This window comes from Salmo trutta, chromosome 4, assembly GCF_901001165.1.
Source record: "Salmo trutta chromosome 4, fSalTru1.1, whole genome shotgun sequence".
NCBI lineage: Eukaryota > Metazoa > Chordata > Actinopteri > Salmoniformes > Salmonidae > Salmo > Salmo trutta.
The window spans coordinates 51,468,014-51,612,192 of NC_042960.1; the positions used below are offsets into that span (position 1 = coordinate 51,468,014).

The 144,179-nt window shown below is 45.5% G+C and overlaps 1 protein-coding gene across 1 annotated transcript; it reads left to right on the top strand.

The window, feature by feature from the left end:
* Positions 1–576: 576 nt before the first annotated feature.
* On the top strand, positions 577–98,221 carry LOC115192559 (metalloprotease TIKI2). Its single transcript, XM_029751203.1, has 7 exons — positions 577–1,196; positions 4,320–4,889; positions 55,555–55,701; positions 67,261–67,435; positions 94,267–94,363; positions 96,571–96,822; positions 97,039–98,221. The coding sequence occupies exons 1-7, from the start codon at positions 1,089–1,091 to the stop codon at positions 97,274–97,276; spliced, it is 1,587 nt and encodes a 528-aa protein (XP_029607063.1). The 5' UTR covers positions 577–1,088; the 3' UTR covers positions 97,277–98,221.
* The last annotated feature ends 45,958 nt before the right edge of the window (positions 98,222–144,179 follow it).

Here is a 144,179-nt window from a genome sequence, read left to right on the forward strand (position 1 = left end):
AAAGAGTTAAAACAAGACAGACAGAGGACAAAGAATGGCTTGTCCAGGGCCTGTCTGCCATCAGCCCACAGTGTAGGCCCGGGGGGCACTTGTTTGAGGGGCTCTCATGATAAATAGCCCACTACCTGATTCTGTCACAATGTCTGCCACTTGGAGAATAACACGGGTCATGGCAGAGTTTTGACACTGTGGCCTGAAGAGAGGGACAACTAAGGCTCTCAACATGGCCGTTCATCCCAACCATTCAGAATTATACAAGATATCTTAAGAGGGCTATTATAGGATAAATAAATAAAACACTCTTCACAGTTGTCTTTACTGAGATGTTTATTTGTAGGCATTAATCAATCATGATTAGGACACTGGGTCTAAGGACCCATATTCAAGTTTTGCACAAAAAGTGTCAAACAATCGATGACAGTGATAAATGTGAACCACATGAAAAGGAAACAGATGACATGTTAATATAACTAATTTAGACTTTTTAATTATTCCTCGCATGAAAGGCACCAGACTGGCAACATTGTGCCTGCCACCTGCCCTCCAGTGGTTGGGCATAGCATTTTTTTTTTATTCGTGCCGGGTTTTACGCACTGGAAATACAGATGACAGTTTTATACAACTCAATCTACCATATCATCTCTCACTCACACGCAAACCTGTGCTCTCCCTATCCCCCCAGAACCTGCGCTGCCCTCTTAAAATAAGCAGTGGGGGGAAATATTCAAAGCGTTCCACCTCCTCTCAACCAGCCAGGCACACACACACACTTCTAGAGCGCACTGTGAAAACTTTCCCCTGCAACTGCTGAATAGGTTAGTGCCTGCGACAGGACAGCGCCGAGTGAGAAGAGACAGTGAAAGCGGAACGCATAGCCGGTTACGAGCTGCCTGGGGTTCGGGAATGGCGGAGAGTCGGAATGGTCCATGCCCTCCTTCCGAACCGCACATGTGAACCGAACCCCGTCTCCTCCGGGTCGATTTTGTTACGTATTAGGAGGCAAAGGACAGTAAAGAGCGAGAAAGAGACGAGGGGAGGATTGAAGTATCTAAGACAGCCTGTCGACACCGCTCTCCTCTCATCTCGAGATGGTCTGCGCGCCAGGACTTCGATGGTTCCTATTTACTGCTCTCTTGCACGCTGTCGCACCCCTGGACATCCGCGAGAGACCAAGGCAATGTGACCCACCGAAGTCGGTGAGTTGTGCCCGGTCGTTACAGCTACATGGTCTTTACCTGTTTCAGTAATGTCTTAAGGCAATGTCAAACATAAAGATGTCCTTGAATGGATAGCCTTCTAGCGAAATAGTTTAAGTTAATTGCAAATGTCGGCCTATGTGCCTAGCCTAGCATAGAACTGCCCCAATAGGCTATAGCAAATGATAAGACAAAATAAAAATAAAAGGCTGTCCTTTTTCTGAGTAAAATAAATGCACTTTGCTTAGACAGTGTTCCTGAATTAGTTGTTTCTATGTGCAACGGTAGACCTACAGCAAAACAAAAGTGAGATATTGTGTTGTTATTGGGTTTTGAGTAACAACCAAATTAACAATAACAATAGCAACAGCGTTTTATTGTCATGGAAATATTAACATGCTATAATGACTATTTACACGTGTAACAAGAACAATAATTATGTTCATAGCAACTTTATTCGGCTACCATATTATATTATATTATAGCACATGTATTATTATTATTATTATTAGTAGTAGTAGTTGGTTATTAATATGATTATTATTAGGTTATTATTATGTCATAATATTTTATTAGGATAATCCATTATTTCAAAGATTCGTAGAATTGAAAGATTTTCCAATCAGCAAAATTGCTTCCAATGGCACTTGACATATTCCGGGGTTTCCTCACAGAAATATGGGTTTGGAAATATGGAAGCAGTTGCCAAGCGAAATATCATCCGCCGACCCTATGCCTGTTTATGTGGCAAAATAACGTGGGGAACACCCACCGTTGACCCACCGTTGATTTAACATTTATTTGTAAAAGTTTCAGTGACTTTTCAAAACTGATCAAGTTTCAATGAAACACGACATATTAAAACAGCTATCGGCCATATTTGCAATATTAAGGAATGGGCTCAATAGCCAAAGGGAGTCAGCCCATTCGAATTCAATTCATTTCAGTGTTCTCTTATCTGGCCGGGGCCGTGTTGCACTCGCTCACGTCTGTCTTTCTCGCAGTGTGAATTTATCATCAGCACAAGAGATGAATCAGAGGGAACTTAATTAGAATCATGACTGGACACAGTGCGTGCCGCACGCGCACATCGCTGGCTTGGGTATGCTACGATTTCCCAGATAGAAACGCAATAAATCTGAACTGAAATTACATGACCTCAGCACGAACGTTAATAACGTATCATTTTAACCGGGCATGATGTTATCTATTAATAAAATACAAATGTTATAATACATTATTGAAAATATTTATCAGGGATGACTTGACAGCATTGCAACAACATAGTCACCAAAATTATTTTATTTTTAGTATTGTTAATCTGTTTCATCATCTGTGATAATGGCATTGTTGTCAGATATTAACTGTAGAAGTGTCCCCCCTTAAATATGATTTCTAATACGCCAGTACAAAGCTCTCTGTTTTGTGTCAAAAGGAATTCATTAGCCAATTAAATGAAGGTGTTCAGGTCAGTGCTCCAGCGCGAGAACTCATAGAAAACACGGCGCGAGGAGAGGAGGGCCTTTTCTCATCAACGTCTGGATGGACTTCAGCTGTCCTGATTCGATCGGACAGAAGTCTCCGTGAACCTGACGAACATTCTTAGACAAGTTAATGATTAACAAATGATATGTCAACACAGTTGTCAAAATAGGATCAAAGTATGATGGTTAGAGAGCGGTCATCATCTGTTGATGTATTTTGTGTACTTAGGCTATGTGAATGTCCTATGTGGAATTCATTTCCAAATAAATGTTTTATTCACACGTCTGAGATGATGTGTAAACATTTCAGTAAAAGACAATGCTCAATACAAAGATTGTGTGAGAAAATAATTCTAATTTAATTTATGGAAATAACAAACCCTTGCAATACTAATAATATTTCCAAAGATTTAATGCCTTTTGGCAAGGTTTTGAAATCCTTTAAAAATTATTTTCTAATATGACAAATGTACACTGGCAGCATGACATTACAATTGCTATTTCAACAGGGGAAATGTTAAATGAAATACATTAGGAGCATGTGAAGTTAATAACATTATATGCACTACTAAGCCTACCAAATGCTTCTATTTAATTTCTTCCTCTCCCATAGACCAGGCTTTCCATTTGGTTTAATAACACTGAAGTGGATTTCTCTTTGGTCCAATGTCAGTGTACTGTACTGTTAACTCCAATGAAAATAGGTACATTTGAACAGAAGCAAGCATTTCACAAAATAATAGTTTGTCCATAGTTAGAGTTTGTTGTGCAATGCATACATCTATCTAAGAACTACTTTGATAGCCACTTTGATCGTTTCATAGTTATGTTGCTTGTTTACATTTTCCTCATTCCCGTCATAACAGCATCTCAATGATTTGCATGATGTTTTGCAGAGCTATGGTCAATGAGTGTTTTTGGAAACAGGGCATAATTGACCCCTATGAAATCCCTGGAATGTTAATGAACTGCAAGTAATAGACACTTGCACATTGCTTTTTCCATTTGATCAGAATTGTATAGTGTTCAGTAAAACAGATACATTAGCCACGTCTGACCAAATTTTAATCAAAGGCCTATGTGTGTGCATTTTGATGTTTGTGTAGGCTATCTGTTCCAATGAATTTTGCAACAACAACAAAAAATCCTCATGGAAAGAATATACCAGATAGGTGGATTGCAGCAGTTTCATATGGTTCATTATGTTTATACTGCTGTAACAACCGTTGAAAAGCTTTCCAGTTTCACAGAGGCATTGGCAGCACAGCTATGCACCTCAGCAATACACTGGGGTCTGTTTACAAGGAGAAAGCTTCACTATAAACTCACTGCCTCAGAACAGCAGACAGACAGAGAGCAGCATAGTACAGCACAGTGGAAGCTAGTTAACATAGTTTCATTGTGCCCCTGTCTTTATCTGGAGATGACATTTCATCAGATTCTATTGCATTGACCTGTATCTCAGCCAGATGTACTAAAAAGGCTGTTTTGAATCTCTTAATCACAAAATGTAGTTTCAAATTTAGTATTGCAGATAGCCTTAACTCAGAAGGTTATGTTACTGTATTCCTATTGCTGAATGTCATAATCTCTCCCTCTTCTCGTCCTCCTCCCCCTCAACCCCCCTCCACCCCCATAGCAAAGTGACATGAACTCATTCCTCTGGACACTGAAGCACCCAGCTCCCTACCCTCCATCCTACCTTTTCGGGACCATCCATGTTCCCTACACCCGTGTATGGGACTTTATCCCAGACGTCTCCAAACGGGCCTTCCAGACCAGCGCCAACGTATTCTTCGAGCTGGACCTGACCGACCCCCTGACGATCTCTAAGCTGACCAGCTGCCAGCTGCTGCCCCACGGGGAGAACCTGCAGACCCTGCTGCCCCGGGACCTGTATCGCCGCCTCAAACGCCACCTGGACTACGTTAAGCACATGATGCCCTACTGGATGACGGCGGACCAGCGGGGCCGGGGGCTGTACGCTGACTACCTCTTCAACGCCATCGCAGGGAACTGGGAGAGGAAGAGGCCTGTCTGGGTGATGCTGATGGTCAACTCTCTGACGGAGTCAGACGTGAGGTCGCGGGGGACCCCCGTACTGGACCTGTTCCTGGCCCAGGAGGCCGACCGCATGGGGAAGAGGACAGGAGCGGTGGAGCGGGTGGAGGAGCAGTGTCACCCCCTCAACGGACTCAACTTCTCCCAGGTAAGAGATGGGACTACATGGAGGGGCTGGGGGTTGGACATGATCATTGGAGTGGGGGATATATGATTGCTGGATTCATTTTGTTGGCGACTGGGGGCTGGGGGTTTGTAGATTTAGGGGAAGGGAGACATGTCTTGGGAGGAGATGGTGGAGAATGTAGATGACAATGGGAGGAGAAAAATAGTATTAGAAATGGTATGTTTCAAAGCTTTGTAGATGGTTTTAAAGTTATGAATATTCCTGAGCCTTACAAAACAAACAGACATGAGAGCCTTATCAGCTGACAAGGTGTCAGGATGACAGATGTAAGTGATAAATTAGTGAAGGTGGGAGTGTGGGAGTGTGGGAGGGGTAGCTCTCTTTTTCCTAGGCTGACTGCCTGTCTGTGTCCTCATGATACTACCACTGCTAGTATCTTGCTCTGTAACTTAACACTGAAAGATGGACAGAATAGCCTAATTACTTGATGACATAAACATAGGGAGTATCCTTGTTTTATATCTCCTTGGAAGGGCTGTAGAGGACGGGCAACATGGAGGTCTAAATAAATGATGGCCTAGGAAAGGTTAGGCAGAGGTCAACTCGAGTGTATTTTTCCAAACTCTGGGAGGTCCAGGTATGTCTTTGATGAGCTAGGACTGGGAGGATGTTCCCCTGTAATTTCTGCTCATCCGTGGGCTCTCTGGTCCTCAGAGAGCGACACACGCACACACACACACACACACACACACGCATGGATGCATGCATGCACACACACGCATGCACACACACACATACACGCGCACACATACACGAGCACACACACACACACACACACACACACACACACACACACACACACACACACACACACACACACACACACACACACACACACACACACACACACACACATACACACAGTGTAACAGAATCTCTGAGTGCCTGGGCCTCCATGTGACAGGCTACGAGGCTCCTGCGCTAATTTGAGAGGCACTGGCCCCACACAGCCTCTCCTCTTTCATCAGCACCTCCTAACTACACTGTCAAAGAGCAAACACACACGCACATGCACACATCCTACTTTCCCTAACCCCTAACCCTTACGGTTAACCTAACCCTTAACCCTAACACTAACAGTTAACCTAACCCCTAACCCTAACTCCTAACCCTAACCCCTAACCCTTACGGTTAACCTAACCCTTAACCCTAACCCTAACAGTTAACCTAACCCCTAACTCTAACCCTAACCCCTAACCCTAACAGTTAACCTAACCCTTAACCCTAACTGTATCCGTAACCCCAAACCCTAACCCTAACTCCTAACCCTAACCCTAAACCTAACTCCTAACCCTAAACCTAACTCCTAACCCTAAACCTAACTTCTAACCCTAATTCTGACCCTAACCCTAATTCTAAACCTCACCCTAAAACTAAGCCCTAAGCCTAAGCCTTTTTCCTTGTGGGTACCGATGAAATGTCCCCACTTCTGGTCCCCACAAGGATAGTAAAACCAAAAACGCACACACAGTTGCCTTGCACATTCGTGGGAACCTGGAACACAACTGCCCTACATCAGAGCAATGTTGCAAAGTCAAGGCATGCACTGCTTCTCAATGTAGTAGTATACAGAATACAGTGATAATATAAGAGGTAGTTTTTAATGACCACACCTGGAGCTAATACTCTACCATTACAACTCTAAGTGTCATTCCTGTTATTTGGTCATCACTAGTCACCACAGCTACAAAGTCATAAACCTTGCCTATTTCTACAATTTCTCTTCTTAAAATCTGATTTGAAACCTAACCCTAACCTTAACCCTAACCTTAACCACAGTGCTAAACTTATGCCTAACCCTGACCTTAAATTAAGACCAAAAAGCACATTTTTGTTTTAATACATTGTTACAATATGGATCATTTTTAACTTATATCCAATGAAAACTTGAGTAAATCACCAATACAAAGTGTTGGAGGACTGCCTGCCTTTCCGTTGTTCCTGGGAACAGACCGTTTTATGAGGCAGGTGTATTGTTGGATACCATTTGTGTTGTTGGAGGTTATTTTCATAAAATCGTGATAATGAATAACTTGAGTTAAACTGTGTAGTAGAATGGACTTTTGGACTTTTGAGCTCGAAACCCCCCCCCCCCCCCCCTTCAAAATTGTATGAAATAAGTTCAAAGCCTGAAGTTAAAGTGACATGGAAACAATTATAGTCAATTATTATAATTTGAGATATAATTTGAACACTGTGGTTGATTGGATCTCTCACTGGGGGAGGGTGTGGCTCAGTTTGTAGAGCATGGTGTTTGCAACGTGTTTGCAACGCCAGGGTTGTGGGTTCGATTCCCACGGGGGACCAGTACGGGGAAAAAAAATGTATGAAATGTATGCATTCGCTACTGTAAGTCACTCTGGATAAGAGCGTCTGCTAAATGACTAAAATGTATATGGTTGATTGGAACAAAGATGAGGTCAGAGAGAGAGAGAGAGAGAAGAAGAGCGCAAGAGAGAGTGACTGAAAACAAGGGAGGGAGAGGAGGGAAAGAGTGATGTGCATCATGTCAGTGCGAACCCTAATCTGAAACATGAGCTCCACTTCTCTGGTGGGAGATCTGACTTGGAAACAGTTTCAAACCCTGCCGGCCCACATTATTATTTTTTCCTAATAAAAATAGCTGCTTACAATATCCTGTAACTTGCTGCTCCCGCATTGCCAAGAGGGTCTCCGAAACATAAAGGCTGGCGATTCATCATCTGCCATAAGCTTTTCATAGGCACCTGGCCCCTGCACAGTCAGTGACCTAGAACTGTGTAGCTTGACCTGGGGCATGGGCTAGCCCTACTCAGCCTCCTCTCCCCTCCCTGCCCTTCGGCTTCTCAGCATGGGGACAGAGTGGCGTCACTGGGTCAGCCATCGCTCTGGGTCCCCTGACCTCAGAAAGTAATCTGTCTGGATGAGAGGTGTAACTGATAAAAAGTCCTGCCCCCTTGTTGAGTAGTGCATCCTGTGGCAGCTCGGTGGAGGAGGTGGTGGTACGGGGGCCAGGCCAGTGTGGAGGCTGGGCTGCTGGGCCCTGAGAGGTTGGCGCTGGGCCCTACAGACAGAGCTTTGGAGCTCTCACAGACCTGATAACACTTTGGTTTCTGTGTGCAGCAGCACTGAGGCAGCAGTGAGGCTGTGGAAACAAAGGCAGAGGGAGAGCATGTTTCATCTCCAGAGCTATGGAGGGCGATGCAGGCCGACAGCTGGGTGGGCCAGCCAGCACCAAACCCTCTCCAAAGCCATGCTATCTGTACCGAGGGGGAACCTGTGGAAAGCCAGGCCGTCTAGAGGGGTGCAAGCTGGTCACCAACCTTTGTGAGAGAGTCAACAACAACCACACAACCTTCTCCCTCCCACTCCCTCGGCTCAGTGCTTTACTTCTAAATCTACATCTAGACCAGACCTTCTGCTGCCTGCGTCTCTCTCTGCCTTTCAGCGTCTGGCCTGGTGTATAAATACCCATATTTATTTACTCTGGGTCACATTGCAGCCGAGGCACAGGCCCTGGTCGGGGGGAGATGACATCACAGCTGTGACCCACCTCTAACCCTGAGCGAGGGTTAGAGGTGGGTGTTGGCGGAGCAGTGGGCCGTGAGTAGAATCCGTGAGGAGACTGCAGTCTGTGGGTGAGAAGCTGAACTCTCAGGGGCCCCAGAACAGAACAGGCTGGGTTACTGGGCTATTTTCACTGTGAACTAGAGAGGGAGGGCCATATAGTTGGCTCCACCCACACACATATTCATGAACACGCAGAAGTGCACACACCCACACACACACACACACACACACACACACACACACACACACACACACACACACACACACACACACACACACACACACACACACACACACACTCCCAAGTCTCCGCAGTTGTATTGTCACCTTAGCAGGGCCAAATCTAGTTTCTCCTCAGCAGGAGTCATGGTGGCAAGGAGGTGCCCGGTGGTGCACTGTGACAGAGACGTCTATTTCAATCAGAGTTTTGTTTCTCTGGTTTAATGCTATGGGGTGAAAATGATACTCTGAGATGGTACTCTGTGTGACCAGGGAAATTAAGATCTCCCTTGTCTCGACAGGGTCAGGGAGATCACCGACGAAGACGAGCTGTTGTCAAAACATATCACCCGGGTGTCATGTCAAATCATGACAGAACACTTCTCATTGTGTTCATTGGACGCTGTCATATAAATAATGCATATTTAAAGGGAGGAATTAGGTATCTTACCAGTCTATATTGAAATATTTACATTCCATGGCTGATGTGTAAGGATGGGTCTGGAGCGCTCCTCTGGCCGCAGGGCCTGATGACGAGTGATGGAAAAAACAGTCATCTCCTCTGCTCTCTGCTCTGCTCTGCTCCCTAACCTCCTGGCTTCTTCTGGCTCCATGCTCCCTCCCTTTGTCTCCCTCGCTCTTTTTCTCTCCATGTCCTGGGGCTCTCCTTGTCCCACTGCTTAACTGTACACACCTGCATCTGCACACACAGAATAGAAGAGGAGACTAGGAAAATAACTGTAGTGCAAACACAGGGCCTCTCCTACAGTATTGCTTCTATGGTTGGTACTAAGACGCTGCTACAATGTTGTTATAATGTTCAGAAAAAAACACTCCAAAGAAATACTGGTAGACGTACAACATCCATCCTCTTTTCGAGTGAAGTTAGAGGACGACGTCAAGCCTTGTACGACTCCTAGTACAAATATGTGGAAAACTGGCAACAGGTATCAGACAGGATATCTGTTGGCAGGCGGGCAGAGGGGAGGGGAGGGCGGGCAGACGGCTAACCAACCAACCACTGCTCTAATGACTTAATTGGCTGCTTAACGACTAAATTGCCCCCTGCTATCCAGAACCACTTAGACTATTATACACTGTCCAGAACAGAGGCTGAGGGTGGAACCCAGTGAGGCGGAGAGAAAGGGCCAAACGTAGATGTGGAGTGAGGTGTGGGTAGCTAGTGATGACTATAGCTACTGGGTATATATTTTTTGGGTCATCTGGGTCCATTTTCAAGTCTGTACAGTGCCTTCAGTATTCATACCCTTTGGTTTATTCCACTTTTGTTGTGTTACATCAGTCAAAAGTACCAGTCAAAAGTTGGACACACTTACTCAGGGTTTTTCTTTATTTTTTATATTTTCTACATTGTAGAATAATAGTGAAGACATCAAAACTATGAAATAACACATGGAATCGCGGTAAACAAAAAAGTGGTAAACAAATCAAAATATATTTAATATTTTAGTTTTTTCAGAGTAGCCACCATTTGCCTTGATGACAGATTTGCACACTCTTGGCATTCTCTCAACCAGTTTCATAATGTAGTCACCTGGAATGCTTTTCCAACAGTCTTGAAGGAGTTCCCACATATGCTGAGCACTTGTTAGCTGCTTTTCCTTCACTCTGTGGTCCAACTCCTCCCAAACTTTCTCAATTGGGTTGAGGTTGGGTGATTGTGGAGGCCAGGTCATCTGATGCAGCACTCCATCCCTCTCCTTCTTGGCCAAATAGCCCTTACACAGCCTAGAGGTGTGTTTTGGGTCATTGTCCTGTTGAAAAACAAATGATAGTCCCTCTAAGCGCAAACCAGATGGGATGGCGTATCGCTGCAGAATGCTGTGATAGCCATGCTGGTTAAGTGTGCTTTGAATTCTAAATAAATCACTGACAGTATCACCAGCAAAGCATCCCCACACCATTGCACCTCTTCCTCCATGCTTCACGGTGGGAACCACACATGCGGAGGTCATCTGTTCACCTACTCTGCGTCTCACAAAGACATGGCGGTTGGAACCAAAAATCTAAAAAATCAGACCATTGCTCGTGTTTCTTGGAACAAACAAGTCTCTTCTTCTTATTGGTGTCCTTTAGTAGTGGTATCTTTGCAGCAATTCGACCATGAAGGCCTGATTCACGCAGTCTCCTCTGAAGAGTTGATGTTGAGATGTGTCTGTTACTTGAACTCTGTGAAGCATTTATTTGGGCTGCAATCTGAGGTGCAGTTAATTGCCGATTTCTGAGGCTGGTAACTCTAATTAACTTATCCTCTGCAGCAGAGGTAACTCTGGGTCTTCCTTTCCTTTGGCGGTCCTCATGAGAGCCAGTTTCATTATAGAGCTTGATGGTTTTTGTGACTGCACTTGAAGAAACCTTCAAAGTTCTTCAAATTTTCCGCTTTGACTGACCTTCATGTCTTCAAGTAATGATGGACTGTCATTTCTCTTTGCTTATTTGAGCTGTTCTTGCCATAATATGGACTTGGTCTTTTACTAAATAGGGCTATCTTCTGTATACCACCCCTACCTTGTCACAACACAACTGATTGGTTCAAACGCTTTAAGAAGGAAATAAAGTTCACAACTTACCTTTTAACAAGGCACACCTGTTAAATGAAATGCATTCCAGGTGACTACCTCATGAAGCTGGTTGAGAGAATGCCAAGAGTGTGCAAAGCTGTCATCACAGCAAAGGGTGGCTACTTTGAAGAATCTCAAATATAAAATATATGTTGATTTGTTTACCACTTTTTTGGTTACAACATGATTCCATATGTCTCATTTCTTAGTTTTGATGTCTTCACTATTATTCTACAATGTAGAAAATAATAAAAATGAAGAAAAACCCTTGAATGTGTAGGTGTGTCCAAACTTTTGACTGGTACTGTAAATCAAAACTGTAACTAGGCCACTCAGAAACATTCAATGTTGTCTTGGTAAGGAACTCCTGCACAGGGAGTTGGTGGCACCTTAAGTGGGGAGGACAGGCTCATGGTAATGGCTGGAGCGGAATATGTGGAATGGTATCAAATACATAAACACATGGTTTCTTTCATGGTTTCCAGGTGTTTGATGCCATTCCATTCGCTGCTTTCCAGCCATTATTATGAGCCGTCCTCCCGTCCGCAGCCTCCACTGAACTCCAGTGTATATTTGGCCTTGTGTTTGAGGTTATTGTCCTGCTGAAAGATGAATTTGTCTGTTGGAAAGCAGACTGAACCAGGTTTTCCTCTAGGATTTTTCCTGTGCTTAGCTGTATTCTGTTTCTTTTCATCCTAAAAAACTCCCTTCCTTGTCGATGACAAGCATACCCATAACATGATGCAGCCATCACCATGCTTGAAAATATGAAGAGTGGTACTCAGTGATGTGTTGTGTTGTATTTGCCACAAACATAACATTTTGTATTCAGGGCCATTAACACCATTATCCCTGAAACCCTAGACCCACTCACATCAACACCATTCACCATTATACCATTATCCCAGAAACCCTAGACCCACTCCAATTTGCTTACCTCCCCAACAGATCCACAAATTCCCACCTGGACCAAAGGAACACCTACGTGAGAATACTATTCATTGACTATAGCTCAGCGTTCTACACCATAGTGCCCTCAAAGCTAATCACTAAGTTAACGACCCTGGGATTAAATACCCCCCTCTGCAATCCTGGACTTCCTGACGGGCTGCCCCCAGGTTGTAAGGGTAGGTAACAGCACATCTGCCACGCTGATCCTTAACACAGGGGCCCCTCAGGGGTGCGTGCTCAGTCCCCTCCTGTACTCCCTGTTCACCCATGACAGCGTGGCCAGGTATGAGACAACAGTGGTAGGCCTGATCACCGACAATGATGAGCCTATAGGGAGGAGGTCAGAGACCTGGCGGCATGGTGCCAGGATAACAACCTCTCCCTCAACGTGATCAAGACAAAGGAGAGGATCGTGGACTACAGGAAAAGGAAGACCGAGCACTCCCCCATTCTCATCGACGGGGCTGTAGTGGAGCAGGCTGAGATCTTCAAGTTCCTTGGTGTCCACATCACCAATGAACTATCATGGTCCAAACACACCAAGACTGTCGTGAAGACGGCACGACAACGCCTATTCCTCCTCAGGAGATTGAACAGATTTGGCATGGATCCTCAAAAAGTTCTACAGCTGCACCATCGAGAGAATCCTGACTGGTTGCATCACCGCCTGGTATGGCAACTGCTCGCCCTCCGACCGCAAGGCACTACAGAGGGTAGTGTGTGTGGCCCAGTACGTCACTGGGGCCAAGCTTCCTGCCATCCAGGACCTCTATACAGAGGAAGACTCCAGCCACCCTAGCCATAGACTGTTCTCTCTGCTACCGCATGGCAAGCGGTACTGGAGCGCCAAGTCTAGGTCCAAAAGGTTTCCTAATAGCTTCTACCCCAAACCATAAGACTCCTGAACAGCTAATCCAATGGCTACACGGACTATTTGCATTGTCCTCCCCCATTTTTACGCTGCTGCTACTCTGTTTATTATCTATGCATAGTCACTTTACCTCTACCTACATGTACATATTACCTCAATTGCCTTGACTAACCGGTACCCCCTCTATATAGCCTCACTACTGTTATTTTATTGTTGGATTTAAAAAATATATATATCTTATTATTTTTCTTACTTCAGTTTATTTAAGTAAATACTTTCTTAACACTTATTTTTCTTAAAATTACATTGTTGGTTAAGGGCTTGTAAGTAAGCATTTTATTGTAAAGTCTACACCTGTAGACCTTACAGTGAAAGATCTACAGGTGTAGACCGGCGCATGTGAAAAATACAATTTGATTTGATTTGATATAGTTAATTTCTTTGCCACATTTTTTGCAGTTTTACTTTAGTGTCTTATTGCAAATGGGAGGCTTGTCTTATTGCAAACGGAAGGCATGTTTTGGAGTATTTTATTCTGTCCACGATTCCTTCTTTTCACTCTGTCATTTAGGTTATCATTGTGGAGTAACTACAATGTTGTTAATCCATCCTCACTTTTCTCCTATCACAGCCATTAAACTCTGTAACTATTTTAAAGTTCCCATTGGCCTCATGGTGAAATCCCTGACCGGTTTACTTCCTCTCCGGCAACTGAACTAGGAAGGAAGCCTGTATCTTTGTAGTGACTGGGTGTATTGATACACCATTCGAAGTGTAATTAATAACATCACCATGCTCAAAGGGATATTCAATGTCAGCTTGTTTTACCCATCTACCAATAGGTGCTGTTCTTTGCGAGGCATTGGAAAACCTCCCTGGTCTTTGTGGTTGAATATGTTTGAACTTCAGTGCTCGACTGAGGGACCTTACAGATAATTGTATGTATGGGGTACAGAGATGAGGTATACAAAAATCATGTTAAACACTATTATTGCGCACATTTTTACTCCTGAACATAATTAGGCTTGCCATAAGAAAGGGGTTAAATACTTATTGATTCAAGACATTTCAGTTTTTCATTTTTAATTCATTTGTAAAAATGTCCTAAAGTATAAATCCACTTTGACATTATGGGATATTGTGTGTAGGCCAGTGACACAAAATCACAATTTAATCCATTTTAAATTAAGTCTGTGACAACAAAATGTGGAAAAGGTCAAGGGGTGTGAATACTTTGTGAAGGCACTGTATGAGACTGTATGTCTATTCTAGCGACAGTTAGCTTCATGATAGATCTGTATCCCTGTCGTCTGGAGAAACACCATGTCCCCTCTAGCATCTCTGAATACCTGGACAGAGGAGAGGACCAATGTCAGTAATGAATTCACCACATTGTCACTGAGCAAAGTGCTGTTGAGGTAGCCACTATAATGAGACAGAGTGGGCTAGATAGAGTGCTATCCCATACCGTTGGGTTCCCAGTGCCAAAATCATCATTTTTTTGAATCCCACATTCCTGTTTTAAACAGAGCACTGGTTCCTACCTTTACTTTAATGGCCTGATGTCACGCTATGGGTCATCCTCCTACGCCTGCTCTTTCTCTCAGAGCTGACACTCTCTCCTCTCTCTCTCTCTTTCGTGGGTCTCGTCTCCTCCAGCCAGCCCAGGTCTGTGATGTATTAAAGGGTTTCATCACACTAACCTCTCCTCTCTCTGTCTCCTCTCTCTCTCCCCCTCTCTCCTCTCTCTCTCTCTCTCTCTCTCTCTCTCCTCTCTCTCCTCTCACCCTCTTTCTCGTTCTCGCTCTCACACACACCACAGTGACCAATGCAGTTGAAACACACTCACATACAGATGTAGGATCTTCATTTGATCACACTGTTGCAGGATAACTTTCAAATCAATTTATAACATTTTTGACATGCATTTTTCTGGATTTTTTTGTTGTTATTCTGTCTCTCACTGTTCAAATAAACCTACCATTAAAATGATAGACTGATCATTTCTTTGTCAGTGGGCAAACGTACAAAATCAGCAGGGGATCAAATACTTTTTTCCCTCACTGTAATAATTCACATTTCCTGTTGGTGTTCTCACTGTACCTCTGGGAAGGGAAATACTTTTTCCAGTCAGGGTGGGTTGGGTGGTCTGTAGAGGCGAAGCCACGGCAGGGCCAGGCTGAGCAGAGGCCCTGCCAGATTGAACACTAGCCCACCCAATCAGGCTGGCTTAAAATATATAAATGAAATAAATTAATTTGATTTGTTGTTTGTGTTGACTACGAACTAATCAGAAATGTGTAAAAATGCACTAGTAGGGTCCTGGGATCTAATTGGTTGTACCCCCCCCCCCCCCCCCCCACACACACACGTACCTACTAGCTAACTGTGCGCAAATTGTTTTAACCCTCTGCAGTTCTTTGCTAATGCACAAGTTATGGCAAAACAAAGTTCACTCATGCACTTTTTCAAATAGCTACTGATGGAGGATGAAGACACAACACCTGCTCCACTACCTCCATCGGCCGAGCCCAATCCTTCAGTCGCCGTCAGCCCTTTAGTAGGCTAGCTTGTGATCCCATGAGGAGGTTAGTATGGCTACTGCATCGACTTCCACAGCACAGCTAGCTCACCATCCCCCGGCCCACCTCATCAATGTGAGCATGTCATCACGAGTCCACCTGTGGATTTGTCTGCAGTTGGACGAACCACCCACACAACCAAAAGTGATCAATGGAAAATCGCTCTGTTTCTGGTGGAAGTAGTATGGACAATTTTATTGACTGGAATACAGATCGACTAGGGATGCTGTTTTCTGTAAAATGTGTAGACATTTCCCCAATGCCACTATGGAAGGCCAATACATGCTTCAAGCACCAGGCTAGCAAACCTGGATACATTTGAAGGCTACAGTTCAAGCCATCGCTATCAAAGCCTGGGTAATGTTTTAAATCAATCTATTCATTTGTAGAGAAGAATCGTGATCATGTCAAAGTGGTTCTGGACATTGTTATGTTATGCGCTAAACAGGACATACAGTTGAAGTCGGAAGTTTACATACACTTAGGTTGGAGTCATTAAAACTCGTTTTTCAACCACTCCACAAATTTCTTGTTAACAAACTACAGTTTTGGCAAGTTGGTTAGGACATATTCTTTGTGCACGACACAAGTGACACAGCTTGTAAAATTCCAGAAAATGATGTCATGGCTTTAGAAGCTTCTGATAGGCTAATTGACATCATTTGAGTCAATTGGAGGTGTACCTGTGGATGTATTTCATGGCTTACCTCCAAACTCAGTGCCTCTTTGCTTGACATCATGGGGAAATTAAAAGAAATCAGCCAAGACCTCAGAAAAATAATTGTAGACCTCCATGAGTCTGGTTCATCCTTGGTAGCAATTTCCAAATGGCTGAAGGTACCACGTTCATCTGTACAAACAATAGTACGCAAGTATAAACACCATGGGACCACGCAGTCGTCATACCGCTCAGGAAGGAGACGCGTTCTGTCTCCTAGAGATGAACATACTTTGGTGCGAAAAGTGCAAATCAATCCCAGAACAACAGCAAAGGACCTTGTGAAGATGCTGGAGGAAACAGGTACAAAAGTATCTATATCCACAGTAAAATGAGTCCTGTATTGACATAACCTGAAAGGCCACTCAGCAAGGAAGAAGCCACTGCTCCAAAAACCGCCATAAAAAAGCCAGACTACGGTTTGCAACTGCACATGGGGACAAAGATTGTACTTTCTGGAGAAATGTCCTCTGGTCTGATGAAACAAAAATAGAACTGTTTGGCCATATTGACGATTGTTATGTTTGGAGGAAAAAAGGGGGAGGCTTGCAAGCCGAAGAACACCATCCCAAACATGAAGCACGGGGGTAGCAGCATCATGTTGTGGGGTTACTTTGCTGCAGGATTGACTGGTGCACTTCACAAAATAGATGGCATCACGAGGAAGGAAAATGATGTGGATATATTGAAGCAACATCTCAAAACATTAGTCAGGAACTTAAAGCTTGGTCGCAAATGGGTCTTCCAAATGGACAATGACCCCAAGCTGGCTTCCAAAGTTGTGGCAAAATGGCTTAAGGACATCAAAGTCTAGGTATTGGAGTGGCCATCACAAAGCCCTGACCTCAATCCTATAGAAAATTTGTGGGCAGAACTGAAAAAGCCTGTGCGAGCGAGGAGGCCTACAAACCTGACTCAGTTACACCAGCTCTGTCAGGAGGAATGGGCCAAAATTCACCCAACTTATTGTGTGAAGCTTGTGGAAGGCTACCTGAAACGTTTGACCCAAGTTAAACAATTTATAGGCAATGCTACCAAATACTAATTGAGTGTATGTAAACTTCTGACCCACTGGGAATGTGATGAAAGAAATAAAAGCTGAAATAGATCATTCTCTCTACTATTATTCTGACATTTCACATCCTTAAAATAAAGTAGTGATCCTAACTGACCTAAGACAGGGAATTTTTACTAGGATTAAATGTCAGGAAATGTGAAAATCTGAGTTTAAATGTATTTGGCTAAGGTGTATGTAACCTTCCGACTTCAACTGTAGCACTATGTGGACATAGGGAGAGCGAAGAGGCCCTTAACAAGGGCAACTTTTAGACAATGTGCAATTTGTTATCGAAATATGATCCAAAAATTCAAAATTGTCTAGAGCAGCTGTCCGAAGACGATAGACTCATGAGTCCAGACATTTAACACAAGCTGCTTGGGACAGCAGCCTCCCTACTATTGCGCAAGATCAAAGCAGAGCTCCGTGAATCGCCAAGCACCTATCACTATAATATCTCTGTTGAGGATGCTGAATTAACCATGTTTATTCAGCAACTGCTTCAAAAAGTCAGGGGAGGTCAGGAATTCCCATCCCTTATTGACGTTTTGGACAGCTGCAGTCCTGACATTTTCCCTAACATCAATAGACTACTAAGTGCCATCATCACCCTCCTATGACTTCATGTAGTGTTGAGAGACTATTCTCCACTACAGGCCGTATCAAAACATCCAGCAGATCTTGAATGCTGACTGCACATATCAACAATCCAGCCCTGTTGTCCTTTGAAAGGGAACTCAGTGACTCTGGACTATAATTAAATCATTTTCAACACCAAGCTTACAGTGAGGGAAAAAAGTATTTGATCCACAGCTGATTTTGTACATTTGCCCACTGACAAATAAATGATCAGTCTATAATTTTAATGGTAGGTTTATTTGAACAGTGAGAGACAGAATAACAACAAAAACATCCAGAAAAACACATGTCAAAAATGTTATAAAATGATTTGTATTTTAATGAGGATTCAAGTTTGCTGATTCAAGTGAGCTAGTGTATTCCACCCGCTGTGTTTTTATGTTTAATGATTTCATTTTTCATGCCTGAATGCCTGTAGAGTAGCCTTTGCTTATTCAAAGTGAGCTATTCACTTCATATGCAGAACAGTTCAAGATTTAGGCCTAAAGTGTATTGTAACATGTGTGTCTGTTTTTATGTGCCAAAAGTGTGCACTTTTGGGCTTAATGAAAACACTTTCAGGGCTTTCTATTCATGCTTGCTTCTTTGTGCAATAAGCTGTTTGCGCATATTCCATCCAATGCCGAGCTGGTGTCTGGCCGATGCGCTGACCATGGTCCTGGAATCCACCTGTGGTGCCTGTACTGTAGATCGCTCCTTTGAGTGGGAGTGGCAGATCTGATCTGATAATATGTTGATTATTTCATGAGTTTGGACTGAACACTTCATCCATTATCTGTATTTTGTGACAGTATATTTTTTCCCCATTTTATCACTGCACTTGTCTGCTGCTGTCTAATCTCTCTCTCTCTCTCTCTCTCTCTCTCAATATGTTGTTGATAGACATGTTGTGCATTTCATTATGTTTGTTTACTGTCGGACGTGCAGTGTTGTAAGCGGTTGTGTAGTTGCGCATTTGCGCTGCCTACTTGGTAATAGTCTAGGGCTTGTTTGTCAAGGGAAATGTTTGTCTTTTTTGGGTCACATTTATTCTGTGTTATGTGTTAAATGATGCAATGTGATTGCACTTAAATATGTCTAAGTATTTTTGCTGTATTTCTGCTGGAAAATGTATGCCCAGCCACACAGCAATTTCTACCTACGCCGCTGGTTATATGAGGTAGCGGCTGATTGATTGCAGAAAGGAATGTGACTCGGTGATTTCCTGAGCATCCAAAGTTTCCCTGCCTGGAACCATGTTGTTTGTCAAGGCGTGATAAGTAAACATCTCAGATCCAAATCACATACAGTGCCTTCACAAAATATTAACACCCCTTGACTTTTTCCACATTTTGTTGTATTAGAGCCTGAATTTAAAATGGATTAAAATGAGATGTCTCCCTGGCCTACACACAATATCCCATAATGTCAAAGTGAAATTATGTTTGTAGACATTTTAGCAAATTAATTCAAAATGAAAAGTTGAAATGTCTTGAGTCAATAAGTATTCAACCCTTTTGTTATGGCAAGCCTAAATAAGTTAGAGTAAGGTCACATACTAAGTTTCATGGACTCACTCTGTGTGTAATAATAGTGTTTAACATGATTTTTGAATGACTACCTCATCTCTGTACCCCACACTTACAATTATCTGTAAGGTCCCTCAGTCCAGTATTGAATTTCAGACACAGATTCAACCACAAAGACCAGGGACGTTTTCCAATGTCTCACAAAGAAGGGCACCTATTGGTAGATGGGTCAAAATAAAAAAAGCAGACATTGAATATCCCTTTGAGTATGGTGAAGTTATTAATTGCACTTTGGATGGTGTATCAATACACCCACTCACTACAAAGATACAGGCATCCTTTCTAACTCAGTTGCTGGAGAGGAAGGAAACAGCTCAGAGATGTCACCATGAGGCCAATGGTGACTTTAAAACAGTTACAGCGTTTAATGGCTGTAGAATAAAAATATTATACGAACATGCATCCTGTTTGCAACAAGGCACTAAAGTAATACTGCAAAAATGTGGGAAAGCAATTAACTTTTTGTCCTGAATACAAAGTGTTATGTTTGGGGCAAATCCAACACAACACATCACTGAGTATCCCTCTTCATATTTTTAAGCATGGTGGTGGCTGCATCATGTTATGGGTATGCTTGTCGTCGGCAAGAACTAGGGAGTTTTTTGTATAAAAAGAGACGGAATAGAGATAAGCAAAGGCAAAATCCTAGAGGAAAGCCTGGTTCAGTTTGCTTTCCAACAGACACTGGGAGACAAATTCACCTTTCAGCAGGACAATAACACAAGGCCAAATATACACTGGAGTTGCTTACCAAGATGACATTGAATGTTCCTGAGTGGCCTAGTTGCACTTTTGAATTAAATCGGCTTGAAAATGTATGGCAAGACTTGAAAATGGCTGTCTAGCGATGATCAACAACCAACTTGACAGAGCCTGAAGAATTTTCTAAAGAATAATGTACAAATAATGTACAATCCAGGTCTGCAAAGCTCTTAGAGACTTACCCAGAAATACCCACAGATGTAATCACTGCCAAAGGTGCTTCTACAAAGTGTGAATACTTATGTATATATAAATGAGATATTTCTGTATTTCATTTTCAATACATTTGCAAACAAAATTCAAACATGTTTTCTCTTTGTCATTATGTGGTATTGGGTATAGATGGGTGAGATAAAAAAAATCAGTTTCATCCATTTTAGAAGTGCTCAGCATATGTGGAAACTCCTTCAAACTGTTGGAAAAGCATTCCAGGTGACTACATCATGAAACTGGTTGAGAGAATGCCAAGAGTGTGCAAAGCTGTCATCAAGGCAAAGGGTGGCTACTTTGAAGAATCTAAAATCTAAAATATATTTTAATTTGTTTAACACTTTTTTGGTTACTACATGATTTCAAATGTGTTATTTCATAGTTTTGATGTCTTCACTATTATTCTATGTAGAACATAGTAAAAATAAAGAAAAACCCTGAGTAAATGTGTAGGTGTGTCCAAACTTTTGACTGGTACTTTTGACTGATATTTCTGTATTTCATTTTCAATACATTAGCAAAAATGTGTCGTTATAGGGTATTGTGTGTAGATAGGTGAGAAAAACAATATAAATATGATTTAATCAATTTTGAATTCAGGCTATAACACAACAAAATGTGAAATAAATCAAGGGGTATGAATACTTTCTGAAGGCACTGTACGTTATAACCACCTCACTTAACATTGCTCTCTATGACTGGGTGTTGGTGTGTTGTTGTCTGTGCACAAATGCTTACATTTGTATGTCTATCTGAGACTCATATTCACAGATCATTAGCCTTGAGAAATGAAGTGTGTGTGCATGTGTGTGTGCGTGTGTGTGTGTGTGTGTGTGTGTGTGTGTGTGTCATAGGGAGGCTTGTCGGGGCTTACAGGAGCGTAAGTGGAGGCCTCTCACTGAACCCTGCTTTAATATGTTCCCTGCGTCTCTTCCCTCTGTGCCCTGTCCCCAGTTATACACACCCAGAGGAGCACTTCAGCTCCGCTCACCCCCACCTCACACCCCATATCAACTCCTTCCCCCTCAACACCCTGAAAGCGTTTCAGGCCTGACTCTGCACCTCTGTACAAGTCGTGTATTATTAAAGAGGAACTCAAACTGCCTCAGCTCTGAGTCTTTTCCTATCCGGAAGATAGGGGTCCATAACTGTTTGAGGGTTATTTAGCAGGGATGCTCTTAGACTGGCCCTTTTTTTTGTTCAATCAGTACTGATTGAGGTCTCAGCCCAGACTATTCCTCTACTGCCACTGACAGAGTCAGAGTGTTCACGACTCGGGTCGTCCGTCCTCCCCAACCCCCAGACTGATGTGCAAACCGCCAGTTGGAGCTCTTGAAACTGAGCTTCTCTCGTAAACATTTACTGGGGTGCACATAAATCCTCTGATTCTCGCTGTACCCCCGCGCAACCACATGGATCAACGCCCGTCCCCCCAGTCCCCCTGTCTCTCCCCAGGCCAGCAGGATGGGAGGCGGGGAGGGCAGGAGACAGGCTACACTGACATTAACAAGGTCTCAAACACACAGGCACTGGTACTAACTCACTGAGGTCTGTGGGGAGAAATGACAGCAGAGCAGTTAGTCCAAAGCCCATGTATCCCTGTTTAAAAGCAGCACTATGTTCAAATCTCTTCATTGATGGAGTGTTTCATGAGAACACACTGATCCCTGAGTCCATCTTGGCTCTGGGATGACCCAGTAATGGAGGGGTGAGGTCAGGGCTGGATGGGATAGCTACACTGCTCACCATTGTCAACATCATTGTTATCAGTAGGAAGGAGATCCCTCACAGTGATTTGAGGAAGATCATGTTGCACTCCCCATCCTGTCTCTCTAATGGATTGGCAAGGGTGTAACTAGAACACACATACGTTATAAGGTGTACCCTGTGGGAATGTGTACGTCTGTGTGTGTGTGTTTGTGAATATGAATGCGTGCCTGCAATGGTGTGTGTGTACATGTTGAGTACATGTCTGTGTGCGTTCCTGTGTGTTTGGCTGCATTTGAAATACCAGGCCAGGTTTTTTTAGATGAACACAGTTCAGCATGGAGGCACCGTTTAGAAACCCAATCCCAAAACAACATCAACTCAGGCCTTCAATGGGAAGACTTAATACCACAGAAAAAACGCTACGACTATGAAAGTGTTTCACTTTGTTAAAATCCCAACTGCTAATCTCTGGGTGATAAACACATTCGACCTCCATGTTCCCTCCACTGTTGGCTAGGAGAGTTCAGGAATTTTCTGCACACAAAGGTTTCATTCCCAGGCCTTGCTTAGAGCAGAAATTGAATTGACTGAGGGAGTTGGTTGCCCCTTAAATTACCCACATCCCCCAATCCCCCATACTTCCTCCTCCCTTCTGTGCTGTGCTACATGACTCTGGCTGATTCCCTGTGACTGACTGAATGGTGAAGAGCAGGCTAGTGGTTGTGCTCTATTGTTCAGGCCAGTTGTTGTGCCGGGAATTGGAATTATGGAATTCCGCTCCCCTTCTTCTGACATGTGACCTCGATAGGCCTTATCCTGAGACCCGGGAACCAGGAAGAGAGGAGGGAGAGTACAGAGAGAGAAAAGGAGAGAGAAAATAACAGAGAGAGAAGGATATACAGAAAGAGAGATTAGTGATGCACTGATATGACATTTTTGGCCGATACCGATATCCAATATTTTCCTTGCCAAAAAAAACCGATACCGATAACCGATATTTAACATTTTAGCTGCCTTTTAAGCATTCTAGTACAGTTAAATAGTTAACACACACGGACGCAGCGGTCTAAGGCACTGCATTTCAGTGCAAGAGGCATCACTTCAGTCCCTGGTTCGAATCCAGGCTGTATCACATCCGGCCGTGATTGGGAGTCCCATAGGGCGGCGTCCGGGTTTGGCCAGGGTAGGCCGTCATTGTAAATAAGAATTTGTTCTTAACTGACTTGCCTAGTTAAATAAAGGTTACACACACACACACACACACACACACACACATACACACACACACACACACACACACTGACCAAAAAGTAATTTTTGGGGCATTTACGTATGTCCCCATTACCGGTAAAACATAATCAGAACCTATTTCTTTCACTTACTTGCTGTGCTGTTTCGTTGTTCATTTGTTCAGTCGTTTCATTCTCAACCAGGATTTCATCATACATTTCAAGCAGTGAAGTTTCAGCTCTGTCTGTCCGTGGCCTCTCTTCCTCTGTGCGTACTGTTACTGTGCCCGTTTCCATCTTTTTCAGCTGTGTATGTAGCATTTCGCGTAAACCCTGTTTCTTGTCTACATCAAAGTAGCGGTCCTTGTACATAGCATCGTGCATGGTGGCAACACAGTAAAGAGAGAATGCAACCAAATTGCTTATTCACAGCCTGTGTTTACAGTTTTGTTGAGCAGGCGTTTCAATGCCATGCCAGAGGGTATCACGTCTGCTGCAGGCGCAGTTGATAAGCTTATTTCTCCAGTCAGTTGTTCGAATAGAGCTGGCTAGCGTGTTCATGTTGCCAAGTTTCAAACATGTTCTCAAATGCCACTGAAATGGCAGCAGCAGTATGAGAACCAGCACATTCATGAGCATGCAATACGACTTTCCTCTGTACGAAATCTTCAACGACCCACTGTGCTGTCAGACTCAACATGGTCATGGGGCAGATATCGCTGGTCCAAGTGTTCAAATGTGTAACTCCGGTAGGGTAACATCTGAAAAATAGTGCACCTGGTAGTGTGTACCGGTGCTCGACCAGTCGGAGAAAGCCAACATCACCCACGACAGAGAACGGTTGATTGTCAAGGGCAATGAATTCCATTATCTTGGCGTTAATGTATTTCGTCTTTGAGTTGTCTCGCTGAAATGTTCTTACTCTTTCAAATGACTGCTCAACTTGTTGACTGCTCGATCCACACAGCAGACATTGTGGGCTAGGTTAGGAAGGCTGTGATGCACGTGTAGCGTAAAATTTCACATGGCGTCATTACATCATGTGCCTACGTTTATATAGGTATGCATGTCAGCTTTGACTTCGGTTTTGCACATCGGCGTTAAACTAGACATCGGGCCGATACCGATGTTGGCATTTTAAGCTAATATCGGCCAATTCCGATAAGTTCACCGATATATCGTGCATTCCTAAGAGAGATAGGAACATAATAGTGGAGGGAAAGGAGAGAGGAGGAGAAAAATAGGGATATTCAGGAGACCAACACCATTCAGTCAGTGCAAGAGGAAAAAGAGAGGAAAATACATTTGGATGTGGAAAAGAGAGGGAGAGAAAGGCCAAAAAAACACAGGAAACCTTTCGCTTTCTCCACTGGGCAGGTTTTGCCAAAACAAAAGAGGAGATGCTGCTCTGCTCTGCTGTGAGATTTCTCTCCCCTCTCTCCTCTCATGGTTCAGGAGTTTGTTTTCCCCCCCTCACAGATCTCGCTCAATTTCACCTGTCATTCACCAGTGGAGTTGTGCCCCGTGTTTCTCTACCTCTCCCAAGGCAAATGTTCTCTACCTCTCTTTTGCGCTCACTGGAACAGTTTAAATATAATATCAAACATATGGCAGCGTTTATAGAAGGCAAATTAGTTTAGAAATCAAATTTACTTAAAGATTCCTGCAACCGTATTCCCTGAGAAGACTGATTGTTGTGGTAGAGACTGATGGGCAGTTTTAATTACATCCCCAAACAGAGAGAGGAGAGGAGGAGATGGTTGGGGGAGGGATAGGGAGAGAGCAGGGGTGAGAGCTGAAGGGGAGAGAGATGGTGAGAGCTGGGGATGAGCAGGACATAGGAAGGTAGAGAAGGAGAGAGCTGGAGAGTGGAGACCGGAGCAGGGAGATAACAGGAAGGAGACTGCAGACCGGAGCAGGGAGATAACATGAAGGAGACTGCAGACCGGAGCAGGGAGATAAATTGAAGGAGAGTGCAGGAAAGATCAGTAGAGAACATCAAATCAAATCAAATTGTATTGGTCACGTACTCGTGATTAGCAGATATTATTGCGGGTGTAGCGAAATGCTCGTGCTTCTAGCTCCGACAGTGCTGACAGTGCTGCAGTATCTAACAAGTAATATCTAACAAATTACACAACATAAACCCAATACACACAAATCTAAGTAGGAATGAATTAAGACTATATACATGAGAGAGGGTTTGTATGATATCCCTGCTAAGATACTGTTAAGCTGGGTCCATGGCTCTCTCACCTCTGTCTGTCAGGCCTGCCTCTCTGAAGCTGCCTCTGGCGTGCATCATGTGATGGGGAATTGGCCTGTGGTTCCACCAGAGTTGTGCAAACAGGTTAGCAAGGGAAACGTGTCGGCTCGCACGGCTCTCTCCGAGGTGAATATGTGTTCTGTGCTGTGTGAATCACAGATGTGGGCCTATGTAGGACTTTGATGGACTAATGGATTAATGGGCATCAGGTGGGGCAATTGCCTTATACATGCATTCCCACTCCAGTACACATACTTACGCACGTAGGCACACACACAGTGCATGCAAACAGCAGAGACCCTGTACATACCCTAGTATCGTGTTACTCATCCAGTCATCCTTGTACCATAGTAACTAAGTCTATATGACTATGCTCTGAACAGACAGAAACTTTTCGAGAGGAGATTGAACTGAGTTTTACGCCATCAGCATTCCTGCAGCAAAGCTACAGTAAGGAGACATAGACAGAGACAGGGATAGAGACAGGGACAGAGACAGGGACAGAGACAGAGACAGAGACAGGGACAGAGACAGGGACAGAGACCGAGACAGAGACAGAGACAGAGACAGGGAGAGAGACAGAGACAGAGACAGATACAGGGACAGGGACATGGAGAGAGACAGGGACAGGGACAGGGACAGGGAGAGAGACAGGGACAGAGACAGGGACAGAGACAGGGACAGAGACATAGACAGAGAGAAGGACAGGGACAGGTACAGAGACAGAGACAGAGACAGGGACAGGGAGAGAGACAGGGACAGGGACAGGGACAGGGACAGGGAGAGAGACAGGGACAGAGACAGGGACAGAGACAGGGACAGAGACATAGACAGAGAGAAGGACAGGGACAGGTACAGGGACAGAGACAGGGACAGAGAGAGGGACAGAGACAGAGACATGGACAGGGACAGAGACAGAGAGAGGGACAGGGACAGAGACAGAGACATGGACAGGGACAGAGACAGAGAGAGGGACAGGGACAGGTACAGAGACAGAGACATGGACAGGGACAGAGACAGAGAGAGGGACAGAGGCAGAGACAGAGAGAAGGACAGGTACAGAGACAGAGACATGGACAGGGTCAGAGACAGAGACATGGACAGGGACAGAGACAGAGAGAGGGACAGAGACAGAGACAGAGACAGAGACAGAGACAGAGACAGAGACAGGGACAGAGAAGTAGTGAGGCAGAGTAAGTAAGAAAGTGTCTGAACACGCAGGCCCGTTCAGATATGTGAGTTTAGCTTGGCTCAGAAAAGTCAGTGTGTAAGCAGCCGAGGTAATTGGTTTCTGATGCCCCTGTCAGCCCTGTGCCAGACCACCTGTCTCGGGTGAGAGGAGGAGTGGGAAGGGAAGAGAGGTGGGGGAGCGGCAGGGGCAGGGGGAGGAAGAGGGTGAGTAACAGCATCTCTCTCTATTTGCCACCCAAGGCGAATGGCCAACTCAGCTCACTCCAAGCTACCTAACCCATATTCACCCCTCACCGTAGCCCTGGCTGTGCGCCCATGGCTCAGAGCTGTAGCAGGCTTTACACTATGTGGCCGGTGTCCCTGATTGGCTCAGGTTTTATTGAGATGGTCAATCAGCCAATGGGAGGGCCCGTGGAGATCTGTCCTCGTTGCTGGATGCCAGCGGATGTGGCCACCAGCTCATATGTCACAAAGCAACTTTACAGATCTCTTCATATGGGAAATATGGGGCCTAGACCGAGAATACCAGAATCGTTTAAATAGCTGAAGACCTGTTATTTTATGGAGCAGCATTAGCAAATCCCCTCTTTTTGATATATGTACATACTGTAGATGCTCTATATGTAAAAACATTAGATACTCTATATGTACATACTGTAGATACTGTATATGTAAATACTGTAGATACTCTATATGTACATACTGAAGATACTCTATATGCACATACTTGCCAAAAGCCGAGGAAGAAAGAGAGAGAGAGAGGTTGAGTGGAGCAGAACCCCCCCCCCCCCCTCCTCCCAAAGCCTATGCTCAGCTGTGATGGTGGCCAACTCAAGCACTTGAGCCAATGGTGTGAATGGCTATTTAATGCCTGCTAACAGCCTGGGTATTTAGCAGGATAGAGTTAGGATGTGGGTGACGACAGACAGCATGTGAACAGAGTGGGCTCCCTGTTCTGCTGACCCCCAGGGCCCCTGGACCCTCTTCATCTGAAGCTTCCCCTTTTACACACTGACACATAACTACTACATTATAACTCCCTTATTACACCCACTGTGTACCCTCTCTGTAGGTTTATAGCACCTTTATTACACACTATTAACACACCTTCTCCACTCTCTGTACCTTTATAGGACCTTTATTACACACTATTAACACACTGTCTCCATTGTCTTTCCCCTTATATCACCTTTATTACACACTATGAACACAGTGTCTCACTCTCTGTACTTTTATTGCACCTTTTTTAAACACTATTAACACACTGTCTCCTCTCCTTGTACCCATATAGCACATTTAATACACGCTATTTACACAGTGTCTCAACTCTCTGTACGTTTATAGCACCTTCATTACACGCTAATAACACACTGTCTCAATCAATGTACTTTTATTGCACCCTTGTTACTCACTATTTTCACACTGTCTCCACTCGCTAGAACCATATAGCACCTTTTTTACACACTATTAACACACTGTCTCCCTCTCCGTAATTTTATTGCAGCTATATTACTCGCTATTAATACACTGTCTCCACTCTCTGTACCTTTATAGCACCTTTATTATACACTATTAACACACTGTCTCCACTCTCTGTACCTTTATAGCACCTTTATTATACACTATTAACACACTGTCTCCACTCTCTGTACCTTTATAGCACCTTTATTATACACTATTAACACACTGTCTCCACTCTCTGTACCTTTATAGCACCTTTATTATACACTATTAACACACTGTCTCCACTCTCTGTACCTTTATAGCACCTTTATTATACACTATTAACACACTGTCTCCACTCTCTGTACCTTTATAGCACCTTTATTATACACTATTAACACACTGTCTCCACTCTCTGTACCTTTATAGCACCTTTATTATACACTATTAACACACTGTCTCCACTCTCTGTACCTTTATAGCACCTTTATTACATGCAATTAACACACTGTCCTCTCCCTGTACCCATATAGCACCTTTATTACACACAATTAACACGGTCTCACTCTCTGTACCTTTATAGCACCTTTATTATACACTATTAACACACTGTCTCCACTCTCTGTACCTTTATAGCACCTTTATTACATGCAATTAACACACTGTCCTCTCCCTGTACCTTTATAGCACCTTTAATACAAACTATTAACACACAGTCTCCAATTTCTGTACCTTTATAGCACCTTTATTACACACTATTAACACACTGCCTCCACTCTCTGTACCTTTATAGCACCTTTATTACAAACTATTGACAAACTGTGTAATAAAGGTGCAATAAGAGTACAGAGTGTGGAGACGGTGTGTTAATAGTGTGTAACAAAGGTGATATATGGTTACAGAGAGTGGAGACAGTGTGTTAATCGTGTGTAATGAAGGTGCTATATGGTTACAGAGAATGGAGACAGTGTTTTAATAGTGTGTAATCAAGGTTCTATAAGGGTACAGAGAGTGGAGAAGGTGTGTTGCTGGTGTGTAATAGTTACTGGTGTGTAATAGCACCATTATTACACACTATTAACACACTATGTCACACTCTCCAGTCTCTGTACCCTTATAGAACATTTATTACACACTATTAACACATTGTCTCCACTGTCTTTACCCTTATAGCACCTTTATTACACACTATTAACACACTGTCTCCACTCTCTGTACCTTTATAGAACATTTATTATACACTAATAAACACTGTCTCCACTCTCTGTACCCTTATAACACCTTTATTACACGCTATTAACACACTGTCTCCACTCTCTGTACCTTTATAGCACCTTTGTTACACAATATTAACACGGTCTCACTCTCTGTACTTTTATTGCACCTTTGTTACACACTATTAACACACTGTCTCCACTCTCTGTACCCTTATTGCACCCTTATTACACACTATTAACACACTGTCTCCACTCTCTGTACCCTTATTGCACCTTTATTACACACAATTAACACGGTCTCACTCTCTGTACTTTTATTGCACCTTTGTTACACACTATTAACACGCTCTCTCCCTCTCTGTACTATTATTGCACCTTTATTACACACAATTAACACACTGTCTCCCTCTGTCTTTACCCATATAGCACCTTTATTACAGCCTGTTAACAGACTGTCTCCACTCTCTGTACCTTTATTGCACCCTTATTACACACTATTAACACACTGTCTCCACTCTCTGTAACCATATAGCACCTTTATTACACAATTTTAACACACTGTCTCCACTCTCTGTACCCTTATTGCACCTTTATTACACACAATTAACACGGTCTCACTCTCTGTACTTTTATTGCACCTTTATTACACACAATTAACACGCTGTCTCCACTCTCTGTACCCTTATATAACCTTTATAACACACTATTAACACATTTTCTCCCTCTGTACTTTATTGCAACTTTGTTACACACTATTAACACATTCTCTCTCTCTGTACTGTTTTGCAACTTTGTTACACACTATTAACACATTGTCTCCCTCTGTACTTTATTGCAACTTTGTTACACACTATTAACACATTGTCTCCCTCTGTACTTTATTGCAACTTTGTTACACACTGTTAACACACTGTCTACACTCTCTGTACCTTTATAGTAATTTTATTACACACTATTAACATATTCTTACACCTCTGACATTGTCATAGGGGGACAGGTGTTAGAGCTGAGTGATCTGTGCTTCGGTGTGTGTGTGTGTGTGTGTGTGTGTAAGTTATTCTACCTTCCCTAATGTGTTTTCCGGGCCAATCCCATCCAGATCCTTACCCTCACAGGAAACACAGACTCTCAGAGTTCCGTTGACCCCAGACTGTGGAGATCATGTGTGACCTGGATCAGCAGTGTAATAGTAAAACACATACAGGCTCTCTTGGCTGTGCTGGACTGGACCTCAGTGGGAGTCCTGTCAGTGGGAGACTTGTGTGTGTGTGAAATGCAGTGTGTTGTTGGGGCAGTACGGTGTTACACGATTACACAGGAAACAATGCGCTCCTCAGCCGAGCATTACCCTATGGAGGGAGAAGAGAAGCCCCAATTAGAACTATCCATTGACTAACAAACTGTTTAAAGAGCCATAGGGAATCAATCTGAAATGGAGAGAAAGAGAGAGGTGGGAGAATGAAGTGGAAGAGTATAAATCAAATCAAAGTTTATTTGTCACGTGCGCTGAATACAACAGGTGTAGTACCCCTTACAGTGAAATGCTTACTTACAGGTTCTAACCAATAGTGCAAAAAAGGTATTAGGTGAACAATAGGTAAGTAAAGAAATAAAAACAACAGTAAAAAGACAGGCTATATACAGTAGCGAGGCTATAAAAGTAGTGAGGCTAAATACAGACACCGGTTAGTCAGGTGATTGAGGTAGTATGTACATGTAGATATAGTTAAAGTGACTATGCATATATGATGAAAAGAGAGTAGCAGTAGTGTAAAAGAGGGGTTGGCGGGTGGTGGGTGGCGGGTGGTGGGACACAATGCAGATAGCCCGGTTAGCCAATGTGCGGGAGCACTGGTTGGTCGGGGCAATTGAGGGAGTATGTACATGAATGTATAGTTAAAGTGACTATGCATATATGATAAACAGAGAGTAGCAGCAGAGTAAAAAGAGGGGTTGAGGGTTGGGGGGGGCACACAATGCAAACAGTCCGGGTAGCCATTTGATCACCTGTTCAGGAGTCTTATGGCTTGGGGGTAAAAACGGTTGAGAAACATTTTTGTCCTGGACTTGGCACGCTGGTACCGCTTACCATGCGGTAGTAGAGAGAACTGGGGTCTTTCACAATTTTTAGGGCCTTCCTCTGACACCACCTGGTGTAGAGGTCCTGGATGGCAGAATAGTTATTTCAGCTAAGTGTGTTTTTATTGAGGTGGAGAAGGAGCATGGGGCTCCTTTAGTGGTCCTGACTGCCCTCTCCTCTGTAGGACACGTTGTACGCTGGTGCCAACATGAAGGAGCTGAGCTGCTTGATTCAACTCTGTTCTGTGTCGTTTAAGCTTTAACATTTCTCCTCCTCCTCCTCCTCTGCTACAACTCCAACCACACTCATCTGGGACATCCTGATTATTTAAAACATCAGCAGTTTAAAAGAAAGGGAAAAAACTTAGAAGTAAAAAGTCCAAAGTCTCGTTTAAGTCTCTTAGATATTTCAGGAATTCCATCAGTCCTCACTGTGGTGGCGAGCTTGGGTTTGCTGAGGAAGGCTGTTCCAAAGTAGGGGCACAAGGTTTGGGATACTAACGTATGGATCGCTTTCTCATCTCTTTTGTGGTGTGTTCTTGTAAGTGAGGCTTGCTTCTCTATGTTCTCTTGGGTGGGTCTAAACCATTGATCTGGGATCAGTTTCAGCCATTATTTCTCCTTCATTATGGCAACTGACCCAGCATCAGTGTTAGAGGGCAGTGCCCACCCAGGGCCTGCTGAACTGACGGTTAGAAGGCAATCTGATGTGAGTTTCAAGATTCCATTTTCTCCTCGAAAATGAAACACTAATAAATTCCTTTTAATCAGCCAAGGGTTCCTTTGGGGCTCATTTGGAAGGAATGTAATTGAAACTTAAAGTAACATCATTCAAAAGTTGACATAATCTGGAGTAATCTAGGCAGAGTTTTGATGAAGACACATTTTCCGACGGTCTTCTTTAGTACAGAATAGATTCTCTGTTAAAGGAAACTAATTTGCCTTTTTGAAACTACGTAATATACTGAGGAAGGCTACTAGATGTGCCACCCATGATTTCTGGGCTTGAGTGAGCGTGCACTGTGCTTTGTCTCAGACAAGTTGTCTGCGTTGGATGAGAGACCAGAGAGACTCTGAACCTAGTCAGTAAAGCACTGATGAGAGGCTGATGATACTAGGAGGAGTATCGCTCAATAGTTAATGCCTTTCTCTCTCCATCTCCTCTGGCTCCCTCCTCTGTTTGTCTGTCTGTCTGTTTGTCTCTTCTATCTGTCCCTCCCTCCTTTGGCTTCTATCTCTCTCTGGAAGTGCTCAGGGGAAAAGGTCCTGGGTTCAGCTCCTCTGAAAGGCGATCCAAACCGTGTGCTAACGAGAATGCCAAGCCTAACAGGGACTGACAGCTCTTGTGAGTGAGAAATGTGTGCGTGCTTGTGTATAAGTGTGTGTGTTTGGGAGGGGTGGCTGGGTGGGGGTGTCGGGGTTCGGGGGATGGTGTTCAGCCGTGCCAAATGTCTGTGCATTTCTTTGGGAAGGCAAACAGCCGTGGTTCACTTTAATAACTCACTTATTTTGACACACACGTGTAGTACAGTACAAACACACACATTCATACACACGAACACACACATACTGCTTAAATCAAGTAAGTCAGGAATGATATATATCAACTTAATCCCAAATCCAAAGGGTTAAATACCCAACCTCCACACAATCCCAATTCAACCATTACTGTAACCATCACGCCATCCCATCCCACCCAGTGAAGGAGTCTACCCAGAGATGAAAAGCAGATGGGTGAGAGTGGAACGGTAGGGGGAGAGAAAGTGAGAGAGAGGGAGGGAGAGAGATAAAGTCATAGAGGTCAGGCAGGGAGCGAGGGAACAGTCAGACAGTCTCAGATGAAAGGAATCCGCCCCATCCCCTCAATGATAAACATGTGTCTGCGTCACCATCCGTCCTCCAGTCTGATGATGTGCTCCTTACTGGCGCTGTGTGACCCATACCCTGACGCTCCTGCTGACGATGACACACCAACACCTCTCTTTATCCACTTGGTCCCAGCAGCCAGCCACCACAACGCTAACCAAGGCATCTAACAGCACGACCCATCCCTCTATTCCCACTAGACGCCAGGCCTCCTCTCCTCCACTCCTCCATCTCCTCCTCTCCTCCATCTCCTCTACTGTTTACTACTCACATGCGTGGTGTCATGCAGAATAATAGAAGTTTTGGGCTCTCTCTCTGCAGCCCTGTGTCGGTAACAGTAAATGAGGCTCTCTGGTTGAAGGAGAGCGAGGGCTGTACACATGAGGTTCCCCTTGGAGACGGTGGTTTAGAGTGGGGCTCTATGGTAGTCTGTTGACTCATGGCTGTTCCTGGCCCTTTTCCATGGGCAACAGGCTGGCCTGAAATGAACCAGGAGACAGAAGGGAGAAGGAGAGGAGAGAGAGAGGGAGAGAGGGGGGATCAAGAGAGGCAGGAGAAGGAGGGAGAGGGGGGCAGTTCTCTCTCAACCTTTGGAGGAGAGTTATTGTCTCCTATGGTTTTCTGGGTAAACATTCTGATGTGTGTTACTGTTGTTCAGTCAGAAAACTCTGCTTTGCCTTTACCACAAACATCGTTTTGTGTGTGTGTGTGTGTGTGTGTGTGTGTGTGTGTGTGTGTGTGTGTGTGTGTGTGTGTGTGTGTGTGTGTGTGTGTGTGTGTGTGTGTGTGTGTGTGTGTGTGTGTGGGTATGCATGTGTTTTATGTATGCAGTTGTGTGTTGTGTCTCTGTGTTTTGTTAACTTGCATGGTTGTGGTGATGAGGGTACTTATTTGTGGGAGGATGCAGCAGTGTTGGAGCGCTGATTCCCCCATAGACCCCCCTCCCCTCCTCTCCCCTCTGCCCCCCTCCCGTCCCGGTGTTGTAAAAGGCCCCAGCATTTAATGTGAGCTCCAGCAAACATGGTTGTTTAACAGCTGTGGTCAACATGCCTGTGTGTAGGGGGCACGGCTGTGTCATTAATGCTCTACAGACGGCCGCGTGGAGCCACGACAACCACCGCCACACACCCGTGACCACTCTCAGCCTGGGACACACGCACACATTCACAAAAGCATGTTGATGACACTCACACATGCATGCACTCGCAGTGTGACTGTCTTTACTCACAGTAAAGACAGTCACACACATTCATAGACTCACAGACTCTGGAGCTGGTCACAAACAACATCGGAATGCAGCTCTGTGACAGATTTTGTTTTCCCGTGACCATGTGACCGTGTGTGCTGGACCCTGTACATAGTACAGATGGCTGATTGCTGATTCCACTCTGAAACCTCCCTCTCTCTGATGTAATACAGAAGCCTGGACTACAGTTTGTTAAATCAACTTCAAGGCTTAATTGTTTGGGAATAAAAAATGTTCCCGGTATTAAAACAACAACCACCAAATAAAAGCCAATGTTAATAAAGAGGGGCTTGGGCCCAGCAGGGAATGTGCTGAGATGGAGACGAGGAAGAGGGTTGGTAAAAACACACCACATCAGCGGTACAGAGTACATTACACACATCACACACACAGCCCCCGTATTCTATACCCCAGAACAGTCATGTTCCCTTACAACAACACTGAAATAAAGTGTTTTAGAAATGGCGAGCGGCTTTGATGGGAAATGACTTCCTCTGTGGTGAGACACTGGACTATTAGAGGGAGCAGTGTAAGAGAGAGCTGGCTAGAGGGATGGTGGCTGGAGAGATCAGGCCCTGGGCCCGCCAACCCAGGCAGACAATAGGACTCATATCTGAGGAGAGATAGCATCAGGGTCTGGACAGGGTCAGACTGGGGTCCGGGAGGTGAGAGTGAGAGGAGGGAGGATGTGTGTACCCAGAGGTGACACAGGAGCCAGAGGCTCCATGGGAACCAGATGGAGCTGCCTATCAGCCCTTCTCAGGACCCAGAATGCAACAGTAAAGAATAGGACATACTGTGGTAGTACACACTGATTCACATGATCCTAGCAGCTAGGGGTCATTGCTTCTATATAGCTAACTGTTTGTTCAAAATGAACAAAAGGTCCACTGTAGCTTCAGCGATTCTGTATGGTCCAATAGGAAACCACACTACATATGTGCAAGATCAAACCTACTCATATGTAGGCACACTCAAAAGCCTGTGTGTCCCTACTCCATCGGGACAACCCTGTGTGGTGCAGAAACACAATACCAATTTTCCACTGACCGCTGAGTCGTGTAACTCAATCCCTAGAGGACACCTCCCTCGTTACCGTTAGTAATTGCCTATATGTTTCCTTACACTATCTCCATCCAGCCTCCTTTATAGCTCCCACATTGTCTGGAAATGTATGATGCTGCACAGTGCAGAATCTGTGACTGGGTGATTGACTCTGACTGGCCTGGCTGCTCTGCTGTAGGGAACAGAACCCTCCTTTCCAGAGCAGGAAGGGAACGACTCATTGAATGCAATCAGAAGAAACTTGGCAGCCCAACTTTACTCTTACTGTAGGTGTACTATTGTACACACAGAAGGGCTGGGTCCATACCAGGTAACCCTACCCCAGAATCCCAGAACACTACCCTGAGGAGAACAGCTGTGAGACTTTACCAACAACAACAATGGATGTGGTTGCATTCTGTAGTACCCAAATACTAGTCCAACCTCTGCTGTTTGTCCATTAATCCTCACTACTGTACTCTTCAATTAATGGTTTTAGAAGAGAGAACTCTGCCCTACTACAGAGGAGTCCCAATCTTGCTTACATCGCCTGTCTTTCTGTGCTTTTCCCCTGGTTTGTTTGGACTGTAGACGTGGGGGATGATTAGCGGCCCATTTAAAGCCACAAACCTGTGATTTTGTTGGCCTCCCGACCACAGCTCGTCAGCGCTAGACCGCGTCTGCCCTTGCGCCTCAGTAGGCTTTGTGTTTACGCTGCACCAATTCTTCCTGTCAAGAGCTTTTCTCAGCTTTGGTCCAAACAAAATGCTTTTCCAAATAGAAAGGGATGCTAAAACTATTACTAATCGCAATCCTAGTCATCATCGTATTTTTGCATAGTGAGCAGTTTCTTCTCTGGGCCAGGGGGGTTCGCTTCCAGGCTGTGGGAGGTTATGAATGCGGGGAGGGAGGGGGTGTTTGGCTGGGGCAGGGTCGTCGCTATTTACCAAACTGTGGTTTTGTTGTGGGGAGCCAGGCAGACATCAGAGCTGATGTAGCTCATGTCTCAGGAGCAGAACAGAAGAAGAGCAGGGTAGAACCGGGTAGAGCAGGGTAAAACAGGGTGGAGCAGGGTAAAACATGGTAGACCAGGGTAGAACAAGGTAGAGCAGGGTAAAACAGGGTAGAGCAGGGTTAAACAGGGTGGAGCAGGGTAAAACATGGTAGACCAGGGTAGAACAGGGTAGAGCAGGGTAGAACAGGGTAGAGCAGGGTAGAACAGGGTAAAACAGGGTACAACAGGGTAGAGCAGGGTTAAAACAGGGTAGATTAAGGGTGATCAGGGTACAACAGGGTAGAGAAGGATAGATGGGGTAGAGCAGGGTAGAGCAGGGTATAACAGGGTAGAGAAGGGTAAAACTGGGTAGGACAGGGTAGAGCAGGGTAAAACAGGTTAAAACAGGGTAGAGCAAGGGTGATCAGTGTAAAGCAGGGTAGAGCAGAGAAAAACAGGGTAGAGCTGGGTGGAACAGGGTTAACAAGGTAGAGCAGGGTAGATAGGATATAGCAGGGTAGAAGGGGTAGAGCAGGGTAGAGGGTAGAACAGGGTAGACAGGGTAGTGCAGGGTATAACAGGGTAGAAGGGGTATAGCAGGGTAGACAGGGTAGAGCAGGGTAGAACAGGGTTAACAAGGTAGAGCAGGGTAGAAGGGGTAGAGCAGGGTAGACAGGGTAGAGCAGGGTAGAACAGGGTAGACAGGGTAGAGCAGGGTAGAACAGGGTAAAACAGGGTGGAGCAGGGTAACACAGAGTAAAACAGGGTAGAACAGGGTAGAGCAGGGTAGAACAGGGTGGAGCAGGGTAGAGCTGGGTAGAACAGGGTAAAACAGGGTAGAGCAAGGTATATCAGAGTAAAGCAGGGTAGTGCAGGGTAGAGCAGAGTAAAACAGGGTAGAGCTGGGTAGAACAGGGTAGAGCAGGGTAGGACAGGGTAGAGCAGGGTAGAGCAGGGTAGAACAGGGTAGAGCAGGGTAAAACAGGGTAGAGAAGGGTAAAACAGGGTAGAGAAAGTGTAAAACAGGGTAGAGAAGGGTAAAACAGGGTAGAGAAGTGTAAAACAGGGTAGAGAAGGGTAGAAAATGGTAGAGCAGGGTAGAACAAGGTAGAGCAGGGTTGGGCAATGTTTATGCCCTTCTGTTATCATCACTTTTTCAAAGCCTGTATGCGCCACCTCACCCAGATGCATACCCTCATACTGTACACTGACACAGCAGGCCAGACAGACAAAACAACAACAAACAGAACATGTGGTTCACTCACCCTCTCCCCATATCCACACCTACCACCAAACAGGGGAATAAATCAAACTTCTCAGAAATAAATGACAGAGAGATTACATAAACATTCTAAATCTTCTTGGACAAAGCTCAAGCAACACAACTCAGAGCCTAACTAAAGATTTATGAAATAATTAGAGTCTTATGAGAGCAGTAAAATGCCTCAGCTCTGATCTGACATCCAGCTCTGTTCTCACCGACAGCCAGCACTGTTCTCACCGACAGCCAGCACTGTTCTCACCGACAGTCAGCACTGTTCTCACCGACAGCCAGCTCTGTTCTCACCGACAGCCAGCACTGTTCTCACCGACAGCCAGCACTGTTCTCACCGACAGCCAGCACTGTTCTCACCGACAGCCAGCACTGTTCTCACCGACAGCCAGCTCTGTTCTCACCGACAGCCAGCACTGTTCTCACCGACAGCCAGCTCTGTTCTCACCGACATCCAGCTCTGTTCTCACCGACAGCCAGCTCTGTTCTCACCGACAGCCAGCTCTGTTCTCACCGACAGCCAGCACTGTTCTCACCGACAGCCAGCTCTGTTCTCACCGACAGCCAGCTCTGTTCTCACCGACAGCCAGCTCTGTTCTCACCGACAGCCAGCACTGTTCTCACCGACAGCCAGCACTGTTCTCACTGACAGCCAGCGACAGCCAGCACTGATCTCACCGACAGCCAGCACTGTTCTCACCGACAGCTAGCACTGTTCTCACCGACAGCCAGCTCTGTTCTCACCGACAGCCAGCACTGTTCTCACCGACAGCCAGCACTGTTCTCACCGACAGCCAGCACTGTTCTCACCGACAGCCAGCACTGTTCTCACCGACAGCCAGCACTGTTCTCACCGACAGCCAGCACTGTTTTCACCGACAGCCAGCTCTGTTCTCACCGACAGCCAGCACTGCGCTGCAAGGGTGTCCATGACCCATTTTACCTTCTGACCAGACACCATTACCATCACCAACATACAGTACAGCAACCCCCTACGGCAAATCTCTATTATTCATAATCCTCTTTTACAGTATGTCCATAGGACCCCTCCTGTCCTAATACGTTTGAATACACCAATCAGACCCACAGAGTTATGACTGTGTTATTATCATGAATGGGAGAGCCATCAGTGGTCGCTGCCCAATGTGATTTACTCTACTCCGGTTGTTGCCATTTCAAACAGGCCTAAAGAGTCTGGAGAACACTCCAAGTGTCTCTCTTATAGTGGATCCTGGCTCAGACTTCTGTGTAGGTTGGGTATGGAGAGTATGGGGGAGAGTACTATTCTGGCTGGGTGTTGGAGAGGACATGGCCAGGCGAGAGCTTTGTGTTTAGGCTGTGTCTAAGGGGCTTGGGCTCTGCGTAAGCACTAGCTAAGGTGTATACAGGTTATGGTAAACATTGTATTTAGGCTAGGTGTAATAGAGCTGTTGACGCTACAGTAGGTTCAGAGGGTTGGGCATGAGGGACGAGATGTGGACTAATTATATAGGGAGCCAGGGAGACTCTCTCTCTCTTTCTCTGGCTGGATAACTCACGTGATACAACTCTCTGTCTCTTCATCTTTGTATCTTTCTTTCTCACTCTCTCCTCCCTACAATTCCCTTCTTTCTCAACTCTCATTTCCTTCTCCCCCCTTTTTCTCAATCTCTTTTTTCCTCTCTCCCCTTGCTCTACTTCTCTCTCTTTCTTCCTGTCATTTCTGTCTGTCTGGTTCTCTCTTCCTGCTTTTTCTCTCTCCCTCTGATCGTTCTCCATCTGTCTCTCAGTATCTTTTAGTTTTTCTGTCCATCATGCAGGTTGGCTTGGCTTCGCTCCCTGTCTTGGATCGATGAGAGTGGTGAAGGTGGGGTTGTTGGGGGGGAAAGGGGTAGTCAGGAAGTGGAAAGAGAACGCTAAAGTGTACCGTTGTTACTGTAGATTAAAGAATAAAATGCTTCATACTGGCTGTTATTCGCACCTTCATCTGCTTTCAATTCACACTCTGCTTCCAAGCTACTTTTTGACGGACCTCTGGAGAGACAGAGAGAGTGGGGGGGGGGGGGGGGGGGGGGGGGGGGGTGACAGGTGACATGGTGTATTCCTCTGATCAGTGGAACCTGTGTGTGTGTATCCTAGGCCCAGGCCCAGTGAGGAAGACAGGGCTGAACAGCAGGGTTCTCTGACAGGCTCCTCATTCCTGTGTAGCTAAACACCACACACACACACACACATCTTCATCAGATCTGCCATGTGTGTGTGTGTCTAGGTGGGTGGGGGGCTATGCATGGTAGGGGGCCACAGCAGTAAGAGGCAGACAAGAAAACCCACAAATATTTTCCGTCAGGGAAAAAGCAGTGTCTATTGAAGGTATTGGGGTTCTTCCCAGCGCTCCCACTGTGCAGGCCGTCGGACGGCTGCGGAGAGCTGAACAGGATTTGTGTGTTCCCTCTTCCACGCTCTGTCTCAGACAGCTTGTTCTCATTGGGGAGATGATTTCTTCTCTCTCTTCACGGATGTGCTGACAGAAGTTTTTCAAAATATAATAAAATACATTGAAAATGACGGGGCAACGTGACCCTCGGGCATCATGTGATTCCCCCTGAAACTCCCCTATACACACACACACACACACACACACACACACACACACACACATACACACACGCGCTTACACACAGATGAGCGCACACGCATACACATGCACACACATAGGCCGGCAGGCACACACACACACCGTCCCAGGGCACATACATGTGCTCGTTATTACACACGTGCACTGACACAAGTGCACACAAGTACACACACTCACATACTGTCTCAATGTGTTTTTCTCACCGCCTTCAAGGCACGGCCTCTCTCCAGATTGACTGTACTCTGTGAAATTTGACATTTCTCCCGTTGATTTGCCGTGAAATGGTGTGTTTGTCTGGGATTACGCTGCTTTAGTGTTTAGTGTTGGGGGGAGCCGTGACTGAGGGGAGCAGAGCCTGCCCTCTTCCGTTCTGCTACTGCTACGGTCAGACAGACACAGCACTGTACACTGTACTCACACTGACCGCACCATAACACACACACACACACACACACACACACACACACACACACACACACACACAAATACACATTCTTACGCATGCACACAAACATTCTGACGCACGCACACACACACACACACATACGCACATAATCTATAACACGCGCACATACACACACACACACACACATACAAACTATTAACACACACATACAACAGAGTGGGAGCAGAAAGCAGGAAGGATGAAGAGTAGATGAAAGCAAAGTAAACAGGGTTCAGACAGACAGTGGTGGGAGGGAGAAGGCAACCAGTCAAAAGAAGAAGAAAGAGAGGAATGGGGGATGTTGTTAATAACTGTGTGGAGGATCCAGGTCTGTCTGGATGGAGGGGTGAGGAGTGGAGAGGTGGGCTGGTGGAGGGCAGTGCAGGGCCAGCTGTGCTCCAGACCGGATCAGAGAGGGGGACGGAGAGATGGGGGGGGGGCTGGGGGGATTTCACTGGAAGTCAAATCCTGCTCTCCTGCTAACTATAAACACATGGCTTTCTCTCTCTCTCTCTCTCTCTCTCTCTCTCTCTCTCTCTCTCTTTATCTGTCTCTCTTTACCTCTATCTGTCTCTCTCTCACTCTCTTTATCGCTCTCTCTCTCTTCACTCTTACATTCCCTTTCTCCAGGACTCCCCCACCTCCTCTCTCATGGTCTCTCTTACAAATGGACACACATACACTACACACAGACATTAACTCATACATAATAGCCTTTCAATCATGTTCTTTTTATATGGAAATGCTGCAGTTATTTCAATGCTACGCCATGCCATAGGCCTTTACTGTACACGACCCAGGCAGTATGGAGCAAATTGAGAGAGCTGCTTATCAGTCAGACCAGGGTCCAGTAACGCCAATCTGAACTGACACAGGCCCAAGATCAGATGTATGAGGCACGATGACCTCACTTAACACTTCATCTGAGCTGTGTGTGAGAGATGAGCTGTACCTGGCACTGGCTCCAGACACACACACACAGCCCTGGTGACAGGAACCACTCAGGAAAACCTCAGAGGAATTCAGCCCTGTAAAGGGACTGGTCCTACTCCCACACTGCTGCTCTAGCAGCCTGCCTTGCAACTCCCAACTCTCAGGGTCCACGACACAATTTATCTTCATACAGAGGATTAGGTGCTACTCTCATGTTTCAGCAGGACCTTAGCATGGGACTTTTCAGAAATACAAATCATTCTTAGGGAATTACACTGTCTAAAGCTATTAAGTGAACCAAAGCAGGCTGCGAGATAAGAGGGAAGTGGTCTGTGGGTTGGAGCTGTATGTTTTATACATGCAGAAGTCTCCCTGGTCTTTCTGACTATGGAATGAAACCCACTCATATGGTTCGGATAGAATCACACATCTTAATTGGGGCAGATATATCTGATGGGATTCAATAAGATCTTTCCCTAGGATAAGAGGAGCTATCTTCAGAATGTGTATGGATCAGTGTTGGTGTCCCAGTATAGCATTGCCTGTAAGCTGTGGGCTAGTGGCTTAGACAGGTCAAGTGTTTCTGTGACCTAACCACAGTACCGCTATCTTCCTCTGCTCCTTTCTCTACACCTCCGCTTACCTCAGCCCCCAGCAGTACTGAAAGAGAGTAAGATTGAGCACTATTTCACCCCTTCCTCTCTTTTCTCACACCATTCCTGGGTATTCATGGTGAAGAGGCAGCTGCTCTGCAGCTCAAACGATACTTTATTCTTTTCTGAATTTTCAGGCTGGCAGGAAAGTACGGATGAATGGTGTTGTATTGGGGCTGCCAAGTCAAACAGCGGGGTTTGTTTGTGGACAAGTGTAAAGAGAGCAGGGCCGATCCCCCCACAGGTTCTTATTAACTGGACTAGGGGGGCCGGGGAGAGGGGCTGTGGAGCCTAGGCCTGAGTTTGGACTGGGAGAAAGAGGGGGACTGAAGGAGGGGAAGGAACGGAGGCTAGGAGACAGAGAGATTGCCTGAGGGAGGAGGTCAGAAAGGAGGGATAACAGAGAAGGATGAGGAGATTTGTCCCCCGCCAGGCTGAGAGGGTCCTGCAGTGTTCAGCACCGGAGACCCTGGTTCGGGAGGGAGAGGGGGAGGAGAGGGAAGAAAGGGAGGCTTTCTGTAGATGCTGGGAGCACCAAGTTGCTGCCACTGGGATTGTCCCCTGGTAATCCCCAGATTTCCTGGGCTGAGAGAGAAGGCGAGAGTGGGAAGAAGAGAGATAGAGAGAAAGGGAAAGTCAAAACTGGAAAGGCTGGCTGACTGGAAAAATTGTCGAAAAATATGTAGAAGGGACAAAAGTTTTAGCTGGTATGTACGGTATGGCTGTGTGTGTGTGTGTGTGTGTGTGTGTGTGTGTGTGTGTGTGTGTGTGTGTGTGTGTGTGTGTGTGTGTGTGTGTGTGTGTCTGTCTAGATAGGGTACTAACCAGGGTAAAGACTGTGTAAGACACCCGGCTGTTGCTATTGTCAGATGCTATCAGTTGAAAGCATTGCTTTCCTTCAAATAAGTGAAAGTCACACAAAAGAGGTGCCAAGAGGTTGTCAAAAATATTTAGACAATTCTTGGAAGTTGAAAAATCACATTTAAAGGCATTTTTTAGTTTTCATGTTGGTATTATAGCACTGACAGGTTACAGGGTTACCTAAAACAGATCAGGCATGAGGGCTACTGTTGAAGACAATGGTGAAGCTACCAGATAATGTACAGACAACTTTGAAGTGGTCTTGTGTGTCACAATCTCCATTTCCTACTGTAATGTAGTCAAGGTGTGTACAACTAAACGTAAAAGATCAGACGACAGTGGTTTTGAAAGAGCCACAATAACTTGCTCAGTATGACAAACAGGCATCAAGCAGAGATGATAAAGACAGGAAGTGAAAAGAGGAAATGCAGACTTTTCAGACTTTGTTTGACTGTGTCTGTCTTGTGATCAGCCAGGAGTCTGTGGGAGTTCAGGGGATTGTGCCCTGGTGTCTTTTCAAAGACAGCGATGCACAGGTTTTCTTCCACATCCAGACGCGCACACACCCACACCCACACACACACAAAACCTATAGTATCTGCCATAGTGGAACCACTCAGGAGAATGTGTGTATGATAAGATGTCTGGATCCTGGTTTCCCAAACCTAGCTAACCCTGGATGTTATTACAGCCACACTCACCCCCAGAGTCTCAGGACACTCTGAACCCGATCCCCTTTGGGCTAAGCCCCATTCCTTCCCAGCCGAGCCCAGCCGAGCATGTTCCTGGGTCAGGGGTGCTGGGTCTGCTGGTGAAACACAACCACCTCTAGGAGCTCCCAGAGAGAAGCAGGCAGTGGAGAGGAACAATGCCTTAAGCTGTTTCTCTATGTATCCTTGATCAGTGGTGATTAAATATCTGTGAGCAGACTTCTCAGATCCTTCTCAGATCTCTTGCCATGCTTGTCATACCTCTTATGCACCTTAGACCCGCGGCCCACTTCCACTAACGATGCCCCTTACCCTGCCCACTTCTACAGAGGAGAAACCTACGTCTGCATAACACATGCTTCCATTATGACCTGCCCTTATTTGTTTTACATTATCTCCCTCTCTTTCTTTCACTCTTCATTTATTTTGTTCCGTCTATGTACTTTTAGAGGGTAGAAGGGTGCCTCATTCCTCAGCCTCAGTGGAGAAAAAAGATGTATATACTGTTTATAGAGAGAGAGAGAGAGAGAGAGAGAGAGGGGAAGAGGGATTGTAAATACAACACATATTTATGTTTATTTATTTTCCCTTTTGTACTTTATTCGCACATCGTTACAATACTGTATATAGACATATGACATTTGAAATGTCTTTAATCTTTTGGAACTTCTGTGAGTGTAATGTTTACTGTACATTTTTATTGTTTATTTCACTTTGTTTCTTATCTACTTCACTTGCTTTGGCAATGTTAACATATTTTACTCATGCCAATAAAGCCCTCGAATTGAATTTTGAGAGAGAGAGAGAGAGAGAGAGAGAATAAAGAGTTAACAAACAACATTTTTTTAAGTGAAAGAGAGAGAAAGAGAGTTAGGTAAGAAAGGAAGCGAGGGAGGAAATGGAGTGAGGTAGGAAAAGAAGTGAGGTAGATGACATGAGCGAGCTGTCCAACACCTTGTCACCAGCACATACTCATTACATGTTATAACAGCGTAAAAGTCTTAGGTGTAAAACCAGGAACACAAATTCTAACAAACAGCCAGGGTTTAATACACTTCAAGGTCAATTGCTTCTATGTACACGTGTTGATAAATGTCCGTTTTTCTGCACCTCCTCTCGTTTTTTTCTCTTGCTCTTTCTTTCCACATCACATATTAAATGTTGGAATGCTTCACTGGCGTTCCAAGACTGTCAGCGTGGAGCTTTGTTCTTTATGCAATCTTTACTTAATTAGGATCTCATGAAGGTGTTGTGATGAGTAACCTGTGTCATCACGTAATCACCCTCCACCTTTGTGAAGTGCTGTGATGGCCTATGTCAGGCCTCTGTGGTCTAGCCTGTTTCAGCCTGTCCCTTAGGCAGAGAGAGACACTTCATCTGAAGGACAGCCACTCTGTCCGTCAACATACACATTCGCACACTCGCACACACACAATGCACACACGCACGCGCGCACATACACACGCACGTGCACACACACAAATACACCTACACACACACACACACGTGCACACACACAAATACACCTACACACACACTCATTCAACACATCAAAGTGCAGGCGCTATGGCAAGAGCACAGAGATGTGCAGTCTCTGCAGTGTGAAAACAATATTGACTTACCAGACCACTCACAGCCCTCCTCTCTCTCTCTCTCCCTCTCCTCCTTCCTCCCTCCTTCCCTCTTCCTCCACCAGGTCCAGAGTGTCTGGTGCAGTTTGCTGTGTTTAAGGAAACTCCCAGCAGTCCAGAAGGGCTGGCAGGTTGAGTTGTGCCAGCCCATACCCCGGCCCACACCCCAGCCCTCTCTCTGCCCAGGGTCTGCTCTGGTGTTGCTCTTGGCAGCCGTAGAAAGCCCTGGGCGGGCAGAGAGCCATGTGGGTCAAGGGCTTGGGCAACGCCAATGCGCATCTGTGCCCCAGCCAGAGGAAAAATGAAAACAATAAAACAAGCACACGATATAGAAATAAGTATGTGAGGGATTGTCATTATGGAGCCGGCGGGGGGTCCTGGAATTTCCTGGTGAGGTATGAGGTGTTCGGGGGAATGAAAGCATATTTGCGGTTATTAGTGCTGAGCGATTAACCAACATTTCAGGGGGGTTTCGGTTATTAAACAACTAATTGACCAACGATGGTTCAATTACTTGAATTCCATTTAGTTTGTTATTTTTTTGTGAACCCCACGCAACGTTACTCTAGGGAGATGTCACGTCCTGACCAGTAATAGGGGTTATTTGTATTGTAGTTTGGTCAGGACGTGGCAGGGGGTATTTGTTTTATGTGGTTCTGGGTGGTTGGTTGTTTAGAAGGGTGTTTGATTTATTATTTCCGGGTTTTGGGCTATGTTCATTCTAGTATTAGTATTTCTTTGTTTAGGTCATTGGGTGTTGGACTCTCAATTGGAGGCAGGTGTTTCTTGTTGCCTCTGACTGAGAGTCCTATATATAGGTATGTGTTTGTGTTGGTAGTTTGTGGGAGATTGTGCTAGGTATAGCTTTTATGCCTTACTGGCCTGTTCTTCGTCATTGTGTATGTGTTTATTTTGGTTTTTCCTTCTTTGCCAATTTAATAAAAGAAGATGAGTGCACATAACCCCGCTGCGTTTTGGTCCGACAATGATTTTTCTTTATCATCTGACGAAGAAGAATGTGACAGGAGAAATCAAATCATTCAGGATAGAAATCAAGTCAAGAACTATGTGGGACGCTGGGCTGAAGGGAGTTGTAGTTTTCAGTAAGCAAATATTCAACCTAGTTCAGCCCAGAAATGTGCCAATAAAATCAAATCAAATGTTATTGGTCATGTACACATGATTAGCGGATGTTATTGCAGGTGTAGCGAAATGCTTGTGCTTCTTGTTCCGACAGTGCAGTAATATCTAACAAGTAATATCTAACAAATGACACAACATATACCCAATACACACAAATCTAAGTAGGAATGAATTAAGACTACCGTAATTTCCAGACTATTGAGCGCACCTGAATATAAGCCGCACACACTGAATTTTTAAATAAGTATTATTTTTAACATAAATAAGCCGCACATGTCTATAAGCCGCAGGTGCCTACCGGTACATTGAAACAAATGAACTTTACACAGGCTTTAACGAAACACGGCTTGTAACAAAAATAAATAGGCTTTAACGAAACACAGCTTGTAACAAAAATAAATAGGCTTAACGAAACACGGCTTGTAACAAAAAATGAAAAATTTGCAGTAAACAGTAGCCTACCAAGAAAGTCATTGGTCACTATCTTCCTCCTCCTGTGCACTGAAACCACTGTCATCTCCTTTCAAAAAAATGTGAAAGCGGGAAAAATCCATATATTAGCCGCGTCATTGTTTAAGCCACGAGGTTCAAAGCGTGGGAAAAAAGTTGCGGCTTATAGTCCGGAAATTACGGTATATACATATATGGACGAGCGATGTCAGAGCAGAACGGACTAAGATACTGTAGAATAGTATAGCACACAGTATATACATATGAGATGAGTAATGCAAGATATGTAAACATTAAGTGACTGATACCGTAGAATAGTATAGAATACAGTATATACATATGAGATGAGTAATGCCAGACATGTAAACATTATTAAAATGACTAGTGTTCCATTACTTAAAGTGTTCAGTGATTTCTAGTCAATGCCTATAGGCAACTAATGTGCTAGTGATGGCTGTTTAACAGTCTGATGGCCTGGAGTCTCTCAGTCCCAGCTTTGATGCACCTGTACTGACCTCGCCTTCTGTATGATAGCGGGGTGAACAGGCAGTGGCTTGGGTGGTTGATGTCCTTGATGATAAGCTAATATAATGACCACAATCCATTGTGCCTGTTCTTTCCGGCTACGTAAGGCGTAAAAGTGTGAGAGAGGAATGTACACAACAATGACGAGAAAGAAGGATAGAGACAGTTTGTGAAAGTATGCCTCATCTACTTTGAAGAACTAATAAAATGATTTAGTCAGACAGCTCTCCAGCACACTTAGGCAGGCTAGCTAAATAGGATGACTAAAGACAGTACAGTATGGGGAGCACACAGAGATGGCTGGCTGGCTGGCTGCTACTGTCTGAACAGAGATTAGATGATGACTAAGGAATTAAAAATAATAAAGTAATCCAAAAAAACGAAGTAATATACACAACTATTTTATTATTTCATAGTAATTTCCTATTTTTCTATTGACGTCTACCCAATGTGGACATGACAGCAGTGTATTTCATTCGTGCTGGCTTTCGGCCAAATAGCCAGTTACACAAACATTTTCAGCCGGCTACATTTTCCACTTTTCATGCAGTTTCAATTCGCTAGTTCGTTGAACCCTCTCCCGCTAAAATAAACGATATGCATCTTCTACCGATTTATGGAGGTAGCTAGCGACTGGAACGAGCCTCAACAAACACTCAAACTGGACAGTTGTATCTCAATCTCTTCAGTCAAAGACCCAATCATGGACATGCTTACTGACAGTTGTGGCTGCTTTGTGTGATGTATTGTTGTCTCTACCTTCTTGCCCTTTGTGTTGCTGTCTGTGCCCAATAATGTTTGTACCATGTTTTGAGCTGCTACCATGTTGTGTTGCTACAGTAACATGTTGTTGTTTTGTTGCTACCATGTTGTGTTGTCACGTGTTGCTGCCTTGTTGTCGTCTTAGGTCTCTCTTTATGTAGTGTTGTCTCTCTTGTTGTGATGTGTGTTTTGCCCTATATTTATATTGTATTTATTTTACATTTTTTATCCCAGACCCTGCCCCCACAGGAGGGCTTCTGGCTTTAGGCAGGCCGTCATTGTAAATAACAATTTGTTCTTAACAGACTTGCCTAGTTAAATAAAGATTCAATAAAATGGATAGGACAGGTGCCTGTCAGTCACAAAGCAAGCAATGACAGGGCGAAGTGAGAGATTTCACTCTCGCCAAAATTGTTTCTATGGGCTTATTTTGGACCAAAACTTGGAAGATTCTCATTGTTAGGGCAGAGACATGAGCATCTCTTCATTATATACAGATCTCTAGTTGCAGTCGAATTTCTTTACACGGAGGAGGGAGCGAGAGCATGATCTGGTAAAGATGAGTCAAAATCCAATAACCTAATTATTGTTTACTGACATTTTTTTTCGCGTATCCCTTTGCCATTCATAAATCATGCAACGTGGTTCTATGTCATACCTTTCAGATCGTCAGTACAGTTGAAAGTATGGATTATATCCCTCGCGCTTCGCGCAGGTCCAGTAATAATAGCAACAAAGTCATGCCGGTGACGTGACAGCGTGGGAGGACACCCCCCACCCCACAGTTCATATAAAACCATATGTCAGACCACGCACTGTCTCTTATTTCTTCTCGCAAAGTTAGCGTAGCTGTATTGCACAAGTTGACTGGTTTGCTGCTCCCATTTTTCAGATTGCACCTTCTCAGGTCCCGGTAGGGTAAGCTAAACTCTAGTGGGAGTTGTGCGTACTGTCAGTCTGTCAACAACAGCCTGTGACCTGTGGGTCAGAGCATGAAATTTGCCCTCCAAGGCTGTGTGACAGCTCTCCCATACCTATCCCTTTTATAGGAGGATATCGAGCTTCCTTGTCTTGTGCTGCCACCGTACTCCGGTGCTAACCTTGTTGAGCTATCCTCCACTGCGGTGCTCGTTATTGAGGCCACCAGGCACTAGTCGTGGACCCATTTAGTCTCAATGCTGAAGATGGGTCAGAAAAAAGATCTGCCTCACTACTTGCTGTCCTGCATGCGGCCTTAGCTAAGCTTGATGACCCTGAAGCCACAGCCCCTGCAGCTATCCTTTAGCAAAGCTGGGCTGACCCGTGGGCTCTTACCCACCACAGCAAGGATAGTAGGATGCTATCTGCCATGTGCAATGCAAAACAACATGGGCTGGACCATATGCCTATGGTGGATGAATACATAGAAGAGCCGATGCTCTCCCCAGATGAAACCCTGAAGGATGATGCCTGCTGCCCCAGACCTGCAGGGCCACAGATGAGCTACTGTCATGGGCCTACGACACAACGGCTCGCATGGCCCGAATTGCGATCTCTCTTTCAGTGCTCATGCTAGCACAGAACAGGATGCAACAGCCGGAGCACACAGACCTGGACCTCTGCAACCTGAATGACACATCTCTTCAAGTGTTTGCTAGGCAGACTGATGTCCACCCTAGTTGTGACTCATTGTCAAGTCTGGCTTGCCCAAGCCCCAATGTCTGATGACAAATGCATGCTGAGAAAGCTCCGAGTGGTCCCCGGTCTGCTCTTCGGCCCCGCGGATGAGCGGGCCTAAACGTAGAAAACAGCTGAGTCAGGCTACACCGCTGTGGAACCCACAGCCCAGAAACCAGGCATCACAGAGTTAGGGCAGAGGGAGGCCTGACTCACCTTCAACAACAAGATTACATCTCTCCTGGAGAAGGCTTCCGTCCAGGTCTGGATTTAAAGCAGTTCAAGGTTTTCCCAAAGGTTCTCCCGTTTCTCATGTCACATGTTTTCTGGACCGTAGCCGCAGGGGAATAGTTCACGTCCCTGGACTTAAAGGATGCTTACTTTCACGTTCCTGTGTTACCGGAACACAGACGTTTTCTGCGGTTCGCCTTCCAAGGCCAGGCATACCAGTTCGCAGTATTACCCTTCGGCCTCTCCCTGGCTCCTCAAGTCTTCACAAGATACATGACCACAACTCTGAGCTCCCGCCACCTACAGGGGATCAAGAACCTTCCTTACCTCGATCAACGCTGTGCCCTCGGGCCAGTCATCCATGTCACCGCACTGGGTTTTACCGTGAACAATGAAAAGAGCAACTTCACACAAAGCCAAAAAGGTCACCTTTATTGGCAAGGCTCTGACCTGCTAGAATGTCAGACAGTTTACCTAGCCTGAATCACTTTCTGCTGGTTCTCAAACACAAACATGTCCTGATACGATCACAATACATCGACAGTGTTCCACATCAACCATCAAGGGGGATTGAGATCAGTATGGTCCTTACAGGTAGCCAAACAACTCATGGGCCCTACCACATCTGGCTTCCCTACGAGGCATTCATCTCCCAGGCAAGGTGACTGAGGTGGCAGACTTCTTGTCGTGAAAGAAGCCACCCTCGGGGGAATGGAGACTTCACCCGCAAGTAGGGACGATGACATGGCAGCGGTTTGGAACAGCACATGTGGACCTGTTCGCCTGAGAGCAAACATTCCACTGCTCTCTCTGGTTCTTGCTGGCAGAGTCCAAGAGCCCTCCTGGGCATGTATGCCTTAGCCCACACACGGCCAGAGGACCTACTGTATGCTTTCCCTCCGACCCCCCTGATCTTAGCAACGCTACACAGGGTCTCTCAGGCTTAGCACAGGCTGCTACTTGTAGCCCCCAGATGGCCAATGAGACCTTGGTTTCCAACTCTCCTCCGTCTTCTGGAGGGGGTGCCATGGCAGCTCCCTCACAGACAGGACCTGCTCTCACTGCAGGATATGGCATCCCAGCCCAGACCAACTACAGCTATGGGTGTGGCCCCTGAAGAGCCCGACCCTCTCTCTTGCGATCCTGCTATTATCGAGATGTTACAGAATGCCAGACACCCATCATCCAGGATGATGTATGCTGGTTGCTGTAAGCTGTTTATCAAATTATGCTCTACAAGGGCTGAGGAACCGGTGTCCTGCTCTATACCTATTGGACTCAGGTTGCTCTGCCTCTACCTTGAAGGTGTATGCCTCAGCCATATCGGCTAACCATTTAGGCAGCGATGGAAAATCGGCAAGACGATGTCCACCATCTGCATCCCCTCAGGGGTGTCCTCGCGACATCCTGGGATCTGACACTAGTTTTGGAGACTTTGACAAACCCTCCCTACCAAGCATACGGAGGAGCCGGACATAAAATGGTTCTCTCTGGAAACAGCTTTCCTCTTAGCTATTTCATCAGCGAAACGTGTGAGTGAGCTCCACACACTCTCTATGAGTCCTGTCTGCCTACAATGGAAGGTAGATGACCTAGCTGTGACCTTATGGCCCAATCCAGCCTTTTTGCCTAAGGTTTTATCACCCCTTCACATCAATCAAGCCATCGAGCTGGCCTACTGCCCCCCTTCTCTCCAGAATGCGGAGGAGGACAAGCGAGCAAATCTCCTGTGTCCAGTCCGTTCTCTCAAACGCTATATGCAAGCCTCGGCGCACTACAGGAAGTCAGACCAGTTGTTTCTGTGCTTCAGTGGTAAGTCACAAGGCCTTGCATTGTCCAAGCAGTGGCTTTCACACTGGGTTGTGGATGTCATCACTCAGGCCTAAAAGGGTGTAGGGCTCCCTGTCCTAGAAGGTGTGATATGTCACTCGACCAGAAGTGTAGCCACATCCTGGACTGCACTGAGAGGCATCCCCCTGAATGAGTTATGCGCAACTGCTACCTGGTCGTCGCCCTGCACGTTCTCAAGATTTTAAAAGGTCAACGTCGCATCCTGCCACACCATGGGGTCTGCCATTCTTCCAGTGGCACAGGTGCATTAATCAGAGGTTAGTAGTGCAATTCCTCGCAACCTTGTTGGTATGACTCATCCATACTTTCACCGTACTGACGTTCTGAAAGGTATGAAGTAGAACGGAAGTTACGAATGTAACTATGGTTCTACGAATACCTGGTAGACCGTCAGTACTTTCCTGTCACTCGGAATCTTTGGGTGAGAAAATTCTCTGAGTGCGTGGTCTGATGTACGGTTTTATATGAACCGTGGGGGCACATCCTTCCATGCTGTCACGTCACTAGCATGACTTTCTTGTTATTATTACTCGAACTACGCGGAGCGCGAGGGATGTTGGATTCATGCTTTCAACCATATTGACAGTCTTCAGGAATTAGTAGAACCATAGTTACATTAGTAAATTCCGTTATATGTCCATTGTATTGCATTGTCAGTCAGTAAGTATTGCCTACCAAATCGTATTGATGAGAGAGTCCTTAATTTGGCTCCCTAATTTGCATAGGCTACTGGAAGGCCTAAGCTTATTGGCAATTATCTGAAGATAAATTATGAAAACATTATATGAAGATGGTGAATCATCACAACAGGAACAATATTTGGTATTTTTGTATTTGGTATTTTATTAGGATCCCCATTAGCCAGCAGCTACTCTTCCTGGGTTCCACACAAAACATCATTAGACAAGAACAGCTCAAGGACAGAACTACATACATTTTTAAAGGCACACATAGCCTACATATCAATGCATACACACAAACTATCTAGGTCAAATAGGGAGAGGCGTGGTGTTGTGAGGTGTTGCTTTATCTGTTTTTTGAAACCAGGTTTGCTGTCTATTTGAGCAATATGAGATGGAAGGAAGTTCCATGCAATAAGAGCTCTATATAATACTGAACATTTTCTTGAATTTGTTCTGGATTTGGGGACTATGAAAAGACCCCTGGTGGCATGTTTGGTGGGATAAGTGTGTGTGTCAGAGCTGTGTGTAAGTTGACTATGCAAACAATGAATGTTTCTTATAAAAATAATGTACTTGTGGAAAACACTGTGACAGAGACAATGGAATATTTTCAATGTTTTGGCAATTGAATGTTCACTATTTTGGCCTTTGGACTTTCCATTAAAAAGCTCTAAAATAATTTGTCATTATTTCATAATGCCTTCAATGTTTAAAAAAAACGACATTGCTCAGCACTAACCGTTAAGGCCGCAGGTTTGATCAAGGCCCATTTTGGGATTACCGCTTTGGCAGGATGACAGCACGGCGCTGGGTCCTTGGCTGAAAATAGATTCTGTGAAACACGTCTAATAAAATAAATAAGATTGCTCACTGCTCTCTTTGCAGTGAGAAAGGCTGGGTGAGGTCCTGGGGTTGCTTGCATGCAATGGGAAATATGAGAAGAGGTTAAAGAGTGGACTGAGGGAGGGAAGAAGGGAGGGAGCAAGAGGGAAAAAGGGAGAGAGAGGCATCCATGCTGTCAGCTCTCTAGTGTTGTCTCCCCTCATTAGAACAGAGGCACACTACTAAGGCACCGCCTGGAAGACTGGTTAGCAAATACAATGACCTCAGACTACGAGAGAGAGAGAGAGAGAGAGAGAGAGAGAGAGAGAGAGAGAGAGAGAGAGAGAGAGAGAAAAGAGAGAAACATTTCTCAAGCAAAATTGAGAAAGAAGAGTCAAAGATTTAGCTTAGAACTAGGGTGTGCTCAGCTCATTGTTAAGATAACAAACAGTTAAAGCAACATTCAAAAAGGCAATACAATAAGGCATATATGAGTTCAATAAGTGATTGCAAAAACATAACATCATTTTTTGAATTATTACATATAACCAGTGTGTTGACTTAGGGTAGATCATTTGTGCAGCCGTAGGCCTTAAGCCTACACACAAATCATGCGGTCGGGATGTCGACCATCAGTATTTAAGGTATAGCCATCACTTTCCTTTACAAACCCTGGTGGGGGCAATTAGGTTTAGGAGTTACCAGCGGTGATGTAACATGCAGTCATACGTACGTAATCAAGGGTGCAAATCAACTGACCGCACCACCATAGGACATGAATGTGTTAGTGGGCGGAATGTGAGACGGTGTGAAACTCAATCTACTGTACCCTGAGTAAACCACTCTGTTCCTCACGCCCTCCACCTAGCGCTCCTGTCAGAACACTTATCCCTGATTGACAGCTGGCTGGGGCCTGCCAGAGGCGGCCGTGGGATTGAGGGGGCGGGAGCTGGGACTGTTAACCACTGGTGTCTGGGACAGCTGCAGTGTCGCAGCTCCCGCTGGTTGCTGCACGCCATAAATTCTCTCTAAAGAGGGTTTACTTTTTATTTTAATGGGGGCTGTAAATTTATGGTGCTGAGGCCCTGAGAGAGGTATTTTTAAAGGGACAGTCTCCCTCTTTTCCGCTCTCCCTTCTTTTTCCCTGAGAGAGGAGAAGTGGAGAAAATGGAGCTCTGCCATGCCTCTTGTGGTCTGTTTTAGCCAGTCTGCACATGATGGGAAACGTTAGGAAACTAATGGAAAGAAACTTCTATAAACTATCCATCATACAATTCCACTACAGTATGCCTGTGTTAGTGTGAGCCACAACAAAATGAGACTTTAACAGTGTGCTGTTAACTTGTCATTGTTCACACTGCCAAGTCCCTAACAGTTCCTCCCTCTGCAGGTGCTGTTTGCCCTGAACCAAACCCTGCTGCAGCATGAGAGTGTGAGAGCAGGCAGTCTGCAGGGCTCCTACACCACCGAGGACCTCATCACACACTACAACTGTGGAGACCTCAGCTCCATCATCTTCAACCACGACACCTCACAGGTACATCCACCATTGCTGGAAGATGGAAAGGGGCTAAAGCCATGTTATTCCATCCTTTTGTTTCTTCCAGCAGGCTTTTGTTTCTATCCAGCACTAACACAGCCAATTGAACTAACAATCAAGCCCAGACTTAGAGGAGTGACTTATGACCCCACACTATAGTAATATTTCAACATTCATGAACACTGTACCATTATGTATGTTGTCAGACTGATGGCACACACATGATCATCTGTGATCACGACATCAGCAACGTCTAATTAGGATCGTTTCAGCATATTACATCACTTTACCTTCACAGGTGTATTATTACGGCCAGACAAATGATGGAATAAGACATTCTATTCTGTATCCTTGGCCCCTAAAGACCATGTCTCCGACAGTTGTCTCCTGTGTCCCTCCGCTAAATCAGACCAGGGAGCCTTGGGTCTTTATCTAATAATAACACATATTAACATTCCATACCACATGCTATAACTATCTAATGGTTGATGGCGGTGCCTGGCTGTGCTGATCTATGGCAGGCCTTATGAACTTTCTACCGGAGTAGCAGGTGTTCCCTGATAAATGGACAGTAATCCCCAGCCCCTTGCTCTCCCAGCTCAGTCTTCATCTACTGGGGGCCTGATGGGCCGCAGGCGGGAGAGGTTAATGGATTTCAACACGGAGGGCCCTACTCATTCCTCCGCCTCAGCCGTAGCAGAGCAGGCCAATCCACCAGAGGGTGTAGAGCAATTAGGACGTTCAAAGAGAGAATGCAGAAGGAGGCCCTGGCCAGGGCTGCAACCAGGAGTGAGGAAGGGAGGAAATGTTTCCCTGTCATTTCACATTTCCTGAGCGGTCAGGATAGAGTGCAGCTAATGGGCTTTCCTGTGATAAGTTATCTGCATGTGGTTCACCCCCCCTCCAACTGGCCACCTCTTTTTTCTCTGTTTTCATTAAACGCTCTGGCGGTCCTCATTCATCAGAGAACCGATGGAGCTTCCTCCCCTTCTCTTTACCCCGTCCCCCGTCCCCGTCCTCTCTGCTTCTCCTTCTTTAGCCTAGACACTCACACTCCAGTCCCACAGAACCCACCAGTCCTAGAGAGAGAGAAACAGAGAGAGACAGAGAGAGCGAGACAGAGACACAGAGAGAGAGAATTAAACAAGAAAGAAAGAATGAAAGAGGAAAGAGAGAAAGAGCAAAATTGAGAAAGAAGAGTCACGAGAGAAAGAGAGAGAGGGGGATATAAGGGAAAAAGGTATTTAGAAAGAGGAAGGAGAGGAGTTGTAAAGATACATGATATAGGAGAGATCAGAGCTGTATCAAAAAGTAAATATGGTTAATGTCCTTGGTTAAACACAATGTCATATACACCAATAATCATGTGTTTAACCACATTACTACGTGCCATGAAAACCAGATCTTGCGAGAGAGTAGACAGATTGCTAGAGAGAGAGAGAGACTTTGACTTTTTGTCTTTCTTTAATGAAACTTTCTCATTTCATTTAAAAACTCACCACCCCCCCTTAAAAATAAAACACCTAAATATATCCTGTACTGCATACATGTACCATACTCACCTTTCCATCTACCACATGATACAAAACAACATCACAATTCCCCAAGAAACACACCACTTCTACAACCGTATATCCAAATGATCTTCCCCAGCTATACAGACAGCCCCCCCAACACACCATATCTCCTGAAACATCTCTACACTTATCATTCTATAGAAGTCAAACTCAACCCTAAGGCGCGCAGAGACCGTCCCATTAAACACTAGTAAAGGGTCTGTTATGACCCTGTTCCTCCTTGTTAGCCAAATAGCCAACTTCGCCTGAGCAAACAGAAAATTCAACAAAACACATTTGGCCTTCTCCTTATTAGAGTACTTGTACCCCATTATAAACACCCCAACAGTAAAAACCTCCCCCAACCTCTCACACAGTCATTCCAACAGAGACATTAATGGCATTAACCTGGTGCACACAGAAAACACACGAATCACAGTTTCTTTCAATACACAGAAAGGACACCGCTGCCCGATTCCTGGTTCAACCCGTGCCAACCAGCTGTTAGTGGCCAGGGCTCCATGAAGAACACTCCACTGGAGGTCCCCTGACCTCTTTGGTACTGGGGGTTTGTAGAGCCCCCTCCATCTAAAACCTACCATACTCTCCGCCCCACATACACTCCTGTTAGGCTCCTAATGTTCCTCACCTTAACACAGAGGTTGTAGAGGGCTTTACCTCCCACCCATTCAAACTCCCCCAAGCTCGGAGTGTTAAAATCTAACAAGTCCTTCAGACCCCCTTGCCAGTCCCCAGTCTCTGCCATCACCTGCAGTGGTGGAAACATTGGTGGCCACTCCCCCTTTGGCCGCTCAAACACCCCCCTTACCGGCTCAGACAGTGCCTCCTGGACCTCCTCCAGGAATCTCTCCAGCAGCCTAAGAGACATTATTCCTGTTTGTTGTGCCAAGACTTCCGGGGTTTTCTACCCCTCCTCTCCAAGCAGTCGCAGGTCACCCAGCCTTTGTAAACTCGATGCCATCAGTTGCCTCTGCAGGGTGGCCGACTGAACCGATCTCAAAAGGATGATTGGGTTGTGGAAAATAGGCTCCTCCCACACCCACAGCCCAGGCTCCACACCCCCTTCTCGTGTAGGCCTTAGCACCTGCCAGGCCCTCAGCACTGCAGAATAAAAATGTGAGAGACCTGCTGTACTCAGCCTCTCCAGCTTCATGTGGAACAGCTGCCGGTCCAATCCTAAACTGCCTGCTCTCCTCAGCAATGCGCATGCTGGTTCCCTCCAGCCAACATCAGTATGGTACAGCAGTCTCTGCACCGCCTTTAGCCGGAAAGCAGCCATCCTGCTCTCCAGTTCCACCAGGCCCTGTCCTCCTTCGTGGACGGTCATGTACAACACTGCCGCCCTCAGCCAGTGATAGCCCGACCAGAAAAAGTCCACCAGCTTGTGTTGCAGGTCTGCAACGGGGGTGTTGAGGACAGCCAGTTTATGCCACAGGGAAGATGCCACCAGGCTGTTGATTATCAGCACCCTCCCTCTATATGACACTTGGGACAAGAGCCACCTCCACCTGGCCAGTCTTGACACCACTGCCTGTGACAGCCCCTCCCAGTTCTTCCTGACCCACCTCTCCAAGCCCAGGTACACCCCCAACACTTTAAGCCCTTCACAATCCCACTGCAAACCCCCTGGAAGCAGAGGAGGGGCCCTATCCCCCCATGCCCTACATAAGAGAGCTTTGCTCTTTCCCCAGTTTACCATAGCACATGAAGCTCCCTCGTACACCTTCAGACTGGTCTCTAGTGCCTGCATATCCTGACCATCACAGAAACGTAATCTGCATATGCTGACACTGCTATGCCTGTCACCACATCCATGCCTGTCCAGCATACTCCCTGCAGTCTCTTGCGTAGCAGTCCCAAATAAGTCTCAATGGCTAGTGTATATAACTGCCCAGATAGAGGGCATCCTTGTCTAATGCCCCGTCTCACCCAGACTGGCCTACTGAGCCCCCCTCCCACCTTGACCATACATGACGCCCCAGCATACAACAGCCTCACACAGGTCAAAAATGTTCTTCCCAAACCCAAACATCACATTAAACAGATACTCATGGTCCACTCTATCAACAGCCTTCTCTTGATCTAAAGAGACCAGTCCAAAGTTCACATTAGAACCTTTCGACAAGTCCAACATGCCCCTGATTAAGAACAAGTTGTCCGTGATTGAGCGTCCCGGTACACAATATGTATGGTCCTTATGTATCGAGTCTAAATGGGACTTCAATCTGTTAGAGAGGACCTTGGCAAATATCTTGTAGTCCGCACAGAGTAATGCCACAGGCCTCCAGTTCTTAAGTTCACACAAGTCCCCTTTTTTGGGCAGGAGAGTCAGAACCGCCCGACGGCAGCTCATCGGCAACTCTCCTACCCCGACGCATTCACGTAACACGCAAAAGAAGTCCTGTCCAATTATTCCCCAGAATGTTTTTATAAAACTCCACTGGGAGTCCATCGACCCCCGGTGCACGACCGGGGGACATCTGGGTTACGGCCTCTGCCAGTTCATGGGACAACAGAGGAATGTCCATTTCATCCCTCTGTGCCAGAGACAGCTTAGGGAGTCCTGCAAACAAGACCTGAGCACACATAGGATCACACATTTCTGCCCTATACAACTCAGTATAAAACTCCACAGTCCGCTCCCGCATCTCCCCCACCACAGAGGTCACCCGCCCATCAGACAGCCATAGACAATGCATACGTATGGCTTCACCGCTCTGTCTTTCCAAACCAAAGAAGAAGGGGCTGAGAGCATCCATCTCCTTGAGCATGGAGAGCCTAGCTCTTACAAGTGCCCTCTTTGCTTTAACCTGGAAAAAACTACCCAGGTCCCTACGTAATTCAGCTAAATTAGCCTGGAGGCCTACATTGCCTTGCCCCACCATCTCTACCTCCATCTCACTAATACAATGCTCTAGTTCCCCCAATACTCTCCTGGCCTCTGAGGATGAGAGAGCTGTATGCTGTTGAGAGAAAAATATAATTTGGACTTTCCCCAAATCCCACCATTGACTCAGAGACTCATACGCCTCTCTTCGCTGCCCTACCTTTCCCAAAAGGTCTGGAAACCTAAGCAAAAAGTGGCATCTTGTAAGAGCTTTACATTAAACTTTCAATAGGATGCCTGCCGGGGACCTGGTGAAATAGACAGCCGAGCCATGGTTATGTGGTGATCCAAAAACCCCACCGGGAGAATGGTAGCACCCAACAGCCTATTGCTCCGATTCCTGGACATGTAAAACCGATCAAGTCGGGCTGCACTCACCCTAGCCCCAAAAACTTTCACCCATGTTGTCCCGGCTGTCGAAAGGATCGGACCAAAGTGCAGCGTGTGTTTCGTTCCACATATTTATTTAATCCGTGAAAACTATGCAATATATCAAATAACTGAAATCTACAAAATAACAAACTGTGACGCAGAGGAGAAACAAACACTACTCACAAATAATCACCCACAAAAACAGGTGGGACAAACATCAACTTAAATATGACCTCCAATTAGAGACAATGATGACCAGCTGCCTCTAATTGGAGATCATACCAAACAAAACCAACATAGAAAAACAAAACTAGAAACTGAACATAGAAATACAAAACATAGACAAACACCCCCTGTCATGCCCTGACCTACTCTATCATAGAAAATAACCACTTACTATGGTCAGGACGTGACAGTACCCCCCCCCCCCAAAGGTGCGGACTCCAACCGCACCTACACAAAACAACTAAACCCCCCCAAACAACAAACCCCCCCCCCCCCCCAAAAAAACAAAAACACAAAGGGAGGGTAGGGTGGGTGACTAATGTCTATGGCGGCTCAGGTGCAGTACCTAGAACCTTCTTATCCAGCGCATCCCCCCGTGGAGGAGGCGGCTCGTGTTCGGGGCGTAACCCCAGCTCCACCCGCTGATCCCTCTGCTTCTGTACCACTGGACTGTAGATCGTCGCCGGAGGCTCTGTGTTGCCGGCCGCCGCTGGAGGTTGTGGGCTGCGGCCCGCCGCTGGAGGTTCTGGGCTGCGGGCCACCGCTGGAGGTTCTGGGCTGCGGACCATCGCTGGAGGCTCCGGACCATGGCTGGAGGCTCCAGACTGCGGACCATGGCTGGAGGCTCCGGACTGCGGACCATGGCTGGAGGCTCCGGACTGGGGAGCGTCGCTGGAGGCTCCGGACTGGGGAGCGTCGCTGGAGGCTCCGGACTGGGGAGCGTCGCTGGAGGCGTCGCTGGAGGCTCCGGACTGGGGAGCGTCGCTGGAGGCTCCGGACTGAGGAGCGTCGTTGTAGGTTCCGGACTAAGGAGCGTTGTTGTAGGTTCCAGACTAGGGACCGTTTCTGCAGACTCCTTGCCATGGATCATCTCTACAGGTTCCGCGCCATGGATCATCACTGGAGGCTTCATGCCATGGATCATCTCTACAGGTGCCGGGCCATGGATTATCCCTATAGGCTTCGTGCCATGGATTATCCCTACAGGCTCCGGACCATGGATAATCCCTACAGGCTTTTTGCCATGGATTATCCCTACAGGCTCCGGGGCATGGATTACCTCTGGAGGCTTCGTGCCATGGAACATCCCTACAGGCTCCGGGCCATGGATCATCTCTACAGGTTTCGGACCATCGATTATCACTGGAGGCTTTCTTCGTGGAGCTGGAACAGGTCTCACCGGACTGGGGAGACACACTGAGGACCGAGTGCTCAAAGCAGGCACCGGCCGTACTGGGCTATGGAGGCTTACTGGAGGACGAGTGCGAGGAGCAGGCACCGAACGTACTGGACTATGGAGGCGCACTGGAGGGAGAGTGCGAGAAACAGGCACAGGACGTACTGGGCTATGGAGGCGCACTGGAGAGAGAGTGCGAGAGGCAGGCACATGCTCACCAAAATAAGCACGGTAGTTGGCTCAGGTCTCACCCCTGGCCCAGCCAAACTACCCGTGTGCCTCTCGTTCCTCCCCGGTAGGCCACGACACTTGTCCAATACCTGTTCCCCTGGGAGGCGCTCCTCTCCTGCCCCTAACTCCTCCAAAACCCAAGATATACTCCTCCTTATCTCTTTAATTGTCCATAGCTCCATATCACGCTGCTTGGTCCCTTGGTGGTGGGTGATTCTGTCATGGCTGTCGAAAGGATCGGACCAAAGTGCAGCGTGTGTTTCGTTCCACATATTTATTTAATCCGTGAAAACTATGCAATACATCAAATAACTGAAATCTACAAAATAACAAACCGTGACGCAGAGGAGAAACAAACACTACTCACAAATAATCGGCCACAAAAACAGGTGGGACAAACATCAACCTAAATATGACCTCCAATTAGAGACAACGACGACCAGCTGCCTCTAATTGGAGATCATACAAAAAACAACAACATAGAAAAACAAAACTAGAAACTGAACATAGAAATACAAAACATAGACAAACACCCCCTGTCACGCCCTGACCTACTCTACCATAGAAAATAACCACTTACTATGGTCAGGACGTGACACATGTATACTGTCTTGTGTTGGGATGTTTAGTTCTCCAAACATCCACTAGGTCGAACTGATTAATGATGTCCCTTAACACTCCCACTGACACTGAATGAGGCTCTTCCCCATTTCTGTCTTTCGTAAAATCCATTGTACAGTCCCGGTCCCCTCCGACCACCAGCGTCTCCTCAGGCGCTACCTGTGAGAGTTCCTGTCTAAGACTCCCAAATAGAACCTCCCTCTCTCTCCCTATGTTAGGCGCATGCACATTTATAAAGACAAAACCCATGTTGTTAATTTCTGCTTTTACAACAAGCAGCCTACCCCTGCACACCTCCTTTGAGGAGCAAATATTTACAGACAGACCCGGTACAAAAAGGATTGCCACCCCTGCACTAAGATTTGTCCCATGGCTCAACACACTGGCCCCTTTCCAAAAGAGCCCCCAATCGACTTCATTCAACACATCACTATGCGTCTCCTGCAGAAACAACACCTGTACTTTTTTTGGTTTTGCATATTCACCCAACACACTCCTCTTTCCCGCATCTCTGGCGCCATTATATTGAGCGATCCTACCCGAAGAGTCTCCATAAGAACTGTGCTAAAAGCCAGCAAAGAAAGAGACCAATAGCAATGCTCACAAAGCCCCAGTGCCAGAAAGAAACTATACATCTAAACAGTGTCTGAAGGTAGACCCTTACGCACTGTTGTGACCCACTTCCTCAACCTAAAACGTTTCCTGGGTGAGAGGACACCATGCCCCTCATTTTTCAAAGCATGTTGTGCTGATCATACAAACTTTCTCGGGTCAGAAAAAAAAGACTCAAGATTAACTTTTTTCCCCTTGGTCTCATTCAGGAACCTTGTCAGTTCCCTCAACGTGTACTTTGACCCTTCTGCTTGACTGACTGTCAGCTCCGGACCCATTGAAGAGGAGTCTGAAAAAAATAACTCCTCATTGTCCTCTTCCTCAGATTCACTTTCCTCCTCTCCATCTCCTATCCTGACCACCTGCCCTTCCTCTCTGGTCAGGGCCTCCCCCCCAGCACCAGGCAAAGGTTCCATGGTGCTTTTGACCACACCCTTTTTCCTTTTCTGCTTGACACCCTCCTCCTCCCCCCTAGTCTCTTACACTTCCCCACTATACTCTCCTCATCCACTAGCATAACCTGACTAGACCCAGCCTCATCTACACCACCATCCATAGCATGACTAGGCCCAGCCTCATCTACACCATCATCTCTAGCATGACTAGACCCAGCCTCATCTACACCACCATCTCTAGCCTGACTAGACCCAGCCTCAGCTACCCCACCATCTCTAGCATGACTAGACCCAGCCTCATCTACACCATCATCTCTAGCATGACTAGACCCAGTCTCATCTACACCACCATCTCTAACCTGACTAGACCCAGCCTCCGCTACACAATCCATCTCTAGCATGACTAGACCCAGCCTCGGCTACACCACCATCTCTAGCATGACTGGACCCAGCCTCATCTTCACCATCATCTCTAGCATGACTAGACCCAGCCTCATCTACACCACCATCTCTAACCTGACTAGACCCAGCCTCATCTACACCACCATCTCTAGCATGACTAGACCCAGCCTCATCTACACCACCATCTCTAGCATGACTGGACCCAGCCTCATCTACACCACCATCTCTAGCATGACTAGACCCAGCCTCCGCTACCCCACCATCTCTAGCATGACTAGACCCAGCCTCATCTACACCACCATCTCTAACCTGACTAGACCCAGCCTCATCTACACCATCATTTCTAGCATGACTAGACCCAGCCTCCGCTACCCCACCATCTCTAATGTGACTGGACCCAGCCTCATCTACACCACCATCCATAGCATGACTAGGCCCAGCCTCATCTACACCACCATCCATAGCATGACTAGACCCAGCCTCAGCTACCCCACCATCTCTAGCATGACTAGACCCAGCCTCATCTACACCACCATCTCTAGCATGACTAGGCCCAGCCTCATCTACACCACCATCCCTGGCATGACTAGGCCCAGCCTCTGCTGTCTGCATCTCATTGCCCCTTGCACGTTGACATTGATTTCCCCCACTGGCGCTTGTGCCCTCACCTTGTCTACAGCCTTTATGTGGGCACGCAAAGCTCTTATTCCCAAATCTCCACACTCAAAACACCGTAGACTATCTGTGCTGGCAAACCCTGCGTAGAGCCCCTCCCCATGCCTCACTTTAAAATGCACATTTAGCTGTTGCTCATTGTTATTCAGAAACATAAACACTTGCCTCCGGAACAAAACAACGTGCTTAACGGCATCTGCCTGAAAACCTGCCGACCGTACACGAAAACCGCTAGCAAACGTATCGAAACGACTCAGCTCTTTCCTGATTTGATCATCCGTAATAAACGGAGGCAAATTTGCAACTACTACCCTTGTCGAAGGGGTAGAAAGAGGTGAAATTTGCACCTTACAAATATTCCAATAGCAATAAGCCTACCAACCAAATTTGCTCTTTTCATGAACACAACCACAGCTTTGTTCATTCTAGAAGCAGCATGTATAAGTTCAGCTCCTACCTGTTCACTGATTGCAAGCAGAACCACCTCCACTTTAACTCCATTCTCAGGAACACACCTGAATCCATGCCGTATCGACAGCGTCTCCTCCGCGCTAGGCTGAGAAGCCATCGCGCACATCACACCTTCTAAACCCCAGGAAACTAACTCCGTCCTCTTTCACCCTAACTTTGAAAAAACCTGTGGATACCGCTAAAAAAAATAGTGCATTAACCGTACACTATAGAAACTAAAATTGAAAGAAAAGACCAAGGACAGAATAAAGAAAGTTAGTTAGGACAGAGCCCTCCACACCAAACACTCAAACTCCAAAAAACTCCCAGCATGCACTGCAAGAGAGAGAGACAGAGAGAGAGAGAGGAGATTAAGAGAGAGAGAGAGAGACAGACAGAGAGAGGAGATTAAGAGAGTGTGAGATGGGAGAGAAGGATGAGAGTGTTTTTGGGGAGTGTGTGAGATAGAGACTGCATGCTAACAGGAGTACGACAGCTGACCCATCTATGTCTCAGCGCAACCCATCACAGACACACATGTACGTGATTAGGAGCTTTCCATGCTCCCTTGGCTTGCAGCTCTCCAGTCCTCCTCATGACTTTTAGTGCTGCAGCTCAAACAGACACAGTGTGTTCAGCAGCTACAGGTGTCCACAACATACAGTACAGTGGAGTACACATCATACAGTACTTTACAAGGCCCTCTGGGCAATCAGTCTTTAACACCCCAAGAGACATCTCTCTCTCTCTCTCTCTCTCTCTCTCTCTCTCTCTCTCTCTCGCTCTCTCAAGCACAGCCCATGCACAGCCCTGTTCCATCTGACCTCCTGTCATTACCCTCCCTCCTCCCCCCTCACTCCCTCCATCTCCACTGGGGGGAGTAACCCTGGTCAGGAAGTGGAGAGGAACTTGCTCCTAACAAATGCTTTGACCCCAGAGCTGGAAGGAAGTGAACAGGATACTCCCAGAGAACAGCACAGGGATGGGGCTCAGATGCAGTCTGCTCTGCTGCCTCCTGGCCCCCGGTGTGTGTGTCTTTCAGAGCAGCTTTATAATAGAGCAGGGCCTCTGTAACTGTGGCCCTTGAGGACCCCCCTCTAAACGCCAGACCCCCCTCCCCTCCTGCTCCTCCTGGACCCCTGATCATCCCTGCAGATTAATGGACTGCCTATCCCTCTGAGCTGGCCAAGAGCTGAATACAGCCAGGAAGCTGTCTGCTGTAAATCAATCAAACCCCAATTAAACACACATTCACACACACACACACACACACACACACACACACACACACACACACACACACACACACACACACACACACACACACACACACACACACACACACACACACACACATCAGCAGAGTAGAGCCGTGTCATTCTTCTCTCTCTCTCTCTCTCTCTCTCTCTCTCTCTCTCTCTCTCTCTCTCTCTCTCTCTGTAGCGGGTGGTCATTTTCCATCAGGCTGTCATGCAACACACGCTGGTACAAATGTCAGGAACACTTTCTCCTGCCAGGTCTCACACAGGCACTTGTGTGTGCCAGGACGTCACTAACACCCTTCCTCTCTGACTCTGTCCTTGTCTCTTTCCTCTTCCCTCGTTCTCCCACTCTGTCCTTCTCTCTTTCCTCTTCTCTCCCTCTCTGTCCTTCTCTCTTTCCTCTTCTCTCCCTCTCTCACTCTGTCCTTCTCTCTTTCCTCTTCTCTCCCTCTCTCACTCTGTCCTTCTCTCTTTCCTCTTCTCTCCCTCTCTGTCCTTCTCTCTTTCCTCTTCTCTCCCTCTCTCACTCTGTCCTTCTCTCTTTCCTCTTCCCTCCCTCTTTCACTCTGTCCTTCTCTCTATCCTCTTCCCTCCCTCTTCCACTCTGTCCTTCTCTTTCCCTCTCTTCCATTCTCTCTTTCCCCTCCCCCCCCCCCCCACCCCCTCTCAGCTCCCTCACTTCATCAATAGTTCCCTGCCGGCCCATGAGAAGACCACGGCACTTCAGATTGACAACTACTTCCGCCAGGAGCTCATCTACAAACGCAATGAGCGAATGGCACGCCGCATCTCCGCCCTCATCCAGCGAAACCCCTCCCAGACCTTCTTCTTTGCTTTTGGTGCAGGTGAGTGGGAAGGGTTGTATGGTTATGAGTTAGTTAACCAAATAACCAAATAACACCCATCTAAGGTCAGTTTCACATTTTACCACTACTGGGTTAGGTTAGGATTTAGGGAGGGTAAACTCAACCTAGATCTGTGCCTATGGGCACTTCTGTGGGACCCCATCTCTGGTACTCTGTTGTGCTCACAGAAACTGTGTGTTAGTCTTTCACCAACACTGAAGCTTAGTTACTTGACATATGGAGCTGGAAGTGGCTGCAGGGTGGATGACGGGGACACTAGTACATGATAGATGACCTGTCTTTATGGCCCAGTCAGAGGTGGGTTTTGGCAGCCAGAGGGCAGGAGACAGATGAAGGCAGGAGGCCATGTTCACAGTGCTGCCCTGCACCTCAGCCCACCGTTAGCTCTCCCCAGCCACCAGTAAAGACTAATGGGGCGTAGAGAGGAGAGGGGAGGGGGGAGAGGAGAGGAGAGGAGAGGAGAGGGGAGGAAAGGGGAGGGGAGGGGAGGGGAGGGGAGGGGAGGGGAGGAGCTTACAGTGCTACTCACCCAACATCTCAAGGCAAGGAATGCTCACGGATACAGTTACATCTACATCTGCACAGAGTCTGAGTGTCTGGTTGTGTGTGTGTTTGTGTGTGGATCTGTGTGTATGGGTGGGGGGGGGGACAGCGAGTGAAAAAGAGATATCAGGTTTGTGTCTGGTTAGTGTTTGTACCCATGTTAATGTGTGTTTACGCTGAGCAAAATGCTCTCAATCTTGTCTTTGAAAACTTGTGTTTGAAAACTGGAGAAAGTGCAGGACAATAATAGTCTTCAATGGTTCCCAGATCTCTGGCGTGTAAAATACACAACACACACACACACACACACACACACACACACACACACACACACACACACACACACACACACACACACACACACACACACACACACACACCCACACACACACACACACACACACACACACACACACACCCACACACACACACACCCACACACACACACACACACACACACACACACACACACACACACACACACACACACACACACACACACACAACAACAGCAGTTCCCTCCCAAATCCAGAAATGAAGAAACCATGAGATGTTTGTTTCAATTATCATTCCACACTAATGCTGCTAATGTTTCCTGAATGTTGCAGTGTGTCCTGGGGGAGAGGGGAGTGTGTGTATGTGTGTAGATGGGTGGTGCAGTCTCCTGGGTGTGTGCTTAGTGCTGTGCACCATACTGCATGATTAATGCTGATCGCCTGGTTCCTTCCTCTGAGCATTTTTCACTCCCTCGCCCCTTCTACCCAGTGTTTGGACAAGGCCACTGCAGCAATAACCAGCTGTGCAGAGAAAGAGTGTGTACAGTTACTGTGTGTGTGTACAGTATGTGTGTGTGTGTGTGTGTGTGTGTGTGTGTGTGTGTGTGTGTGTGTGTGTGTGTGTGTGTGTGTGTGTGTGTGTGTGTGTGTGTGTGTGTGTGTGTGTGTATGGTTATACAGTAAGTGTACTATAGCTGTGCGTTCACAAGTGTACACACTGTATGTGTATTGAGTTGATTTGAGTTGTATGTGTAATGAGTTGATTTTCATCTAATAAATACATCTATGACCAGCATTCCAGTAAACCGGTGGAGGAAATAGCCCTTGATGAATCTGAAGATACATCCTTCCTTTATTAAGCTGTGTGTTTTCATTGGGATCCTGAAACCCACGTGAACCACAGATAACAAGTGAACCAAACCAGTCCTCCCAGCCAGAAGTAAGGACTGAGAGAGAGAGAACAGGTGGGTTTACTACTGGGCTTGTCGGCAATGGGACTATATAGAACACTTTGAGGAGGTACTTCGAAAAATGTGTGCGATAACATCGCTCATTTTAGTTTTTTCCCATTTTGTGCATCTTCTACACGACTCCGATGTTGGGCTGGTGTAGGGTGGAGTTGGAGGTATAGACTCTGATGTAGGGCTGGTGTAGGGTGGAGTTGGAGGTATAGACTCTGATGTAGGGCTGGTGTAGGGTGGAGTTGGAGGTATAGACTCTGATGTAGGGCTGGTGTAGGGCGGAATTGGAGGTATAGACTCTGATGTAGGGCTGGTGTATGGTGGAGTTGGAGGTATAGACTCTGTTGTAGGGCTGGTGTAGGGTGGAGTTGGAGGTATAGACTCTGATGTAGGGCTGGTGTAGGGTGGAGTTGGAGGTATAGACTCTGATGTAGGGCTGGTGTAGGGTGGAGTTGGAGGTATAGACTCTGATGTAGGGCTGGTGTAGGGTGGAGTTGGAGGTATAGACTGTAATGAGGGCTGGTGTATGGTGGAGTTGGAGGTATAGACTCTGATGTAGGGCTGGTGTAGGGTGGAGTTGGAGGTATAGACTCTGATGTAGGGCTGGTGTAGGGTGGAGTTGGAGGTATAGACTCTGATGTAGGGCTGGTGTAGGGTGGAGTTGGAGGTATAGACTCTGATGTAGGGCTGGTGTAGGGTGGAGTTGGAGGTATAGACTCTGATGTAGGGCTGGTGTAGGGTGGAGTTGGAGGTATAGACTGATGTAGGGCTGTTGTAGGTGGAGATGGAGGTATAGACTCTGATGTAGGGCTGTTGTAGGGTGAAGTTGGAGGTATAGACTCTGATGTAGGGCTTGTGTAGGGTGGAGTTGGAGGTATAGACTGATGTAGGGCTTGTTTGGGGGTGGAATTGGAGGTAAAGACTCTCATGTAGGGCTGGTGTAGGGTGGAGGGTGGAGGCATAGACTGTGATGAGGGCTGGTATATGGTGGAGTTGGAGGTATAGACTCTGATGTAGGGCTGGTATAGGGTGGAGCTGAAGGTATAGACTAATGTAAGGCTGGTTTATGGTGGATTTGAAAGTATAGGCTGTGATGTAGGGCTGTGTAGGGTGGAGTTGGAGGTATAGACTCTGATGTAGGACTGGTTTTGGGGTGGAATTGGAGGTATAGACTGATGTAGGGGTGGATTTGGAAGTATAGACTGTGATGTAGGGCTGTTGTAGGGTGGAGTTGAAGGTATAGACTCTGATGTAGGGCTGGTGTAGGGTGGAGCTGGAGGTATAGACTCTGATGTAGGGCTGGTGTAGGGTGGAGTTGGAGGTATAGACTGTGATGTAGGGCTGGTGTAGGGTGGGGTTGGAGGTACAGACTGTGATGAGGGCTTGTGTAGGGTGGAGTTGGAGGTATAGACACTGATGTAGGGATGGTGTAGGGTGGAGTTGGAGGTATAGACTGTAATGAGGGCTGGTGTATGGTGGAGTTGAAGGTAGAGACTCTGATGTAGAGCTGGTGTAGGGTGAAGTTGGAGGTATAGACTGTGATGTAGGGCTGGTGTAGGGTGGAGTTGGAGGTACAGACTCTAATGTAGGGCTGGTGTAGGGTGGAGTTGGCGGTATAGACTGATGTAGGGCTGGTGTAGGGAGGAGTTGGAGGCATAGACTGTGATGAGGGCTTGTGTATGGTGGAGTTGGAGGTATAGACTCTGTTGTAGGGCTGGTGTTTGGTGGAGTTGGAGGTATAGACTGTGATGAAGGCTGGTGTAGGGTGGAGTTGGAGGTATAGACTGTGATGTAGGGCTGGTGTAGGGTGGAGTTGGAGGTATGGACTCTGATGTAGGGCTGTTGTAGGGTGGAATTGAAAGTATAGACTCTGATGTAGATTTTTGTAGGGTGGAGTTGGAGGTATAGACTGATGTAGGCCTGGTTTATGGTGGATTTGGAAGTATAGACTGTGATGTAAGGCTGGTGTAGGGTGGAGTTGAAGGTATAGACTGTGATGTAGCGCTGGTGTAGGGTGAAGTGGGAGGCATAGACTCTGATATAGGGCTTGTGTAGGGTGGAGTTGGAGGTATAGACTGATGTAGGGCTGGTTTGGGGAGGAGTTAGAGGCATAGACTGTGATTAGGGCTTCTGTATGGTGGAGATGGAGGTATAGACTCTGTTGTAGGGCTGGTGTTGGGTGGAGTTGGAGGTATAGACTGTGATGAAGGCTGGTGTAGGGTGGAGTTGGAGGTATAGACTGTGATGTAGGGCTGGTGTAGGGTGGAGTTGGAGGTATGGACTCTGATGTAGGGCTGTTGTAGGGTGGAATTGAAAGTATAGACTGATGTAGGGCTTTTGTAGGGTGGAGTTGGAGGTATAGACTGATGTAGGCCTGGTTTATGGTGGATTTGGAAGTATATGCTGTGATGTAAGGCTGTTGTAGGGTGGAGTTGAAGGTATAGACTCTGATGTAGGGCTGGTGTAGGGTGGAGTTGGAGGTATAGACTGATGTAGGGCTGGTTTATGGTGGATTTGGAAGTATAAACTCTGATGTAGGGCTGGTGTAGGGTGGAGTTGAAGGTATAGACTGTGATGTAGCGCTGGTGTAGGGTGAAGTGGGTGGCATAGACTCTGATATAGGGCTTGTGTAGGGTGGAGTTGGAGGTATAGACTGATGTAGGGCTGGTTTGGGGGTGGAATTGGAGGTTTAGACTCTGATGTAGTGCTGGTTTAGGGAGGAGTTAGAGGCATAGACTGTGATTAGGGCTTCTGTATGCTGGAGTTGGAGGTATAGACTCTGATGTAGGGCTGATGTAGTGTGGAGTTGGAGTTATAGACTCTGATGTAGTGCTGGTGTAGGATGGAGTTGAAGGTGTAGACTCTGATGTAGGGCTGGTGTAGGGTGGAGTTGGAGGTATAGACTCTGATGTAGGGCTGGTGTAGGGTGGAGTTGGAGGTACAGACTGTGATGAGGGCTGGTGTATGGTGGAGTTGGAGGTATAGACTCTGATGTAGGGCTGGTGCAGGGTGGAGTTGGAGGTATAGACTCTGATGTAGGGCTGTTGTAGTGTGGAATTGTACGTATAGACTGATGTAGGGCGTGTGTAGGGTGGAGTTGGAGGTATAGACTCTGATGTAGGGCTGGTGTAGGGTGGAGTTGGAGGTATTGACTGTGATGTAGGGCTGGTGTATGGTGGAGTTGGAGGTATAGACTGTGATGAGCGCTGGTGTATGGTAGAGTTGGAGGTATAGACTCTGATGTAGGGCTGGTATAGGGTGGAGTTGGCAGTATAGACTGATGTACGGTGTGTGTAGGGTGGAGTTGGAGGTATAGACTCTGATGTAGGGCTGGTGTAGGGTGGAGTTGGAGGTATAGACACTGATGTAGGGCTGGTGTAGGGTGGAGTTGGAGGTATAGACTGTAATGAGGGCTGGTTTATGGTGGAGTTGAAGGTATAGACTCTGATGTAGGGCTGGTGTAGGGTGAAGTTGGAGGTATAGACTGTGATGTAAGGCTGGTGTAGGGTGGAGTTGGAGGTATAGACTGTGATGTAGGGCTGTTGTAGGGTGGAATTGAAAGTATAGACTCTGATGTAGGGCTTTTGTAGGGTGGAGTTGGAGGTATAGACTGATGTAGGCCTGGTTTTTGTTGGATTTGGAAGTATAGACTGTGATGTAAGGCTGGTGTAGGGTGGAGTTGAAGGTATAGACTGTGATGTAGCGCTGGTGTAGGGTGAAGTGGGAGGCATAGACTCTGATATAGGGCTTGTGTAGGGTGGAGTTTGAGGTATAGACTGATGTAGGGCTGGTTTGGGGGTGGAATTGGAGGTTTAGACTCTGATGTAGTGCTGGTTTAGGGAGGAGTTGGAGGCATAGACTGTGATTAGGGCTTCTGTATGGTGGAGATGGAGGTATAGACTCTGTTGTAGGGCTGGTGTTGGGTGGAGTTGGAGGTATAGACTGTGATGAAGGCTGGTGTTGGGTGGAATTGAAAGTATAGACTCTGATGTAGGGCTGGTGTAGGGTGGAGTTTGAGGTATGGAGTCTGATGTTGGGCGGTGTAGGGTGGAATTGAAAGTATAGACTCTGATGTGGGGCTTTTGTAGGGTGGAGTTGAAGGTATAGACTCTGACGTAGGGCTGGTGTAGGGTGGAGTTGGAGGTATAGACTGATGTAGGGCTGGTTTATGGTGGATTTGGAAGTATAAACTCTGATGTAGGGCTGGTGTAGGGTGGAGTTGAAGGTATAGACTGTGATGTAGCGCTGGTGTAGGGTGAAGTGGGAGGCATAGACTCTGATATAGGGCTTGTGTAGGGTGGAGTTGGAGGTATAGACTGATGTAGGGCTGGTTTGGGGGTGGAATTGTAGGTTTAGACTCTAATGTAGTGCTGGTTTAGGGAGGAGTTAGAGGCATAGACTGTGATTAGGGCTTCTGTATGCTGGAGTTGGAGGTATAGACTCTGATGTAGGGCTGGTGTAGGATGGAGTTGGAGGTATAGACTGTGATGTAGGGCTGGTGTAGGGTGAAGTGGGATGTATAGACTTTGATGTAGGGCTGGTGTAGTGTGGAGTTGGAGGTATAGACTGTGATGTAGGCCTGGTGTATGGTGGATTTGGAAGTATAGACTGTGGTGTGGGGCTGTTGTAGGGTGGAGTTGAAGGTGTAGACTCTGATGTAGGGCTGGTGTAGGGTGGAGTTGGAGGTATAGACTCTGATGTAGGGCTGGTGTAGGGTGGAGTTGGAGGTACAGACTGTGATGAGGGCTGGTGTATGGTGGAGTTGGAGGTATGGACTCTGATGTAGGGCTGGTGCAGGGTGGAGTTGGAGGTATAGACTCTGATGTAGGGCTGTTGTAGTGTGGAATTGTACGTATAGACTGATGTAGGGCGTGTGTAGGGTGGAGTTGGAGGTATAGACTCTGATGTAGGGCTGGTGTAGGGTGGAGTTGGAGGTATTGACTGTGATGTAGGGCTGGTGTATGGTGGAGTTGGAAGTATAGACTGTGGTGTGGGGCTGTTGTAGGGTGGAGTTGAAGGTGTAGACTCTGATGTAGGGCTGGTGTAGGGTGGAGTTGGAGGTATAGACTCTGATGTAGGGCTGGTGTAGGGTGGAGTTGGAGGTATAGACTGTGATGTAGGGCTGGTGTAGGGTGGAGTTGGAAGTACAGACTGTGATGAGGGCTGGTGTATGGTGGAGTTGGAGGTATAGACTCTGATGTAGGGCTGGTGTAGGGTGGAGTTGGAGGTATAGACTCTGATGTAGGGCTGTTGTAGTGTGGAATTGTACGTATAGACTGATGTAGGGCGTGTGTAGGGTGGAGTTGGAGGTATAGACTCTGATGTAGGGCTGGTGTAGGGTGGAGTTGGAGGTATTGACTGTGATGTAGGGCTGGTGTATGGTAGAGTTGGAGGTATAGACTCTGATGTAGGGCTGGTATAGGGTGGAGTTGGCGGTATAGACTGTGATGAGGACTGGTGTATGGTGGAATTGGAGGTATAGACTCTGTTGTAGGGCTGGTGTAGGGTGGAGGTGGCGGTATAGACTCTGATGTAGTGCTGGTGTAGGGAGGAGTTGGAGGCATAGACTGTGATACTCTAGTGGTGTGGGGGCTGTGCTTTGGCAAAGTGGGTGGGGTTATATCCTGCCTGTTTGGCCCTGTCCGGGGGTATCATCGGATGGGGCCACAGTGTCTTCTGATCCCTCCTGTCTCAGCCTCCAGTATTTATGCTGCAGTAGTTTATGTGTCGGGGGGCTAGGGTCAGTCTGTTACATCTGGAGTATTCTCTTGTCTTATCCAGTGTCCTGTGTGAATGTAAATATGCTCTCTCTAATTCTCTCTTTCTTTCTTTCTCTCGGAGGACCTGAGCCCTAGGACTACCTGGCATGATGACTCCTTGCTGTCCCCAGTCCACCTGGCCATGCTGCTGCTCCAGTTTCAACTGTTCTGCCTGCGGCTACGGAACCCTGACCTGTTCACCGGACGTGCTTGTTGCACCCTCGACAATTACTATGATTATTATTATTTGACCATGCTGGTCATTTACGAACATTTTAACATCTTGACCATGTTCTGTTATAATATCCACCCGGCACAGCCAGAAGAGGACTGGCCACCCCTCATAGCCTGGTTCCTCTCTAGGTTTCTTCCTAGGTTTTTGGCCTTTCTCAGGAGTTTTTCCTAGGGAGTTTTTCCCAGCCACCGTGCTTCTTTCACATGCATTGCTTGCTGTTTGGGGTTTTAGGCTGGGTTTCTGTACAGCACTTTGAGATTTCAGCTGATGTACGAAGGGCTATATAAATAAATTTGATTTGATTTGATTTTGTGATGAGGGCTTGTGTATGGTGGAGTTGGAGGTATAGACTCTGTTGTAGGGCTGGTGTTGGGTGGAGTTGGAGGTATAGACTGTGATGAAGGCTGGTGTAGGGTGGAGTTGGAGGTATAGACTGTGATGTAGGGCTGGTGTAGGGTGGAGTTGGAGGGATTGACTCTGATGTAGGGCTTTTGTAGGGTGGAATTGAAAGCATAGACTCTGATGTAGGGCTTTTGTAGGGTGGAGTTGGAGGTATAGACTGATGTAGGCCTGGTTTATGGTGGATTTGGAAGTATAGACTGTGATGTAAGGCTGTTGTGGGGTGGAGTTGAAGGTATAGACTCTGATGTAGGGCTGGTGTAGGGTGGAGTTGGAGGTATAGACTGATGTAGTTTGTGTGTAGGGTGGAGTTGGAGCTATAGACTCTGATGTAGGGCTGGTGTAGGGTGGAGTTGGAGGTATAGACACTGATGTAGGGCTGGTGTAGGGTGGAGTTGGAGGTATAGACTGTAATGAGGGCTGGTGTAAGGTGGAGTTGAAGGTATAGACTCTGATGTAGGGCTGGTGTAAAGTGAAGTTGGAGGTATAGACTGTGATGTAGGGCTGGTGTAGGGTGGAGTTGGAGGTATAGACTCTAATGTAGGGCTGGTGTAGGGTGGAGTTGGAGGTATATACTGTGATGAGGGCTGGTGTATGGTGGAGTTGGAGGTATAGACTCTGTTGTAGGGCTGGTGTTGGGTGGAGTTGGCGGTATAGACTGTGATGTAGGGCTGGTGTAGGGTGGAGTTGGAGGTGTGGACTCTGATGTAGCGCTGTTGTAGGGTGGAATTGAAAGTATAGACTCTGATGTAGGGCTTTTGTAGGGTGGAGTTGGAGGTATAGACTGATGTAGGCCTGGTTTATGGTGGATTTGGAAGTATAGACTGTTATGTAAGGCTGGTATAGGGTGGAGTTGAAGGTATAGACTGTGATGTAGGGCTGGTGTAGGGTGGAGTTGAAGGTATAGATTCTGATGTAGGGCTTGTGTAGGGTGAAGTGGGAGGAATAGACTCTGATGTAGGGCTGGTGTAGGGTGGAATTGGAGGTATAGACTCTGATGTAGGGCTGGTTTGGGGGTGGAGTTGGAGGTATAGAATCCTATGTAGGGATGGTGTAGGGTGGAGTTGGAGGTATAGTGTAGAAGATTTGATGTATGGTGTATGGCCTGTGGTGACCTCACCTGGGTGCCTGAGAGATGAACAGGATAGTGCCAAGTCACCTGTTGACCATCTGTCTGTCTGTCTGTCTGTCTGTCTGTCTGTCTGTCTGTCTGTCTGTCTGTCTGTCTGTCTGTCTGTCTGTCTGTCTGTCTGTCTGTCTGTCTGTCTGTCTGTCTGTCTGTCTGTCTGTCTGTCTGTCTGTCTGTGCGTTCCTTCAGCTGACAGGCCGGTGTGTGTGTGTGACTATGTGTCTGTGTCTGTGTGTGTGTGTGTGTGTGTGTGTGTGTGTGTGTGTGTGTGTGTGTGTGTGTGTGTGTGTGTGTGTGTGTGTGTGTGTGTGTGTGTGAGGGCTGACAGGTAGTGTGAGCTGATGAGAAACATGACAGCAACGCGACCGTAACCGGGCGGTAACCCAGGAGTACAGACACGCGAGCGCCAGGCCGTGGAGAAGTACGTTTCCTCTAGGTTCTCTCCCAGGCGCCTGAAGCAGCTCTCAGAGAAGCTGATATCAAAATATCCCAGTCAACTTCTGACATCATCTTCTGCTAACACTTTACTTATGAAGTGTTAAATTGCCTGATAAATATGCATAGCACCTTATAGATTTAGCCATAGAGCGTAGTACTGGTGAGGCCTATGGGAACACAGTACTCTGCCATCATCTTCTTTCTGTCAGTTTGTTGGCTCAGCTCTGTCTGTCTCTGCTTTCATATATGTCTGTCCGTCTGTCTCTGTCTTAGTAATTCTGTCTCTGTATCATCACCGTCTGTTCGTATTTCTCTGTCTGTGTCTGTCTGTCTTGGCCCATCCGTCCAGGGCCTTCTCTGACACCCTCTCCATCATCCCAGCTGCAGACTCTTCAGAGCAGAGCAGAGCTGGAGAAGAAATAGTGTTTATAAGAGCTCCTTCCTTCCATATGGCCGATAACTATTAACGTTCCCCGCTGCATTTGCCTTGGACGCCGTTCTACAGGAACCATGTCCAGACTACAGAAAGAAAACAAGAACGGGAGGAAAAGAGTGGGCATCCAGGTTAAGGCGTTCTAGAGTTACCCATGCCGTTTCATGACTTTTCCGGGGGTAATTAAACTATACGATATGTGTATAAAGTGGTTTGGGCAGGCCACCCATTTTGCCACAGCACCCCCCCTCCCCTCCATTTTGCCACAGCACCCCCCCTCCCCTCCATCTTGCCACAGCACCCCCCCTCCCCTCCATTTTGCCACAGCACCCCCCCTCCCCTCCATTTTGCCACAGCACCCCCCCTCCCATCCATCTTGCCACAGCATCTGCTTATTTATGAAAATCAAGAGGGGATCAGGGAGACATAACATGACAAGCAGAAAATAAATGCTCCATCCAACAGAAATTCTGAGTGGTCGTTACAGTGACAGTGGTGTTACAGTGAGAGTGTTGTTACAGTGAGTGGTGTTACAGTGAGAGTGTTGTTACAGTGAGAGTGGTGTTACAGTGAGAGTGTTGTTACAGTGAGAGTGGTGTTACAGTGAGAGTGTTGTTACAGTGAGAGTGGCGTTACAGTGAGAGTGGTGTTGCAGTGACAGTGTTGTTACAGTGAGGGTGGTGTTACAGTGAGAGTGGTATTACAGTGAGAGTGGTGTAACAGGGACAGTGTTGTTACAGTGAGAGTGTTGTTACAGTGACAGTGTTGTTACAGTGAGAGTGGTGATACAGTGACAGTGGTGTTGCAGTGACAGTGTTGTTACAGTGAGAGAGGCGTTACAGTGAGAGTGGCTTTACAGTGAGAGTGGTGTTACAGTGAGAGTGGCGTTACAGTGACAGTGTTGTTACAGTGAGAGTGGTGTTACAGTTACAGTGTTGTTACAGTGAGAGTGGTGTTACAGTGAGAGTGGTGTTACAGTGAGAGTGGCGTTACAGTGAGAGTGGTGTTACAGTGAGAGTGGCATTACAGTATGAGTGGTGTTACAGTGAGAGTGGTGTTGCAGTGACAGTGTTGTTGCAGTGACAGTGTTGTTACAGTGAGAGTGGCGTTACAGTGAGGGTGGCATTACAGTGAGAGTGTTGTTACAGTGAGAGAGGTGTCGCAGTGACAGTGGTCGTTACAGTGAGAGTGGTGTTGCAGTGACAGTGTTGTTACAGTGAGAGTGGTGTTACAGTGAGAGAGGCGTTACAGTGAGAGTGGTGTTACAGTGAGTGTGGTGTTACAGTGACAGTGTTGTTACAGTGAGAGTGGTGCTACAGTGACAGTGGTGTTACAGTGAGAGTGGTGCTGCAGTGACAGTGTTGTTGCAGTGAGAGTGGCGTTACAGTGAGAGTGGTGTTACAGTGAGAGTGGTGTTACAGTGACAGTAGTGTTACAATGAGAGTGGTGTTACAGTGAGAATGGTGTTACAGTGACAGTGTTGTTACAGTATTAGTGGTGTTACAGTGAGAGGGGTAACTACAGTGAGATGGGTGTTACAGTGACAGTGTTGTGACAGTGGTGTTACAGTGAGAGTGGTGTTACAGTGAGAGTGGTGTTACAGTGAGAGTAACGTTACAGTGACAGTAGTGTTACAGTGAAAGTGTTGTTACAGTGAGAGTGACGTTACAGTGACAGTAGTGTTACAGTGAGATGGGTGTTACAGTGACAGTGTTGTGACAGTGGTGTTACAGTGAGAGTGGTGTTACAGTGAGAGTAACGTTACAGTGACAGTAGTGTTACAGTGAAAGTGTTGTTACAGTGAGAGTGACGTTACAGTGACAGTAGTGATACAGTGAGATGGGTGTTACAGTGACAGTGTTGTGGCAGTGGTGTTACAGTGAGAGTGGTGTTACAGTGAGAGTAGCGTTACAGTGACAGTAGTGTTACAGTGAGAGTGGTGTTACAGTGAGAGTAGCGTTACAGTGACAGTAGTGTTACAGTGAGAGTGTTGTTACAGTGAGAGTGACGTTACAGTGTCAGTAGTGTTACAGTGAGAGTGTTGTTACAGTGAGAGTGACGTTACAGTGACAGTAGTGTTACAGTGAGAGTGTTGTTACAGTGAGAGTGACGTTACAGTGACAGTAGTGTTACAGTGAGAGTGTTGTTACAGTGAGAGTGACGTTACAGTGACAGTAGTGTTACAGTGAGAGTGTTGTTACAGTGAGAGTAACGTTACAGTGACAGTAGTGTTACAGTGAGAGTGTTGTTACAGTGAGAGTAACGTTACAGTGACAGTAGTGTTACAGTGAGAGTGTTGTTACAGTGAGAGTAACGTTACAGTGACAGTAGTGTTACAGTGAGAGTGTTGTTACAGTGAGAGTGACGTTACAGTGACAGTAGTGATACAGTGAGATGGGTGTTACAGTGAGAGTAACGTTACAGTGACAGTAGTGTTACAGTGAGAGTGTTGTTACAGTGAGAGTGACGTTACAGTGACAGTAGTGTTACAGTGAGAGTGTTGTTACAGTGAGAGTGACGTTACAGTGACAGTAGTGTTACAGTGAGAGTGTTGTTACAGTGAGAGTAACGTTACAGTGACAGTAGTGTTACAGTGAGAGTGTTGTTACAGTGAGAGTAACGTTACAGTGACAGTAGTGTTACAGTGAGAGTGTTGTTACAGTGAGAGTAACGTTACAGTGACAGTAGTGTTACAGTGAGAGTGTTGTTACAGTGAGAGTAACGTTACAGTGACAGTAGTGTTACAGTGAGAGTGTTGTTACAGTGAGAGTGACGTTACAGTGACAGTAGTGATACAGTGAGATGGGTGTTACAGTGAGAGTAACGTTACAGTGACAGTAGTGTTACAGTGAGAGTGTTGTTACAGTGAGAGTGACGTTACAGTGACAGTAGTGTTACAGTGAGAGTGTTGTTACAGTGAGAGTGACGTTACAGTGACAGTAGTGTTACAGTGAGAGTGTTGTTACAGTGAGAGTAACGTTACAGTGACAGTAGTGTTACAGTGAGAGTGTTGTTACAGTGAGAGTAACGTTACAGTGACAGTAGTGTTACAGTGAGAGTGTTGTTACAGTGAGAGTGACGTTACAGTGACAGTAGTGATACAGTGAGAGTGTTGTTACAGTTCTTTGCTGCTCCACTTTATGCAATGTACTGTATATGCTGCTCTGCTATGTATCAAATAATCACACTATTAGTCAAAGGAAAGAATCACTGAGGTTATGGCACATCAGCAGTAGGTTGGGACAGGCGGTCTTGTTCTCTCAGGAACTGACTTTGTATACAGCAGTATCTTCACCCTTCCTCTATCCATCTCTCTCCCCCATCTGCTCCTTTTATCTTCAGTACTTTGTTCTTCAGGGAGCTCATCATGTGACTGTTACTGTACTGTTCCTGTTACTGTACTGTTACTGAACAGTTATGTAACATCCAGAACCCTGGGCAGCAGCCTTCTACTGTAATGACTGTGGCAGTATGGCGTACCACACTGGTGATCTGGCCAAGACAATGTTGTACACTTTTCCATGGACAGAATGACACAGCACCAGCTGATAGTAATTGAGTAATTGGTTAAGAGCACACTCACAAGCACTTTCTCTTTCATTGGCCAACACACACACACACACACACACACACACACACACACACACACACACACACACACACACACACACACACACACACACACACACACACACACACACACACACACACACACACACACACACCTCTACATAACACACTAATATTCATGATCAGTTTGATGAGGAGGTGGTGTGGCAGTGTGTTGGAGAGCAGCGTTTCAGAAGGTTCTCATTTGCTAATTCCTTGCTGCTGCCTGCGTTCTCTTATTGAAAACATCCCCTGGAATTTCCTCCAGCAACCACAGCCCAGCCACCACTTCACTGAGAAAGTGTATTGCAGTGTGTGTGTGTGTGTGTGTGTGTGTGTGTGTGTGTGTGTGTGTATACATGTGTGTCTGTAAGGGGACTGTGGCTAGTGAGTTGTATGACCTAGATAGTTGTTTATTAATGACTACAGCAATAAAATACACAATCAATATTTATATTCACTTTTGTCTGTTGCACCAGTTTGTGAGTTTTTGTGTTCACTGTGTATGTGTGTGTATCTATACTAGGTTATTGTTCGTGTCCATTTGTTCAGACTTTTGCTTAAAAAAATTATAATATTAAAACAAATAATATTTCAGTGCAGGTTTTTCCATTCTGTTGAAGCCATGGTCCTATTGTTCCACTCTAGATATTGCCTGCTTTGTCACAACGTCTCCAACTTTCTCTCTTTCTTCTTCTCTTCTCTCTCTTCCTCGTCTGTCTCTGTCTGCTTTCCTGTCTGCCTCCATCACCCCTGTATCACACTGACGCCATCTCTCTCTCTTCTTTAACTCCATCTGCTCTGTCTCACTCTATCTTTCCATGTCGTCCCCTCCTCCCAGTAGGAACGTTTTATGGAAACAGAAAAGAGGACAGAAGGATAGGAGGAGAAACAAAGGGACACCAGTGAAAGGCGACTAGAGGTCTTGCACTGATAACTTTGTATTGTATTTGTACAGGTGTGTCAGTGTGTGTGTTTGTTGTGTTGTGAATGTGTGTTTCTGTATTACTATATTAGTGTGGGTGTATTATTTAACAGTGGTGCCTCTGTCCTGTTTTAGTGTCCACCCTGTTGGGCTGACGTGTCACTCCCTGCCTCCCCCTCTCCTACTCACCCTCTCCTCCCGTCCCGTGCGTGAGACTGACGATGCACAGGCCCCGTCTCCCGTGTCGCTGGGGCGGGGGTCAGCCTTTTTTGTCTTGCATACGTCTTCAACTCAAACATGTACGCACACAGGCACGCACACACACAGGCACGCACACACACAGGCACGCACACACACACACACACACACACACACACACACACACACACACACACACACACACACACACACACACACACACACACACACACACACACAGTAGACAGGCAGATGCAGACACAGGCACACATACAAGGTCTGTCTGATATTAGATCCACCACAAGTCAGAGCTGAAGAGGTGCGATATTAAAACGTGATCTTTGCATCAGTCATCTCCCCATTAGCAGCAGACCCAGTGTGGAGCCCCATCACTTGTCTGTCTCCTACTCTCCTTACAGTCTCTATACAGCGCAAGGCAGCAGCATAAACATCTCTCACAAACGTTTTATTAACATTATTACATATTTTACATACACTACCATTCAAAAGTCTGGGGTCACTTAAAAATGTCCTTGTTTTTGAAAGAAAAGCACATTTTTTTTGTTCATTTAAAGAACATCAAATTGATCAGAAATGCGGTGTAGACATTGTTAATGTTGTAAATGACTATTGTAGCTGGAAACGGCAGATTTTTTTAATGGAATATCTATATAGGCGTACAGAGGCCAATTATCAGCAACCATCACTCCTGTGTTCCAATGGCACGTTGTGTTAGCTAATCCAAGTTTATAATTTTAAAAGGCTAATTGATCATTAGAAAAGCCTTTTGCAATTATGTTAGCACAGCTGAAAACTGTTTTTCTGATTAAAGAAGCAGTAAAACTGGCCTTCTTTAGACTAGTTGAGTATCTGGAGCATCAGCATTTGTGGGTTCGATTACAGGCTCAAAATAGCCAGAAACAAAGATCTTTCTTCTGAAACTTGTCAGTCTATTCTTGTTCTGAGAAATGAAGGCTATTCCATGCGAGAAATTGTCAAGAAACTGAAGATCTCGAACAACGCTGTGTACTACTCCCTTCACAGAACAGCGCAAACTGGCTCTAACCAGAATAGAAAGAGGAGTGGGAGGCCCCGGTGCACAACTGAGCAAGAGGACAAGTACATTAGAGTGTCTAGTTTGAGAAACAGACGCCTCACAAGTCCTCAACTGGCAGCTTCATTAAATAGTACCCGCAAAACACCAGTCTCAATGTCAACAGTGAAGAGGCGACTCTGGGATGCTGGCCTTCTAGGCAGAGATGCAAAGAAAAAGCCATATCTCAGACTGGCCAATAAAAAGAAAAGATTAAGATGGGCAAAAGAACACAGACACTGTACAGAGGAACTCAATTAGCCTTTTAAAAGGATGGATTTGGATTAGCTAACACAACGTGCCATTGGAACACAGGAGTGATGGTTGCTGATAATTGGCCTCTGTACGCCTATGTAGATATTGCACTAAAAATCAGCAGTTTCCAGCTACAATAGTCATTTACAACATTAACAATGTCTACACTGTATTTCTGATCAATTTGATGTTATTTTAATGGACCAAAAAAATTGCTTTTCTTTCAAAAACGATCCAATTTCTAAGTGACCCCAAACTTTTGAATGGTAGTGAATATTTTTCCTGATCCATAATATATTATGTATGACACATTCCCCTGTTATCATTAAAATAACTACTGATAACTAATCTAGTCTAAGGTTAGGAGTTTGGGCCCATAGTGCTAGCCTCTCTCTCTGTCAGGCCCATAGACTCTGTCCCTCTCAGGCCCTGAGGGTTAGCTTAGCGTTATCCGGTGTGCTGGTGGGATTCCCAAGCAGCTCTAATTAGATGGAGGGCTCATTAGTCTGCTGGTAGATTACATGCTTCATTAGCCTCTTGAAAACATATCACAGCTCATTCAGCACTAATGGCTGCTACGCCACATTGCATTAAAACATGTACTCCCACTCCATCTCCTTAACTCTCCTCTGGATAATGCAAATACACATGCACACACACTTTCTCTGGCACACACACACACACACACACACACACACACACACACACACACACACACACACACACACACACACACACACACACACACGTTTTGCATGGACACAATTGCACTCATGCACACACACATACGATAGTGATTACACTTGCGATTTTGAGAAAAATTTGCGTAAAGTCTGTTATGAATTACTATGTATCAGCTGATCTGAGAGCTAAACCTGACTAGCATGTAGCAGAGGGGGCTTATTGCAATAAAGAGGGGATGAGGAGGTGAAAGTTGGAGGGCAGGAAATTAAATGATGAAAGGTAGAGCAGGAATCAGATGAGAGAGATAAATAGACCATTGTGGGGGTCTACGAGATGCCATGGCTTCTATCACGTGTCTACCGCATAGCTACAGTCAGCGTATGTGTGTGTGTGCAAGATAGGGAACCTTTCTCCAGACGCCTGCCAGCTGCCCTCATCCCCCCTCCCGTCCTAGCAGACAAGGAGTTAAGACCTCAGCTGTCTGCAACAAAAACTAACGGAGGGGGCAATTTTCACTAAATGTTTTAAACCCACCACAGGCCCAACCCCTGCAAGTCCCTGTCTACCCCATCTCTCTTTCCCTCTTTTTCTCCCTGTACACTTTCTCTTTCTTTCCCCACTCTCTTTTTCCCCTCCTCTCTCTCGGTCTCTCTCTGCCAGCAGTATAGCAGCAGTGACTGTAGCATGTGGGGTCTGGCAGACAGACTGAGAGCATACAGACAGTCTAAATATTTAAAGCCAGCAGGAAACACTTTAAATGTTCCTACAGAAATCCACTGACCCCTACAGCGGTCCTGACTTGGTTCATGTTTTCGAGAGACCGTGGGTCTCAGAGCATGCACAACAAAGTCAAATCAAATCAAATTGTATTTGTCACATGGTTCATAAACAACAGGTGTGGACTAACAGTGAAATGATTGCTTACGGGCCCTTCCCGACAATGTAGAGAGAAAGAAAATAGAGAAGTATTAGAAACGCGACCGTGGTTCTTGACCACATGGACCAAGTCAGGACCGCTGTAGGGGTCAGTGGATTTCTGTAGGAACATTTAAAGTGTTTCCTGCTGGCTTTAAATATTTAGTCTGTCTGTATGCTCTCACTTTAATAATAATAGATACACAATGAGTAACAATAACTTGGCTATATACAAGGAGTTACAGTACCGAGTTGATGTACAGGGGTACGAGGTAATTGAGGTAGATATGTACATATAACTAGGAATAAAGTAACAGATAGTAAACAATAGCAGCAGCGTATGTGATCAGTCAAAAATATTTGTGTAAAAAGGGTCAACGCAGATAGTCTTTAGCTATTTGGTTTATTATTTAGCAGTCTATTTAGCAGTCTATTTAGCAGTCTATTTAGCAGTCTATTTAGCAGTCTATTTAGCAGCCTATTTAGCAGTCTATTTAGCAGTCTATTTAGCAGCCTATTTAGCAGTCTATTTAGCAGTCTATTAGCAGCCTATTTAGCAGTCTATTTAGCAGCCTGATGACTTGGGGGTATAAGCTGTTCAAGGTCCTGTTGGTTCTGGACTTGGTGCATCAGTACCTCTTGATTGACCTATAGGGGGTAGATGAGTATAAATATTACAATTATTATTGCTGATTTGGTTCATTAGGGGACCAGGACTATTCACAATTGTCGGTCATCACACCCCACCAGTCAAGGCACTCTGAGGGTCTCACCCTCAGGGGGTAGACGAGGGTGTAATGTGGGATGTCTTACTTAAACAGCTGTAAAAGGTTGCTATTACCCAAGGAATAATTCCATGTATTACAAATAAAAAATGGCCAGTCGCAAAATCCTGCACGGAGCCTTCACCGTGCGCTGCCACTTTAAGAGCACATCAGAAGTAAGGAAGGAGGAAATAAAGATAGCTCTTCCGGGTCTCTGGAGTGAACTCTCGTTTGGCCGACAGTTTGATAGTGTGTGCAATGCTGCAGAAGTCTTCTTTATTTTCAGTGTGCATTAGGGGAACAGGACTGGGACACGATCGATCCCGGTCATCGGTCATCACCCCCCTCTGGGGGAGGCACTCATTGGGCTACATGCATAGTAGGGTTGGCCGGAATCCAAATTTTCATACCTTCATACAGTTCCTGTAACAAAGCATCCTTCACTCATGCTGCCAAACATATCCTCATAAAACTGACCATCCTACTGATCCTCGACTTCGGCGATGTCATTTACAAAATAGCCTCCAACACTCTACTCAGCAAATTGGATGCAGTCTATCACAGTGCCATCCGTTTTGTCACCAAAGCCCCATATACTACCGACCACTGCGACCTGTATGCTCTCGCTTCATTCTCGTCGCCAAACCCACTGGCTCCAGGTCATCTACAAGTCTCTGATAGGTAAAGCCCCGCCTTATCTCAGCTCACTGGTCACCATAGCAGCACCCAACCGTAGCACGCGCTCCAGCAGGTATATCTCACTGGTCACCCCCAAAGCCAATTCTTCCTTTGGCCGCCTCTCCTTCCAGTTCTCTGCTGCCAATGACTGGAACGAACTGCAAAAATCTCTGAAGCTGGAGACTCTTACCTCCCTCACTAGCTTTAAGCACCAGCTGTCAGAGCAGCTCACAGATCACTGCACCTGTACATAGCTTATCTGTAGATAGCCCATCCAATCTACCTCATCCCCATACTGTATTTATTTATTTATCTTGCTCCTTTGCACCACTGTATCTCTACTTGCACATTCATCTTCTGCACATCCTACCGTTCCAGTGTTTAATTGCTATATTGTAATTACTTCGCCACCATGGCCTATTTATTGCCTTACCTCTCTTATCCTACCTAATTTGCACATGCTGTATATAGATTTTTCTACTGTACTATTGACTGTATATTTGTTTATTCCATGTGTATCTCTGTGTTGTTGTATGTGTCGAACTGCTTTACCTTTATCTTGGCCAGGTCGCAGTTGTAAATGGGAACTTGTTCTCAACTTGCCTACCTGGTTAAATAAAGGTCAAATAAGGGCCGCTATTTCTTTCCAAAGGTAAACTTCTTTTTTTTATGCACAGAAGGAATTTAGGCAGCAGGGATCCTGATCCAGGAGGGGATTGATTGTCTCTGCTGTAACCAAGAGGCTTGAGCTGGCGAGCTAGCTACTTACTTAGCAAGTTAGCCAACCAAATGCATAGCTGGAGCCCTGAGATCATTTATTTGGCAAATCTTAGATACTTAACTTTTAGTTATAAGCTGCAGCGTAGAAACCCCCTCTATAAGCTTTAAGGGTGCCCCAACTGATATTGAAAATCATACGGTCGGTATTTCAAAATACCCCGGTATATGGTATATACAGTATACTGCCCAAGCCTAATACATAGGATATAAAATCATTACAGAGAAGAAGGGGAGAGACTATGAGAGGAATGAGGAGGAGGAGGGGAAACCATTCTGATTCCCATTAATCCCACTACTAAAACAGTGGGATTCAGGGTGGAATTTCCTGATTCCTTCCTTTAGATTTACACGTCAAGCGAGAGGTGCTCTGTTCAACGCCATGGTTCAGCTGGTTCAGATGCACTGCGGCTAGGATTTCTCTCCCTTGGTTTGTTGACTGGGAGGCTGGGAGGTGATTTATAGATGTGCTGGTACTGTAGAGGTGCAAATGTACACCCAGGGTTAAGGTGCAGGGATGCTGAAGTTATTAAACCTTTGTTACATTACTCATTCTCACGTTGTGGAATAGTACTCTGAACTACAGTACTGGGAGTGAGTCAGACAGGGACTCCCCCGAGCATCTTAACACACACACACACACACACACACACACACACACACACACACACACACACACACACACACACACACACACACACACACACACACACACACACACACATACACACACACACACACACACACACACACACACACACACACACGCATGTGAACGTACACATGCATATATGCACACACGTTGTGAATGCATGCACTCACACGCAAACGCAAACATGAATGCACACATACACACACACACACAAACATCAGATAGCACTCACATTTCCAATCAGGGTTGAGGAATCCTTATTTTCCTTGGCCGACTTTTTTTTTTAGGAGTCCAGCTTTGTGTGGTTTGGTTCCACCCCTTTCTCTCTACCCATCCTTCTCTTCTTCTCTCTTTTTTCATGGTCTGTTGTTCCACAGCCTGTGAAGCAACAGCTTGTGTTTGTTTGCAGCATAGCAACAGTGCCCAGCGTGGGTTCTGTGTGTTCTGTGTGTAGTGGTCTACATCAGTGTCCTACTTCCACCCTCTTCCTTCCCCACAGGGGTCCACCAGCCAGCCTGACTACCCATGCTCTGAGGGCATGGATCCCTCTCTCCTTCTGATGCTGATACAGTCTCCCTCTCTCCTTAAATCTGTCCTTATCCTCATCACGCTCTATATTATAGGACCAGCTAGGTCACCCGTGATACAAGTCAGTATTCGACGTCCATTCGTGTCTTAGGACGTCAGGAGATGACATGGAAACCGGCCACTAGGGACAGCAGAGAGAGCTGTTACCTTCAAGAATGTTTCAGTTTTGCTAAGGCGTTGCTAGCGATTTTTGTTTTACGCCTATCCCAAACCTTAAATCAAATCAAGTGAAATGTATTTATAAAGCCCTTTTTACATCAGCAGATGTCACAAAGTGCTAAACAGAAACCCAGCCTAAAACCCCAAACAGTAAGCAATGCAGATGTAGAAGCATGGTGTAGAAGCTAGGAAAAACTCCCTAGAAAGGCAGGAACCTAGGAAGAACCAGGCTCTGACGGGTGGCCAGTCCTCTGCTGGCTGTGCCAGGTGGAGATTATAACAGTACATGGCCATTAAGGCCATATTGTTTTCAAGATGTTCAAACGTTCATAGATGACCAGCAGGGTCAAATAATAATCAGTGGTTGTAGAGGGTGCAATAGGTCAGTACTTCAGGAGTAAATGTCAGTTGGCTTTTCATAGCCGAGCATATAGAAGTCGAGACAGCAGGTGCGGTAGAGAGAGAGAGGGAGAGGGAGAAAAAGAGAGAGTCGAAAACAGCAGGTCTGAGACAAGGTAGCACAGGTCAGGATTCCATAGCCGCAGGCAGAACAGTTGAAACTGGAGCAGCAGGACGACCAGATGGACTGGGGACAGCCAGGAGTCATCAGGTCAGGTAGTCCTTAGGCATAGTCCTAGAGCTAAGTTCCTCCGGGAGGAGAGGGAATTAGAGGGAGCCCTTACCTTAACCATTCAGAGTTAATGCCTAACCTTAAAATGTTGGAGTTAATGTTAAAACTTAATAACCCTTTAAAATTTGGAGTTAATGCCTAAACTAGTTTCAGCTGCGGGCCGATTTTTGTCAGAGTGAATGGTCTGGGGGGTGGGGGGGGGGGGACGGACGGCGAAAATAATAATAATAATTTGTACAATGAAAATTGACAACAACTAAGCCCAAAAACATTCTTTATTTTTAAAACTTAAAAAACAATTGTTTTGTTGCCTGTTGCCGACCTCTGTTATAGGGATTACCTCTACAGTGGGGGAAAACAGTATTTGATCCCCTGCTGATTTTGTACTTTTGCCCACTGATAAAGAAAGGATCAGTCTATAATTTTAATGGTAGGTTTATTTGAACAGTGAGAGACAGAATAACAACAAAAATATCCAGAAAAACGCATGTCAAAAATTGTATAATTTGATTAGCATTTTAATGAGGGAAATAAGTATTTGACCCCCTCTCAATCAGAAAGATTTCTGGCTCCCAGGTGTCTTTTATACAGGAAACGAGCTGAAATTAGGAGCACACTCCTAAAGGGAGTGCTCCCATCCGCATTTTGTTACCTGTAAAAAAGACACCTGTCCACAGAAGCAATCAATCAATCAGATTCCAAACTCTCCACCATGGCCAAGACCAAAGAGCTCTCCAAGGATGTCAGGGACAAGATTGTAGACCTACACAAGGCTGGAATGGGCTACAAGACCATCGCCAAGCAGCTTGGTGAGAAGGTGACAACATTTGGTGCGATTATTCGCAAATGGAAGAAACACAAAAGAACTGTCAATATCCCTCGGCCTGGGGTCCATGCAAGATCTCACTTTGTGGGGTTGTAATGATCATGAGAACGGTGAGGAATCAGCCCAGAACTACACGGGAGGATCTTGTCAATGATCTCAAGGCAGCTGGGACCATAGTCACCAAGAAAACAATTGGTAACACACTACGCCGTGAAGGACTGAAATCCTGCAGCGCCCGCAAGGTCCCCCTGCTCAAGAAAGCACATATACATGCCCGTCTGAAGTTTGACCAAAATGGAGCTCTTTGGCATCAACTCAACTCGCCGTGTTTGGAGGAGGAGGAATGCTGCCTATGACCCCAAGAACACCATCCCCAACTTCAAACATGGAGGTGGAAACATTATGCTTTGGGGGTGTTTTTCTGCTAAGGGGACAGGACAACTTCACCGCATCAAAGGGACGATGGACGGGGCCATGTACCGTCAAATCTTGGGTGAGAACATCCTTCCCTCAGCCAGGGCATTGAAAATGGGTCATGGATGGGTATTCCAGCAAGACAATGACCCAAAACACACGGCCAAGGCAACAAAGGAGTGGCTCAAGAAGAAGCACATTAAGGTCCTGGAGTGGCCTAGCCAGTCTTCAGACCTTAATCCCATAGAAAATCTGCGGAGGGAGCTGAAGTTTCGAGTTGCCAAACGTCAGCCTTGAAACCTTAATGACTTGGAGAAGATCTGCAAAGAGGAGTGGGACAAAATCCATCCTGAGATGTGTGCAAACCTGGTGGCAAACTACAAGAAATGTCTGACCTCTGTGATTGCCAACAAGGGTTTTGCCACCAAGTACTAAGTCATGTTTTGCAGAGGGGTCAAATACTTATTTCCCTCATTAAAATACAAATCATTTTATAACATTTTTTACATGCGTTTTTCTGGATTTTTGTTGTTGTTATTCTGTCTCTCACTGTTCAAATAAACCTACCATTAAAATTATAGACTGATCATTTCTTTGTAAGTGGGCAAACGTACAAAATCAGCAGGGGATCAAATACTTCTTTCCCCCACTGTATATCCTCTCCTCATCCAGCGTTGCCTGATTATTTTGACAGGGTGCAGGGATGGGTAGAAGCAGGGATGGGTAAAGGAATGGAGAAAGGGATGGAGGGAGGGGTGCAAGTGCGGACAGGCGGTGTGAGTAATAAGGTGCTGACACGGCTGGAATCAGGCCCACAAACCCCTCAGCCTGGGTGGCAACCAGACACACGCTACTATAGAGGAGAAAGGGATGGGGAGAGAGAGAAAGAGAAATATAGAGGAAAATAGATACAGAGAGATTAGGAGAGAGATAGAAAGAAAGAATGAGGGAGAATTTTTTGGAAGGGAGAGAGGGGAAGCTACTGTAGATAAGTAAATAACTCTGGATTGAGGAGGAACTCCCTGGTAGGAGTGTGATTTTCCAGTCTACCCTGACCAGTGGCACAACAGCAGGCAGGGCAGGGCAGGAAAGAGCTATTAGATTCATAAGAAGGCAGGACTTCTCTCTCATTAAGCCCATAATGGATTTGTTTTGGGTTTGGCCTCTGAGCTGCCTGCCTCTCTTTAACTGCTTCTTAGCACCACTTTGTTTACAGTGATCTAAATCCTCAGTGGTCTAAATCCTCAATGTGGTCACCAAATAAACACACTGGCTGACCGAGGAGGGCCACATACCGGACAGAGCCACAGAAGTCTATTTACAGGGGAGGAGGATCTCCTCCTACTTTTAGAAGGATGTGTGTGGCTACTAAATGTGTGTGTTGGTGTGTGGTGCAGGTGTGTTTGTTTGTTTGTGTATGGGTGTTTATTTGTGTAGGTGTTTTGGGTGTTGGTGAGGGACTGAAGGCGTTTCACATATAAAATTTGGTAACCTGGTTTGGTTTCTTTGATCGTTTGTGAAAATTCTACAGAATATGTTTTGCTTTCACAAGACCTGAAAATAACCATTTCACGGGGCGATTTGCGACACACACACTCTACATGGCGTTAGGAAGCTTGCTTGTTTACAACGGACATAAAGTTCCACACAACTTCCGCTGCCGTGTCACAATACCTGGTACTCTGGTCACGGATTTTGGAACCTTTACACACGCAGGTCCAGGATTCATTTTAGCCAGGATTCATTTGGGGTTCACACTGGATCAGGGTACCAAAGGCTCCAGGCTCCAGATCATACAGGGGATACGTGACAGCGCTCTCACAAATCAAGAAAGAGAGAGGAACGCAAGATATCAGAAATGTATTTTCGACCTCCTCTAATGGTCTCTTGAGTCAGAAACAGTCTGACCACAGACAGTGAATACACACATTCACTCTGAGCGACAGGTCAGACCAGACAGACGGGAGGGTGCACTTGGCCCCCTGTAGCAGGCGTGTGTTCCTGGCTACAGTCCTGATCTCTGTGGCTGTCTGGTGTCTGGTTAGGGAGATGACCATACACACATATGCAGGCCCCTTCACACACACTTACACACTTCTAATTCATCCCACACAGCCCTCAGAACCAACTAAATTACTTCCCCTGCTGGCCTGTGGAAACCGTATGTCTCTGTAAGCCCTCTGTTCAGACTGTTTGTGTATGACATCTAAAAGTGAGAAAATAAACAAGACATCAAACAGACAGCTTGACCTAACAGACGGAATGCACAGGGCTTTTTTCACTGACCGTAAAAGGGCTTCATAGCTGAAATTAATGAAATATCTGCTTGACAAAGACATGAGGGTCATTGAATCTGCCATTCTGGGAGCAGCCTTCAGCTGTGGAGGGGGCAGGAGAGGATAGGAGAGAGGAAGAAAGGAGTAGAAAGGAGGAGTGGAGCATAGAGGGAAGAGAGAAGGCAAAAGGAGAGACGTGAAGAGAGGAGAGGAGGGGTGAGGAGAAATAAGTAAAAGAGGAGAAAAGAGGAGAGGAGTAGACTGGGCCCCTCAATAGGGTGTCTGTCCCCCCCTCCTCTACTCTCTTCTCTGGAGGGGCTTGGTGTGGTGGAGGGAGAGTGCTGTAATCTGGCCGTCTGATCTGACCGACACTCGGCGGTAGCCTCTCCTTCCTCCCCTGCCAATCCCCACGCCGTCTTTGAACTCCGCCGCCAAGAAAGTGTAGCGCCGCCTTTTCTCCCCTCAGGAATGATCAGAAAAATCATAATAATAAAATAGAGGGTCGGGAAAGCAGGCAAGCTAGGGCCCTTGAAGATTGTCAGCGTGCTGTTAATAAGCTTGGGGAGCGTGCTGGGGGGCTGATGTCAGAGAGCATTAGGCCGTATTACTGAGTTGAGTGACACCTGGGATTATTCACGGTAGGGAGGAATAAAACTGCTTTCATCAGTGTGTGGCGGGGACCTGTCTGTTTGATGTCAGAATGAAGGAATCAGAAAAAAACAAGGGGTTTGGGGAAGGGGGCCAGGAGCAGAGTGCACTACAATATGGGGTCAATAAAGGTCAGTACATAGGAACAAGTGCAGAGAAAGATCAAGGGTCAGTATATGTTAGGAACCAAGGATGGCCTGTCTGCTACCATGAAGGGTCGAACACATCGGACCAAATGTGGATCTCCAATTCATTTACCGATCATTCAGCGAGCTGTTGGCGTCTGACTACTGACATTTTTGTGCGATTCTACATGTGAAATTGGTTTGCAATCAGTTCACAAAGTATTCTCGGCAGGAAAACACTATCCCTGTCTCTTCAAACCTCTGTTTTAGACTAGAGACCATCTTGTAAGCTGTCTGTCATCATGACTAAGGATAAGACATTTTCTGGACCACATGGCCTGATCAGGGAAAACTCTGGGCCCTGTCTATCATGTACAGCGTTATTTGAGATGTGAACTGACCTGTTGTGTTTCCTGTTAGGTCATTTCCTGGGGAACCACAGTGTGTTGGACATCCTGAGACAGGAGGGCTACGAGGTGGTGCACACACCATCACACTACCAGGAACCAATCACAGAGTGAGTACAGAGACACACCCGCCCACACAGCAGGGCCACAACTGAAACACATGCACACACATTGACATGTGTATGTATTACGCTCATCGTAAACATTGGACCAAGGTGCAGTGTGGTAGGCGAACATTTTGCTTTTATTTAAAATGAACACCGACAAAACAAGAAAATACAAAACGAACGCAAAGTTCTGCAGGCTACACAGCAACTATGCAAAAACAAGATCCCATAAACTAAGGTGGGGAAAAAAGCTGCCTAAGTATGATCCCCAATCAGAGACAACGATAGACACCTGCCTCTGATTGGGAACCATACCCGGCAAACAAAGAAATAGAAAAACTAGAATGCCCACCCAAATCACACCCTGACCTAACCAAATAAAGATAATAAAAAGGCTTTCTTAGGTCAGGGCGTGACAGTATGGGCATTAGGCACTAATTCATATGAACATTCACAAACATACAGTCTCAGATTTACCACAGAAGTTTACGATACCACATCAACCGTATTCACTCCAGAGCAGAAACACATGACATGTACTAATTGACCCCACATAGATGTACTAAATGTAGCACACATGTTTCAGTACATGTAGTACACCTTTACAACCAGATCTCAGCTATGTAGGAATCCTTTGATTCCCCCAACTCTCCCTCCCCCCGCCAGCTGTGAAAGGTAGGCCAGCCCGCTCCCAGCAGCCCCTTGGCATGGCCACCTCACAGAAAGAGCCTCAACCATCTGCCTCCTGAAGAGGGGAGCTGCATCTCCTCATGGAAACCAGCCCCTAGTCTCCCCTGCGAACTCTCCCACGCCTGAACACCCCGCACGCTGGCCCAGGCTCCCTATCACCCTGCAGGCAGCAGCAGCAGGACTTGGGGGGTTGATCTAAGGCCCGTGCAGGTTGGGCCCATTAAAATAGCAGCGCTAATGGTTACAGCACTCACTTGAACCAGGGTGAAAATGGACAAATGAGGAACAACAAAGGAAATCACATAAAGCAGAGCTACAGTAAAACATCTCATCCATCCTCTGCTTTTACAAACTCACTTCCTTCACTGCAAATTACAGCTGTAACAAACCCATTCCTCCCTGGCTCATACACAGAGCAGGCCCGGGCCCAGCCTCAGCCGAGCTGCAGGCCACAGCAGTTCTGCTTTAAAAGCTGACAAGTGGACTGACTGATTGTGGTCGAAAAACACACAAAACCGCTCAAAACACTTTATGCTCTCTGATATGAGGTGACAACAACACAATGTGGCAGGAAGCTTTTCGGGAGGTTATGAAGTGTAAACCTCAAAACTGGGCCTGCACCCAGAGGCATCATGTGTTTTCTGCTCAATAGAGAGATTATGACAAAAGGAACCAAAGCAAAGTGACTCAGTGTAGAGTGGCTGTAGCCCACAACAGCCAGCATCTGTAGACAGTGTAATACTGGCTAACACGGAGCTGAACAGTGTGTGGTCTGGACCTGGGGCCTCATTATGATGTCAAACCTCCAGGGTGTTTACTGACGGGAAAGCAATATGACCCTTCATATGCATAGTAGGCAGAAGTTGCCCCTAAACGTTAAGGTCAATTTGAGGGTTTTCTGATCCTAGATCTGTGCCTACAGGCAACTACCGGTAATCAGATAGGGAAGGAAGTGGCATAAATGACAGGTAAGGAATGTGGATTAGTGTAGGGCCAAGTTCCAATGCTTTTGAAATGTATCCTCCTTTCCTGCTCTCATATGACGGTATTGATCAAAGCAATGTAACGGAAACCTTACTTTCTCCTATCTGACTGTGTTACATCCTTGACTACTTCAAGCAAATGAATATGGTAGGGATACATTTCTAAGGTAATGAGTTGTCAGGGTGGTCGGAGGGGTTACAGCTTCCTCCCTTGTGGCTTGTGGCGGATTTAGACACTCAGTAAACTCTTTACAAGCACAGAGGACATTGTGTCCCTGTTGGAAGTTCAAAGCCCTTTGGAGCCTATAGGTAGGCTGGAGAGCACCGTGGTGCTCAGGTCACCTTAAACCACACACCATTGCACATTCACACACAACCTCTAAGGAGAACCTCCCTAAAATATATTATGTAAAATAAATAAACTACTCACTAACATTATTATTTTATCTTTCATCTATTCCAGTGATGAGGGAACATACATCCAGGTCTATACCACAATGTTGTAATATTTAATATGCATAGTTCTTTGTCCCACAGAGAACCAACAGAGAGCCCCAGCGATGGGGGCTCCGATGCGGGTACAGTCTCTCCGTCTGACTGGGTGACCAGTCCCTCAGACCTGGATGATGGGCTGGAGGGGCTGGAGGACGAGGAGCTGCCCCACATGCTGCTGCCAGACAGCCTGAGCCAGCTGGAGGAGTTTGGGAGACACAAGCGCCCCCGGAAGGCCCACCGCGGTCACAGCCGCCCCCGCCTCTTCAGTGACCTGTGGGTCCGCATCGGGGACGGGTGAGAGGAGAACAAACACACACACTGTCTCTAGCTCTTTATTGAAACCATCCAATGGCAACAAAGAGTATCGTAACATGAAGAGCAGCAGACAGTGCAACTGCACACTCATAGGACAGGATGAGCACTCACACAGCGAGAGACAGTAACAAGATCTGTCAGAAACTACCGCAGTGTTCCTGTTAACCTGACTGATCTGGTTTTCTCACCCTCCAGCACCACACCTCCTCAGCCTAATGTGAGGATAACCAATGACTACGTGACGGTGGAACCCGCCCTCACCCACCAAGAGCAGCGCAGGAGGACAGACCTCTACCCCCCCATGGAGGCCCCCAGCAAGGCTTCCCCCTCTGCCCTGCCCACCCCCAGCTCAGCCCAGCCCAACACTGGCACCACCCACGCTCTCACCTACCTGCTAACGTTGCTTATCACTTACCTGCTGTTCACCTCCTGACCACACGGTGGAGCTCTCTCCACACACACACACACACTGACACTGACTGTCTCCATACCTGAGTGAGCATTATGTGCCATAATCCTAGAACATACAAAGATCTACATATAAAGATTCTGCAAATGGGAACTGGATATTAGCTGCTATGGCCATGGAACATACATTACACAGATCATTAGAACATCTGCACATTCACAGGACATGGATATGAGGATTGGGGACAACAGACAGACAGACAGACAGACAGACAGACAGACAGACAGACAGACAGGCAGGAAGGCAGGCAGGCAGGCAGGCAGGCAGGCAGGCAGGCAGGCAGGCAGACAGACAGACAGACAGACAGACAGACAGACAGACAGACAGACAGACAGACAGACAGACAGACAGACAGACAGACAGACATACAGACAGAGACCTCTGAGACAAACCGGTCCGTCTTCAGGCTTCTGTGAAGGGAGATGCAACAGTCTGTGAAAAGTTATTTAAACTCACACTGTGTGGAATAAGCTTTTACCCATGATAAAATGGATGAACGGTCTATCAGAGATCTAATGGAAGATACTATATGGCATCTATATTATGAAGTTGTCAGTTGTAGAGGCTGTCTTTAAACCTCAAGAAAAAAATATGATAGAATAATGAGTATAGCACAAGGTCTGGAACTCTCAGAAGAGTCTGGAGAGATGTCTAAAACCACCTTAAATTAAATATTATTGTGAATAATATTGATATTAATGATGATAATAGACATACTAATGACAATATTAACAGCTATAACTGTAATAAGGTCTAATATCTTATAGACATAGGATGAGGCACACACAGTGAAAGTTTTTGTAAATTGTGCATTTTGTTTATAAAAAAAATATTGTATATTTATTATTTCTTTAAGAGTATATTTTATTGCATTTGATCATTACTGAAAAATAAACTTTTGGAAATTCACTTACATTTCTTGGGCTGCGTATTTCTCTCGGCCTACATGTCCATATGAATGCAAGTTAGTATTTTATTTCGAACATGATGAGTGCAATAATATAAAGGTCAGGCGTACAGAACATCTAGAGGTGGAATTGTCTAAGTGAATTCACTCTGCCCTCTACTGGTTTCAATGGGCATGCAGGGGTTTGGTCTTCAAGCTACGCTGGTGCTACTTTCCCCACCAGGTGGCAATGGTGGCCCACGCAAGAAAACAAATCACATGAAACGCTCAAACTCAAATATGAAACCAACAAAATACCCCATGGTAATGTGGCACCTCTGCTACTTCCATCTCTTTCAGTAATGCTCTTGTTAGCTTTTATATACTACAATTGTTCGTTATGTATAATTTCCACCGGCGTAGTTTTCAGAACAAAAATCTATGTGTTGCCTATTTTCTGCAGCAGGCCTCTAGTCTACAACATGCGGGAAGATGGAGACAGTGAGTTTACCAAGAACTCAAATAGACTGCTTAGTTTATAGAATAAGCTACTTTGAAAACTAGAAACTTGGATTGTGGTATTTTCACCTGTGCCATATAATTGTATTTAATCCCCTATTCAGTGTCTTAAATTCATACCAATTATAGACCAATAGCTTTATATATTTAGACTGCTGTAATTTGGTTAAAAAAAACGAAACAATTTCAGTGGTCAAATGTATTTGGTTTATGTTGGCCTACAGTTTATATGTACTAAATTCGAAATATAGGAATACTCTATTGAAAATCCAGTTGGCCTGATGTAAATTACGAAATGCAATGTTTTCAGGTTGGGTGACAAAACAAGGCTAGAACTTTTCCGTGTTTTGCCTAGGAATCCTAGGCCTCTTCCATTTTGAATCTATCAGAGTAGGCCTACAGCTATTTAAATGACTTTAGTCGTTGCATTTATTTTTATGCACGGAATAATAGAAACGGATCATTACTTCCCAACTAAACACTTCACATCAAATCGCACAGGTTTCTGAATAATGTTGCCTAATGTGAGCTAGCATCATACAGTAAGTAGCCTAAAGAGACATGAATGAATTGTGTGAATTGTGTGAGCACCGTTCTGCCAAAGATAGTTCTGCTTCTAACGGCATAGTAAAAACGTTACACACCCTTCTGTAGGCAAATCTTATAATTATATGGAAAAGATTTATTTATGCATTTATTAATTCTCATTTTCATTCAGTTATTGTCACACATTCACTCATTCCCGAAATCCACGTTGACAGATTTGACTAATGCATGTTGCTGGATGTTCCTCTAGTCCTGTACACCGTCTGCTTTTATTGAACCTAACACACAGAACCTTACAGTGGATGGAAAAATACTACACCTACATGTCCTGTATTTAGGCCTACTGGAAATATGGATCCACTAAATAAATCGAAGAAGTCAGAGCAACAAAAGCCATTCAATGTTGAATGTGTTTATTATGTTGAGATACTGAGTAATATAGCTAGATATTGGCTCACCTATATGTGATCTATTTATATGCATATGTAATCTATTTCATAATTGTAATGCACAGAAGAACATTGTCTGGCTGAAATAGTGGCTCACCATGGTGGACACAAACCTAACACATTTTATGAGCTCAGTAATTATGACCTGTGTATGATCCATCTATTCCATTCCGTCTGAGACAATCAACATATGTAGCCTAATATAAACAATCTCTTTCAGATTGAACATCTCTTTCCTCAGAGACACCTATAAAAGTTATTAATTTATGGAAGATGAAATATACAAAACACAATCACAACTCCCTCAATAAATTACAATTGTCAATAGTAATAATATAAATCAAGTAAAACAGTGTGAATGTTTAGTGAAAGCCAGTCCTTCACAAGTAGTACTGCATGCTACCTTACACAGCCATTCCTCCAAGTTGTTCTGCTGGTGGGTGCTTGCTAACCAAATACCCTCCGCCTAATTGAGATGCTCTAATGACACTCTACTCCATTAATATTAATTGGATAATTATGATGATAACTGTCTAAACTTTGTTCCAATTTCAATTTGCTCCTGTCTTCCTTCCTCCTGACAGACTTTCTGGCATGATGGATAGAGCGGAACAAGTTTTAAAAAATAAACAGCTATTTCGCCCCTTAAGCCAAGACAGGACAATGTTTGCCTTTGCTAAAATACCATTTTCCCTGGGCTTTGGGTGTTGTTTGACGGAGTGGGGGTCCTAACAGGGTTCACAGAGGACTGACCCTCACACTGCCGGGGAGGGAGACGAGCTTGCATATAAATAAAAGATTACAGCGGAAAATCAATTTCTGGGCAAACTCATTAAAAATGCGTCTTCTCCTTAAATGATTCCCCTTCTTTTTGTATTCTCCCCTCTCTATCTCCCGGCGCTCACCTCTCTCCTCCCTCCATCCTTCCTTCCCCTGTTGCTCTCCCCCAGCGGTAATTACCAGCACAAGTCGTTTTTTGCCCTTTGATTTGCACCGTTTCACAAATGAAGGTTAAGTTTGTTTAACCATGGTGGATTTGCCAGTCATGTTAAAGCATATAATGTGGCAGGTCCTTGCTTTCCCCACACACCTCCAGCCCTAGCCCCAATCCCCCTATCCACCCGCCTCCTGGAGGGTTGGGGGGGATCCAAGGTTAAGGCTCACCGGTGCCGGGCCGAGGTCGACTGCAGTGGATCAGGCACCAAACTGAGTTTACCTGACTGGAGGGGGATAAGGAAGTTGTTAAAAACCACCTCTTGTAAAAGGATTTCAAAAAATACAACTGAAAAGCTTAGTGGCATGTTTGCCTTGTGAAAGCCTTTAGGTGCTCTTAGGAAACCATTGAAAGCAGAAAGATGGACAAGAAAGATAAGAAAGTGATTGTTATCCAGTCCAAGGTCTTCAATCAAGGACCTTATAAATCAATACCATTTTGCTTCTATGAACATTATGGTTTGTAAATTGTGGATATGGATTGAAAGGAAGGGAAATACACTAGACAGACACAACAATTACTGTAGGTTGTCATTTAAAATTGTATCCCCTTGTACACCAAACAAATATATAAATGCAACATGTAAAGTGTTGGTCCCATGTTTCATGAGCTGAAATAAACATCCAAGAAAAAGTGTATTTCTCTCAAATTTTGTGCACAAATTTGTTTATATGCCTGTTAGTAAGCATTTATCTTTTTCCAAGATAATATATCCACCTGACAGCTGTGGCATATCAAGGAGCTGATTAAACAGCATGATCATTACACAGGTGCACCTTGTGCTGGGGACAATACAAGGCCACTTTAAATTGTGCAGTTTTGTCGCACAACACAATAACCCTTTAGTCTAACTCTTAAACTTAACCCTAACCTTAACCCCTAACCCCTAGCCTAGCTAACGTTAGCCAGCAAGCTAGAATTCGTAACATATCATATGTTTGGCAAATTCGTAACATATAGTACGTTTAGCAAAATTTGTAACCATATGGTATTGTACGTTTCGTAAAAGGACAGGCCCCCAAGACATTAACCTCACCTACATAGCTCATGTACAAAGCAATACAAGCTTACTCAACCTGGTCTCAGAGCATTTTGTATTGTTCTGTATGTAAATCTGAGACAATCCATTTAGTATGATATGTTACATTTCGTATGGTATGTATAATATGCATATTACAATGCATATTATTTGTTATGAATTTGCAAAACTTACAATATGTTCCAAATTTGCTAAAAGTACAATATGTTACGAATTTGAAAAATGTATGATATGTTACGAATTATAGCTAGGGGGCTAGGTGGCTAACGTTAGCTAGGCTAGGGGTTAGGGTTAAGGTTAGGGTTACGTTTAGGAGTTAGGTTAAAGGGAAGGCTTAGCTAAAATGTTTAAGGTTAGGGTTAGGTAAAAGGTTAGCTAAAAGGGTTACGGTTAGGGTTAGGGTTAGCTAACATGCTAAGTAGTTGCCAAGTAGCTAAAAAGTAGTAAGTAGTTGAAAAGTTGCTAATTAGCTAACATGCTAAAGTTATCTTTGATGAAATTTGAACTCTCAACATTCGGGTTGCTAGACGTTCGCGTTATACGCCAACCAATCCACCCTGACCAACCACCCTCCTTTCACTTTTGCTTTAAGTAACCATCTGTCTTATGTAACCATACAAAATGTAACATATCAAACTACATGGAGTGTCTTGGATTTATGTACAGAATAATACGAAATGCTCTGAGACCAGATTGGTTTACTGAGTGGCTGATGACAGGTCCCGCTCATTCATCCTATTTCCCAAGTAAAAATAGCCTTTGAATGACCAAAACCTAACCCATAATATTTTTACGCTATTAAAATGCTCAGAATTGAAGAAATTGTACCTTTTCTCTTATCTCAAACAATCGGGAAGACTGAAAGAACAGGCTGAGTGGGTGGGAAGCTTATGTTCCTGAGCTCACCTTGACTGACAGCTCTTTGAAACGCCCTTGTGGTCGTTGCCAGGTAACAAGGTAAACAATAGTCCCAGTCAGCGTTCACGTAATAATAAGAAATTCCCCTCGACCACGCCCACAAAAAAACCCAACATTCTTTCCTATTGAACCCTATTGTAAAAGAGGGAACTTCGTTGTCAATTTTTTGTTATACATAAATAACAAAACATGCCGAAAAGCTGCTGTGTTGTTCAATGTACATGTAGCTAGCTCAAAAATCCTGATTTGGTTTGCAATTCTCCCACATAGGGAAATAGAGCCAGCGAGAAGAGCCCTGTGGCTTCAGGCAATTCGGTCTGGGAGAGTGAGAAATGTGGGGACGCTGTGTCCAAGTAGGTTCTTCTCTTTATTATTTCCTATATTAAGCAAACCAGATGGCACCATTTTCTTGTTTTTTTAATTTACGGATAGCAAGAGGCACGCTCCAACACTCAGACATCATTTACAAACTGTAGGGGTGACCAGGGATATTCTCTTGATAGGTGGACCGTTGTCTTGTCCTGCAAAGCATTCAAAAAGTAGTTTTGGGTGTCAGGGAAAATGTATGTGAAAAGTACATCATTTTCTTCAGGAATGTAGTGAAGTAAAAGTCAAAGTTGTCAAAAATATAAATAGTAAAGTAAAGTCCAGATACCCCCCAAAAACTACTTAAGTAGTACTTTTAAGTATTTTTACTGAAGTACTTTACACCACTGGCTACACAAGTGAGAACGCTAGGGAGCAGGCAATGTTGAAAAGTCCCTTTTCTTTAATGTAGTTTTGTAATTGACTAAAACAAGCAGACAACAAGTTACAAACTAGTTACAAAACTACAGAAATGCAATTGTGTATTGCTGCTGTTTGTCTGATATCCAGCAGATCATGATTAGTAAAGCCTGAGTCACCTTAGAGGCTTAGACATAAGGGAATGTACATGAACACAGGATACAATAAGAGTAATGGACAAATTATTGGTACCTCTGTATTAGCATTATACAGTGCATTCGGAAAGTATTCAGACCCCTTGACATATTCCACATTTTGTTACAATATGTTAGTCTTATTCAAAAATTGATTAAAAAAAAAAATTCCCTCATCAATCTACACAAAATACTCCATAGTGACAAAGTAAAAACAGGTTTTTAGACATTTTTGCCAATGTATAAAAAAATAAGAAATATCTATAAAAAATTGTAGATATCTTATTTACATAAGTATTCAGACCCTTTGCTATGAGACTCGAAATCGAGCTCAGGTGCACCCTGTTTCCATTGATCATCCTTGAGATGTTTCCTGGAGTCCACCTGTGGTAAATTAATTTCATCGGAGGACATGATTTGGAAAGGCACACACCGAGACAGGATTGTGTTGAGGCACAGATCTGGGAAGGGGTACCAACATTTTTCTGCAGCATTGAAGGTCCCCAACAACACAGTGGCCTCCATCATTCTTAAATGGAAGAAGTTTGGAACCACCAAGACTCTTCCTAGAGCTGGTCGCCTGGCCAAACTGAGCAGTCGGGGGAGAAGGGCCTTGGTCAGGGAGGTGACCAAGAACCCGATGGTCTCTCTGAAAGAGCTCCAGAGTGCCTTTGTGGAGATGGGAGACTCCTTCCAGAAGGACAACCACATCTGCAGCACTCCACCAATCAGGCCTTTATGGTAAAGTGGCCAGATGGAAGCCACACCTCAGTAAAAGGCACATGACAGCCTGCTTGGATGAAACCAAGATTGAACTCTTTGGCCTGAATGGCAAGTGTCACGTCTGGAGGAAACCTGGCACCATTCCTACAGTGAAGCATGGTGGTGGCAGCATCATGCTGTGGGGATGTTTTTCAGCGGCAGGGACTGGGAGACTAGTCAGGATCGAGGGAAAGATGAACCGAGCAAAGTACAGAGAGATCCTTGATGAAAACCTGCTCCAGAGTGCTCAGGACCTCAGGTTCACCTTCCAACAGGAAGGTTCTGTTGGAAGGTTCACCTTCCAACAAGGCAATCGACCCTAAGCACACAGCCAAGACATCGCAGCAGTGGCTTCGAGAGAAGTCTCTGAATGTCCTTGAGTGGCCCAGCCAGAGCCTGGACTTGAACTCGATCAAACATTTCTGGAGAGACCTGAAAATAGCTGTGCAGCGACGCTCCACGTCCAACCTGACAGAGCTTGAGAGGATCTGCAGAGAAGAATTGGAGAAACTCCCCAAATACAGGTGTGCCAAGGTTGTAGCGTCATACCCAAGAAGACTCGAGGTTGTAATCACTGCCAAAGGTGCTTCAACAAAGTACTGAGTAAAAGGTCTGAATACTTATGTAAATGTGATATTTCAGTTTACATTTTTTTATACATTTGAAAAATTCTAAAAACATGATTTTGCTTTGTTATAATGGGGTATTGTGCATAGATTGATGTGGGGAATAAACAATTTAATACATTTTAGAATAAGACTGTTATGTAACAAAAATGTGGAAAAAGTCAAGGGGTCTGAAATACTTTCCGAATGCACAGTAAATGACAATATGTTCAGAATTGTATATATTGATCATACATTTATTTGCTATTTTACAATAGACCGGCATAGCCGACATATTGATCAACATGAACACTCAAGAGAAATAAAGATGAGAAATAATGGTGAGATATCATTTGACGTAAAAAAAATATATAATTAGAGCCATAAGCCCAATATAGGCATCCAGTGTGCAAAACCTATTGATTCGTACAATTTGTAACACTCATCTGCCGTCTGAATGCTTGAAAAAAACTATACAAAGTGAGATACCGTAGAATTGTATAGAAAACAGTATATACATATGAGATGAGTAATGCCAGATATGTAAACATTATTAAGTGACTAATATACCGTAGAATAGCATAGAATACAGTATATACATACAGTGGGGAGAACAAGTATTTGATACACTGCCGATTTTGCAGGTTTTCCTACTTACAAAGCATGTAGAGGTCTGTAATTTTTACCATAGGTACACTTCAACTGTGAGAGACGGAATCTAAAAAAATCCAGAAAATCACATTGTATGATTTTTAAGTAATTAATTTGCATTTTATTGCATGACATAAGTCTTTGATACATCAGAAAAGCAGAGCTTAATATTTGGTACAGAAACCTTTGTTTGCAATTACAGAGATCATACGTTTCCTGTAGTTCTTGACCAGGTTTGCACACACTGCAGCAGGGATTTTGGCCCACTCCTCCATACAGACCTTCTCCAGATCCTTCAGGTTTCGGGGCTGTCGCTGGGCAATACGGACTTTCAGCTCCCTCCAAAGATGTTCTATTGGGTTCAGGTCTGGAGACTGGCTAAGCTACTCCAGGACCTTGAGATGCTTCTTACGGAGCCACTCCTTAGTTGCCCTGGCTGTGTGTTTCGGGTCGTTGTCATGCTGGAAGACCCAGCCACGACCCATCTTCAATGCTCTTACAGAGGGAAGGAGGTTGTTGGCCAAGATCTCGCGATACATGGCCCCATCCATCCTCCCCTCAACACGGTGCAGTCGTCCTGTCCCCTTTGCAGAAAAGCATCCCCAAAGAATGATGTTTCCACCTCCATGCTTCACGGTTGGGATGGTGTTCTTGGGGTTGTACTCATCCTTCTTCTTCCTCCAAACACGGCGAGTGGAGTTTAGACCAAAAAGCTCTATTTTTGTCTCATCAGACCACATGACCTTCTCCCATTCCTCCTCTGGATCATCCAGATGGTCATTGCCAAACTTCAGACGGGCCTGGACATGCGCTGGCTTGAGCAGGGGGACCTTGTGTGCGCTGCAGGATTTTAATCCATGACGGCGTAGTGTGTTACTAATGGTTTTCTTTGAGACTGTGGTCCCAGCTCTCTTCAGGTCATTGACCAGGTCCTGCCGTGTAGTTCTGGGCTGATCCCTCACCTTCCTCATGATCATTGATGCCCCACGGGGTGAGATCTTGCATGGAGCCCCAGACCGAGGGTGATTGACCGTCATCTTGAACTTCTTCCATTTTCTAATAATTGCGCCAACAGTTGTTGCCTTCTCACCAAGCTGCTTGCCTATTGTACTGAAGCCCATCCCAGCCTTGTGCAGGTCTACAATTTTATCCTTGATGTCCTTACACAGCTCTCTGGTCTTGGCCATTGTGGAGAGGTTGGAGTCTGTTTGATTGAGTGTGTGGACAGGTGTCTTTAATACAGGTAACGAGTTCAAACAGGTGCAGTTAATACAGGTAATGAGTGGAGAACAGGAGGGCTTCTTAAAGAAAAACTAACAGGTCTGTGAGAGCCGGAATTCTTACTGGTTGGTAGGTGATCAAATACTTATGTCACGCAATAAAATGCAAATTAATTACTTAAAAATCATACAATGTGATTTTCTGGATTTTTGTTTTAGATTCCGTCTCTTACAGTTGAAGTGTACCTATGATAAAAATTACAGACCTCTACATGCTTTGTAAGTAGGAAAACCTGCAAAGTCGGCAGTGTATCAAATACTTGTTCTCCCCACTGTATGAGATGAGTAATGCCAGACATGTAAACATTATTAAAGTGACTAGTGTTCCATCCCTACGGATCATAATAGGACAATTATGCAATTGGTATAGATAATATGTAATGAAATTCCGTGTACACATGAAGACACTTGAAAGGGTGAAATAAGAAAGTAATTGTTTGTTGAACTGATCGGCTCTGATATCCAAATAATGGCGATTATAGATTGAATAACCGATCACTGTTTGTATTCTTTCATGATTTATGATAAATAGTTACAAGCCTAAATTACTCACCGACGATTCCTATTGACTTATTAATGAACTGGATTGTTGAATTCCCTAAATGATGTTAACAATTAATGATTGTTATGATTAGATCTTTGTGATGATGGATTTGATTGGATACACGTTATTCTGTTTCCTTTGTTATGCAGCACAGACTACTCAGTAAATATACCACTTTATGGTTAAAGGAATTCCTGCCTCAGTCTCATCCATTCCTCTGTCACCTGACCCGTGACCACCTGTTCACCCTCACTGTCAACATCCTACCTGTTGATATAGATATGCAAATACTAGTGGTTTGATTCAATAATTTTTTCACAGAGGTAAGCCACAGCCTAGAGGCTGATTGACAAGCAACGTATTGAGGCATTGAGGCACAGATTCCACTAATCTTTCACTTTGTGTGCAAATTTTGTCGTCAAAGTCTGGCATTGTCTGGATTTATTTGTGCTTCAAAACAACTGGGAACTCTGAAAAAAACAAGGTTGAATCATGATGACGTCATTGATCTTCAGGTCGTAGCTCTAGAAAGAAGTTCAGAGTTGGATGCCCGTCCAAAATGTATTTTCCCAGTCAGAGTTCGTTCATTCCTGACTTCTCAGTTGTCTTCAACTCACTGAAGTCAAGTTTTCGCAGTTCTGAGTTAACAGTTGCTTTGAGCGTGGCACAAATTATGCTTAATTGACATTATGGCCAATGTTGAATGTTTATCATTTTAAACTTGGAAAAGAGCCACTTAATCCCAGATTTGGGACCACATAGCCACTGTCACTGATTCCTTCCAAACCACTCATTGCTGAATTTGGGATTTCCCACTTGTTGTGGAATGTTTATGTCCAATGGCCAATGAGCACCGAAACATTTTATCTGTAATATCTCTTCATTATTTCTCTTCATATGACAAGGATTAAAAAAGATTTGCCAGTAGATTGTCGACTTGATGACAACTGATGATGACTGCTAGCTAAGACTTTGAAAGTATGATGTTGACAGTCCAATCAAAGCTACTGTAGATATAAAGTGATTTGACATAATTTTATCTGTGGCAAATAGCCTTGAGCATTCTTGGATGGGCACTTCTAATGTAACTCTATGGCAGCACCCAAGGGGCTAGAATTTTCTGAGTCTACCCTTAGTCTTGGCGGTGACGTAGTTTCCCCATGATTGACAGAACACTGAGCCAATTATGGCTCAACGCTCCGTATTTTCTGCTGGCTTGCCGCACCACCACAGAAAGCACTGAGCTAGGCTGAAACACCTGCATTTTGGAGCTGCCTTACTCAAGAAAGCAAAGAGACCGTGTTTGTATGCGGCTTTATTAACTCAATTATATATATATATATTGTTTGCAAACTGATATGTGACACGAATAAATGCCAAAATAACATTCAAAACAGGCAAGCTAAAAATGTGTTGGCTCAAAACAGGTGGGACCCTGCCCTGAATGACAGGTCACACTGGATAAGATGATAAGACAATGCCATTGGTGTATAACATTTCCATATTTTTGCATAAAGCCAGAAGTAAATCTTTGGTTAAAGCTTACCTCCAGAATCCAAGTGTTTGACACAGGCTACAGTCACCCTACTTTGAACTGGTTTCATCCAAATATCATCCAATTTGATGAAAACATGATTTCCACTGTTCAGGACCTTTCAGAACAGTCATATTTTCTGCCACAAGTACAAATAACCAGACAAAGACATTTGTGACTGACCGGCTTGATTCGGTCCTGTGTAGCAACATTTGAAATTGTTTTTTACATTGGCTAAAAGTACAGACTCGGAGCTAGAAAGTGGTATATCATATACTGCAGTTGAGGAACAATGGGAAAGTAATTCTGCTTTGATAGTGGATTAACTTGTAACCGCACTTTTGAGAAAATGGCCCTTGAATATTTTGGTACACCTACTGGACAGCTCTTCTTTGTCTACACCCATTCAGCATCATTCACACTCTCTTAAGCCTTAGCCCCAATAATCTGTTTAAACTTCTTATGGGCAGGTGGGACGATAGCATCCCACCTGGCCAACATCCGGTGAAATTGCAGAGCGCGAAATTCAAACTACTGTATTATAAATATTTAACTTTCATAAAATCACAAGTGTAATACATCAAAATAAAGCTTAACTTCTTGTTAATCCAGCCGCGGTGTCAGATTTCAAAAAGGCTTTACTGTGAAAGCAAACCATGCGATTATATGAGGACAGCGCCCCGCATACAAACAAATGATAAACATATTTCAACCAGGCAGGTGCGACACGAAAGTCAGAAATAGTGATATAAAAAATGCCTTACCTTTGACGATCTTCTTCTGTTGGAACTCCAAAACGTCCCAGTTACATCACAAATGGTCCTTTTGTTCGATAATGTCCTTCTTTATATCCATAAAAACTCAGTTTAGCTGGCATGCTTCAGTCAATAATTCACCCAGTTTCCCTCCATCAAAATGCATACAAAATGAATCCCAAATATTAGTAATAAACTTTTCCAAACAAGCCACACAATGTTTATAATCAAACCTTAGGTACCCTAATACGTAAATAAACGATAAAATTTAAGACAGAGAATCGTTATTGTCTTTACCGGAGAAAAATACCAAAGAACGCGCTCTCTTCCATGCGCTTGGAAACACTACAGCCAAAATGGGAGCCACCTAGAAAAACTACAATTTCTGGCTAATCTTTCCAAAAACCAGCCTGATTGTTGACATCTAGTGGAAGCCCTAGGAACTGCAATCTGGGAGGACTTGGCCTTATAATAAAAGTGATAGCCATTGAAAATAGTGTTAGGCTGAATTTTTTTGGGGGGGGATAGTTTGTCCTCGGGGTTTAGCATGCCATATCTGTTCTGTTGTACTCACAGACATCATTTTAACAGTTTTAGAAACTGTAGAGTGTTTTCTATCCAAATCTACCAATTGCATATCTTAGCTTCTGGGCCTGAGTAACAGGCAGTTTACTTTGGGCACGCTTTTCATCCAGATGTCAAAATACTGCCCTCTACCCAAGAGAGGTTAAGGATTCACATGTGAGGCCATGTGCTAAACAGAGTGAGTAAGGTAGTGTAGTAAACAACGAAAGATTTCAAGACTAAAAGTGATGAAAGTAGTAGCATAAATACAGTTTATCTAGTCCTTGGCCTATATCCTAATCTGACTTTGGTGCAGATCATGTTGTTCTTCACATTATCTTCTCTGGTAAACACACTCTATATCAAATTACTTTATTTGTCACATCCTCAGGATACAGAAGGTGTAGACAGTACAGTGAAATGGTTACTTGCATATTTGCATAGTAGCAATATCAAAAAGAGAAAGTGTCCAGATAAATATTGTATAATTATTAGATGATTCTTACCCAGACACATTAGTCTAAATTGATGGGTCATGTGAAAGAAATGCTATAACCACCCACATACACATCTGGCTAACTTTATGGGTAATGTAATCATCTGGTGAAGTGGAGTCTTTTGTTTAGACATGTAGCTAGCTAGCTAGATAGGTTAATTGTTTATCTAACGGTGCTTTCAAAACAACTGGAACTTTGGAAAAATACCATAAAAAATACCCAACCCATTCTGATGATCATAGGTAGCCACCACGCATGAATCTGCAGGTAGCTAAAGCTAACCAAATAAGTTCAATGTTAGCTTGCTAGCTAACATTACGCTATAACTAGCAATACAAATGGCTTTCTGAGATACAAATAATATTATAAAATAGATCATACACGTCACGTTAGCTAGCAACCCAGCCAGCTAACATTAGCTAACTAGCTAACAGTACGCTTTAACTTGCAATGAAAACAACTTTCTGACTAAATTAGAAATGTATAATATCTGAAAATGTAGGTAGCTAGACTCTTATCAGTATACATGGATGAACGCTTCTCCCCCTCTGTCACAGATGCCATGGTTGCCATTAGTTTGAAGATGTAATCTGGAGACAGGTGTTTTATACAATAGCCTTCTGTGTTCTCTTTTCAACTCCCTCTGCAAATTTGCAATCAAACGCCAGAATCTTCTCCATCTCCTTAGCTATTGTGATGGAAAATGTTATGTTTGTCCTTTTCTAATAACCATTTCTGTGTTCTATGTTTGTGCTGTTCTAATAACCAATTTCTGTGTTCATGCAAGTAACTGATTGAACGTGCCTGGGAGGAATCCTCACTATCAGTATCTGCAATTTGGCAGTACGCCCAGAACCTTGTTTGGAGAACGAAAGGGATATCTCAGTTTCAAGGTCTCAGCTTGGAGAGAAGAAGCCTCGTGAGGTATTGGTCATTCACATGCATTAACCAAACGTTAATGATTAATTAATTATGAATGACGAATAAACTAAACCATGCAAATATAAGAGAACTAACGGGACTGCCCCGGGGGAGCTCACTTCAGACTGGTACTTTATGCGTCTAAGTTTGTCTGTGACCTCTCCAGCTTGCTGTTAATAAAGATTGATTAATTTAAGATTGACTCCAAGTGTCCCTTGTGATAATTTCCACGACACTATCATACTCTGCTTCCACTGATTTCAACTTCTTCTATGACAACAATACTGTTGATCACTGTTTCTTCCACATCACTGTCATCAGAAGACTCTACAATGTCTGGTCAATTAAAATGTTTTTACCTAAATCAGGGGTTTCCTCATCGTCTGATTAATTTTCAGAGTCAGAGAGTCAGCATGGCACGATCGTCCTCCAGAATGTGGAGAGCAGTAGCAACACTTTTTCAGTTCATGATATTTTTCAAAAAAGCTGCAGTAGAAAGGATTATCTACACATACTACATTATCTACACTAGACGGCAGACCAATCTGAACTCATCTCTCAACATGTCCACCCCATCCATTATCTGAGCCAATCATGGCTAGCAGGAGAATTCCTGTCTTTTTCAATGGCTAAACCAACTAGGCTTGTAATTTAACAATTGTATTCATATTTACAGATGACAAACAAGTTTGCTATTATGGTAAAAGAAAGGTCACATGTTCCAGAATGGCATTTCGGCCCATAAAACGCATTTTGAGTTAAAAAAATTGTGTTTACGTTCAAATGCCCTTCCTGTGAAGTAGTGACGTGCGACATACAGTACATTTAGTTTCCTGAAACGAGTCACATTTGCAGAACATGTTCTAGATATAAATGTTCTCCCAGGTGACGATCACAAGAGGAAATATCCCTAGAGGAAGTCGTAGATGGCCCCTGCAGGACACTGCCGATATTTCTTAATCTCCTCAATACGCTGTATAGTGTCAGTGTCCAAAGGATCCTCAGCTGTCTTCCTCATCCAGACGCTGGAGCTGGGTCGGGGAGTTGGAGCGGAGGTTGATGAAGTGCCAGGGCAAAGAGCGAGGGTGCATCTGGGCGGAGCGTTGGCCACTGGTGAGAGGGGCTAGGGACGTGATGAACCAGGCCGGGGCTCAGTTCTGTCTCTGTTTTCAGATGTTTGAACTAGCCCTTTTTATTTAACCTTTATTTAACTAGGCAAGTCATTAAGATAACAACACAGGCACAGGATATTTCCCATTCAGAAATGAGCTGATTTCACATGTTCTAATTAGGTCTGCTGAGATAAGATCATGAACACACACAGATACTGTACAAAATGATTTAGCTGCATGACAATAGTACCTACACTGAGTATACCAAACATTAGAAATAACTTCCTAATATTGAGTTGCAGTTCTTGACACAAACCAGTGCGCCTGGCACCAACTACCATATCCTGTTCAAAGGCACTTCAATCTTTTGTCTTGCCCATTCACCCTCTGAATGGCACACACACAATCCATATCTCAATCGTCTCAAGGCTTAAAAATCCTTCTTTAACCTGTCTCCTCTCCATCATCTACACTGGATTTAACAAGTGATATCAATAGGGGATTATAGCTTCCACCTGGATTCACCTGGTCAGTCTATATCATGGAAAGAGCAGGAGTTCTTAATGTTTTGTATACTCAGTGTATAGTGTGTCTGTCTGATGATGTTTCACGTAAACGCAAAGCCAACCCAGTTGTCGGAGAATCGACAGCAGCCGCACTCCTCGTTACGTTCACCTTTTTCAGATTGCGAACATACCGGTCCTGAATCGTTCTCCATTTTTCTTTGATATCAGCATCGGTGTTCAAATTATGGCGATATCTCCCTCCAGCTGTAATCTTTTGTGTCTTCTCCGAATACAACTGCATCGAAGGATTGTAGAGGTCACACCTCCTTGCACAGACGCTCCTCAAAACTGGACAGACATAATTGCGCATAGCAAAAGTTGAAATAAAAACACACAAAAAAGGACGCTTGAAAGTAGAATAGCAAGAGCAGGGATGTAGCAGCACGTCCATCTCTTCCGTGTTTTTACCTGAAGGGATGTGATGTAGACACAGGGCGGGACTTCCGTTACAAATGTCACTCAATACTGCCCCTCAAGTCCTCGCAAGAAATTATACGGTGCGTTTCAATTTCCAGGTGGTAAAACACTGCTCTTTTTTGTGACAAAAGACAACATTGCAACACTGTGCTACATTCCATACCTTCTGTCTCCATAGTGTGTGAATTTATCTTTCGAGACTAATTGCATTGACTGTCCACACATCCAACCCTTACACACAAGAACACCCACACAACCACCCATAAATAAACACACACAAGCACATACACGCACACAGACTCACACACACACATACACACACACATTACACACACAATACATACACACACAAACACACACACTCACTCACACACACACAGTCAATGCTGCTGTTCTATTATATATAATTTGTTCAACTGTGCGACCAACACACTACCCACTTTCTACTTGTAAATACAGTCATACTTGACACATTCATATCTACACTGTATATCCCATTGTGTACATTTTGGCTACTACTTCTTCTATTACTTGTTATTTTTTTATCTGACTCTTTATTACGGATATTGATTATTGTACTACAATGTTGAGGGAGATAGCGCATAAGCATTTCTCGACACAAATAAAATGTCCACCAAACCAAACGGCTGGTCTTCTCTGTCTAGCCATCAGCAATAAAGCCTTTGAAAACAAAGTGGACTTTCTCTCAGATAGATTGCTGCCCTCTAACAGGTAATCCATTTGATAAACAATGCTGAGGCACACTGCAGATGGGGAAAGAAGACTGCTCTATTCTAGTGACTGGATCATTATAAGAAACTCTACATCTTGTCTCTAGTCTACTAGGTTGATTGAACATTGGATGTCTGTCCATGTCCTGAGGTCGTCGGGAAATGCCTTCAGAACCAGCGACTAGGGGCAACAGTGAGGGCTATTACCATCAAGTAGGCTGTGGAGGGGTGTAATCCCAGGGTGGTGGATGGGTGTAATCCCAGGGTGGTGAACGGCGTAATCCCAGGGTGGTGGATGGGTGTAATCCCAGGGTGGTGAAGGGCGTAATTCCAGGGTGGTGGATGGGTGTAATCCCAGGGTGGTGAAGGGCGTAATCCCAGGGTGGTGGATGGGTGTAATCCCAGGGTGGTGAAGGGCGTAATCCCAGGGTGGTGGATGCGTGTAATCCCAGGGTGGTGAAGGGCGTAATCCCAGGGTGGTGGATGGGTGTAATCCCATGACTCCAAAGGTTGAGTGTTTAATCCCAGTGGTAGACAGTACTTTTTATTTTTCTGTTTTAACCCTATCCAAAAATGTACCCCTTAATTTAACTATTCTGAATTAATGCCTGAATTTAATGTTTAAACCCTATCCAAAACCCTAACCCGTTATTTCAAAATTTGACATTTGGAGAAACAGACCAATGCTGAGCAGGAGTCCCATGTCCCAGGGTGTCCCATGACTCCGGATCTGAAGTTCTCGTGTTTAATCCCAGTGTTAGGATCCGAAGGTTGTGTGTTCAATCCCAGTTGTAGACAGTCATTTTAAATGTTTTTCTTTTAACCCTATCCCAAACCATAATCCTTAGCCATTCTGAATTAATGCCCAAACTTAATGTTTTAACCCTATTCCAAACCATAACCTAACCTAACCTAACCATAACCTAACCTAACCATAACCTAACCTAAGACAGGTCAGATGCAAGACCCTAAAGCCCAAATAGAGAAAAAATAGAAATATATAATATCTTATATATATCATATGTGGTTCCTATTGTTTTGACTGTTTCCATACATTTATGTTATGCGTAAATATGACAACTCAGAGTACTATCAAAGTGGCTTTTGACCCTACAACATGGCAGTGTTTTGTGACATGAGGTGAGTGTGTGTTTGAGGAGGAGAGAGCGAGGGAGGGAAGAAGAGTGTGTGTACGAGAGACAGAGAGAGAGAGAGAGAGAGAGAGAGAGAGAGAGAGAGAGAGAGAGAGAGAGAGAGAGAGAGAGCGAGAGAGAGAGAGAGAGAGGGAGGTGAGAGTGTTGTGTTTCACAGGTTTTTGCGGTGATGCACTGCTTTATTATTCAGCACAAGGGGCACTTCACCATCCGAATGGCTTCTCTTTGATATCGACAGCAGCTTGAGGGGGAGAGTGCACTCAAAAACAGGCGCGGGCCAATTTATTCTTCAAAAAAAAAATAGTGTACTTCTCTCGCAGCGGTGGCCGCACATGAGGCGAGCCAATCGCTTTGATGCTCCAACAGTGACACTCCACACAGTAATGAAATATGGTAATTACACACACATGAAAGCCATGCTACACAGACCAGGGGAAAAAAGGATAAAAACAAATATGACTTTATCCAAAGATACCCTCTGTAATTAATTATCCTTTTCATAAACATATATTTTATTCTATTAGGGACCTACAAAGCAGCGTGAACCATCATTTGACCCAGTGACGAATCAGGGTAAGAGGTCCACTGATTAAGAATGTCAAAAACAACACAGAGACAAACAGAACAGGGGGATTGTCCACAATGCTCTTCACTGTGCTGCTGCTGTTTCCTTTCTGTTTCTCAGTCAGTGCTAAACTGGCCACAGGAGAAATGATTGACAGGTCCTGTTGTGTTGGTCAAGGTACCCAAGGCAGTCCCCCAGCAGGGAATGCACCTGACACTGGACATTGGGATCTTCATGTTTTACCTTTATGTGCCAAATTCTGTCTGCTCTATTGATTGACAGATACATCTCTCACTTGTATACTTCACACATGCCTCTCAATAGAACCACATGATGCACTTAGCTTATATCGAGCTAGTTGGCCAAGGAGCATGGGAGGGAGTGGTGGGGAGGTGAAGGGGAGATAGAGAGAGGTGGAGAGGAAGAGACGGATAAAGAGTGAAAGAGAATGCAAGAGAATGGGTGGACAGGGCTATTTGTTGACCATCAGTGTTTGCTCTTGAGTCAGACAGCCAGAGCCAACCCCCTCATCTCTCTCTCTCACACACACACACACACACACACACACACACACACACACACACACACACACACACACACACACACACACACACACACACACACACACACACACACCTTAGCCTTCCTGCCCTGCTCCCTCCAGAGACAGAGCTGGAGGTCAGGGAGAAGGTGGAGGTCAAATGGGCCTTGATCCGTCCTGCTCAAACACTGCTAATAGGACACAGTGTGTGTGTGTGTGTGTGTGTGTGTGTGTGTGTGTGTGGTGGGGGGGGGGTCTGACCAGCTAACTGGGGCTAAATGCTCCATGAACAAACACACCCAGATGCACTGTGCTGATGTGCAAAAAGCACACACGCATACACTCTCACACATACGCATGCACACACACACCTTAAGGTCAAAGCACGGGGTGAGAATGTTAAATGCCCATCCTAAGGACAATAAATATTTTCCTATTTGTCACTAGTATCTGCAAAAAGCCTGAAATATTTAAGAGGGAAGGAGAACTGAACCATGTAGTTAGTTAGCCGATAAGAAAAGTTCTCGCTTAATTGAGTTGAGCTGATGATAAACTCTGGGCACCAGTGGACATGGTACAGACATGGCAGACAGACACAGAGGTCCAGACAGACAGATGGGGCCAGGGGCCAGCTAGCAGTGTCCTCAGAGTGTAGTGATAGGAGTTTTATTCCAGTGCTGAGCCTCTTTTATCACCCTCCTCCAACTGTATCCAGGTAACCCCAAGGCCAACTGGCTCTTAAAACAGGACAGTCAAGGTAACAGGTAATTGCAAAGGCGTCTCGTAAAATGGCCTGTTTGCCCAGAGCTGAACGAACACGGACTCCTCTATATGTCAACCTGGGACTCAGGGAGCCCACACAGCAAAGTGGACACTGCCGGATACTGTTCCTCGATAGTCGTATTGTACTGTCTCTTCCTCTCAATCTTTCTCCTTTCTCTTTACCTACATGTTTCTCCCTCTCTCTTATTTTCTCTGTCTGTCCTTCCATCTAGATCTCAGTTGTTCTGCCGTCTCATACCCCCCGGCTCTCGCTCTGTCATCCCCCCTTCTACCTCCTTTCTCTGTTTTCATTTGTTTTTATGAGTAACCTGGATCTCTGTTCAACGCCCAACTCCCGAACATCAGTCTTTTAATGTTTGATTCCAGGTGATAAGAGCATGGGAGATGAGCCAATAAGAGAGCAGGAGAGCAGGAGTTAATGTGGTCAAAGGGCAGAGGGTGGGGAGGGGACAGCAGACACACACCACTCACACACGCACACAAGCTGCACAACAAACTGCCTTTTGGGAGGCCTGGCTGCCCTGGCTTGGAGTCTCTGGACCAGGCCCAGTTCAGCACTCAAAGTGACAGAGGACTGAGAGGAAACTAGTCAAGAGCCAAAGTACTCCACCAGAACCACTGCATGGTGGGCCACACACATCCACATACAGTATGCATGAGTGTGAGAGAGAACACCCAACACAATCTACACTACCGTTCAAAGGTTTGGGGTCACTTAGAAATGTCCTTGTTGTTGAAAGGAAAGCACATTTTTTGTCCACTAAAATAACATAAAACAGCTTCATTAAATAGTACCCGCAAAACACCAGTCTCAACGTCAACAGTGAAGAGGCGACTCGAGGATACTGGACTTTTAGGCAGAGTTGCAAAGAAAAAGACATACAGTTGAAGTCGGAAGTTTACATACACTTAGGTTGGAGTCATTAAAACTCGTTTTTCAACCACTCCACAAATTTCTTGTTAAAAAAACTAGAGTTTTGGCAAGTCGGTTAGGACATCTACTTTGTGCATGACACAAGTAATTTTTCCAACAATTGTTTACAGACAGATTATTTCACTTATAATGCACTGTATCACAATTCCAGTGGGTCAGAAGTTAACATACACTAAGTTGACTGTGCCTTTAAACAGCTTGGAAATTTCCAGAAAATTATGTCATGGCTTTAGAACTTATGATAGGCTAATTGACATCATTTGAGTCAATTGGAGGTGTACCTGTGGATGTATTTCAAGGCCTACCTTCAAACTCAGTGCCTCTTTGCTTGACATCATGGGAAAATCAAATTAAATCAGCCAAGACCTCAGAAAAGAAATGCAGACCTCCACAAGTCTGGTTCATCCTTGGGAGCAACTTCCAAACGCCTGAAGGTACCACGTTCATCTATACAAACAATAGTACGCAAGTATAAACACGCAGCCGTCGTACCGCTCAGGAGGAGACGCGTTCTGTCTCCTAGAGATGAACATAGTTTGGTGCGAAAAGTGCAAATCAATCCCAGAACAACAGCAAAGGACCTTGTGAAGATGCTGGAGGAAACAGGTACAAAAGTATCTATATCCACAGTAAAACGAGTCCTATATCGACATAACCTGAAAGGCCGCTCAGCAAGGAAGAAGCCACTGCTCCAAAATCGCCATAAAAAAGCTAGACTACGGTTTGCAACGGCACATGGGGACAAAGATCATACTTTTTGGAGAAGTGTCCTCTGGTCTGATGAAACAAAAATAGGACTGTTTTTCCATAATGGCAAATGTTAATGTTAATGCTTGGTCGCAAAGGGGTCTTCCAAATGGACAATGACCCCAAGCATACTTCCAAAGCTGTGGCAAAATGGCTTAAGGACAACAAAGTCAAGGCGTGGCCATCACAAAGCCCTGATCTCAATCCTATAGAACATTTTTGGGCAAACACTTAAAAAGCGTTTGCGAGCAAGGAGGCCTACAAACCTGACTCAGTTACACCAGCTGTGTCAGGAGGAATGGGCCAAAATTCACCCAAATTATTGTGGGAAGCTTGTGGAAGGCTACCCGAAACCTTTGACCCAAATGAAACCATTTTAAAGGCAATGCTATCAAAGACTAATTGAGTGAGTGTAAACTTCTGACCCACTGGGAATGTGATGATCATTATAAAAGCTGAAATAAATCATTCTCTCTACTATTATTCTGACATTTCACATTCTTAAAATAAAGTGGTGATCCTAACTGACCTAAGACAAGGAATTTTTTACTAGGATTAAATGTCAGGAATTGTAAAAACTGAGTTTAAATGTATTTGGTTAAGGTGTATGTGAACTTTCGACTTCAACTGTATCTCAGACTGGCCAATAAAAATAAAAGATTAAGATGGGCAAAAGAACACAGACACTGTACAGAGGAACTCTGTCTAGAAGGCCAGCATCCCGGAGTCGCCTCTTCACTTTTGACATTGAGACTGGTGTTTTGTGGATACTGTTTAATGATGCTACCAGTTGAGGACTTGTGAGGCGTCTGTTTCTCAAACTAGACACACTAATGTACTTGTCCTCTTGCGCTGTTCTGTGAAGGGAGTAGTACACAGCGTTGTAAGAGATCTTCAGTTTCTTGGCAATTTTTCGCATGGAATAGCCTTCATTTCTCAGAACAAGAACAGACTGACGAGTTTCAGAAGAAAGTACTTTGTTTCTGGCTATTTTGAGCCTGTAATTGAGCCAACAAATGCTGATGCTCCAGATACTCAACTAGTCTAAAGAAGGCCAGTTTTAATGCTTCTTTAATCAGAAAAACAGTTTTCAGCTGTGCTAACATAATTGCAAAAGGCTTTTCTAATGATCAATTAGCCTTTTAAAATGATGGACTTGGATTAGCTAACACAACGTGCCATTGGAACACAGGAGTGATGATTGCTGATAATGGGCCTCCTCTGTACGCCTATGTAGATATTCCATAAAAAATCTGCCATTTCCAGCTAGAATAGTCATTTACAACATTAACAATGTCTACACCGTATTTCTGATCAATTTGATGTTATTTAATGGACACAAAATGTGCTTTTCTTTAAAAAACAAGGACATTTCTAAGTGACCCCAAACTTTTGAACGGTAGTGTACATCTATCTGCATTGTCTATCTGCATTGTCTATCTGCACAGCAGTAACTATTTATCTACAGTAACTACAGAATCTATATATCTATTACACATGCACTCACAGCCTGTAATACACACACACACACACACACACACACACACACACACACACACACACACACACACACACACACACACACACACACACACACACACACACACACACACACACACACACGCACACACTAGGCTGCACAGCACACTATTTACTGCAGGATCTGTCACACTCCATTTCCTCACCTTCAATAACTGCTTGTTTGTTTCCATCTGCAAACAAACAACAACAGAAGCAAAATGGCCGCCATTGACAACGATAACTTAACTCTCTCTCACTTACACACACACCCTCTCTCTCTCTATCTCTCTCTCGCCTCTCTCTCTCTCTCGCTTTCCCTCTCTCTTAGGGTTTCATCTGATTTGATCCCTCTGTGCTCGACATTATAAATTCATTGTGTGCTGCTTGTGGCTGGTGTATCTGATTGAAGTGATGGGCTGATTCCTCTTGCTTCCTCCCAGATGGAGGGTGCTATAGCAAATAGCCAAATGGGTCTGTTTAGATAACACTGACCTCTCCCTGCCGGGCCGCCCGCGCTGTAAGTGAGCGGTTTACGGGATTCTGCCGTCCCTAAGTGGAAGGGCAAAAAAGAAAAAGAGACAAATTGATCAATTCAGAGATGGAGAGAGAAAAAAAGATGTGGCCAATGGTTGTGAGCGTATTGTAACTCCCACCTGCCCCTCCATGTACAGAAGTGATAGTCATCATCAGGCTGAATAGCAGGAGGACACAAGGGCCTGCCTCTGCTGATCTGCATCCCACCAATTGGGTTACCCGGGAAACATACAGTAGGCTGAACGGGGGCCACTTGCGCTCTTCCTTGGAAATGGATATTCACGTCTTTGTTCCGTGTCATGATAGTATTTATAAAATGAATCCTGTTCAATTGTGTGCTCCTCTCAGTAGCCAGCGCTCCTGCGATTGCATCAGCCAACCTTCACATAGTTCAGGATTTAAACACTAATGTTGATCAAAGAAAATTAACCAAAGGAAGAGATGAATAAAGCTCTGTAGAAAAGATGCATAAATATATACTGATGAATTGACATTGAGAGAGACAGATTAAAAATGGGATATTATATTTCCTGTTGCTTAGCCTGATGAAACTGCCATTATCTCTCTCTCCAGCTGTAATGCTGTGACGCCTTCAGATGGCCCCTGTGTGTTCCAAGCTAAATGGCCTGACCTCTTAGTCTCACATATAAAGACACCATCAGCCTGTGTGTGTTTCCCCATCTCTATGGCCTTGTGCTTAAGTGCCCACTTTATGGGCCACATGAGGACACACACCCTGTTTTAATGTGCATTTTAAAATAATGATCTTTGGCGTTATGCAACTCCTTGCAAACACAGAGGCCTGTTTAAAAGTTATTGGGGGAGATATTATGGCTCATCTCTGAAAGCTGGGGTTGTAAAACATCATTGTAACTCCCTCATGTGACAAGAGGTTTTATAATCGCACCATTAAAAGCCATTGAGTGTGTGGGCCAAGTTGGGCTGGGTGAGCCACTTCAGGCCGCCTCTTCCTGGTTGTATGGCTGGATAGAGGTGGCATGCCTTACAGTGAGGAGTGGAGCTGCTCTAAGATAAAGACAATGTTGTTCTTTAATTAAAACAGCACATCTCTCGTCATTGATTCCAACGAGGGGAGGAGAGGAAACTGTGATACAGACACAAATAGACAGCCTGTTATAAACTGCTTAGTAGTGAGAAATACTGTACACAAGCCATCATATGAAGTAAAGGCCTGGCCAATACGTGTGTGCGTGGGTGCGTGTGAGCATTCTGGCGTATGCGTGTATGGGAGAAATAGAGAGAGACAGAGAGAGAACAGAGAGAGAACATTGCTCGTGTTTCTTGGCCCAAGCAAGTCTCTCCTTCTTATTGGTGTCCTTTAGAAGTGGATTCTTTGCAGAAATTGGACCACGAAGGTCTGATTCACACAGTCTTGTAACGTGCATTGTATACTGCTCAAAAAATAAAGGGAACACTTAAACAACACAATGTAACTCCAAGTCAATCACACTTCTGTGAAATCAAACTGTCCAGTTAGGAAGCAACACTGATTGACAATAAATTTCACATGCTGTTGTGCAAATGGAATAGACAACAGGTGGAAATTATAGGCAAGACACCCCCAATAAAGGACTGGTTCTGCAGGTGGAGACCACAGACCACTTCTCAGTTCCTATTCTTCCTGGCTGATATTTTGGTCACTTTTGAATGCTGGCGGTGCTTTCACTCTAGTGGTAACATGAGACGGAGTCTACAACCCACACAAGTGGCTCAGGTAGTGCAGCTCATCCAGGATGGCACATCAATGCGAGCTGTGGCAAGAAGGTTTGCGGTGTCTGTCAGCGTAGTGTCCAGAGCATGGAGGCGCTACCAGGAGACAGGCCAGTACATCAGGAGACGTGGAGGAGGCCGTAGGAGGGCAACAACCCAGCAGCAGGACAGCTACCTCCGCGTTTGTGCAAGGAGGAGCAGGAGGAGCACTGCCAGAGCCCTGCAAAATGACCTCCAGCAGGCCACAAATGTGCATGTGTCTGCTCAAACGGTCAGAAACAGACTCCATGAGGGTGGTATGACGGCCCGACGTCCACAGGTGGGGATTGTGCTTACAGCCCAACACCGTGCAGGACGTTTGGCATTTGCCAGAGAACACCAAGATTGGCAAATTCGCCACTGGTGCCCTGTGCTCTTCACAGATGAAAGCAGGTTCACACTGAGCACATGTGACAGACGTGACAGTCTGGAGACGCCGTGGAGAACATTCTGCTGCCTGCAACATCCTCCAGCATGACCGGTTTGGCAGTGGGTCAGTCATGATGTGGGGTGGCATTTCTTTGGGGGGCTGCAGAGCCCTCCATGTGCTCGCCAGATGTAGCCTGACTGCCATTAGGTACCGAGATGAGATCCTCAGACCCCTTGTGAGACCATATGCTGGTGCGGTTGGCCCTGGGTTCACATTTTTGACAGGTACTATATGACCATTTTATGAATTGTATATTTGAGTGATATTGTCACAAGGGTCGTATGAAGGGGACCAAGGCGCAGCGTGTAGAGTGCTCATTCTTACTTATTTATTTTAAGAGAACACTTAAACAAAGAAAAAACAAACGACAGCAAACCGTTCCGTAAGGTTCACAGACTATACGGAAAACAACCACCCACAAAACCCAAAGAAAAACAGGCTGTCTAAGTATGGCTTCCAATCAGAGACAACGAAAAACACCTGCCTCTGATTGGAAACCATACTCGGCCAAACATGGAAAATGAAACATAGAAATAGAAAACTAGAACCAAAATCCCCTAGAACCAAAACCCCCAAACCCCCCTGCCACGCCCTGACCATACTACTATGGCAAATGCCCCTTTTCACTGGTCAGGACGTGACAGTACCCCCCCCCCCCGAAGGTGCAGACCCCGACTGCACCTCAAATAAAAAAAACACAAAAACAACCGCAAACCTAAAAGGGAGGGAAGGGAGGGTGGCCACCGTCTACGACGGTTCCTGCTACACCCTAGCCCTTCCGCCAATCCTCTAGCTACAGAGGTGGCTCTGGTTCCGGGCGTAGGCCCTGTTCTGCGCTGCCGACCCCCGCAGAAGGGTCTTGGCTGCAGACCACCGCTGAAGGCTCTGGGTTGCAGACCACCGCTGAAGGCTCTGGGCTGCAGATCACCGCAGAAGGCTCTTGGCTGCAAACCGTCGCTGAAGACTGAGGGCTGCAGACCATCGAGAAGGCCCCGGGCTGAAAGGCGTTGCTGGAGGCCCCGGGCTGAGAGGCGTCGCTGGAGGCCCCGGGCTGAGAGGCGTCGCTGGAGGCCCCGGGCTGAGAGGCGTCGCTGGAGGTTCCGGGCTGAGGAGCGTCGCTGGAGGCTCCGGGCTGAGGAGCGTCGCTGGAGGCTCCGGGCTGAGGAGCTTCGCTCGAGGCTCCAGGCTGAGGAGCGTCGCTGGAGGCTCCAGGCTGAAGAGCGTCACTGGAGGCTCCAGGCTGAGAGGCATCACTAGAGGCTCCGGACTGAAGAGAGTCTCTGTAGGTTCCAGACTGGGGACCTTCGCTGCAGGCTCTGTGCCATGGATCATCACTACTGGTTCCGCGTCATGGATAATCACTGGAAGCTTTGTGCCATGGATCCTCACTGGAGGCTCCGGGCCATGGATTATCACTGGAGGCTTCGTGCCTTGCATCATCCCTACAGGCTCCGGGCCATGGATCATCACAGGAGGCTTCGTGCCATGGATTAACACTACAGGCTCCGGGCAATGGATCATCACTGGAGGCTTCGTGCCATGGATTATCTCTTGAGATGTCGGACCATTGACCATCACTAGAGGCTTCCTACGGGGCGCTGGAACTGGTCTCACCAGACTGGAGAGATGCACTGCGGACCGCGTGCTCAAAGCAGGCACCGGCCTTGCCGGGCTATGGAGGCGCACTGGAGGTCTGCTACATGGGACTGGCATGGGAAGCGCCAGGCTAGTAACACGCACCTTCTGGTGAGTGCGGGGAGCAGGAACAGGACGTACTGGGCTATGGTGGCGCACTGGAGGAGGAGTGCGCGGAGCAGGCACAGGACGTACTGGGCTATGGTGGCGCACTGGTGGAAGAGTACGCGGAGCAGGCACAGGGTACACTGGGTCTTGGAGACGCACTGGAGGTCTGGAGCACACGGCCTGCACAACCCGTCCTGGCTGGATGGTCACTGTAGCCCGGCATGGGCGGAGCGCTGGCACAGGGCAAACTGGGCTGTGCTGGGGAATGAGGGCTGCCATGCGTAGAGCAGGTGCAGGATAAACTGGGCCGAGGAGACACACTGGCGGCCAGATGCGCTGAGCAGGCACACTCCTTCCTGGCTGAGTGCCAACTCTAGCACGGCAACGCTGCGGAGCCCGTACCGACCACACCGGACTGTGCGTGCGGATGGGCGAGATAGTGCTCATCACCCCGTAATGCATCACCCCGTAATGCATCGCTCGCCCCCTCTGCACGCCTGCTCAGTCATGCCCTCTCCGCCAGTACCTCCCTCCGGATTCTCACGTCAAGCTCCGTGCTTGACTCCATTTTTGGCTCCGGTTTGCTCCATGGCTCTCTCCTGTACGCCCGGGAAGTTAAGTCAGGGCACCTCCTGACCTAGCCAAAATCCCCGTATGCCCCCCGCCAAAAAACATTTTTGGGGCTGCCTCTCAGTCTTGCCTTTCGGTGCATATAACGCCTCGTAGTATCATCGCTCCTCTTTCGCTGCTTGGATCTCCTCCCTCGGACGATGATACTCCCCAGCCTGCCTCCATGGTCCTTTACCATCCAGAATCTCTTCCCAAGTCCATTCCTTCAGATACCTCTGCTGCTCCTTACCATGCTGCTTGGTCTTCTTTTGGTGGGTGGTTCTGTCACAAGGGTCATATGAAGGGGACCAAGGCGCAGCGTGTAGTGCTCATTCTTACTTACGAAAAACACCTGCCTCTGATTGGAAACCATACTCGGCCAAACATGGAAAATGAAACATAGAAATAGAAAACTAGAACCAAAATCCCCTAGAACCAAAACACACAAAACAAACCCCCCTGCCACGCCCTAACCATACTACTATGGCAAATGCCCCTTTTCACTGGTCAGGACGTGACAGATATAATAGGATTTTGCAAAACCGGCCCCACGTCCGCCGAGATGAATGGCTTTGACCACTGAAGTTTTGCTTCACTACACGCTCCACTGCTTGAATTGGTATAAGGCTAGCCAGAAACCACAAGTGTTTATCCAGCTAATGAAAATGCACCCGTGAAAGAAAATTCAAGGAACATATAGTTAGTTACATGTCATTTACGGCATGCATGATCATGAGCAAAGTCATCATAGCCTATCATTTTACTTCCCCTGTGAGAACCATGAGCACGGGCTGACTTGGCTTTGCTGTACTGCAGCCGAAGCCTGCCAGCAGCCTACCTTCCAAAGGTTGTACAGTGTGTCAGTAGTTGCTAGGAGTGGTGGTAGGAGTCAGGCGCAGAGAGCAGAGGTAAGGAACTGTGTGTTTATTCCATAAAACACAACAGTATCGACGCCAACACAACCGGCATGAAAAATGCAAAGTGCCCAGAACAACAGGTACACAGCATGCATAAAAAATAACAATAGTCGATCGCCAGCACATCCAAATACAAAACACAACCTGACGCTAAATAATCCCGCACAAACCTGGGCGGGCTAAACAGGCTTAAATAACCAAAAATCAAAAGAACCAAATGAGGAACAGGTGCAAACAATAAGACATACCAAACGAAAAGGAAAAAGGGATCAGCGGCGGCTAGTAGGCCGGTGACGACGACCGCCGAGCGCCGCACGAGCAGGCAGGGGAGCCACCTTCGGTGGGATTTGTGACAGTACCCCCCTCCTGACGCGCGGCTCCCGCAGCGCGCCGCCACCGACCTCGAGGGCGACCCGGAGGACGAGGCGCAGGGCAATCCCCATGAAGGCGGTGGAACTCCCTCAGTAGTGAAGGGTCCAAAATGTCCTTCCTGGGTACCCAGCACCTCTCCTCCGCGTTGTACCCCTCCCAGTCGACGAGGTACTGTAGGCCCCCCCCCCCCGAAGTCTGGAGTCCAGAATGGCGCCTATCTTATACGCCGGGGACCCCCCAATGTCCAACGGGGGTGGAGGAACCTCCGGCACCTCACCTTCCTGCATGGGACCAGCCACCACCGGCCTGAGGAGAGACACATGAAACGAGGGGTTAATACGGTAGTACGATGGAAGTTGTAACCGGTAACACACCTCGTTTATCCTCCTCAGGACTTTAAACGGCCCTACACACTGCGGGCCCAGCTTCCGGCAGGGCAAGCGGAGGGGCAGGTTTCTAGCCGAGAGCCAGACTCGATCCCCTGGTGCAAACACAGGGGTCTCACTGCGGTGCTGGTCAGCGCTCTTCTTCTGCCGTCCACTCGCCTTTGTGAGTGCGTCTTGGACAGCTCTCCAAGTGTCCTTCGAGCGCTGCACCCAATCCTCCACCGCAGGAGCCTCGGTCTGGCTCTGGTGCCATGGAGCCAGGACCGGCTGGTAGCCCAACACGCACTGGAACGGTGACATGTTGGTTGATGAGTGACGTAGAGAATTTTGGGCTATTTCTGCCCATGGAATGTATCTCGCCCATTCCCTGGGCCGGTCCTGGCAATACGTCCTTAGAAACCTACCCACCTCTTGGTTCACTCTCTCCACCTGCCCATTACTGTTGGGGTGGAAACCCAAGGTCAGGTTGACCGAGACCCCCAAACGTTCCATGAACGCCCTCCAAACTCTGGACGTGAACTGGGGACCCCGATCAGAAACAATGTCCTCGGGCACCCCGTAGTGCCGGAAGACATGGGTAAACAGGGCCTCCGCAGTCTGCAGAGCCGTAGGGAGACCGGGCAACGGGATGAGACGACAGGACTTCGAGAACCGATCCAGAACGACCAGGATAGTGGTATTCCCCTGAGATACGGGAAGGTCAGTGAGATACGGGAAGGTCAGTGAAGTCCACTGACAAGTGTGACCACGGCTGCTGTGGAACGGGGAGGGGGTGTAATTTCCCTCTAGGCAGGTGTCGAGGAGCCTTGCTCTGAGCGCACACCGAGCAGGAGGAAACATAAAACCGCACGTCCTTACCCAAGGTGGGCCACCAGTACTTCCCCCTCAGGTTCCGCACTGTCCTCTCGATCCCAGGGTGACCCGAAGAGGGGAGATTATGGGCCCATCGAATCAATCAATCACGGAGACCAAGCGGCACGCACTGAACACCTGCCGGACACTGCGATGGTGCAGGTTCCAACCGTAACGCCCGCTCGATCTCCGCGTCCAACTCCCATACCACCGGAGCTACCAAGCATGACGCTGGAAGGATGGGAGCCGGATCGATGGCCCTCTCCTCGGTGTCATATAGGCGGGACAGTGCGTCGGCCTTCTTGTTCTGTGAACCTGGCCGATAAGAGATTGTGAACCGGAAACGGGTAAAGAACATGGCCCACCTGGCCTGACGCGGATTCAGTCTCCTAGCTGCCCGGATGTACTCGAGATTACGGTGGTCAGTCCAGATGAGGAAAGGGTGCTTAGCCCCCTCAAGCCAATGTCTCCACACCTTCAGAGCCTTGACCACAGCTAACAACTCCCGGTCCCCCACGTCATAGTTCTGCTCCGCCGGCCCGAGCTTCCTAGAAAAGAAAGCGCACGGGTGGAGTTTGAGTGGCGTGCCCGAGCGCTGTGATAGCACGGCCCCCACCCCAGTCTCGGACGCGTCCACCTCCACTATGAATGCCAAAGAGGGATCCGGATGAGCCAGCACTGGAGCGTCGGTAAACAGCTCCTTCAGGCGACTGAACGCTCTGTTCGCCTCTGCTGACCAGCGCAAGCGTGCCGGAACCCCCTTCAGCAGTGAGGTAATGGGAGCAGCAACTTGACCAAAGCCCCGGATAAACCTCCGTTAGTAATTGGCAAACCCTAAAAACCGCTGCACCTCCTTTACCCTGGTCGGAGTCGGCCAATTACGCACGGCTTTAACGTGGTCATCCTCCATCACCACCCCCAAGGTGGAAATGCGATACCCCAGGAAGGAAACGGCTCATTTGAAAAACTCACATTTCTCAGCCTTAACGTACAGGTCATTCTCCAGCAGTCGCCCAAGCACCTTGCGCACCAGGGAGACATGCGCGGCGCGGGTGGCGGAATAGATCAGGATGTCGTCAATATACACCACCACCCCCTGCCCGTGCAGGTCCCTGAGAATCTCGTCAACAAAGGATTGAAAGACGGCTGGAGCATTTTTTAACCCATACGGCATGATGAGGTACTCATAGTGGCCCGATGTGGTACTGAATGCGGTTTTCCACTCGTCTCCTCCCCGGATACGCACCAGATTGTAAGCGCTCCTGAGGTCCAGTTTTGTGAAAAAACGCGCGCCGTGAAATGATTCCACCGCCGTAGCGATGAGAGGTAGCGGGTAACTGAACCCTACTGTGATGGAATTTAGACCTCGATAATCAATGCACGGACGCAACCCTCCATCATTTTTCTTCATGAAAAAGAAACTCGAGGAGACGGTGACATGGAGGGCCGAATGTACCCCTGTCTCAGAGATTCCGTGACATATGTCTCCATAGCCAACGTCTCCTCCTGTGACAATGGGTACACGTGACTCCTGGGAAGTGTAGCGTTTACCTGGAGATTTATCACGCAATCCCCTCATCGATGAGGTGGTAATCGGGTCGCCCTCTTTTTACAGAAGGCGATAGCCAAATCGGCATATTCTGAGGGAATGCGCACAGTGGAAACCTGGTCTGGACTCTCCACCCTCGTCGCACCGATGGAAACTCCCTTACACCTGCCTGAGCACTCCTCTGACCACCCTCTGAGAGCCCCCTGTCTCCACGAAATATTGGGATTGTGATTGGCCAGCCAGGGAATCCCCAGCACCACCGGAAACGCAGGAGAATCAATGAGGAAGAGACTAATCCGTTCCCCATGATCCCCCTGAGTTACCATGTCCAGTGGCACCGTGGCCTCCCTGACCAGTCCTGACCCTAATGGTCGGCTATCTAAGGAGTGCACGGGGAAAGGTTGGTCCAACGACACCAGGGGAATCCCTAGCCTTAACGCGAGCCCACGATCCATAAAGTTTCCAGCTGCGCCTGAATCGACTAGCGCCTTATGCTGCAAAGAGGGAGAAAACAAGGGGAAAGTTACTAAAACGAACATATGACCAACAGGGAGCTCTGGGTGAGGTTGGTGCTTACTCACCTGAGATGAACGAGGAGTGCTCCGCCTGCCATCCCAATTCCCAGAGGAGCTCCCCCAGCACCGGTCGGTAGTGTGTCCTCTCCGACCACACTGGGTACAAGAGGAGCCTCCTCCTCCGGTTCCCCTGGACACGGCCCCCCCTAGCTCCATAGGGATGGGAGCTGGAGGACCTGGAGGTGGAACCAACAGGGCCCTGTCTGGACGCCCGCGCGCAGCCAGCAGGTTGTCGAGACGAATGGACATGTCTATTAGTTCATCTAGTGAGAGGGTAGTGTCCCGACAGGCTAGCTCACGGCGGACGTCCTCCTGGAGGCTACACCGATAGTGGTCCATCAGGGCCTTGTCGTTCCACCCCGCTCCAGCAGCCAAGGTCCGGAACTCCAGAGCAAAGTCCTGTGCGCTCCTCGTCTCCTGCCACAGGTAGAACAGCCGTTCACCCGCCGCCCGGCCCTCTGCTGGGTGGTCGAACACGGCCCGGAAACGGCGGGTGAACTCGGGGTAGTGATCCCTTGCCGAGTCTGGGCCATACCACACTGCATTGGCCCACTCCAGGGCACGTCCCGTTAAGCAGGAGACGAGGACGCTCACGCTCTCCTCTCCCGAGGGAGTCGGACGAACGGTAGCCAGGTACAACTCCAACTGCAGCAGGAACCCCTGGCACCCAGCCACCGCCCCATCGTACTCCCTGGGGAGAGCCAGGCGCAAGGCTCCGGGTCCGGACGTCGGTGGAGGGGTAGATGGTGGAGGGGGAATTGGTGCTGGGGATACGGTAGGGAGGCCACTCCTCTCCCATCGGTCCATCCTCTCCATCATCTGGTCCATCGCTGAGCCGATTCGGTGGAGGATGGTGGTATGATGGAGGACCCGTTCCTCCATCGTGCGGAGAGGAGGGGAGGCTGCTCCTGCTGACTCCATAGCTGGTGCGGGATTCTGTCAGCAGTTGCTAGGAGTGGTGGTAGGAGTCAGGCGCAGAGAGCAGAGGTAAGGAACTGTGTGTTTATTCCATAAAACACAACACTATCGACGCCAACACAACCGCCGTGAAAAATGCAAAGTGCCCAGAACAACAGGTACACAGCATGCATAAAAAATAATAATAGTCGATCGCCAGCACATCCAAATACAAAACACAACCTGGCGCTAAATAATCCCGCACAAACCTGGGCGGGCTAAACAGGCTTAAATAACCAAAAATCAAAAGAACCAAATGAGGAACAGGTGCAAACAATAAGACATACCAAACGAAAAGGAAAAAGGGATCAGCGGCGGCTAGTAGGCCGGTGACGACGACCGCCGAGCGCCGCCCGAGCAGGCAGGGGAGCCACCTTCGGTGGGATTCGTGACACCGTGTCCATTACAATGTAGAAAAACACATTAGCTATCTTTCAATAGTTATCCATATTACCAGAGCTTAATCTTAATCTTTCTAAGTATTTCTATGGTGGATTCGGGGCCGCAATTTAAGGAAGATGCCAAAACTTTGGAGATAACAATAGATGGCGAAGTCAAAGATAGGGAAGGGGTTTCCATCTGTGGTGATGTTTTCCCTAAATCACATCATTATGACCAATCCAGCTGGCTAATCTTTTGAATATGTGTGTAGTAAAAAAAAACAGCAACAACAGATAAGCTAACTAGATAAGGTTAGCATGCTAGCTAGTTACACTGACTGCTGTCAGTGCCCTATTAGCTGATGTTTATCAACTCCTTGTGGAAATTCCCACACCCAATTTGTGAATATGTGTCACAAGCGTCGTTAAGGACAGACCAAGGCGCAGCGGGTAGAGGGCTCATTCTTCTTTATTTATTTTAAGAGAACACTTAAACAAAGAAAAAACAAACGATAGCAAACAGTTCCGTAAGGTTCACAGACTATAACGGAAAATAACCACCCACAAAACCCAAAGGAAAACAGGCTGCCTAAGTATGGCTTCCAATCAGAGACAACGAAAGACACCTGCCTCTGATTGGAAACCACACTCGGCCAAACCTGGAAAACGAAACATAGAAAATGAAAACTAGAACCAAAATCCCCTAGAACAGAAAACCCCAAAACACACGAAACAAACACCCCCTGCCACGCCCTGACCATACTACAATGACAAAAGACCCCTTTACTGGTCAGGACGTGACAATATGTATAAGTAGCCTTAGTCATTCTTCGGAGGTGAAGCCTAAACATGCATTTCCTCTCAAGGACAGGAAATTATAATGAACAAAAAATATAAACGCAACATGTAAGGTGTTGGTCTCATGTTTCATGAGCTGAAATAAATGATACAAGACATTTTCCATATGCACAAAAAGCTTATTTCTCTCAGATTTTGTGCACAAATTTGTTTACAACCCTATTAGGGAGCTTGCAATTTGCATGCTGACTGCAGGAATGTCCACCACAGCTGTTGTCAGAAAATGTAATGTTAATTTCTTTACCATAAGCTGCCTCCAATGTCATTTTAGATAATTTGGCAGTACGTCCAACTGGCCTCACAACCGCAGACCATGTGTAACCAGACCAGCCCAGGAACTCCACATCCGGCTTCTTCACCTGCGGGATAGTCTGAAACGAGTCACCCAGACAGTTTATGAAACTGTGGGTTTGCAAAATCAAAATATTTCTGCACAAACTGTCAGAACCATCTCAGGGAAGCTCATATACGTGCCCGTCGTCCTCACCAGGATCTTGTCCTGAATGCAGTTTGGCGTTGTAACCGACTTCAGTGCGCAAATGCTCACCTTCGATGGCCACTGACGCTGGATAAGTGTGCTCTTAACGGATGAATCCCGGTTTAAACTGTACCGGACAGATTGCAGATTATATGACGTTGTGAACAGAGTGCCCCATGGTGGTGGTGAGGTTATGTTATGGGCAGGCATAAGCTACGGACAATGAACACAATTCCATTTTGTTGATGCAATTTGAATGCACAGAGATACCGTGACGAGATCCTGAGGCCCATTGTCGTGTCATTCATCTGCCGCCATCACCTCATGTTTCAGCATGATAATGCACGGCCCCATGTCGCAATGATCTGTACACAATTACTGGAAGCTGAAAATGTCCCAGTTCTTCCATGGCCTGCATACTCATCAGACATGTCACCCATTGAGGATATTTAGGACGCTTTGGATCGACGTGTACGACAACATGTTCCAGTTCCATCCAATATCCAGCAATTTAGCACAGCCATTGAAGAGGAATTGGACAACATTCCACAGGCCACAATCAACAGCCTGATCACCTCTATGCAAAGGAGATGTGTTGCTCTGCATGAGGCAAAAGGTGGTCACACCAGATACTGATTGGTTTTCTGATCCACGCCCCTACCTTTTTTATTAAGGTATCTGTTGACCAACAGATGCATATTTGTATTCCCAGTCATGTGAAATCCATAGATTAGGACCTAATTAATTTCTTTATATGAACTGTAACTCAGTAAAATCTTTGAAACTGTTGCATGTTGCGTTTATATTTATGTTTGGTGTATATGCAGAGCACTAAGCGTGCTGTCTCTGACCAACTCTCTCATTATCTCTCTCAGAAAGATCTTCTTGACCCTAACCAGTCAGGCTTCCAGGCAGCTCATTCAACTGAGACCGCTCTCTTCTGTGTCGCAGAGGCTCTCCTCTCTGACAAAGCTGACTCTCCCTCCTCTGTTCTCATCTTCCTTGATCTATCTACTGCCATCGACACCGTGAACCATCAAATTCTCCTCTCCACCACTTGCACCACTTGCTATCTCTTACTGGCTCGGTTCTAGGCCCTCTCCTCTTCTCTTTTTACACCAAGTCACTCAGCTCTGTCATATCCTCACATGGTCTCTCCTATCATTGCTATGCAGATGACACTCAACTACTCTTCTCCTTCCCCCTTCTGACACCCAAGGGGTGACACGCATCTCTGCGTGCTTGGCAGACATCTCAGCTTGGATGTTGGCCCACCACCTCAAGCCCAACAAAACGGAATGCATCTTCCTCCCAGGGAAGCTCTGCCCGCTCCAAGACCTCTCCATGTCGGTTGACAACTCCACTGTGTCCCCCTCCCAGAGTGCAAAGAACCTTGGCGTGACCCTGGACAATACCCTGTCGTTCTCTGCAAACATCAAAGCAGTGACTCACTCCTGCAGGTTCATGCTCTTCAACATCTGTAGAGTATGACCTTTCCTCACAAAGGAAGTGGTGCCGGTCCTAATCCAGGCACTTATGATCTCCCGTCTAGACTACTGCAATTCTCTGTTGGCTGGGCTCCCCGCTTGTGCCATCAAAACCCTGCAACTTATCCAGAATGCCGCAGCCCACCTGATGTTCAACCTTCCTAAGTTCTCCCATGTCACTCCACTCCTCTGCACATTCCACTGGCATCCAGTCAAAGCACAGATCATCTTCAAGACCCTGGTGCTTGCCTACGGAGCAGCAAGGGGAACTGCCTCTCCTTACCTTCAAGCCATGCTCAAACCCTACATCCCAACCCAAGCACACTGTTCCGCTACCTCTGATCTGTTGGCCCTCCCACCCCTACAGGAGGGCAGCTCCCGCTCAGCCCAGTCAAAGCTCTTCTCTGTCCTGGCACCCCAATGGTGGAACAAGCTTCCCCCTAGATGATAGTGCTTGCTAGGTGGTCAACAGCACCCTCAGCACCCCTACTTCCATCGGCTATGCAGTAACATCGCTCAAACATATTTCTCAGGGAGATACTGGTGGAGACTGATTGAGTCTGTTTTCAAGGGAACCTGAGGCTGCACAAGTTGTGGTTGTGCAAACCCCAACACTGAAAGAAAGGTAACAAATGCTGTATAACATTTTTTGTCATGATTTGTGATTCAATAATTATTTCGTTAGTAATCTACCAAAATAGTTAGCTATGTTTGCCTGCTCAAGACATTGCCTGCCTATATTCAGCATTGATTCCTACCTAGTGTGAGCTACCCACCAGAACGACTGAATATCCAGTGTGGTCAGTCAAGTAAACAATGGCTCACCTGCGTGACATATTGGTAGACTATGGGCCATCAAGTAATAGGATGGTTTCATTAGCATGACACATGTTACACTTACCTATTATGCCTCGTTCAAAACAACAGGGAACTGGGAACTCGGAATTCTCAGACTTCAGAAACCTCAAGACAACTTGGAACTTGAAAAAAAAACGATTAAAAATCGTGACGTCAATGATTTTTAGGTCGGAAAGTCAGAGCTCTAGAAAGATGTCAGAGTTTCCGACTTGGAATTCCAAGTTGGATGACGGTTCAAAAGAAAATCCCAGTTGGAGCTAGTTTTTTACAAGTTCCCAGTTGTCTTGAACACACTGAAGTTGGAAGTCTGAGATTTCAGAGTTCCCAGTTGTTTTGAGCTCTGCATTTTCCACTGTTTATCCGGCTTCTGGATTGGTCATGAACAGACTTTTTCCTCGCTTCTTTTTCTCTTTTGGGGTCGAGTTGATTCATATCCAAGAACCCGAGAATGATGCTTGTTTCTTTTTTCCCTGCTACAAGGACAGTTTATCTGCAAACAAGTTAGATAGCTTGTTGGCTTCTTCTGCTCTGTGTTTGTTTCTGGCTGCTGTAATGTTAGCAAGTGGCTTTCATTTCTGCTCCAGGTCATGGCAGCAGGGTCATTTGAGTAGGCAGGATTTAATGCAAAGTCACACATTGCCCAGCCCAAAGCTGCTCAAGGAAAAACCTTCTTGTTTTTTATCATTCAAAGTGAAAACACTACACAAGTAGGGCGATATAGGGTCGCCCACGACCTGCAGAATACTGCTTCAAGATGAATGCACTAATTGTAAGTCACTCCGGATGAGTGTCTGCTAAATTACTAAAATAAATACAGTATATTAAAAAATGGGTGTGGGACTACTAATGCATGATAGTGTGAGTTTAGTTAAGCAGAATCAGTAGTCTGAATTGTCTCATATTCAACTAGTTGGTGTAGATGTGGATCAGACCAGCTACCGCTGGTTTTAGATAAATAATTCAGCGCTCTCGGTGTTGAGTTTCCCGTGTGCTGTGGTTTCATCAGACCGCCCTCAAGCATCTGTAATGACAGATACTTGGCAGAACGTCTTCAATACGGTTTAGTGCAAAACGCAAAGCAAACCAGACTCTTTGCATAGTACAATGTTCTATCTAGACTAAAATATGTCAAGCGTCAAAAACGTATAATAACCAAAATCTCTTGAAAAGTAATCCTGCACAATTGCAAAACGGCTGATAAAAGTTTGTAACAAGTGATGATAACGGACAACATTTTTGTGGACAATTATTTCTGAACTAAATTCCACAGTCACTAGGAGAGGGTATGAAGATTAATTACCTTGATTGAGCCCATGGTAGCTAATTACAAACACTCCGTTTTGTAAGGAACCATCTACCTACCAAGGTAGAAATATCATTAACGACGTCCCAGAAATGAAAAGGTAATGGACGCGTTCCTCTGCCAAAGCCTTGCTGACGCATACCAGGTCTTGCAACGCCTGGATAGGTATTTTAAGTATCAGCTAACCACAGTTTATTTTAAAGCAATCTGGTGCCCAACGGCACAGTCGATGAAGTGGCATGCAACCAATGGTTGATGCGTTCAACGACTAAGCAGCAGACGCGATTTAAATCAGACCACCGTTTGACAGAATGATTTGACGAAAATATGTATAAATATAAAATAATGTACAATATTGCAATTTTCCGAATTAAGCAGAAAATTGACCAACCAAATACACGAATAATAATAATAATTATTATAATAATAATAATGTAATATTGTATTTTTGTAGTATATTTGACTATTTGTTTAAACACCCTCTCAAACTGATGCCGGACACCAGATGTTTTCATCAGCAAACGAGGCCTGTTTGAGTCTAACCTTTATACCAGAGGGCTCGAACCAAGTGAGAAAATCCATAACAAAATGCATTTTAATTTAAAAATAGGGACTATATATCAGAGGTGTTTTGGAAAGGGGTGGAAGGGGGTGGAGGGGGGGTGGTGGATAAAGACAGAATGTCATTTAAGATTCAAGATTTCCATTTGGCCATCTGAAAAGACAACGCAATTGTCCTCCTGGTCACCTCTCGGCTCTAGAATTCGATAGAATGCAAATGTTGGAGGTCTATAGGGCTCGGTGTGGGTAATCCATTGATTTGAGATGAATACAGTGGCTACTCGCGACCCTTCACAGTTATTAGGACTAATAGAAAAACATAAAATAAAGAAAAAGGAGCAGGAATCTGCACAAAAGCTCCAAATAGCCAGGTCCTCCAAAGACCTCTCTGAGAGTTTGGCTTGCAATTTGCATTCCTTTACGCGACAACTTGTAATCCCCTCCTCAGCATGCCAAGAAACACACAACAGATTTATTGTCCCAGTCAACAAATCGTTTAGGTCACCCAAACCTATTACTGGCTAATGCATCGAGAGCCCCTGCACTCCCCTCTGGTCTCATCACACGAACCAGTGGTTTCCAAACACCGGTCTGAGCCCCGCAGAGCCCAGCAGCTCCATAGCTTTGTTGGACCCTGATCTATTCACGCCAAATACACTTCTGCAGCTTCAACACCTTCCCAGCGCGGCCTGGGAGACTGCTACAAAACCCAGAGACCACACTCTATTCTCTGCCAACAATGCAACACTAGTTTGGTGAAAAAGATACAAACACATACGTATAGAAAATACCACATATGTTCTCCTATTTATATTCTAACACAAATTAAAAAGTCCTTGCAGAAATTATATAAATCAATGAGCCTAATGATGATGCAAATAGGCCATATAAATCCTATATATATATAAATATTTATATATATATTTGAATGTATGTGTGTGGTGGAATAGGCTGATTGTAACATTTAGTCATTTTCGTTAGTAATGTGTGCATTTTCATTGTTCGTGTGGCGAAATGTCTAAATGTCATATATATACAGTACCAGTCAAAAGTTTGTACCCACCTACTCATTCAAGGGATTTTCTTTATTTTAGCTATTTTCTACATTATACAATAATAGTGAAGACATCAAAACTATCAAATAACACATATGGAATCATGTATTAACCAAAAAAGTGTTAAACAAATCAAAACATTTAATATTTTAGATTTTTCAAAGTAGCCACACTTTGCCTTGATGACAGCTTTGCACATTCCTGGCAACCAGCTTCACCTGGAATGTTTTTCCAACGGTCTTGAAAAAGTTCCCACATATGCTGAGCACTTGTTGGCAGATTTTCCTTCACTCCGTGGTCCAACTCATCCCAAAACTTGTCAATTGGGTAGGGTTGAGTTAATTTGGAGGCTAGCTCATCTGATACAGCACTCCGTCACTCTCCTTCTTGGTCAAATAGCCCTTACACAGCCTGCAGGTGTGTTGGGTCATTGTCCTGTTGAAAAACAAATGATAGTCCCACTAAGCGCAAACCAGATGGGATGGCGTATCTCTGCAGAATGCTGTGGTAGCCATGCTGGTTAAGTGTGCCTTGAATTATAAATAAATCACTGACAGTGTCACCAGCAAAGCACCCCGACACCATCATACCTCCTCCTCCATGTTTCACGGTGGGACACACACATCATCCGTTCACCTACTCTGCGTCTCATAAAGACACGGCGGTTGGAAGCTAAAGTCTCAAATTTGGACTCATCAGACCAAAGGGCAGATTTCCACCGATCGAATGTCCATTCTTGGCCCAAGCAAGTCTCTTTTTATTATTGGTGTCCTTTTGAAGTGTTTTCTTCGCAGCAATTTGACCATGAAGGCCTGATTCACGCCGTCTCCTCTGAACAGTTGATGTTGAGATGTATCTGTTTCTTGAACTCCGTGAAGCATATTTATTTGGGCTGCAATTTCTGAGGCTGGTAACTCTAATGATCTTATCCTCTGCAGTAGAGGTAACTCTGGGTCTTCCTTTCCTGTGGCGGTCCTCATCATAGCACTTGATGGTCTTTCTGACTGCTTTTGAAGAAATGATCAAAGTTCTTCAAATTTCCATATTGACTGACCTTCACATCATGTCTTAAAGTAATGATGGACTGTCCTTTCTCTTTGTTTATTTGAGCTGTTCTTGCCATAATATGGACTTGGTATTTTTGGCATTTAAGAAGGAAAGAAATTATGCAAATTAACTTTTAACAAGCCACATCTGTTAATTGAAATGCATTCCAGGTGACTACCTCATGAAGCTGGTTGAGAGAATGTCAAGAGTGTGCAAAGCTGTCATCAAGGAAAAAGGTGTCTACTTTGAAGAATCTCAAATCTCAAATATATTTTGATTTGTAATTACCTTCTTCGGGATCGGTGTCCCTTCCACGGGACGGTGGAGCTAACGTATGCTAATGAGATTAGCATGAGGTTGTAAGTAACAAGAAAATTTCCTAGGACATAGACATATCTGATATTGGCAGAAAGCTTAAATTCTTATTAATCTAACTGCACTGTCAATTTGCAGTAGCTATTACAGTGAAAGAATACCATGCTATTGTTTGAGGAGAATGCACAATTTTGAACATGAAAAGTTATTAATAAACAAATTAGGCACATGTGGGCAGTCTTGATACAACATTTTGAACAGAAATAAAATGGTTCATTGGATCAGTCTAAAACTTTGCACACACACACTGCTGCCATCTAGTGGCCAAAATCTAAATTGCACCTGGGCTGGAATAATACATTATGGCCGTTCTCTTGCATTTCAAAGATGATCGTACAAAAAAATACAAAATAACAGTTGTTTTTTTCTTTGTATTATGTTTTACCAGATATAATGTGTTATATTCTCCTACATTCCTCTCACATTTCCACAAACTTCAAAGTGTGTCCTTTCAAATGGTACTAAGAATATGCATATCCTTGCTTCAGTGCCCAAGCTACAGGCAGTTAGATTTGGGTATGTCATTTTAGGCGAAAATTGAAAAAAAGGGGGTGGATCCTTTAGAGGATCCTTAACACTTTTTGGTTACTACATGAATCCATATGTGTTATTTCATAGTTTTGATGTCTTCACTATTACTCTATAATGTAGACAATAGTAAAAATAAAGAATAACTTTGAATGAGTAGGTGTGTCCAAACTTTTGTCTGGTACTGTATATATACACTACCGGTCAAAAGTTTTAGAACACCTACTCATTCAAGGGTTTTTCTTTATTTTTATTTTTGACTGTTTTCTACATTGTAGAATAGAACCGTTGACCTGGGCAGCTCTAGCAGGGCAGATATTTGATGAACTGTCTTATCTGAAAAGTGGCATCCGATGACGGTGCCACGTTTAAAGTCACTGAGCTCTTCAGTAAGGCCATTCTACTGCCAGTGTTTGTCTATGGAGATTGCATGGCGGTTTGCTCGATGTTATACACCTGTCAGCAACGGATGTGGCTGAAATAGCTGAATCCACAAATTTGAAGGTTGTCCACATTCTTTTGTATATATAGTGTATATAGAACCCCAAGGGTCCTTCTTCACTGAACCAAATTTGATTTCATATAGAACCCTTGGGTCCCATATAGGGTTCCATATGGAACCAATTTCGGTATTATAAATAACCTTTAGGGGTGCCATACATGAACCAAGAATAGAACCCTTTTCGCTTCTATCCTGAACCTTTTTTCTAAAAGTGTATCGTTCTATTCTTTATTTTCTACATGGGTTGATGACGATAATCGAGCTTAAAGCACGTCCCCAGGAAAACTGCCATTAGAGCGGGTTATTTTTTGGTCTGTGTTATACTTTCACTGTGCTGTCTATCTATCGGTGGAGGGAGACGCGAGAGGCGAGAGGAGAGGACCGTCCATCTGCTCGCCTTTGTGCCTCACACGCATGGCATTAAATGAGAGGTCACCACCGAGAGAGAGAGGGAGAGATCTCCCACATAGACCCGACACGACAAACACAACGGATCCTTTGATTCGCTTGTTTGCACACATACATTTATCTCTAATTGTTGTTTTGGCTTTCAGTTTGGCCCCATATAGAGACCGTGCACAGACTGCACATGAAAGCCATGGGCGCAATTGTTCGCGCACATTAAACTACAGACCTATTCAAGTTATCCAACATCAACACCAAATCCAATAGGCACATTTTGACAGCCTCACAACTTTTATAAGCAATCAGTTTGAGAGTTTATATCTATTCTGGAAGTATTTGGGCGTCGGGGATTTCGATAGTAGATAACACAGTCGGAGTGAGGTTCTAGAACACATGCCAGCGGCACTTCTGCTTAGAACGTTTGGTACTGAGGATGGCAGGAACAGAGCGCATGCAGATTAGGGACAACATTTTCCATTGGAACAAAAGTGGAAATAAACCAACGCCTCCTCACTATCATTTGACAAATAACATAGGCCTATAGAGGAAAATACCTAGGGCTAACTAGAACCATTTGCTGAGGAATCAATTAACAATATTTTAAACTAAAATGATCGTTAATAGACAATCATTATTCTTGCCATTATTCAAATAACCTATACAATCGCATCCGTCTTGCCTCGTGTAGGCTACAGGCTTGGCATGATTTGGTAGGCAGACTGATTCGATGGGCCAATTGCAGTCTGGATTACACTAATACAGTAACGAAGTCTGAGCACTGTCAAATATATTGCAGCCATCAGATTGCGTTTAAGTGAAAGGCTGCGGCCAAGCCTTCAATTATGATGGGCCCCTAACACGACTGCTGTTTAATGTATGGACTTGATTTGTTATGCCTTTATTATTTCATCATTGTTTGGTTCAACTATTGCCAGAAATCTGATGCCTGTGTAGGCCTAAATGTATTTAAAGATGCCCAGTTATAATATACAGTTAGAGACAGGATTTACTTAATTCTACTTCATTTTCTCTTCATTGTAAGCTTCGTTTCTCTTATTGAAACGTCTCCCCCGTAATTTAAATTTTTTTGGAAATGGCGACAGCTAGTCTTCCTGGGGTAACTCAATTATTTCATCACATGACATCACGGAGACAGGGTCATGAAAAGATCCTCCAAAAGCGGCATATCCACCGCAACACGGCGTGTGAAAGCCCTATTCGGAACTAAAGTTGAACCGCATGTTCTTTTGTGGGGGCCATTTCCATAGCCAACTATTAGGCCGACTTGTCGTGGAGCGCATAAAGGTGCGTAAGCGATTCAGCCATATCGCACTGCGGCATTTAAAAGATAGGCCTATTTATATCGACTGATGGGTGCAGTGTTGCAGGCCTTGCAAAGCCTGTTTAGCCTAGGTTTGATAATAGAAGTATTTTCAACAGCCTATAGGCATACCCGCATGGATAAATAATCATAAAATTCCAAGCCCTGAGATTATGAATAGTATATATATGAATAGCTAGTCTTTAATTGAAATATTTAGGCCCTAATGAAAAGCATTATTATTTGTTTAATTGCAAAGCTGATTAACACTGCTGCAGGACAGTCAATGGCCTGTTTTTGCTATAAGCATAATAAGCAGGCTTACAAAAATAACATCAATTTATCATTCATAATTGAGAAATAAGTAAGCATATGATGATGATGATGATGATTATTGTTGTTGTTGTTATTATGATAATAATAATTGTTATTTTTATGATATTTTCATCCGAATTAAAAACAAATCGCCTACATTTTAGTTCACTGTGAGCACAAAATAAGTCAGAGCAAAACTGAAATCCATCCGCGAGGCTCTCTGTTATTAATTAATTTTGTCAAACTTAATTTTCCGTTTCAGTGCGACAAGGCCAGTAAACCGTGTGTTTGCAAGAGCGCATTTGTAAATTGTGCTTGGCAGCGCATGCAGCGGCGTTGGAAGATTTCACTTGTTTCAAACCCTTTGTTTATTAATTAATTTAATTCATTATTCATTTCTGATCTCCTGATCCTAGCAGTATTTAAAGAGGATTAAGGATATTATGTGCCTTATTCAATCGTTTATTTTCTATATCCAAATAAATCAGATTAATTGCATTATACTTTTTTATAGGCCTACAATAAGTCTACGTTAAGAAATTCATCTTAAATATTAGGCAAAGAGATATCACAACGAAATGGTAATATGTTCAATAATTTGGATATATGAAATATGGTCCCCTTGAGACCAATGCAAAGACCGGCCTTTGTAAACTCTGAGTTCTGCGTATTAAAAGAGATCAGCCGGAATGACCTAAACTCAAACATGTCGTCTGAATGTATTTCTCTAGCCTCGTAGCTCCTCGCACACATGCGCTTCGCTAGGTTGTCTCTTTTCTGAGACTTCCTACAGATTCCCGGTGTAACTCAACCTGACGACAATCAACACGCGCCTGCCCTGAGCCTATCGAATAAATACATGATTTAATTATTTTGACATTTTTGCGCCGCTTTCCCATTTAATCGTTTTAAACAAGGACATCTACTCATGCACAAATAGAGTCAGCTTTGGCACATAGACAAACATACAGAAAAATTCAAAATGTACCACTTTGTTGGCTACTATGTCTACTGCTACTACTAGTAGCTACAAAAACGAATAATATTTGCGGTGATACTACAGTACTATATTTTGAGTTACATAGCATACATGTACCCAGTGAATGAAAGAGTTCCATGGAAAATGAATGAGGCAGGTGTTTGTTCTTAGCTGCTGAAGTGCCCCGGTGCCGAGGACACCCTCATCCCTGTTCCAGCCCCCATTCTGGAGGCGCTGCAATCCCCCTCCAGCCCGCTCCCTAGCTT

Bases quoted from the DNA above. Each gene is read 5' to 3' on its own strand.
- LOC115192559 (XM_029751203.1), top strand. From the start codon at position 1,089: ATGGTCTGCGCGCCAGGACTTCGATGGTTCCTATTTACTGCTCTCTTG. The intron at 4,890-55,554 runs GTAAGAGATGGG...CTCCCTCTGCAG, and splicing joins ACGGACTCAACTTCTCCCAG to GTGCTGTTTGCCCTGAACCA. The intron at 94,364-96,570 runs GTGAGTACAGAG...TTTGTCCCACAG, and splicing joins TACCAGGAACCAATCACAGA to AGAACCAACAGAGAGCCCCA.